The sequence below is a fragment of the Gouania willdenowi genome, chromosome 18 (assembly GCF_900634775.1).
Source record: "Gouania willdenowi chromosome 18, fGouWil2.1, whole genome shotgun sequence".
In the NCBI taxonomy this organism is placed as follows: Eukaryota; Metazoa; Chordata; class Actinopteri; order Blenniiformes; family Gobiesocidae; genus Gouania; species Gouania willdenowi.
In genome coordinates this window covers 4,016,068-4,133,577 of record NC_041061.1, presented here as the reverse complement: position 1 = coordinate 4,133,577, position 117,510 = coordinate 4,016,068, and the positions used below count along the sequence as shown (strand labels likewise).

The 117,510-nt window shown below is 37.2% G+C and overlaps 3 protein-coding genes across 4 annotated transcripts; 1 reads left to right on the top strand and 2 right to left on the bottom strand.

Annotated features, from left to right (window-relative positions):
- Window positions 1-33,422: 33,422 nt before the first annotated feature.
- ccnb3 (cyclin B3) lies at window positions 33,423-43,247 on the bottom strand. 2 transcript variants are annotated; one of them, XM_028474768.1, is made up of 11 exons: window positions 43,134-43,247; window positions 42,279-42,424; window positions 41,253-41,336; window positions 39,209-39,327; window positions 37,104-37,239; window positions 36,933-37,031; window positions 36,644-36,874; window positions 36,238-36,393; window positions 35,985-36,134; window positions 33,703-33,833; window positions 33,423-33,613 (listed from the first exon to the last, which is right to left on the bottom strand). In XM_028474768.1, exons 2-11 carry the CDS (start codon window positions 42,360-42,362, stop codon window positions 33,541-33,543), a joined length of 1,263 nt encoding a protein of 420 aa, XP_028330569.1. In that variant the 5' UTR covers window positions 42,363-42,424; window positions 43,134-43,247; the 3' UTR covers window positions 33,423-33,540. The 2 variants fall into 2 exon arrangements, with proteins under 2 accessions (XP_028330569.1, XP_028330568.1); XM_028474767.1 differs by having other exon boundaries at window positions 42,279-42,429; window positions 43,134-43,232.
- A 1,201-nt stretch (window positions 43,248-44,448) lies between these two features.
- mrpl48 (mitochondrial ribosomal protein L48) lies at window positions 44,449-49,181 on the top strand. Its single transcript, XM_028474776.1, has 8 exons — window positions 44,449-44,582; window positions 45,436-45,464; window positions 45,566-45,600; window positions 45,673-45,758; window positions 47,754-47,923; window positions 48,038-48,140; window positions 48,203-48,292; window positions 48,992-49,181. Exons 1-8 carry the CDS (start codon window positions 44,562-44,564, stop codon window positions 49,067-49,069), a joined length of 612 nt encoding a protein of 203 aa, XP_028330577.1. The 5' UTR covers window positions 44,449-44,561; the 3' UTR covers window positions 49,070-49,181.
- Window positions 49,182-58,417: 9,236 nt separating this feature from the next.
- pea15 (proliferation and apoptosis adaptor protein 15) lies at window positions 58,418-92,859 on the bottom strand. The gene is made up of 4 exons (XM_028474780.1): window positions 92,695-92,859; window positions 61,644-61,818; window positions 61,031-61,186; window positions 58,418-60,339 (listed from the first exon to the last, which is right to left on the bottom strand). Exons 2-4 carry the CDS (start codon window positions 61,813-61,815, stop codon window positions 60,275-60,277), a joined length of 393 nt encoding a protein of 130 aa, XP_028330581.1. The 5' UTR covers window positions 61,816-61,818; window positions 92,695-92,859; the 3' UTR covers window positions 58,418-60,274.
- Between the last annotated feature and the right edge of the window lie 24,651 nt (window positions 92,860-117,510).

Here is a 117,510-nt window from a genome sequence, read left to right as displayed (position 1 = left end):
CCCAAGGGTAAATTGATATTTTGATTTTTCTTTTTTATTATAATATAATTATAAATTATTTTTCCATTTCCAATAGCCTACAGTACCTATAAGTTTGAAAGTGTCAGCAATTTGTGCGTTTCATAGCCCAAATTACTAAACAGCGCTACTTCCTGGAACGACTGCCATCTCACACCGCTGTAAGGCAGGAGGAGGCCACGCCCCCCTGTCAAAAGCACACGGCTGCTCTGCCTCTGTTCCCATAGCGTGTTTTTATGTGTTTGCGCTTGCACAGTCAGTTCCCCAAAATGAAAACCATTTACGTCCCAAGGCAGCTCTCTATGTTGCCTTTGGACGTAACTGCGCTATGCTAAATGCTATACGTAAGTTCACAGTGCATTAGTGAATTGATCCCATGTGACCGTTGCTGCTACGTGGGCGGGATAACACTACAGGCAGGATGACAGCGCTAGAGACAATAGAGAAACTTTTTTTTTTTTTTTTAAAAAGACAGCTTTTAAAAGATGGAGACCAACACCTGAGCTAGCAGACCTTCAGCAAAGGTAAGGTCAGAACATGGTTCATACCTTCCACAGTGAATGGAACAAAAGGAAGGATTGACTTTGTGGATGCTCCTTACTGAGGCTGTTATAAGTTGTTGTTGTTGTCATTTTCTCTGTGCTTCCAACACAAAACACATGTGCTGTCGTGTCATGAGATATATCTTGTTGGGAGAGTATGGAGGCTATATTAAACAATTGTTTATGTTTCTTAATGGTGTTTTTTTACGATGTTGATATTGTTAGATGGCTAAATACTTGTTCATGTGGATCTTGTTTGGTTTTTTTCTTTTTTATAATGAATTTTATATTTTGATAAGCGCATTGAGATGACTTTGTTGTAAATTGCGCTATACAAATAAAGTTTAATTGAATTGAAATAACACTTGCCAGGAGAAACATATGAAATTGTCATTGGTGGTCTTGATTTGCAACGTGCCTACCCAACCCTAGTGGTCACGACACGTCACTGCATTCAATGCCTCCTGGAAAAAAAAGTACAGTTTGACGAGTGGCCTCGATGTGCCCATCTCTTGTAGCTTACGTTTAATTTGTTTGGGGTAAATTCAATATCATGAGAGCAGCATTTAAGAATCTTTATCTCCTCCAATAGTGATTACATTTATCCAGACCTTCAGAGGTAAATTAATCCAATTATCAGCTATTCCCACTACGTTTTTAATTAGTCTTTTATCTCCTTAATAAGAACTACCCTCGACACATTCTCTTCAATCTCTTTCCGTCTGGCTTGGTGGTCAGAGTTACACCAACAATAGAGGATCCTGAGCTGGGCCACTTTATAATGGTCTTTAAAGCAGGGGAGTGCAAGTCCACCTCTTTTTCTTTGTCAGTTGAAGAATTTTAAACATTATCCAAGGTTTTCTTCCATGACAAATACATTGTGATGATAATTTATCCAATTCATTAAATTGTTTGTCGGTTATTTCAATTGGAAGAGTCTGAAACAAATACAGAATTCTCTGCAAAATATTCAGATTCAATTCTTGACTCAATGCTTAGTATTGGTATCAAATTCCTTTTTGTTATGTCCTCCTTTAATTTTTGACTTAACTGGTTAAAGTTTAGAGCAGGGGTTCTCAACTGGTCTCACCCTGGGACCCACATTTTGCCACGTTCATTAAATCGCGGCAGGACTTTTTTTTTTTAGAATTCAACCAACCAATATTTAATGTTTCATAAACAAACATATAATCTTTTATAACATACATCTTCTTTCAAAATAAAAGACAAGTCCAACAAGAAAGACCACCCAGTACAGGTCCGCCACCCACTTTTGGGTCCCGACCCACCAGTTGAGAATCGCTGGTTGAGAGCATAAAGCTTTGTTAGATCTTTTGGTACGTAAACCCACAGATATCTCATGTGGTCTTGGTCCCACTTTAGTTCGATATTAGATTTTATGGTCTGGCTTGGCTTGTATTGAAAACTTCACACTTGGGTCTTTTTAATATTTAAACTGTAGCCTGAGACAGAGCCAAAAATATCCATAGGGGACAATCATTTCAAAATTGAGCTCTCTGGGTTTGTCAAATAAATTAAAACATCATCCGCAAATAATGAGATTTTATGTTCTTCATTGGATATTTTTATACCTACAATCTAATTGTCCTGAACGATCCCGTCTTCATGCTTCAATAAACATTGCAAAAAGCAGTGGACTAATCAGGCATCTCTGTCTAGTCCAGGGGTGGCCAATCCTGGTCCTCAAGGGCCCCTATCCAGCATGTTTTAGATGTTTCCCTCTTCCAACACACCTGATTGAAGTGACCAGCATTGTTATCAGGCTTCTGTAGAGCTTGATGATGAGGTAATCATTTGAATCAGGTGTGTTGGAAGAGGGAAACATCTAAAACATGCTGGATAGTGGCTCTTGAGGACCAGGATTGGCCACCCCTGGTCTAGTCCCTCTTTCCAGGTCAAATGAGTTTGATATGGCGCCGTTCATTTTTCTCCTTGCACTTGGATTGCTATTCAATGCTTGAATAGTTTTAATAACGGTATGGTGGAAACCAAATTTCTGTAGTACTCCCAACTACCTTGATCGAATGCCTTTTCTGCATCGAGACTCAATAATACTGCCTATTTGTAACTATATGATCAATCACATGTAATGTTGGACAAATATTGTCCTATATGTGTCTGTCTTTGTTGAATGGAACCTGTCTGGTCTAGACTTATTATCTATGGAAGGACATTTTCAATTAACTTTGCCAAAATACAGGTAAAGATCTTATAATCTTGATTCAGTACACTTATCTGTCCATAACTTCCACACTCTAATGTATCTCTACCCTCTTTTGTTATCAGAGATCTCTGTGCTGTTTTTTAAACTCTACCTGGTGAATAAAATCATTTCTGATTCTGATGAAGCAGTCATAAGATACACCTGCATTTCAGTCAATGTTTTAGTTTAAATACAGTGGCCAGGCTGATGATTATCTGCAGAGCTTTTATTTGCATGGCTTAGAGCTTGTCAACATATCAACCGGATAAAAAGTACAAGCTGAGACGAATGAGGCGGCAACAGGGGAGGGAGGTGTAATCTTCATTCAACAACTCATGAAGTGCATACGATCCATCACTGTGCAATGTGGGCTGAATCAGAGCAGAAAACTCAAGGCAATCTGTTGGCTACGGATTGACGAACAGGGAAATGTTGGGAAAAACAGATTCATCTCCAAGAGAAGAGTTGTGTAACATAAGTTATTTCCCATCATCTACATCAAGGATGTCAACACTCAGGGGGTTGGACATCCATAAATCAGACACCTGAATCATGTAGAGGGGCCGGACAGCGAGACATCTGCTAGATCTACGTCAGTATTAGATGATAATCGTATAAAATGAAGTTTTGACACTGTGGTTATTGTAATGGATTACATCATGGTACTGTTACTTGTACTTTTTTTGAGTATGTTTCTAAATCAGTCATTTTACTTGTACTTAAGCACTTAAAAAAAAAAAAAACAATCTACACCCAATCGTCACTGAGTAAATTATTATTTTAAAATGATCAATGGACATTGTGAAACTACAAAATAAATTAAATGACCAGACAACAATTTAAATGCATCACATCATAGCCGACCAATCCGATTAAACGTAATGCACCATGCCAAAAAAAGCTTTGAACGTTGGTTATTTGACCAAATAATGAAAATGTGTACTTTAATTTATTATTTATTTCTATTAATTATTTCTGTTGTATTGTACTATATTTTGCTTAATATTTCTTCTGGTCCCGAGAAAAATATGGCCTATTTTTTCTGTTTTTATAGGAAATATTTTTCTGTTTTTATTCTGGGAAATAATTTTATAGTTGAGATAAAATTAAGCAAATTAAAAAAAAATTGCCCTGTTTTTCTAGGAAATCTTTTTTTATATATTTTTCTGAATTAATGACAATACTTTTTTATGGGAAATATTTTTTGTTTTTATCTGAATTAATAGGAATCGTTTTTTGTTTTTTCTGAATTTTCTATATAATAAATCTCATTATTTATTAAAAAAGAAAAACATTTCCTATAAAAACAGAATTGCCATTTTTTTTTTTTTTTTTTTACTTGTTTTTATCTTATCAACTCAGAAAAACTGAAAAATCTTACTAAAAAAACAGAAAAATTAAAAAGGAAAGTTTATTTATTTTTTCTTCGTTGAATGCAATGAGCTTCCATAGTATGTCATGTACAGTAGATTCTTCCTGTTAAATGTGACTCTTTCCTCTCAACGTCATTGGTGTTCAGTTTCTTCTTTAAAAAAATGTCTTTTTCCTGTTATTTGTACCATTATTACATCATTTCATTGTATTTGGTGTTCCATAAATATAATCTAATTGGTTTGTATTCAATTAGAGCCTAAAAACCCCATTAGGAGATAAAGGCATCAGGAAATCTTTACCTTTAACAAGTTTTCAAGGTGGGTTCGTGTTGTTATCAAGATGAAAATCAAATGAAAGCTTTTTCGAGCTCAGTAGGATCTCCCTCACGTAGATTCACAGAGTAGAAAGAAGACGAGATAAAAGCCAATCAATGGTAGCATAAAGGCATATAATCAGCATGTCAAGTCTAGCTTTCATGCTTTCGATCAAATGAATGTTAAAGAGAAGTTGGTTTGATAAAATACACAATAAAAACTTGCATTACCTGTGTGTATCTTTATAGGATGTTTCTGTGTGCGTGTGGAGCCAAGGCTTGTGAAAATATTTTGTCTTTTTTGCAAATGTTAAGATTCAACATGACCAACCAAAATATTGTCCACACGTACAGATTCAGAGAGCAAACACTATTTTTATCAGAATGACCAGGTGGTTTTTCAAAAAATATGAATATTTCTCCTCAGCTATGTTTTTTTACTTTTCAGGAGAACCAGAAAACAGGAAGAAGATAAGGGCAGAGAAACAGTGACAAAGTAAAGGTCAGGGAGAAAAAAAAACTGAAACACCAATAAATAAAGAGACACTGATAAACAATTTGTCCTTTTGTTTTTACCAGTGTTCAATATGTCACTATAGGACAAAGACATTTAAAGTCTGTGTAAAGCAGAAATAAATGTGTGTTATGAGTTTGTCACACCACAGAGACATGTGGCATTGACCATTGAGCCAAATTTGAAAGATGAAAAAAAAAATATTTAAAATTAGGTCTCAAAACGATGGAAAAACAAGCACTTCTCTCTGCTGGGGGCGTGTCAGTTAGTGGAGCTGGAACCACGCCCATGCGCGAGAAGGGTGCCGCCTCCGTGTATTAACCCTAACCTTATGAGAGAGAGAGCAATGAGACTGCGATCTGGACGACCGACGCACTTTCTATCCGATTCATACATCATCACCACGCAAAAACGTCACAATTCTTCTTCAAACTTCTGTTGGAAAGAAACTTCCTCAGCGCGACACACAGTTCTACACCGGACGCCTCCTTATTTACTTACGTAAACACCGTACGTCCCTGCGGGGTCATGACGTCACCTAAGGACCTTTTCTGCACATGTGGGTGACTTCATGGTTGCATTCCATTCATACTCCAAGCTAATTGAAGATGCATGTAATGTGCAATATGAACTGATTTTGGTAAAATGGTAATAGCATCTAGTAAAGGTCATGTTTTGTTTACTTTTACACCCTTCAAAATGTGGTTATGAAGGTGAAGCTACAGACCTCCAGGCCAGTGTGAGTCTGTCTGACCAGTGACTCCTTATCTTTGGTTATGGGTTCGTTTCTGCAAAATAGCACAATGATGACGTATACACCGAGTGATAGTCTCTCAACAATAGCAATGGCTGTGTCAAAGAGTTTGTGTTTGTTGTCTGATGAAGTGTTTGTTGCAGGTTTGGGAAGTAGACGATATTCAGTGGCAAAGACTATAATTCCCTCAGGTACCACAGACACAAGTGGTTCATTTCGACAAAATACACAACCAATGCGCGTATCGTATTTGGACGTTTTGGGGAGAGGACATTCCGGACATTCCGGAACAGCTAGCCCTGATATGAGTTTACCCGAAGACAAAGAAAAGACAGTATCAACAGAGTAGTGACACTTTACAGTTTGGCTTGATGGAGTATTTCCCCATTTTTTGTATATGTATATTGCCTAAAGCAGGTCTTTATTGTAAGAGATTTCATATTTAATTGCAAGGGGTTCCTTCTGCATTAAATAAAAGTTTAACGCAGAAAACATTCCAGTACAGTAGGTGGCGATATGCATCTATTCAAGTTGGTTGCAACACGCCAATAACCAAGAAACAAACAAACAGAAAAGTAGCATACAGACAAAATAAAATAAGAAACTGCAAAAATAATTATCAAAGAAAAACCAAGTCACGAATGAGAAATTAAAAAAACATCTGGAAATACAAAAGGCTGAGGCAATGGTTCACAACAAGACTGACAAAAACAAAAGATAGAGATTATTATTCACAGTTTTTTTTGTTACTAGACCAATAACTAACTCCTATAGAAGAAGACAAGCCAAGCTATTAAAAAAAAAAAAAAAAAAAAAAACAGAAACTCTTTTATGGGACCTCCCATAAAATAATAATCAAAAGAAGAAAATGTGTTTTCTGGCTGAGATTTTCTTTTATGTGTGTTTGAAGACCAGAATGTGAGATAAAGGACAACCAACTATGAAAACCAACAGCCTTTACACACATGGCACCAAGTCTAAGAACAAGAATGTCATTTAACAAAGTGTTGGGCAGGAAATGATGCAGAGTTGCAAAACATTTAGTTTTGCCTTTGACGCCTCGTAGCTCAGGCAGAATTGTTTTGTAATCTGGAGACTAATCATTACAGGGACAATAACTGGTCAAAAATGAAGAATTGAAGTTTCATTGACGTGTCACTCTTCATCAACGATACCACATGCACCATCACATCAGTCTCATCCAGCTGCAGGACTTCATTGCCAAGCCCTTGAGTGGATGTAAATTATCTTTTTCCATCTGCCCCCCAAAATTAGTTTGGTGCCAAACAGAGAGGCTGAGTACTTCTTTGATGTCCTTCAAACACACACACACACACACACACACATCGAGCCATCAGATTGAGTGGGGTGGCATCAATCATGTGATTGCATCAATCATCCACAATCCTGAAATCAACATCTACCTGATACTTAGCAAGTTACTCAAGTCCTAGCCCGTATCTATTCTTACCCTCACACTTCTTTTTTTGTTCTCCACTTTGATACTTTTGAACATGATGGTTGGCTCACGAAGCCGTATTGATGGCCCGTGTCTAGACCCTGAATTGATTTCCTTTAATGAACTTTAAAAAAAGGTAAAACTTCTAAATCGGTAAAGTTTGCACTGTGTTGGACTTCGTTTAATAGATACGGCAAACATTCGAGGAGCCTATGTGAACAGGAGTGGAGCAGAAGTGGGCCGGTCCGGTCCCCTACGTGATTTTTTTGAATTTTTTTGATGAGCGAGAGGAGGCAGACATGGTAACAAGGTGGCCAAAAATTATCCAAAAGTGCCAAAAATGTGGCAAGACAAGAGTGAAATGGGCCAAAAGCAGTCAAGATGCAGGTTGACTACTTAACTGGTAGACCACAGTATGTATGCCTGAGACATTGTGTCTCTGACACCACCTACACCACGGACTTCAACTACTGCACTGACACCTGTCATCTCCAGAAGTTCTTGGACGGCTCTGCAGTGGTTGGACGTATCAGGGAGGGGGACGAGGTGGAGTACTGGGCTACTATGGACAGCTTTGTCTCATGGAGTGAGCGGAACCATCTACAGCTCAATGTGACAAAGACTAAGGAGCTGATTGTGGACCTGAGGAGAACCAGTCAGCCCCGTCTCCATCGAGGGGGTCAGTGTGGACATTGTGGAGGAGCACAAATACCTGAAGGTGGTGATTGAGGCCAAAGCCGCCTCTATTTTCTGAGAAGGCTGAGGTCCTTCAACATCTGCAGAAAAATGCTGACGATGTTCTATAAGTCAGTGGTGGCGAGTGCGATTCTCTACGCTGTTGTTTGCTGGGGGAGCAGACTGAGGGTCGCAGACGCCAACAGACTCATCTACAAGGCCAGTGACGTTGTGGGGATTAAACTGGACTCTCTGACAGTGGTGACAGAGAGGAGGAGCCTGTCCAAGATGAAGGCCATCTTGGTCAATGAGTCACACCCACTCCATGACGTGCTGGTCAATCACAGAAGCACCTTCAGCACCAACCACAGTGCTCCACAGAATGCCACAGGAAATCATTCCTGTCTGTGGAGATCAAACTATTATTCATCACTGTAACCTCACAGCTTGATTGTTGCAAATATCTGTATTATTATTAGTAGTATTTACTATCTTACTTTATTTGTTTCTCCTGTAATATGTGTGTATCTGATCCCTATTTTAAACAGTCTTTTACTTAATTACACACTTATTTAACGTTTATTCTAACAACGTCTCTAACAAAAGCAATTTCCCCCTGGGATAAATAGAGGAATTCTGATTGTTATTCTGAAGAGTGGCCAAAAAATGGGCAAATAAAGAGGAACTAGGTGGTATGTTATGGCAAAAGGTAGCTTAAATGGGCAAAATGAGGCAAACGCCAGAGAAAAATGGCAAAAATGTGGAACAAAAAGAGGCAAAATGTAAGGAAAGAAAGAAAACAAGTTGTATTTATTGGGCAAAAGGTGGCTTATTGGGATGAAAAGTGGCCAAAAAAATTCAAGAAAGGGCAAAAATTGCATAAAGATGTCAAAAAATAACTTGCAAAAATTTACAAAAACTGGAAAAAATGATATTTATTGGCAAACCAAAGAAAAAGTCTGAAAAAAGTTTTGAAAAGGGGTAAAAATGGGACAAAGGAAGTTGCAAACAGGCCAAAAGAAAAAGGTAAAAAGGGGTTAAAGTCTCCCCCTTCTAAGGTTTTCTGGGGGAATAATAATTAAAATTAGACGTAAAATAGAATGTATTGGGCTGGACTGGACAGAAAATGCCAGGGCTGAATTTTGGTCCCAGTCCACCCCTGTACATGAAGTACGTGTAGTTACAAAGATCTAATACCAAAAAATACATATTTTCCCGAATATAGTTTAACTGTGGCCTTATGATTGGGCGCCATGATGTAGATTGCAATGTCAAGGTCTGGCTTGAGCATAAAAAGCTTCATTTTTTGTCAAAAAATTGTCAAACGCTAGCCCCCATTAGAGCAGGAACTTTACGATTTCTCAACTGTTTTCCCCAATCAACCTGCTATTATAATCAGAACCTGTGCTTTTTGTTAAAAGGCTACTTGGTGCATGCCAGAGAACTATAAGCAAAGAACTACAAAGCTGGGTTAGCACGCGAGAGACTTCAAAGTTAGCAGCTAATTTTGCTAGCACAAAGTACAGCCTCTAATTGTAATTCTGTAACTTGGAAAAACATCTAATGCATAAATTGATGCGACAGAGCATAAACAAAACATGAGGTTTACTAAACCGAGTCAGAGAGGGAAGCCATTAGCGCGCTAATGCTAATGGATAATGCAAAGGCCTAAAGTTGAAAAGTGAAAAAGTAAAAGTGAAAAATTAGGGGGGGAAAAATTTATAGTTAATTCCAACAACTTCTGTGTTTGTATTCAACGGAACACAAGCCTAGATTTGAATAATCTAAATAACTACATTTAGTACCAACAATTTGTAAGAGCGTCGCCAACTTTGCGACTTTTCAGGTTGCCCTGGAGACTCTTAAAGAAAAATGAGAGCGACTATTTTTGGTAAATACTGTAGTTACACTCTTGTGTGCTCCTCTCTGCTAACAGCTAGGTATTAGCTTCAATTAGCAACTTCTAGTGACATCCTGCACAGCTAATTTGTACCTCTGCTATTAGGTTAGCAAGAAGTGCTATTTTGTGCTTATTATTAAAACACTCTTTGGGGTCTGAAGAAAAATTGACAACAAACCAAATGCTAGGTTAGCATACTAAAAGCTAAAAAAGATAGCATGGCTAGCGGGGCAGGATCTACGCAGGGCAAGAAGGAGCAGCGCCCCCTCAAATAAAAGATAATAATTCCTCACTCCATGGTCAGATTTCACAAGAGACACATCTATTACAATCTGTTCCTGCACGTTTTTACACATGTATTAGCAAACAAGCCTGCCTGAAGAAGGTCCTTTTAAGGACCAAAACTTCACGTTACCAGCTTGCTTCTTTTTTCATTTTGGCAGTGGTCTCCTACCGTTGGGACCACGACAAACTGCCACAGCACCGTCAAGTAGATTTATTAAAATGAGCAAAAATAGGGCAAGAAAAGGTGATTAAAATAGGATGAAATATGGCAAGTTTGGTGTAGTTGCAGAAAAAGGGTAAAAATAAGCAAAAATGCAGTCAAATCATTCAAAAAATGTTCTGTTTCTTAAAGAAATCAGGCGACCCCCCACCCAATGCCAGATGGGGGTCCCGACTGCTCATAATAACATTATGATGTGTTCAAATTAAAAACATTGGAGACAGGATTTCCTGATTTTATATCTGTCACAAAACAAAAATATGTAACATGTTTTTACAGATAAATGTGTCTTAACACATGAGTTGTGTTGAGTACAGTTTACGGTTGTGTTGCCTCGTTCATGATTGATGGTTTTTTCTCTTTTGACGCCTCAGTGAGTGTGACATGCTGTTAATAGTTTTATGAAATGCTTTTTCTGAAGGAAAACCGGTTTAACCTATTCATTCACCTGTAACGCTGCCAGGCAGAGCTTTAAATGGATGTAAAGCAAACGAGGAAAAACAAGGTGTTGCTGGTGCTAATGCAGAGAGATCAAAAGGCTGGCAGATGCATCGGTACGTAATCTCGTAAACAACACCAACTTTTCTCTGTTTACACATCCTGAGGGGACACACTCAAGCAGGTAATGGGAAAAAGATTTGAAATGCCTTGCTTGAGGCGCAACCAGTGAGTGCTTTCTTGTCTGGCTGATAAAGACTTTTCTAAGGTGACATTTGGCTTTATTGCGATGTGGCAAGACTTTTTAAGTCAAACTTGTTGATTGAAGAATTGAGTGTAAATACAACTCCACAGACGTCTTTAACCTCAATATTCCAATGGCAAGCTGTTTTTACATTGACCAGCAGTCCTGGATAATGATCTTAAATGTGTTGCTCCTATAGATGTAGGTCTGCACTGGGGAACAAATAAAACCTTGATTATTGACTAATAATGTCTCTGTATTCACCACTAAACAGCTGTGGCATTTGAAAAATACAGTTTTTCAGGTCTACGTCCAACATGGTCACCATCAGCCAGGGTTGGGTTCAATTACATTTTTCAGTTGCAATTACGTTTTCAATTATCATTGTTCAATTACAACTAAATTACGATTACAGTGACCGCCATTTTTCACAATTACAATTCACTTACAATTTTTTTTTTTTTAATCATCTAACCAGTGAAAGTCAGATTGCAATTACATCATAACAAATAATGTTAAATCAGCTGGAAAATACACTAAAAAACATTATCTATCATCAAATTTCTTTCCTATCTATTGGTTACCTCGTTAGACTTCCTAATCAATGAAAATATTGGTATTAACATTTTTGGTGTGGGTTCCTGAAACATATTTTATGAATTAACTACATGTGTAGAACTGTAACATGGTTCCCCAGTTTTGCGTTTTTTATAGAATTTTCATGGCAATTACAATTACAAAGTCATTTATTTAAACACAATTACAATTTCATGATGATTACGACAACAATATATTTTTAAAATTATGATTGCACTTATAAATACACCATAAATGTAATTACTGATCAAATAACGCAACTATAATCATAAGTGACCCCAACCCTACCATCAGCTGCCATGAAAAAAAACAGCTTTTCACCAGTTGTTTTAAATATTGCGTGAAAATCTCTTTTTTTACTCATGTAATGTTGACAAAGGCATTTATGGGCTAAATTTGAAAACATGTTTGACTGGCCAAAAGAACATTTGATATCTTTAACTTTCATTCTGCTGAGTCATGAGTCACGTTTGCGATATATCTAATTACGTTCCCATAGACGTGAAATGGAAAAGTAATGTAATTTTGCCTATAGACAGAGTTGAATTTCAAAATATCTCATACCTTTACAGAGGGTAGCTATTAAACGTTAAAACATCTTTACGTCATTACAGATACTGTACCTCTGACTACATACTGTGTGACTGGGTATGATGAAAAGTTTTCTAAACCAACGTTTTGAAGAGTCAAAACTTGAGTTAAACACATTTTCAATTCCCCTTAAGATATCTAAACTGTTGATGCCACGTCAGATAACTTAAACTAGACGTGTGACTAAGCAAAATGATATTATAGACATCTTTAAATAGAATTGTAATTGTAGGTGAAATGATGTTTGCACTCTGCCCAGTAAAATTGGTCATCGGTCTAATTATGTGTGGCCCCCAAAACCAATGTACAACATAGGAAAGAAGAAGAAAAAAAACACACAAAGATGGAAAAGTACACAAATAAATGAAAAATACACAAAAAGAAGTAAAAAAAATACATAAAATGTCAACACAAACAGGCAAAACACACAAACCCTCAGTCGTCTCCTGTGTTGATTCTTTTCTTTGGTGATTATTTCTAAATGCTGACATAAATGTTGAACATAGATATCAGTAATGTTCATTTCAGAGAGGCACATTTTATATTTTCTGATTATTACTAAATGTTAAAATGCCATAATTAAAAGCCTTTTATTGTCATTTTTACTCTTTCAGAAGCACAACGAAATTAAAAAATAGCAGTATATATTATATATTTCAGATCATGAGTACTGGCCCATCATTAGACTTTCTATTAATCTAACAACAGATATCTAGGTGTAAGGTGAACAGGACCGTTCTGTTGAAGTCACTCAACTTCTCGTCATGCTTCAAGTCAACACGAGCTCCTTTACAAACCGATAGATGCTCGACATCAAAGACGATGGTGGTTCAAGTACAGATTGATACTTAACATACATCAAACCATCAAAATGCACAGAGACATCAATGAGCCACTAAGACATCAAAGACCCCCCCACACTGCTGCTCCCCAGGCACCGACTACTTTACAAGGATTAATCCTGAAGACCCAACATTTCCATATATCAGAGCTGAAGATCTAGCACAAGAAGTAGATGCTCTCAAGAAAGACTCAAAGTGAGTCCAGCTGCCTTAAACACAACACATCCTTTAAAATGGCCGATAGGGCTGAAGATATTTGGTCCAAACCTTCTTTTAGAACTTCTTCAATATTTTAACCTCAAAAAATGTAAAGAGCAGGTTTGAAAATGGCCAAAAAGGAGGAACATAACCCAAGAACTCAATCTGGCAACCCTGCCGGTTGGATTGTTGGTGAAGATTGTGGCCAAGTCTTGGGCTGTGTTTGAAATGTCACACTACAAACTCAATGAGTATAGTGTCTACTATATACAGTACTATGAGTATGGTTAGGTTGATGAGCGTTCCCACTAAAGTATACTTTAAAGTTTCCCAAGATGCATTTGGAACCTACAACGACAAAAACCTGAATCACACTGAGGCTAAATATCTCTGTTGATTCTCCACCTTTACTTTGAAAGTTCTGAAGACATTTTAAGTGAGAAAGTGACTCAGTAGAATATAATGTGCTCATTTGATCGATAAAACTAGAGTATACCACATTTCACTCCAACATTGGAGACCCTCCATTGTGCTACTGACGAAACTTCTGGTTAACTTCAAAACAAGAGCCTTGTTTCAAAAATAGTTAAATAACTAATGGAAGACAAGTAGAAATGCTTTTATTTTGAAAAGGGGACGTTTGATTTTTACCTTGAAGCCGAACCCAGGACAGTTTTACATTCCACCAGCAATGCATCATGGGACGGATGAGTATGACTAGTGTGTCCACTGTGCATACTTCAAAAAATTCCCGATATAATATATATCTGGGTATTTCTTGCGTACTCAATTTTTTCATACTATCTAATGTGAACGCACCACATACTAATTTTGACCTCAGACTTAGTACGAGTAGTACGCGTTAGTATGACATTTACAACACAGCCTTGGGCCTCGGATATTCTTGAGTTACGGAAAACAGACGGAAATCACAAAAACTTTTAAATATGACAAACTTCACCTCCTAAAATTGAACTAGCTTAACAACACTGACTAAACCCTCGCCTATATGTTTTGAGATTCCCCTAAAACTGGCTGTGCAATGTCTAGCAAGTGTAGCAAACAGACAGACTAAGTAAAACCCTTCAAACATCAGAGTGACATTCCCTTTGCACATTTGAAGCATAAAAATAGGAACATTTGTGTCAATAGTTAAATGGATTTTGTAAAGTTGAATAGCCAGCAATGACAACTATGTATTTAGGGACGGCCAATGAAACAGATACAAATGGGTTTAAACTTTAGCTGTGTTCCCATTACAGTTTTTCACAAAATCAAAGCGATTATTTTAAAATTTCGACAAAGTACAAATGTGCTTTGAAGGTGTTTCCATTGAAGGTTGTTTTGGAACCTCTTGCGGATGCTCCAAACGTCTTTATAACCCTCTGCATGTAGCAGTAATAATTCTTAAGTTTAAAGCTAAGAAATGTCTCGGCCTCTTCTGTCTACACGTACCACGCCATGTTTTCTCGAAGGGAACTGGCCATTTCACACTGTTACACACCATTTACACTGATGTCCACCCCATACTTCATAGTTTAGCACCAGGTGTTTCCATGCAGGCAGACCTGATAATACTGGATCATGTTTTTTCTGCAGTCAGTGCCTTCTCCCCGTCCTTCTCTCTATTCTGTTTCAGGTTCTTGAAGCTGGAGATGACATTTCCTGATTTATGGTTCACAGCTCAACTAGTCTGAGACAGTCTGATGTTCTATCTCTCTATCCTGTTCTGTTGGTCTTTCTGTCCATTAACCCAAACCATTCGACGCAGATGGCTGCCACCTCTGAACCTGGTTCTTCCTGTTAAAAAAGAGACTTTTCTTCGCACTGTCGCTGATACTTGTTCATGTGGCTTTGTTGGGTTTTTTCTTTTTTATTACAAACTTTATATTTTGACTGTGCTTCGAGATGACTTTTGTTGTAATTTGATTTATGTAAATAAAGTTGAATTGAATTTCATGTGACCAGGTAAGTTTTGTCCTGTGATGTGTAATTGCAGAAAAACTGTTTCCATCGCACTTTAGCGATACATTTCAATATTGAAATGTCTGAAAAGCCTCCTCATGAAAGGTTTTTAGTGATATTTGAGTTTTTTTCTGAAATCCAGGAGTTTCCATTTCAAGTTTTTATAGCGCTATTTAGATTTTGCGCCCTTTTTAGGGTAATGGAAACTTCTGAAACAGATAATCGGAGGCTTTACCAAAACAAGGAGTTTTTCCAATAGTGATCAACTTAGCGGCTATTTTAGAATAAAAAAAAAAACAATTTTTAAACCTATATTAATCTACGATACCATCAAATTTTAACAAGAAACATCATTTACAGAGAAAATGCATGAGCGCTTCCTTAGCTTCCTTTCCACCAGGGGGCACAAGACCGGGGGCGCAGGACCAGAGAGGGCAGAACAAGGGGGCGCAGGACCAGGGGGTGCAAGACCAGGGGCCGCAGGACCAGAGAGGGCAAGACCTGGGGGGCAGGAAAAGGAGGCAAAGAACTAGGGGGCGCAGGACCAGAGAGCGCAATAACAAGGGGTGCAGAACGAGGGGGCACAGGACCAGGGGGTGCAAGACCAGGTTCATCTGCATCGCTAACTAAACTAATGTGGTTCTTTGAGTGATTTAATTCACCAACATGCTAGCATGCTTGCAGTATTATTTATTAATGTATCAATTCGACTCTTTAACCCAAATGACTTATTAACTATTAACTAATGATCCTAAAGCTTTACAACATTAAGATTTAGTCATTTTACATTTTTGATGGACTCGATACACGTATTAAAGCAAGCGTATAAACGTTCAACGTTGATGTATCGTTGCTGGTTCAACAGGAACATTTTAATCACTTGCCTGACGACGGCCACCGTGTGATAAAAGAAACATGAGCAACAATGTGTGAGCGTTAACACAGTTAACGTAACGAGGCAGAATGAGACACTTTCACACACCCGACAAAGTTAATCTGAAGCACAGTGAAAAACGACATCAGACGGAAGCTTAACAGCTCAGTGTCACCTCTGACGAGTCATTAGTGTAAGGTCCTCCCCTCTGTGTTTGAAGCAACATTAACGTCAGCATTTAGAATAATGACCAACCTGAGCATTAACACAGGAACAAACAAAGGCTTTGTGTGTTTTTGGAGTCACTTTTTATGTGTATCGTTGTTTTGCAAGTCTCTTTCATGTTGTGTGTTTCCGTCATCGTGTTTATTTTTGGTGTGTTCCTCTTTTGTGTATTTTTGTTTTTTGGAGTTATTAGCGTTGTCATTTTATGTATTTGTTGTAATTGTTGGGTTTTTTTGCCATTGTTTTGTGTAATATTTTTTGTGTGTTTTGTGCGTTGTCATTTTGTGGAGTTTTCTTTCATTATTTTTGGTGTTGTGTCTTTGTTGTCTTGTCCATTTGTCCATTTGTGTAGTGTTGTTTATTTGTGTTGTCCTTTTGTGTAATTTTGTTTTTGGAGGTATGTGTGGATTAATTGACTGGATTTTTCTTTGATTGTGTATTATGGTTTTTTTTAATTTTTTTTTTTATTTGAGTAATTACTAACGTCTTTTATTTTGTATATTATTGTAATCATTTTGTTTACTTGTTGAGGTTTTATTTGCATTCGTTGTGGGTTTTTGTTTTTAGTCTTATGTGTATAATGACGTTTTGTGGGGTTTTCTTTAATTTTGTGCATTACTATTTTTATATTATTTTTGATTTGTGTCTTTTTGGAGTAATTATGTGTATCAATAATGTCTTTCATTTTGTATATTATTGTAATCATTTTGTTTACTTGTTGAGGTTTTATTTGCATTCATTGTGGGTTTTTGTTTTTGGTCTTATGTGTATACTGACGTTTTGTGGGGTTTTCTTTAATTTTTGCATTACTATTTTTATATTATTATTGATTTGTGTCTTTTTGGAGTAATTATGTGTATCAATAATGTCTTTCATTTTGTATATTATCATCATTGTGGTATTTTTGGCATTGTTTTATGTGTTTTAGTTTTTGGAGTTATGTGCATTGTCATTTTGTTTATTATGGCTTTTATTTATTTTTTGTGTTGTGTCCTTTTTTCGAAGTAATTAAATGTTAAGTGTATCATTCAATTCAATTCAACTTTATTTATATAGCGCAAAATACAACAAAGTCATCTCAAAGCGCTAAACAAAATATAAAGTCCATAGTAAAAACCCAACAAGATCCACATGAACAAGCTTTAATCATTAACTTCTTTCATGTTGTGTATTGTATTTATTATTATGGTGTTTATTTTTCGGTGTTTTTCTTGTCTTGTCTGTTTTTGTAAATCAGTGTTGTTTTGTTATGTTTGTGTTTTTTCCTTTTGTGTATTTTTGTTTATTTAGTTAATAGCATCGTCATTTTGTGGGTTTTTCTTTCATTATGTGTTATTACAGTACAGTTTTTTTGTTTTGTAATTTTTATTTATTGATTATTTTTGGCATTTTTTGTTGATTTCTGTTTTTGGAGTGATGTGCATTTTGTTGGTTTTTCTTTCATTTTTTTGTATTACTGTTTTAATTTTTTTGTTCTTTTTTGTTATTTTGTGTCTTTGGAGTTAAATTCTTTTATTTTGTATGCTATTGTCATTATTATTTTATGATAATATATTAGTTGTTTTTGCCATTTCGTGCAATTTTTGTTGTGACTGTGTTTTTTTTTGGGGGGGCCGCACTGAATTAGAGTGACGGCTGCATGTGGCCCCTGGACCACCAGTTGCCTTTTACTTGATTAGATGACGATGACGGAATGGAAATCTAATTTATTTACACATTTTTATTAAACTGACTAGAAAAAAAAGGTGGTCATTGTGTTTTTTCATCGTAGGTGTTTGTTAGCATTTTGCTAACAGGAAGTGAAGCTGAATGCTAACCTGTGTGTGCACATTTAAAGGAGAGAGAAAGAAGAAACTCTGCAGTGGTTTAAGGTGAGCTCTGATTGGCTGGCTGCTCCACACTCTGCAGAGCCAATCAGGTGAGAAATTACAGACAAACGCGCGGAACGTTCCATTACCCAAAGACAAGTGGCCGTAACTCGCTACGTTTAAACTCCTTTCACTTCTAACCCCTCGTCTCACCTGCTCTAAGCTCCACATTTCATAGAAATTCACTTTTTCATTCATCAATGAATGAAAAGAACTCAGTTTAAAAAAAAAAAAACCTGCAGATTTAATGACTGCAGCAAGAGCAGCGACGCCTGGAATTTAAAACACCTGAGAAAAGATAAAACATCACAGCTGTCAGGGAGAAACTGATCACAGTAATTTACACATTATTATTATTATTATTGGTTGTTAAAGCTGATCATGTCATTGATTTACCTTTACATTTATAAATGCTCATTAACTCATTCAGTGCCAGCCATTTTCAGATTTCCTACCCCCTCAGTGCAGCCGTTTTTGAGCATTGACTGATTTTAAAGACCCACAGAATATTTTCTACTATGACTATCTGAAATCTGAGACCGGGCTTTTGATGGCAAAATTATTATTATTTTGCTATCTGGGTCAGAGTTGAATGCATTTCTTACTGTATTTTGGCATTCCTCTAACTTTCTCTCCCGTCAGTCTGCACACACGCAACTTCCTCTTCCTCCCCGACGTGCAGAGTGTCACTGCGTTCCCCGTTTTTTATATTGTTTTATCTCACCATTGCCACACTATCCATGAGTTCCACACATGCTCTGGTCCAGTGTGCGCTACTGGGAACGTCAACTCTCGTACGTAGCGCCATTTTCTGTCTCGTAGACGCCTTTCCTCCTCTCCCTCTGAGCTCTGCTGAGCATGGATGATCTCTCATCCAAAGGTGCTGCTACCTCCTATATGTCACCCATTATTTTTCTATCTGGCTCACAGCCTGTGATTTGAAATGACGAGTTATCTCATCAATGGCACTGAGTAAGTTAAACACTGTTCACAAGCACACGTAACATTTACTCAATAAATCTTTACTTCCTGTGCTGCTGCAGAAGTGTCAAAATAAAATCCCGATGATATTTAAATGCATCATTAAACGCAAAAGCATGATGTTATTGACAGAGCTCTACGTGTATTATTTTGTGTATGTGCACGTGTGTACATGTGTAAGTGCATGTGTGTGAGCGTGCGTGTATCTGTATGTGCGTGCGTAAGTGCGTGTATATTAGTATGTGTGTGTGTGTGTACGTGCGTGTGTGCACATGCGTGTACGTGAGTATTGTGTGTGCGTGCTTGCGTGACTGTGTGTGTGTGTATCTATGTGTGTGTTACCAGTTCCAGTTTTGCGTGAGTGTGTGCGTGCTTGCGTGAGCGACTGTGTATGTGCGTGAGTGAGTGTGTGTATGTGCGTGTCGCAGCGTGTGTGTATCTATGTGTGTGTTACCAGTTCCAGTTTTGTGTGTGCGTGTGTGTTTTATACATATTTTGTGTGTGTTTTGTTAGTGTGTGTGTGTGTGTGTTTTTTTTCCAGCCTTTGTGTGTTTAATAGTACATTATATACATTTAATTTATTTCCAGGTTAATGTAAACCACTAAACTGATTGAATCCTCGTCTCTCGCCCTCTTGTTTTTACTCTTTTATTTCATATCTTGATTATTATCATTTATTCGATGTTTTTAATCCAACTACTACACCTATGTCTATAGATTGTTGATTAGCTTGGATCATTGGAGTCAAATCTTTAAACTTGTAGATAAAAACATGATTGAGGTTATTTGATGATTCCTCTCTGTTACTGTTTATTTTCAGTTCACTTGAGGGTTTTCCTTTAAACACAGTTTATTTCACTGGTTCGATGAAACGAGTGAAAAAAAGTCAATTAAAAAGCTTTGAAGCTCTGTTGGGACTTGTTTTTTCATTTTAAAATCCTCTCAGATCATCAGTGAAGGGCTTGTCGTCCCCACAATATTCTTCTGAATGGTTGATTTAAAAACGAGAACCGGCCTGAAGCGTTGATTGTTATTCTGGAGCCGCGTCGGCGTGTTATTACTTTTATTATTCCTCATCCAGAACTGAGAGTTTGGAGCTTTTTTTATGTCAAAAAGATGTTCACTTCCAGAAGAAAACATCAACGTTTGTACGTGTTTATTTTATTTCACTTCTTGTTTAGTTTGCTGAATCCATTTTAAATGGGATCCAAACCAATGGTTCAAACTCAAAAATCAAGAAAACCAAAATGGCCACCAGATGGCTAAAATATTAATCAGATATCTACGTCAAAAGTTTGATCATTGTACATGTTGGCAAGTGCTGCAAAATAAAGACATCATCAAATTATGCTCAAGATTACTGCAAAAACACACAATTACTCTAAAAACACAAAAGTACTCAAAAAATGACAAAACAACTGAACAATACACAAAAGGTCAAAGACACACAAAATGACAAAAGAACACAAAACAGTAAAAACTCACAAAACAACATAATAATACACGATTACTCCAAAAACACACAATACAGGGACAAATAGGCAAAATAATGGAAACATATACAAAAGGGACAAAAAAAATGAACACAAAACACACAAAATGACTCCACATATATATATATATATATCACTCAAAATGACAGAAAAATACACAAAACAAAATAAAAAAAATGATAAAAAATTACTCCAAAAACTCACAAAATGACAAAATAATACAAATCAACAGCAACACAATACACAAGATTACTCAAAAAAACACAAAATTAATCTAAAAACACAAAAACTCCACAAATGACACAAAATTAATCTAAAAACACAAAAACTCCACAAATGACACAAAATTAATCTAAAAACACAAATACTCCACAAATGACAAAATAACTCAACAATACACCAAAGGACAAAACACTGGACAAAGATGACCCCCAAAAACACACAAAATGACAAAAAAGAACAAACAACAGTAAAACACAAAACAACAACAGAAAACACAAGATTACTTTAAAAACACACATTACAGGAACAAAATGACTCCAATACATCATATATATAATAGACAAAAGTACTACAAAAACACACATAAAAATAAAAACACAGGAAAAAAATTACTCAAAAAATACAATGACAACAACAATGAACATAAATGAATCTATTTTAAGGTATAATATTGAATTCTTTGACTTTGAAAACCTACAATTCACTGAGATCATGTTTCTATGAGAAATAGAACCAAAGTAATGACAAAATATCCAAATTGGTAAAGTGGATGTCGGCCAGCTTGGATTTCTTGATTTAAAGTGGGAACCATTGGTTTGCCAGCGTGGACCCCATTAAAAATGGATATTCTAAAATAAACTCATGTACAAATAATATTGCTACATATCTGTCAGGCTACATAAAAAACAGGAAGTGCAAAGAAAAGCTGATTAAAAGGAACGATTGTGGCCGATCTGATCAAAGATGTTCACCCGCATCACTTTTAATAAAACATCAGAGTCGTCAATAAACGCAGACGTCAGCCCGATTGGACGCGCCGCTCGTCTCGCCGTCACTTTAATGGACAAATAAGAAAGTAATTAACCTGCAGAAGAAGAAAATTTGCTTTGTTTTGACGCCCCTCGGGCTGGAAATGATGCGTGACAGATGAATGTGTGATGAGAGATGATGGGATTCAAACGACTGACTCATCACAATCACATCCCAGAAAGTATCCAGAAGCAACAACTGGTGACAAACGGGCTAATTCTGTGAGGTCTTACAGTAAATACAAGAAAAGACCCCCAAAAATACACAAAATGAAAGAAAAATACCCAAGATTACTCAAAAAAACACAAAAACAAAAACACACAAAAATACACAAAATAACTGCAAAAACACAGATAATAAAAGAAAAAGTACAAAACACACTAAATTACTCAAAAACACAAAAGACACAAAATGACAAAAGTACTCTAAAAACACAATACAAGAACAAAAATACACAAAAATGACACTATTGCACAAAATAACTCAAAACACAAAATACAACTACAACAATACACAAATAAACAGTAAAAACACACAAAATGACTCCAAAAACATAAAAGAACAAAAATACACAGAATGACAGAAAAACATGCAAACGGACAAAATAAATGCACAAAAATGACAAAAAATAACGCACACAATTACTCAGACACAAAAGAAAACTACAAAAATACACAAAAGTACTCCAAAAACACACAGTACAACAACAAAAATGACAGATAAATATTCAAAATAATGCCAAAAATGACAGACTAGAATACACAAGAACACAAAAATACACCAAATGAAAGTAATACACAAAAAAATAAAATAAACAAAATGACAACAAATACACAACATTACTCCAAAAACACAATATGACAACAAAAAAGCACAACAGAAAGTGATAAAAAAATATATAAAAAATGACAAAAAACACAAAAGTACTCCAAAAACACACAATACAAGAATAGAAATACACAAAAGACTCTAAAAACACAGAAAAAAAGCAAAACAGCAGCAAAAATACACAAGACAACAAAATACACAAACGTACTCCAAAAACACACAATTCAACAGCAAAAATACACAAAAATGCCTCATAAAAATATGCAGACATGGAGCAGTGAGGGAGGAGCAGGTGTTTGTAGCTCAGATTTGCCACTTTTTCCTGACTAAAAGAAGATGCTGAATGTAAACTGAGCCCAAACAAAGCAGATCAATGAAATCTAACACTTCCTGGAAGGTGACTTATCCCAGTGCGACAAAAACCCAACTTCAACCCTTCAAAACCTTAGATTGATGGATTCAGAATGGAAAAAAAGGTAAAAATACCATCAACTCAGCAGAAAATGGCCTGATTCAGCAGATTAGGATGTGTATATCTATATACAGTATGTTCCCATAATAAACAGGATGTGTTTACACTGGAGACACTGGGATCAGCAGCTAATGATGCAGTGCAGCATCAATCACATTAAACGCTTTCAGATCTTCCAAAACAAATCTACATTTCCCTTGTTCTTCTTCCTCTTCCTCTTCCTCTGTTCCTGCTCCAGTGAAACTCACGTCTCACAGAACATTGATTGAAGAGAAACAGCAGAAGGTTTAAATAAATAGAAAAAGGAAGAGAGACAGAGGAGTAAATATCTTTAATCTCTGTCCGTCTCTGGGCTCAGAGCAGCTACTGTTTGGATCACCAGTCGCTAGTTTCACCTGCTCATTAATCACGTTGATGTAGCGTCTGCTCACAGCGACGAGGAAGAGGAAGAGGAAGACTTTTACTGGACGTGAGACAAGTTTTAAACACAAAAACTAAACTTTCATCACAAAAAAAGGTGAAAAAATGGAGAAGCAGAACAAGTTGTCCTTAAAGCAATAATCTATCTATAAAGCAAGGAAGCTCTGTGTGTGTGTGTGTGTGTGTGTGTGTTCCTCATATACTGTATCTCTGTGGATCAGACTGTGCTGAGACTTTCAACATGGCTGCTGCTTGGTTCCAGGTCTGATTTGTTTGGACTTCAATGATACCGTTAATAGATTATTTGGTAAAATTGCCCACCGGCAGCGGAGCGAGCAGAGTCACGTGCGCGCCTGTGCTAGTCACTGGAGAGCTGGGACTGTGATGTCATCCACAGTGATGTCATCAGTGTTCTAATTAGAACGTTCTAACTGACGTCATCAACAGTGATAATGTCAGAATTCTATGCTATACTAATGCTAATGCTAAGCTAATGCAGTGCGATGCTGTCAGTCAGTCTGTTCACAAGATAACGAGAAAAGTTATGAACAAATTTTAAATACATTTTCAGGAAAATTGATAAATTAATCAAGGAACAGGTGGTTAAATGTTGATATTCTCGCAACCAAAAATTCCCCAAAAATAAAAGTACAAACTCACCGTATCCTGCACGTTTCCATCTCTTTGTGTTTTTAACGTCCACATTTCCAGGTCATGTTTCCTCTCCTGATGATGTCATTCCATTAAGATCTAATAAAAAAGTAAATATAAGACATTAGAAGTTATAGATTCATATGTTCCTTTGATCTCCATCAACACAGGGGGTCATTGCCTCCTCTAGGGTTTATATTGTTATCTTTAATGAGTGATTGCTACATTCACACAACTTTAAAACCAATGCTTTTAAGGTTCCTCCTTCATTTCCTTTCAAACGACGACTCGGACTGTACACATGCATATTTATCATTTACATAATATCTGCATGGTTAGAGCTATGGAAGCACAAAAGATAATCCAACAAACCTCAAAGCACATCCAGAAAAGCTTTGCTTTAAACCAGGGGTAGGCAACTGTAATGAACAGAGGGCTTCACTATCTCAGCGTTTAAGCGATTGACATTTTAAATTCATTTTTATGTGTATCTGTTTTAATTTTAGATACATTTTTGTGCATATCTGTTGTAATTTTTTTCTTTTATTTTGTGTTTGTTGTCAAATTGCTAGTTTCAATGAGCTTTTATTTTGGTTCTTTGAATATTAGCTGAATATTTACTTTCTCTCGTGACAGTTAGATTTCATTTTCAGATTTAATGTTTAGATTTAAATGTAACATTTAGATTAAATATTTAATGTTTAGATTTAGAGTTAAATGTAACATTCAAATTAAATATTTAAAGTTTAAATTTATACTTAAAATTCAAATTAAATATTTAAAGTTTAGATTTAGATTTAAATGTAGCATTCAAATTAAATATTTAAAGTTTAGATTTAGATTTAAATGTAACATTCAAATTAAATATATAAAGTTTAGATTTAAATGTAATATTTAGATTAAATATTTAATGTTTAGATTTAGATTTAACATTTACATTCAGATTTAAATGTAACATTTAGATTCAATATTTAACAGTTGGATTTAGATTTAAATGTAACATTTAGATTTAATATTTAATGTTTAGATTTATATTTAACATTTACATTCAGATTTAAATGTAACATTTAGATTCAGATTTAAATGTAACATTTAGATTCAAAATTTAACAGTTGGATTTAGATTTAAATGGAACATTTAGATGAAATATTTAACGTTTCGATTTAACATCGACATACTTTTACCAGAAAAGTAAATATCATAAATTTCACAAATATTGCTGTAAATGTGATCAAAAGTAACATTTTTAAAAGTGGTTTGTTGCTAAATGTTTATTTTTAAAAGATCATTTAAAAGACACATTGCATGGTAGCTAAATTAGCTAAATTTTGGAAAACAAAACACAACAATGTCCTTTATTTAACCAGGAAAACACCAGTTATGATGATAAGAATCACATGGTCTTTAGAATGACTTCATCATTTCATTTCCTTCAACAATAAAGAACCAAACTATCACTTAATCTCTGACTAAAACTATAGAAAGTTACAGAATAAGACAAATAAGTTAGAACTCACTGTTGGTTCAAGAGCAGTTATTTCTCAGAAATCCACCAAACTGTCTGTCAGAATAACGATCCTCAGGTGAGTCTAATGAGCCTCAGGTTGGTTCAACCAATCAGAACTTTCAACATGGCTGCTGCTTGGTTCAAAGGTTGTTTGGACTGCAATGAAACTGTTAATAAATCATCAGCAGAGCATCAACACTACGCTGTGTGAGCTTAATTCAGAATTACATTTGCATTAGGAATTAAGTGTTCACAAGGTCATTTTAAAGAGAATTTAACTTTTATTCTGAATTAAAGCTCCCATGTAAACGTGAGTGTCTTAAAGTGTTTTTCCAGACATAACTTCATGCTGGTGTGTTGCTTTTTCCCCCAATTTATTCATTTAAATATATGAAAACACAATAGTTATCACTCTACACATTTCACAACACACCTAAATGTACCCCATGTCCCACCTTCAAACAATCTCATTTAAACATCCATGAAAAAGCTACGGAACCGCCCACTTTTCTATAGTAATACATATGGGCACTGCACTAGTATTATAAAAGACAAACACACATCGCAAAACGACTCCAAAAACACAAAAGGAGAACAAAAAGACACAAAATGAATGGGTCTGTTGAACACAACCACTCAACACTTTAGTCCTAAGTAGATGAAGCAGTGATAAAGATGTGTGCTGCCCCCTATAGGACTTTCTGTGGAACTGCTGTTATTGATGACCGCAACTTTTACGACTCTTTTAAAGTTGGACTAATGCACATTTCTACGCAGAACTTAGAGGTTTTATAAAGGTAAGAGAAGTGTGAAAAAGTGAAACACTCATCTCTCTCCCACACAGTTCTTTGAAAGGAGTTGATTTCACTTCTCTCTCCAATCTTCTGTGAGCGTTAGCAGAGAGTCTGATGGGTCACAGCTCCTTTAACTTTCACTTAGAGGTGAAGGCACAAAATGTTTGATTTCTGCTCTTCTTCTTCTTCTCTCACACATTTAAATGCTCAACGAAGACAAAAAAAACTGGGATTAAAAATGTATCAAACACATGCTCAATTAATTTCATTCAATGAGTTCTTTAAAACAAACAAGACTCAGATTTTACCAAAGATATAACGTCGTAAAAAAATAAATATTCATGATTTCATTTATTCAGAAAACTGTTCCTCAGGAAATCCACTTTGATCTGTCAACTGCCTGTTGCTTTGATGTTGCCTTTGATGATTCCTTGACTTCCGTGTAAATAATTCCAGCAAGATTTTTTTCGTCTTCCTTTTTAATAATATGCTATGGTTTCATTCTTTCAGAAAACTGTTCCTCTGGAAATCCACTTTGATCTCCTGGCATGTTTTGACTGTCAACTGCCAGTCGCTTTGATGATTCCTTGACTTCTGTGTAATAATTCCAGAAAGATTTTTTTCCATCTTCCTTTTTAATAATATGCTATGGTTTCATGTATTCAGAAAACTGTTCCTCAGGAAATCCACTTTAATCTCCTGGCATGTTTCTACTGTCAACTCCCAGTCGCTTTGATGTGTCCTTTGATGATTCCTTGACTTCCATGTAAATAATTCCAGCAAGACCATTTTTAGTCTTTTTTTTATAATATGCTATGGTTTCATTTATTCAGAAAACTGTTCCTCTCGAAATCCACTTTGATCTACTTTGTCAAGGAAACATCAACGCGATCAGTAGACGCCTCTGAAGAAAACTGGCTGTTGACAGTCAAAACATGCGTGAGTCTTAAAAAACAAACTGGGATTAAACATCATTAAACACACGCTCAGTTAATTTCATTCAATGGGTTCTTTAAGACAAACAAGACTCAGATTTTAGCAAAAATATAACATCGTAAATCAAAAAAAAAAAACAACAGTGAATAATAGCAAAAAATATACACAGGAACAGAAATACACAAAATGACACCAAAAATCTAGAAAGATACACAAAAGGACCAGAAAGGCACACAATATGATTCCAAAATAACATTGAATTTCACCTAAAAATACACAAAACAGCAAAAATACACAATATGACTTCAAAAAAAGGCATAGATGACCACACAAAAAAAAACAAACAATATCAGAAAGATACACAAAATGACCTTAAAAGTATACAATATGACTTAAAAAATTTTTTAAAAAAACAAAAAAAAATAAAAATACACAAAACAACAAAAATACCAAAAAGAGACATGTACAGGACAGCAATAAATACACAAAACAATTCCAAAATAATGTAGAATATCACAAACAGATACCCAAAATGATACAATATGACAAAAAAACACAGATACGATTACAAAATAGCATTGAATTTTACAGACAAACACATATAACAGCAAAAATACGCAATATGACACCAAAAAAGGTAGAATATCACTGAAAGATACACAAAACGACCATAAATGTATACGTTAGATTACAAAAACAGCAAAATTACACAAATTACTACAAAAACGACAGAAAACACACAAAAAATGACTCGAACTGGCATCAAAGTCAAACTACAAATCCTAAAAATAACAAAAACAAAAGTGACAAATACACAAACTGACTCCAAAATTACATGAAACAACATCAAAAACACAAAATTATATACAAAATTACTTAAAAAAAAAAAAAAAAATGACTTCAAAAATGAACTAAACAAAAAAGGTGACAAAATGAAACAAAATGGCACCAAAAAAGGAAAAAACAACTCTAAAAGAGACAAAAAGACAATAACACAAACACTTAATCCAGAAACACACAAAACTACAAATAAACTACAAAAACGACAAGAACACACAAAATGACATATAATCACTTTTCCACAAAAGAAGCAGCAGCAGATCTCCTCCATCTGTAAAACTCTATCAAAGAAAAACACGTTCTCCGGTTTTCCTGTTCTCCTGCATTGATCAATAGCTCATGAACAGTTTGGCAGCATGTAGCCGCGCGGCTAGCTGGCACCGCCTGCTCCAGCACACTTTAATCAGCCCCTTATTGGGACCGGAACAATCAATCTTTTTAAATCACTGAGAGGGAGAAAAAACCGCTGGTGCAGGTTGTGCTAATAATGCGCTAACAGGAGCTGTTTTTAGCATTGTGATGTAACAGAAACACCCGAGTCATCGTCAGCTAATGATCTCGTTCTTATCTTTGATGAGATCCCAACATTAATCGTCAGAAGGACAGCAGAACTACAGCTGAAGAAGCAGAAAACCACAAATGTATTAGCTTAAAATTAGCCTAAAAACTGTTAGCATACAAAGCTCTAGTATATCTTAAAGACTTGTCAGTAGCTGTGTTTCCATTACAGTTTTTTGCTAAATAAAAGCGATATTTCTAAAGTTTCGACAAAGCTTTGAACGTTTTTCCATTAAAGGTTGTTTTTGGAGTAATATCTTATGGTTTCATTTATTCAGAAAACTGTTCCTCAGGAAATCCATTTTGATCTCCTGACATGTTTTGACCATCAACTGCCAGTCGCTTTGATGTTTCCTCAACTTCCACATAATAATTCCAGCAAGATTGTTTTTGTTTTCTTTTTGAATAAAATGTTAAGGTTCCATTTATTCAGGCAACTGTTCTTCAGGAAATCCACTTTGATCTCCTGACATGTTTCGACCGTCAACTGCCAGTCGCTTTGATGTTTCCTCGACTTCCACGTAATAATTCCAGCAAGTTTCTTTTTGTCTTATTTTTGAATAATATGTTAAGGTTTCATTTATTCAGACAACTGTTCCTCAGGAAATCTACTTAAATCTACTTCGTCACAGAAACACCAGAGGGAAACATCAAAGCGATTAGCAGGAGATCAAAGCTGATTTCCTTAGGAATTCCAAAATAAAAGCATTAAACAACAAAGGAATGCAGAGTGCTATAAGGACGTTTGTAGCGAAGTATCTCGGGGCCAGATTTTACGAGTTAAGGCTCAAACATACTCGGGCGTACATCAGAGGAGCAGACTCCGCTGGGCTGCCAGGCCATATTTCTACAAAGCTCAGATTTCGCTGCTGCCCAGAAGTTGTCTGTGCACCTGGTGTCACACAAAACACTGCTCGGCATGTATCGACCCGCATTAAATGTAACACTGACCTGTATTTAACTCGCGTGGAGAAACAGAACAGGAGAGATGGAGATGAGCTTCAACGAAAGACTGGCCGAAGAGGTCCAAAAGTAGAATTAGTAAGAATTTATCTCTTTTGTAAAGAAAGCAACAAGAGCAGCTCCTCTTCCTCGTCATCACTGTAGGACGCAATGACTGAAAATGTAAACGGTGCGCAAATGATTCTGGGAATTGTAGGCTCTACCTTCTCCCATTGGTTATCCAAAAGTGCTCAGCTGGGGCCAAACAAGGTGTCATTGGAAAGGTCTGCTCTGTCCGAGTCCAAATATGTGCATCCCTCCCGGGTAGAGTCAGAACAGCGTGGCACCAGCGGATGCGTTTTATTTCCTTGAGTACGAATATGTGGTTTGTTTTCGGCTAGGGGCCGAATTGCACCCGCTGGAGGCCACGATGTTTGGTATGCTTTAGCAGCAGGATCGGGTTAATGCTAATGATGGCTCCGTTACGCAACGAGGCTATGATTTCTGACCCGCCCATTAAATCCTGAACACAACACAGTTTGTGAAGCCATAGCTCCACAATTACATTCTAAATGGTTAAATGGCTTTTTACATGTTGTAGGGAAATACATTTATGACCTATTTAATGTGTTTAGAAGAAAATGGCTGAATTTGCTTTTCACGCTCTTTAAGAACATTTCACAGGGAACCACTATGTGATGTTCCACTCCTCGTCCGCTCGAGTAGTGTATTATTATTGTTAACCTTTATTTAACTAGGAAAGTCTCATTGAGGTCGGAGGAGTGGCCGACAGTCCACGCGGAGTCCACCCGAGTATGTTTGAACCTTTAAGAGACTCCTGCTTTAAAACAGCCTTCAATGGAAACATGTTCAAAGCGCAAAAAATTTTGCAAAAAAAAACTGTAATGGAAACACAGCTAGTCTGTATCTGGTCTATAGAGCAGATGGATCCAGATCTAACCAGCTTGTGATCCTCTACATCCTGTTCTGATCTCTCTATAGTAACAGATGGTCCCTCTGTCTTAATATCAGTTTATTACTCTCCATCCAAGTAATAATGCTGCATTTGATCATGAAAACACGTCTTCATTTTAGAGTGCCAGGGGGAGACTGTGGGATATTTGGCGCTATATGAATAGAAAGTATTTGCGACCATAGAGTCCACGTTGACATAAAGCCGAGCTTTATCTGGAGAAAGTGTCGACAGAAAGTCCCTCTCTTCTCTGTTCAGGCTCTGATTGATGGAGGAAATGTGAATCGATGGCCAAGCTGTGGCCCCTCCTGCTGAGAGCTGTCACTTAGACACCTCAGGTCTCTGAGAGGCTGGGGGCCCACTGGGGAAGTCCACGTATTGATTGCTCCGTATCTCTCCGGTCCAGGCTGAACGCTTCCCTGCAGATCACAGGCAGAGGCTTTCACAGGCCAGAGCCTCCAGAGAGATCAAAGTCTGGCAACGAGCCGGCGGTGGGTGGAAAGAATTGCAATTGGACGTAGAGGAAACACTTAAAGGTGTGGGCGATTACAGAGGTGGAGGAGGAAAAAAAAAGCTTTAGAAAACAGTCGTTCCCCTGACTATGCAACAGGAATCTTCTATAACAGGCAGAGCGTGGAAAACACATGTAACATGTTCATTATTCCACACAGAAACTATTAGAAAACAACAAAAACCTGTTGATTGACATTAGTGGGAAAGTTTGGTGCATTGCATTGTGGGATGTGGAGTCCATAGAAGTGTTACACAATAACGTAAATAACAAATATTAATAAATAATAATCTAAAATATATTTTTTTACAAGAGTCTCTTTATAATATAAACCGGTAATAAGTCAGTTTTAGGGTTCTGGATTTAAAATGTTAAATAATCTAACCAGTGACTCTGGTGACTAGACTCAAAGTTCAAAATGTTGAACTTTTCAGTTTCTAATGTCACTCCCCAGTCGTCACGTCACTGGGGTAGATGAAGCGAGAAAAAAAGCACAACTATGTTTAGGCAACTCATAACGGGTGATTTAAGCAACTACAGTCGCTGAACTCGCGTTCGGTGTGAACGCACCTTAAAAGGGATCCTCCACTGTTTTTACAAAGATGGTCTAAAACCTTTGAAATGTACTTATTAGTAGATAAATGCCTAACAAAAACCGTCTTCTGTTTACCTAGAGAATAAAAACACTTTTTTTCCTAGTTTTATCCTGTCCTCCTCAATAAGGAATTCAGTTTAAAACCTGCCTTTTCCCCCTCACCTCTCCTCTTGTTTTTCCCCCCACTTTTCATCTAAATATGATGGTGCCGCAGATGGCCGCCTTAGTGTGTTCTTCACTCCTACTGCCAGGGTAAATTCCTTGTGCTGTTTTTTTAAACTGTATCTGCCGAATAAAATTCTTTCCGATTCTGCGGTCTCACATTTTTACGGGTCACAACTGTTTTTATAAACAAAAGAGGTTTACATCGACATCTTTAACGTTTCCTGATTATTTAGAGCAACTAAAAGCAACACAAGTTGTCATTTTGACTGAAAAAGCTGTTAAATGATCTAAAAATCTGGCTGAATTTTTCCCTCCAATAGAAAACAATGAAATGTTTACAGGCAGTGGGGCCTTGTGACATCATCAATCACGTGATTTCAAGATGGAGGAACACAGGCTCTAAAACTGTAAAATAGTTCCATTTTTTTTTAATTAAATAAAACAAATAGTGTAGAAAAAAAGTTCAAATATTAATTTAGTGGAAGATTATCTTTTATAAGAGTCTGTTTTATAGACGATTCCCTTACAAGAAACATCCGAATCTAGTAAAGCTCAGCTATAATGTCCAATATCTAGGATTTTTTCAGTCACACAGGACAAATTATTTTTTTGGCAAAAAAAAAATAAAAAACTGGATCAAATTGTTCTAAATTAACCAATATCCAGACATGGCATGGTAAAAAAAAGTATCTATTAGTGGACACGCTAACCACCAGGAACGATATTAATACTATTAATTAGTATTTCGTGGCAATAAATAGTTATTTTGTGGCAACAAATTAGCATTTTGAGGCAACTAATTAGTATTTTAAAGCAACAAATTAGTATTACAGGGCCATGAATGAGCATTTTGTCGCAATACATTAGCATTTTGTGGCAATAAATTAGTATTTTAAGGCAACAAACTAGTATTACAGGGCCACAAATTTTGTGGCAATAAATTAGGATTTTAAGACAAAAAAATTATACATTTGCGGCAACTCATTAGTACTACAGGGCCAAGAATGAGCATTTTGTTGCAAAACATCAATTTGTGGCAATAAATTAGTATTTTAAGGTGACAAATTAGCATTACAGGGCCACAAATTTTGTGGCAACAGATTAATATTACAGGTTAACAAATTTGTATTTCATGGGAATAAATTATTTTTTCACTATGTCATGTCTGGGGCTCCGTAAATATCATGAATTGTTGAAATACTTAATTAAAGACTGCAACTAGAAGTAAATATTGCAAAAGCTTTTATTTTATATTCTATCAACCTGTGGGTGTTTATGTGACAGGATGATGAAAATGAAGACTTTATTATCTCTGACGTGCACAAACTAAAGTCTAATGAATAGTTGACAGATAATAAAAAATGAATATCAGCTGTGTCACATCACTGACCTCTAGTGGATGTTTACTGTCATTACACAGATGAAATGAATGAGTCACACTCAGATTAAAAGAAGAGAAACACTCTTTATTTATTATTATTAGGTTATATAAAAGGAGTTTATCTTTTACACAATCACATGTGATCAGCATAATCTCACACACACACACGTGTGTGTGCGTGCGCTAGTTTTACAAACTTTTCTGCACACTGATCAAACGTCTTCTTATAAAACACGTGTAATAAACATACGTATAAAACTGTAAAAACATCAAATCAGAGGACGTATAAATATTAAAGATATTAACACTTTATTTACAAACGCTGTCGCGACGACTCGTCCTCACGGAGGCGACAGAGCCTCCTCCAGCTGGTCCTCGTTCACCAGGGGCAGATTCGCCACCTCGAAGAACACCCTGAAAGACAAGGGGGAGGAGGAAGGGTGAGCAAGGGGGCGAGGCCTACAGAGGGGCGTGGCTTCTGAGGAGTAGCTCAAAGCTCTTACTTGTGTGAGTATTTGCTGCGTACGGCCTTTAGTTTGTCGTCAGGAGGAGCAGAAAGCGCCACAAACAGCTTCCTGACCACGGGCGCCAGATCTGACGTCCTGTACCCAGAGTGGAACTGCAGGACGGGAGACTGTGGGACGTGAACCACATGTTGAGAATCAGTTCACAATCCCAGAGGAGGGGAAATCAACAGCCAGGACGACGCTGCTGCCGTTGCCGCGGCGATGATGATTGGCTCGTTTTTCAGGAAAAACACAATTTACATTTAAATTGAAACGACGGACGAGAGCAAAAAATCAACGGCGTTAACAAATGAGTTTAGCTTCGAGTTTATGCAGAACGACAAGTTTAAAATGAATTGATTGTTTGACTTTCAGGAAAATTAAAGATTTTCTTCTTTTATTTTGAAGGGCATTTATCTCATCAGCAGACTATGGAAGAAAAGAAAATATTGGTTTTCAATTTTCCAAAGTGCTTGATTTGTTTCATTATCAGTGAATGTTAAGTAAATTATCTATACCAGTGTTTCCAAAATGGAGGTATGCGTACCCCTAGGAGTACGCGGCAGCACTACGGGGGTACTTGACAGATTGAGAGAGAGAAGAAAATTACAAATGAAAGCATTACAACTTTTATAATGAGTTTTTTTCGTTTAAAAATGATAATTATACTAACAAAATGACCAGTAACACAAAATGACAACAAAAACGCACTAAAAACGAGAAAACTACAGAAAAAAATAACAGAGCAACATACAAAACAGCATTAAAAAAAACACACTAATCATTTGAATAATACCAAGAACACACACAAAAAAACAACAAATTACACAAAATGATTATAAACCTGATCTTGATTAGAACATGAAATGAAAGATGACCATAAATGATAAAAAAAATAATAAATAATAAATCTAATCAGGACACTTTTTTTTTTTTTTTTTTAACAAAATGAGATTATTTTACATGTGATTTATCACTCATTCATTCCATCATTATGATCTATAGATGTTGTTGTTTCACAGCATTCTGAGACAAATGTGTTAGTCAGTGATAAGGGGGGACATGGATTCAAAAGGTAGAGACTAGGGGGTATTAACCACTGGTCAATATGTCTCTTAATTCATGTTTTTGATTAAAAAAGTACTTTTTGAATGTAATTCTGTCTACGTGTGGAGCGTTTCTGCCCCCTAGTGTCTGACACTGTATATCAGTGATCTTAGGTCTTACTGTCATAAAACCACAGAGAGCCATCGATTTGTTTATGATCAGATTTAATACTTTTATGGAAGAATAAAAGCTAAACATGTCACACGTTGTGTGAAATAAATGTTACCATAAATAATAATGTCACTATTCATTCGTCCAAACTTGTGAAATGCAATATTTTTTAAATTATATTTCACGTGTTCACAGACAAAGCTGGTTCCATTAGACTAATGTAACTATTATTATTACACCTTAATATAGTGAATGATTACATCATCAGCTTGATCTGGTTTAATTATAGGAAATCATAGTTATTTATCAACCATAACTTCATGTAACTCATTATCAGATACAAAATAAACAAGATTGAGCAACAGTAAAAACACTGATGAGTTTTTTTTTTTTTTAGAAAATAATTTCATTTTATGTGAGGAAATAAATGAATTACATACAATAATACTAATAGTGATCCACATGCATCCATAAAATATCAGCTTATGAACTCTGAGTCAGCAGCTATTGTCGCCATTTTTAATGTGTCTAGTGTTGATGTATTCAGATTTCTTTGTAAAGAACCTGTTTACACTAAGTTGGAAATTGTTTTATTTATTGATAGTTTTTTTTTTTATTTATCGTGATTGTGATAAATACCAGAAATTATCGGGATAATTTTTTTTTAGTCCATATCGCCCATCCCTGATTGTCATCACTTTTTCTTGCCATATTTTTGCTACATTATTCCCATTTTAGACACTTTTCCATCAAATTTCAGTGACTTTTCTGCAACGTTTTTTTCTCCCGTTTCTAGACGTGTTCAGCACTTAAACCATTACCACCACTTTTCCACCTAATGTCACATGTTGACCCACTATTGCCACTTTTAACCTCTTTTCACCATATTTCATACTTATTCTTTTGCCAATTTAACCACATTCACCATTTGTCATTCCCAGTTTAAACTAATTGTTCCAATATTCACACTTTTTCTGTCTGTTTTTGGCGACTCTAAAGTGCAACATTGAATTAATTTCTGTGTTTTTTTTTTTTAAATCCACGCACAAGGGAACACTCACCCATCCTCCCAGCTGTTTGCTGAGCAGAGCCATGAAGAGGCAGGAAGAAGCCAGCAGTGATCCTCTCTGTGTCACCAGCTCCATCTCCATCAGACTCATCTCACAGTAGTAGCGAGCTAGCGTTAGCGTGTCCATGTTGGCGCTCACACACTAAGCACACGCACACACACGGGGAGGGAAACGCAAACACGCGTGAGGCTCCTCCAACGACCATCATGGACTCTGACAGGATGGAGTGGGCGGAGCTTCTCACCTTGGCGTAGCGTCTGAGGAAGCGGTACGGGATGGGGATGCTGATGTCAAACGACAGCGTCTGCAGGATGTTGGCCTCCATGGCGATAAGCTCCTCCCTCTTGTAGGCGTCGTCGCAGATGTAGAGGAAGTCGTCGACACAGGGCGGGCTGCGCTCCTATGGGTGATTTCAAAGTAAAGGTGTGAGTAAGAAAAAAAAAAACCCCTATAAATAAATAAAGGTAGAGTTGCTTTTCAAAATAAAAGTAAAATATGACATTTTTGACACGTGGAAGATTTTTGGTTTTTTTGCCTTTCAAAATAAAAGTAAAATATCACATTTCAGACGTGGAAATTGTTGCTTTTCATTTTAAACAAACCACATGTCTCTCCTGAGCCTTTCAAAATAAAGCGTACGTTGAACACACCTCAAACTTGGAGGCGAGCAGCATGGCGGTGGAGCCCACCAGCTGCAGCGTCTCCTTGTGGATGGGACACTTGGACAGGAAGTGGTCAGTGATGGTGACGGCCAGGTAGAGGGTCTCATGGTAGAGCTCAAAGTTCTCCTGGACCTCCACCAACCAGTCCACCAGGATGGAACGCATCTCTGGGTTCAGGCTGGGCTGCGTCTGCATGTAGTCGCTCAACATAAACTTCTCCTGCAGGAAAAACAGTTATGAACGCCTGACCCCGCCAAAATAAGAGCGTCTGACTCACCTCTCTGTGTCTGAGGTAGTCAAAGATGTCCTTGGCGTACTCGGGACACATGTAGCAGTCCTCAGAGTTCTCACAGTCGATGTCAAACTCAGCTGGAATCTACATCACGCACACATTTGCAGATGTTTACAGATGTGGTTTGAGTCTGTGGAGGAAAAGTGATAGACTTACAAGTTGTTTCTTTAGGTGTGCTGGTACAGGGGGCGGAGACTCTGCTGGCTCCGCCTCTTTAACTCCCTCATCTTTAGACGACTCCTCCTTTTCCTCCTCGGACGTGGTCGTGTCCTCTGAGCTCACAGACGACGACCTGCACAGAGAGAAAATAAATATAACCAATAAAAACATCCAAAACAACAGAAATACACAAAAATATACTCAAAAAAACAACAACATAGATGCACAAAACACTAAAAAAGCATGAAATGACAAGAAAAAGCCCCGCAAAATTTTAGAAATTAACATGAAAATATCTATAACAACAAAATGAACAGCAAAAATGCCAACAAAAATGGACAAAATGAGAGAAATATAAAAAACTAATCAAAAACACAAAAAAATATCCAAAATAACAACAAAAATATACAATTCTATAATTAAAAAAACAGTCCAAAATCACCAAGATGTACAAAATTACTCCAAAAACACACAAAAAATAAACAAAATGAAAACAAATTACTTACAAAACTAAACAAAAATAAACACAATGACTCCACAAAGACACAAAATGACTTTAAATAAATAATATTACTTCAAAAACACACAAAACAACAAAAACAAAGAACATTACACACAAAATGACACGCAAAAAATGACAGAAAAATATATGAAACGAAAGCAAAAACACACAAAATGACACGGAAAAACTACAAAAAAGAAGGGAGAAGGGAACACAAAATATTCACAAAAATATGCAAATAACAGAAATACGCAAAAATATACTCTAAAAACACAAAACGACAACCAGGATGCAGAAAAACGACACTTAAAATTAGGAAAATGCATAAAATATTACAGAAAAATGCACAAAATGACAACAAAAAAACACAATAACTCTAAAAACACACTAAACAACAAAAACCCACAAAACATCACCAAAAATAAACTGTTTGTGACCCTGCAGTGATAAAGTTTCCATCTCTGAGGTGTATTCCATAAAGGAAGGTTAACAAACTGAGTCTATCCATAAACTCTGGGTCAACATACCCCACGATGGGAAACTGTGTATCTGATTCCATTACAGCTGGTATGAAGTGGGTCAATAACCCTGAGTATGTAAACCTTGGGTTACTGACGTGCACACGTGCGACAAAAAGCCATCATCAATGGATCAGAGATTACTCGAGCTGCCATGGCAACCACCCGGAAGAGAGTGATTTATTCACCCTAATGGATGAAATAAGCTGGTGTTTGAGGAATATGGGCCTGTTCTAAATGTGCGTTCAGTCTTCAGTGATTATAGTGGTTTAAATCACCTGTGATTAGTCACACTTTTTGGTCGCTTCATCACTATTGCTTCAGTGACGTGACGAGCGGGTAATATGAATAAAATGTGTCTGAGGAGGCGTGGCATCAGCATAAGATGGCTGCATAGAGAGCCCTCCTGTCACACTGGATATAAAGACAGTGATTGACACAATTATAATGATTTTTAATGTAATATTGTCGCCAGAGTCATCTCAACGTCCAAAAATATGTCATAAAAAAACACTGAAGTGGGATGCGAACCTGTGATCCTTCGCTTCCAAGAGCAGCGTCACAAGTCACTGCGCCATCATACCTTCAAAGATGTGTGATGTGGATTTATTTAAATTGTCTAGAACTTTACTACAGATCACAGATTACTGCAGATCAACCTCTCAATGAGTTTACTTTCACTTATTGATCTGTATCCACAATGTTATAAAGAAAACTACAGTTATCACAAAAAAAAAGTAAAGCAACACAACATTAGTAATGATGTGAACACGTCTGTGGTGTGTGATGTTACTAATGTGTTTCAGAGAAAAGTGTTAAGGTTCATTAAAGTGTTCAGAAACGGTGTTCAGGTGGGCGGAGCCAGGTAGAAACCCAGGGTTTCTTTGATAAAACCTACCAGCGACCAGGTTTAGTTCACTGACAATGTTGCCATGGTAACATACTCAGAGAAGAACATACCTCGCGTTTAGGAATGAGATACTCAGAGTTTCCCTCATTTCAGCCTGAACATACTCAGAGTTTGAACATAACCTGCTTTATGGAATACCCCTCTGGTATAAAAATGTAAATTAAAGACAAACTTTGTCAGGTTGTTTTGGTTGTTGGTGGAAACTGGGGAAGAGGAGGAGCTGCTCTTCTTCACCACCTTCTTCCCTGGTTGTTTCTTCCTTCCTGGAATGCTGATGTGGAGTTTATGAGCCTGTCAACAACAACAACAACAAGTTAATGATCAAAAAAACCAAAGTCAAGCAGAAAATGCTAAATAAGAAAATATATGTAAAGTCGATGAAACCAAAAGAAAATGTTTATACACGAGTTAAATCTGGATTTAAAAATTCAGGTTTTAGTGACTCATGCTGAGCTTTAACAACCAGCTAATGCTAACCTTTACAGTCATATATGTGCAGGTTATTAATCATTAGAACATTATTAGTACATTGTAGCGGTTTTGCGAGGCAAAAAAAAGACAATATATATATATATTTGAATTTGTTATTAGCTTAATATATCATTTGACTTTGAACTATGGATGGTAGAATGTCATTTCTAATGTATTTAATGATTGGCCACCAGGGGGAGCCACGTTCCTACAGAAAATGTTTTAACACTTGAAGTCAGTTTTATAGTTTATATTTTTTAATCTCATACATAAACTTTTATAATCAGAGAATTAAATAAAATCTGTCTTCCAATTCTTTGCTTCATAGTTTTTTTTATATTTATTTGTGATATAAGTATCGAACTTTACTTTTAAAACCAAATAAAAAATAAGACCTTTATATTAAAAATAAATAAAAAATAAGATAATTCCGTATTTTAAAAAAATCAAAATGGAAATTTCCATTTCAATGAAATAAAAACAAGACCATCCCCCTTTTTTTTAAAAAAAATAAAAAAATAAATAAATAAAAATAAGATTTTTCTAGGGCTGATTTTGACAAAAAACCTAATAGCAATTTTTCTGACAGATTGCTATTCGAATTACAATTTTTAAAAATATTTTATAAATTTAAATGTACGTTTTATTTTTTCTAAATTCCGTTTTTTCCCCCAAATTCCATGTTTTCCAGATTAATTAAAAAAAAAAAAAAGAAAAAAAAAAATCTGTTTTTTTTTAAAGAAAATTTGTTTTTAACTAATGTAAGGAAAGAAAAAAAACATTAATAAATAAAAAACCCATAATTAAACAAAAATGTACATCAAAATGAAGTAAGATACAATTAAAGAGTAAATATATGAATTATTCTGACCGCTCATTTTTAATTATTCATATGTCATATAAAGATGTAAGACAACAGCATTAATACCATCATAATACCCCTTAGGGATCAATGGTTTACTGATTAAGTTTTGATCAACTTAATTTAAATGATGCTGATGACATCATTCCAGACTGTAATGATTAAATAATAATAAATGGACAAAGTATCAGAAGTTATAATAATCTACGATGTTTCAGACTCTACAATCCCTGGTATAGATGGTCTCGTCCACAACAACAGAACAACTTTATCCAAAGATCTTCTGTAGCTCTGATGAGATGTTTAAACGCTCTGAGCAGGTGAAGCTGAATAAAGCTGAGTCATGTTTTCACAGAGCGCTGCAGCGCTACATGAGAAACAGACGGAGCTTCACAGACACGTTAAAGTTAAGCAGGCACTGGTGGATTCCGTTTTCATTGTTCGATTCCTTGATTTCGTTAACATATTGTTGTTAGCGCACTCAACTAAGAGGTAACTCAGACTTGCTGTAGCACATACAAGCGTGTGTCCTGTAACCATCTCTGATTGGCCAGCAACCTTTCCTTTAAAAAAAATAAAACTTCCTTTTTTTTTTTAATAAATAATTTAAAAAAGGGGCCTTTTTTTTCCTTTTTTTTAAGAGCAAAACCATCAAGTTGTGCTCACAGACGGACACTAGAAACACAAAACTAATGCATGTTTATCATCATCATCATTAGAAAACATCCACACATTCCTGAAATCCATCTAATACTGTTGTAGTTTTTAACTAGATGGAGTTTAAAGGACAACGTGACGGATTAAATCCTCACATTTTTCACTGTAAAACTGACGACTGAATATGTCTCACACACGCGTGCACGCACACACACACACTACGTACGTTGGTGATGTCGATGAAGGCCGTTCTCTTCTTTGGAGCTCCTTTAGGAGGTGAGGAAGACCTCTTCACCTGAGGACCTTCATCCTGTAACACACACACACACATGTTATAAGCGATTCAGCTAACGGTGATCAGGAAACCTTTCTGTGACTAACTGGAAATGGTCGACACATGTGTAAAAATCATCTCGCTAACAAAAATAAATGAGCCACTGCACGCACACACACGCTTAGCTCCAAAACAAACACACTAATGTCTTCAAGAATCACACAAAATGACAGAAAAATAAAAGAACTATAGACACATTTCTGGAGCTTTTCTACTTAAGCGCAATGTGCCCATGTCACCACCGTGCCAGGACAGCCGAGTGGGCTAAGGCGCCGCGCTCACTGCTAACGTGGGTTCGAATCCCACATTTGACAATTTTTTTCCCCTTCATTTTAACATATTTAACAGCAATTTCCACCTTTAAAAATACACATCCAACAAAAATACACATTTTAGGGTTAGGGATAGAGTTAGAGTTCAAACAAAAGGGTTAGCGGGGTAGCTAAAAGTAAATATCAGCTAAAATACAAATGACATTACTTTAAGTCACGTGGTGCACCTATCACATGACCTAAACTGGCCAATGAGGAGCGCTGCGCATGCATAGGGTGTCAGTCTACGGATACTTTTAACGTACCCATAACCACGGCCGAAATAAAAACACAAAAGATCAAAAATATGACTAAAAACACATGAAATGACAGAAAAATACACAAAACTAAAGCAAAGAAAATGATGAAATGACAGAGGACAAAAAAAAAAAAACAACACAAAATGACAATAAAAACAAAACAAAGAAAATAAACACAAAAACATCCAAATCAAAACAAAAACATTCTCCAAAAACCTGTTAAATAATTGGGTTTAATAATTCCTACGTATCATTACCATCTATGACCTTAAACGTGAGGTCACATGTATGACGTAGTGACCTTTGACCCCCCTGTGTGTGTGTGTGTGTGTGTGCTTCAGGATCACCTGGTTCTCGTCGGTGATGGATCCCAGTTTGGGGATCCTGCTCCCAGCTGGAGCTGCTGGTTTCTTCCCCACAGGAAAAGGCATGGCTCCAGTCCTTCAGTTCACCTTCACAATAAAAGTCCACAGCTGCAACACTCACGGTAGTCCTGCCCTTACAAAATAAAGAGCATTAATGCATAATTATTGTTTTTGTGTGTTTTATTGAAATCTTTGGAGTATATTATAACTATTAGAAAAATAAAATATGAAAGTAAATAATTTAAAAAAACATTGTGCAGTAGTTTATTATTAATAAACTACTGCACAATTTTTTTTTTTTTTGTTTTTTTACTTAGAAAATTAAGTTTAAAAAACAAACTGTGACTGGAAGCTTTAAAAAAAAAAAAAAAAATAAAGAAAAAAAATTTACCAAATTAAAATAAATAAATGCATAAAATAATACAAACATTGTTGCAAAAAAGGCAAAAAGGGGCACATGTTTTATAAAGTATAAATATATACAAAAACAAATCATTTTATAATGTTTAATTGTATTTTCATTTTTAGTAAGACACAAATAATAACCCATAATTTTAACATGTACATGTTTAATAAATAATCGTAATTTAATGTTTAAAGATAAAACAAATACACTGTAAAACGATTCGCTTTGCGAGTTACTTAAAAAATTAAAATTAAAAAAAATATTTTATTTTGTCTGCAAATCTCTGCGGTACGTCTTTGGGTACCGACCCATTGCTTTAAAATACCCGAGGTAAACAGTCAATGTTAGCACAAAGCGAGCATTTAAACACGTGCAATGCTGCTAAAACAACACTACGCCTTATTATTTAATCAAGCGACTATGAATCTTACCTTTGCAGGCACAAAATGCGGGTTTAAAGCCGTATTTTCGGGTAAAAAAGGAGTAAAAAAAGGCGCTAAAGGCGGAAAAGACGCTCCGTTCGTCACTAAACTTCAAACAATGTGTTTCCAAGATGCAACGCGCACGCGAGGCTAGATTTTGAACCGCGCCAGCCAATCAGAGACCAGCTCAGAATGCCGTTTGCTGGGAAGCGCTTGTTTATGGAGTACAGAACCGCCCGGTGTGCGGGTACAAACCATAAAGGAAGCTCAAAACATTAATATTTGAGTTAAAATGAGTAAAAAGCGTTTAATATCGGCTTTTGATTGCGAATGAAAAAACATTTTGTTTAGAAAAATTACAAAGTTTGCTCTTGTTGCATTTTTTTTTTAGCGTTAACGAAACTGTGGGAAGCCCAGGTGTGGGTGTATTTGTGATTTTCAAACCCTGCATTTAACCAATAGAAGCTCAAACGTTCAGATGTTTAAATGTGATTTTTTTTTTTTTACCCCAATATTGAAAGAATAAAGTGTTTTTCTATTAACTACGTGAGGATAATTTAGGATAGTTTAATACACATCTTAAAACACAGACTCGCACTACTTCCATGTATCGTGATTTAAATACATGTATTTTTCAATTTATTGTTTTTTAATTTCAACGTTTTCTCAATTACGATTTCTAAGTCATCCTAAAAGTTTAAAATTAAAATATTGGACTTATTCATTTCTTGAGGACTTAATATTGTTGAATATTTACTATTTATATTTTAAAATGTTTTTATTTATTACTTTTTGTGGTGTTTTATTGTGTATTCAATTAAAAACGTATTTATTGTTGTTTTACTTGATTTGATTAAAATAAAAATGTATGCAATATCTTATTTGGTTCTTGTTGCAATTTTTTGTATTAATTAAAATGAAATGTACAACAAAAAAAAAAAACATTTTTTGGTAAATACGAGTATGTGTATGAAAAAAAATTGACAAATAAAATCTTATAAAATCCACAGAAACTAAACTAGAATACATCAACAAAATACAGGAATAAAACACCAATTATTAACATGAAGGTTTAATTAAGCCATTTTACTAAATATAGAAATTTGTAATATGATTATTCATTACAACATTTTAAATCTAGGTAAAAAGAAATAAAAGAAAAAAAAGATTAATTATTTTTATTTCTCTTAGTTCTTAAAACAAAAATACAATTATTAACGTGAAATTTATATATTAGGTGATGTATTTTATTAATCTTGTAATGTAATGACATTAAACGTCGTAAAACGGAACTTTTGTGCGATGTGCCTAAAAGCACATCCGGTCCGTCACCGCTTCCGGTCCGTGCTGCGTTTACTGTCCGTTTGTAGTTTAGCTGTAAAATCTCACCCTGTGGTGTTTTTCATGTAGGTTTTTCTCCCACAGACTCACAGAGGGATGAATCCTGTGTTTAGGAAGGTAAAATATTACATTTGTTTATGGTTTTAATGTTGGTTTTTTTAGAGGTCACCACGAGGTGCATTCAATGTGAATTATTTTAGTGACTTTATCGGCTTTTGATTTTGGGCAAAATTATGTTACTGTTAAAAAACACAAAAACAAAACAAAACAAAAAAAACGTAATCACTGTTCAATAATCAATTGTTGTCGTTGGATTGGATGCGGACGCTGTAGAGTCAGTTATTTTATTCCGTTTTATTTGTTTATTTTTCATCTTTTAATTAATTTATGTGTTGTACCTTTTTATGTACTTCATTTTGTTTTAATCTGAGGATTTTTTTCTGTATATCCTGTTGTGTTATTTAATTTTTATCCATATATTATTTAATTTTATTATCTAACTGTTTAATTATATTTTTCCTGTCTTAATATGTATTTATTTATTATATCATTTTTTTCATTCATTTTATTTATACCTATTTTTATTTACTTTATGTAGTTTTAATCTCTTTAATGAATTTTTTAAATTTTCTGTCACCTTATTACTACATTTCTATCCATATCTTTTATTTCGTTATTATACATGTATACGTTTTCTTTAGTTTCAATCTATTTAACAAACATGTTTTTTTTTTTTTTAATACCCTGTTTTTGTATTTAAATTCCATTTTTTTTATCCAACTGTTTCATTATGTTTCCTATCTTAATATTTATTTATTTATTCTATCCATCTTCAATTTGTTTTTTGATGATCATGCCCTGTTTTCATATTTATTAATTTTTGTCCTGTATTAATTACATTTAGGATATTTATTCTATATTTATTTCACTGTATTTATTTATTCATTCTGTGTTGTCTCTTTCTCTGCAGGCGTTCCTGTTCAATCAGGCGTTTGGTCGGTAAGTAAAGCTGAAAAAAAGCAGTATTTTATGTGTTATGTTTAATAGTTGATCATTTTCTCACACTGTGGAACATCTTTATGGTCCTGTGTGGTTTGCAGGTGCTCCTTTCTGGTGCAGCAGCCTTTGTGGAATAGTGAGTGTTTCCTGCTTTAAATCCATCAGACGTTTGTGTTCACTGAGAAAACGCTCACTGTGGTGCGTTCAGGTGCAGCCGCGGCCAATCAGAGGACGTACAGAGGAGCGTCGACCGAGGGCATCGGACGATGGAAACATCTGCTGCCCAAACAGGCCGTAAGTACGCACGTACACAAAACAAGATCAAGAATATATTTAAAAAAAAAAAAAAAAAACTAAGAATTACAACATTACAGGAAAAGATGAGAGAAAAACAGAAAATACTAGAAAAATGAACAAAACTACAACAGTAATACACAAAATGACTCAGGAAAAATATACAAAATTACAGAAAAAGACAAGAAAAGTACGCCAAAAGTAAAAGAAATGACTCCGCAAACCCACAGTACTTCATAAAAAGCAAAGCGACAACAGAAATACACAAAAATTACTCCAAAAAAACACAAAAGGACAACACAAATTCACAATATGACTCAAAAAACATATATTTTACAGGAAAAATACATAAAAGGAGCACAGAAATGCACAAAATGCCTCACAACGAGTAACACAACAACAAACACACAGAATGAGAGAAAAACACACATTACTATAATAATTAATTAACCATTAGTTAATCGTATTAACTCCTAATAATAACTCATACAGACTCCTTGTAATTAGGAGTGTAACGATTCATTTTTAGCAACGAGTTGAAAATAAACAAAAAGAAACAGCAGAAAAATGCAGCGTGTCTGGTTTTTGTTTTTGTTTTAAGTCATTAAAACAAAAATAAACACAATTTATAAAGTCTGGTGTGCTTTACGGTGACGTAATAGGAAAAATAGACTTTTACAGTTTTTTTGATCATATGAGGTAACGAGTGTCCACACGGCTCACTAAATGTGAAATAAAACCATGCTTGTGGCCTGTGTGAGTCTTATAACACAGTGACATGTCCTCCGTTTCAAATGTTCTCAGTTTGTGACATCACAAGCTAAATCAGGAAAGAAAATGCCCTCCCTTCCACTGGTAACTCCACCCACATGGACTCCATTCCCAACCCGATGAAAACTTTTGCGTAAGTCCGCCATTGTTTTTTCTCGCTAGCAAAGGAGTGATAGCTACCGGTAAAACTAAAGCTTAGTAAGGTGAAGAAGAGTCACCTGACTGTGTGCGTGCGTGTCCCACCTGCGCGATGCACCTATAAATCGCCGACTCTTCCACTTCCTCACAGTCACAAGGATGAGTCTATAGGTACGCTGACTCGTTGCCATGGTAGCACAAAGCTGACCCTGAGCTGAACTCGTTTCAGCGCACCCCGCGGGAGACAGGGGCGGGAGGAGGGGGATGTCTTTGCAACTCCAGGAATATGTGCATCCCCCCCTGGTAGAGTTAGAACTGCCCCCGCTAGATGCAAAACATTCAATCGCCTCCAAAAATTGGGAAAAATAAAAAAATGCTCGGATCTGGTCAAACGAGGTGTCAGCGGAAAGGTCTGGTCCTCCCGAGTCTGAATATGTGCATCGATCCCGGGCAGAGAATTACGCCCGCTAGAGGTGAAACACTCAATCTCGTAAGTGTTTTATTCCCTCGAGTCTGAAAATGTGGTTTGCTTTAGGCCGAATTACGCCCGCAGGAGGTCGGGGAAGTTTGGTGTTTTCCTGCACCAGGGGTAACCTCCGTCAATGGGAGAAAGCAGTATCAAAGTCGCTCCCTTTTGCTCATACTCCTCTGAGGTTACCACTGGTGCAGGAAAACACCAAACTTCTGAAGACTCGGGAGGACCAGACCTTTACACTGACACCTCGTTTGGCTCAATCCGAGCATTTTTTGGTTATATAACATTGAATGGCAATGGCGGCCATCTTGGAAAATGGCTGCCAAATAGAATTTTTGAGTGGCTAACACCTTTTTTATTGTTTTACTAATCTGCTGAACTACGTCCCCTTTAAAACCAATGAGTTATTTCCTTGTATCGATACAATCTATTGATAACATTTAAAAACGATTTTAGATCAATTCATGTCATCCTGAAGGCCAACTTGTCGAGCACAGATCGAGTAGTTGGATCGTAGGAAGATGAATCAATTCATCGATCTAATGGATGAATCGTTACATCCTTATTAATAACTCATATTAACTCCTATTCACGTCCTTGTTGTGTTTCAGCAAAGGAAGAAGAAAGACAAGCTGCAGATGAAGCCCATCGTGGAGGCCACGCCCACATCGTACGGGACGCTGAACGTGACGGTGTCGGGTTACGACGTGGTCCTGGTGGAGCATTTCTCCCAGTTCATCCATAACCTGTGCAACAGGCTGCACGTCCCAATGTCAGACAGGTGGGACACTGGGAATATTTCACATTTATAATGTGTAGAAGGAGCTGAAATCACACCAGATTACATTCCTGAGCAATAGCATCAGCATTAGCATGAGCATTGTTGTTGTTGCAGCTACGCTCTACCCACTCAGAGCACTGAGCTGATGCTGCTGCAGCAAAAAGGAACTAAAACACTGGTGGACGCTGTTCTCAAGACGCACCACAGAGTCCTTCAGGTACCGGTGTGCGTGTGCGTGTGTGTGTGTTTAAACTCACTCTGTGTGTGTGTGTGTCTCAGCTGAGCAGCCTGGACGCGTGTTTGTGTCCAGTTTTTATGGACGTCGTCCTGAAGAATCAACCAGAGGGAGTTCAGCTGTGTGTGAAGGAGGTAAAAAACACACATACGCACACACTCACACATACACACGCACACACTCACACATACATATACGTACACACACACACATATACGCACACATTCGCGCACACACACACGCGCACATACACACATATGCACACACACATATACAAACATACGCACATACACATACACACATACGCACACACATATACGCACATACACTCACACACACATATACGCACATACACACATATGCACACACACAGACACACATGCACACACACATATACAAACATACGCACGTACACATACACACATACGCACACACACATATACGCACATACACACACGCACATACACACACACACATATACGCACATACACACACGCACACACTATAATCAATAAATAAATGTTTAATAATTAAATATGGAGGTAAATAAGTACATTAAATAAATAAATCCATAAATAAATAAACAAATATATTGGATAAATTAACTTGTATACAAATAGATGATAAATATTGAAATATAATAATTAAAAATAATATTGAGATTAATATGAACATTAAATATGATAAATATTTAAATACAGTAGCTAATAGGTAAATAAACAAAGAATCATTTTTGGCTTTTTCCATAACACTAATATGAGTTGATAATGAGTGTAAATAGATGATGTAAAGGTTACTAATGATATTAATCAGCGTGTGTGTGTGTTTTCCAGCACACTGAGGCAGAGTTTCACCAACGCTTCAAAGCTCGTCCAGAGCTGGAAGGACTCGTGGCTCAGATAGGCTCCTGAGGAGGGAAAGGACCCGCTACGTTTCTATTTGTGTTCAGGCTTCTCTACGGACAGCCTCAGACAGTGTGTGTGTGTGTGCGCTCTAGGAAAATAAAACATGTTTCATAACAAACCTGTGTGTGTGACGTATCAACATTAGGGATAAAACACTGCCATCTAGTGACTGGATGCTGATAAATAATCAAAATGCATTGTGGGAAATGTTGTTTTGGTTAAAGATTCGCTTTAATATATCAAGGCCGGATTCACAAACATAAGTTTATTGTCTTGTCGTGTGTTTTACTAGAATGTGAGATCTCACCTAGAGTTTAACTCAGTTTTTCAACCTTGGTGTCGTGACCCGATGTGGGGTCGCCTGAAATATCTAGTGTAAGTTATTTAGAATAATAATTACTGATTAAAACTACAACTGTATTCTATACATTTGCTTCCTGAACAAAAAACAGTATAAACATCAAATAAGTTAGATAAAAATAAAAAAATGTATTTTTTTAATTTTTAAAATAATTCAATTATTGTTTCAACTTAAAACACCACACACAATCTCAAACAATTGTATTCTATACTTTCACTTTCTGAAAAATAAATCTAGTAAAAAAAAATACAGTATAAAAATTAATAAAATAGTTAATTCAATATTTTAGTGATTTTTTTCATTTTGTAATTATATTTTTTTACTTAAAACACACCACACACAAGCTCAAACAACTGTATTCTATACTTTCACCTCCCGAAAAATAAATAGTGAAAATCAGTATAAAAATCAAATAATAAAAAAATAAACAATATATTTTTAATAATTTTTTAAATGATTATTGTTTCAACTGAAAACACCTCTACTCGTAACACCATAACATGATCAAAAACTAATTTCAAATTGAAAAGAAACTATGTGTCCAAAAACGCACAAATTGACAGAAAAATACAAAAAACAGGAGCAAAAATGCCCAAAATTATTCTACAAGCTCTCGAGATAAAAAATAAAATTAGTAATAATCAAAAGAAAAACACTAAATGACTCCAAAAATACAATAAAGCACTAAAAAGCCCTTGTTATGCCTGTGTTACATTATAATTATTTGAAATGTTTATAATGTGGCCCTTGGATCAGACAAACAGAATTCAGTGGCTCCTAGTGTGGTAAACCCAACCTGGCAACGCAGGTTACTTTCCTTTCACCGTCATACTGTACTGACACTTCATTCTATTTGTTTATTATTGTTTACAGATTAATATCTCGGGGTGTGCATTGCCATGAATCTGACGATACAATACATCCCGATACTAAACAATATGATATACTGTACATTGCAATATTTCACCTTTACAAGTGCAAAATAGTATGAAATACAATTTATTTATTTCTTTTTTTTTAAACTTGCGAGAACAAGTAAATGTTAATTAAGTTTAATTCAAGTACCTCAATGAAAAACAAGTGGAATGTTTTTCAAACTGTCAAATTATGTTTTTAATAATAATAATAATAATAATTCCTTTTATTTAAAAATGCCTGTCATGCCACCCAAGGACACTTATCAATAAAAAAATAAGTTCTTGAATTCTTACAATAGTTAGCGCAATCAAATATTTTTTTCGTTAAATGCATAACAAAAAAAAAAAAATTGATTTGGGCATTTTTTGGATCGATCGGTGAAATATCGTAATATATCGCCAAATCGTTTTTTTCCTACACCCTTATTAATTTCTATTTGGGATCATTTATGTATTTATTATAAACAATTAGATGAACAGACCTTTAAATATATATACAGTATATAATGACTAATCGGTAAAGGATTCACGTAATGACACGTGTAGAATGAAGTCAACGTTTACGTTACGATCAGTGAGAAAACACACAGAGCTGGTTAGCAAATATATTTTAATATATAATATTCATGTACATTTTAGCACAATGACAAAATGGCATCAGTTCAGTCTCTTTGAAATCATGACAAAAAGCCGACAAGAACTTTCAAAATTAACCTCAACCCTTCAGGACCTTACGACGCCTTCTTCATATTATCCTCAAAAACTAAATCAATCCGCGAACAGTTTTGTAGCTAAAAACTAACGATTGCACGGTCTTACAAAGTCACATTTATCTGTAAGCTTCCATTGACGTCAACTATTCTTCAGCAACGTCACAAAAAACAGAAAGAAAACCGTCAAAGCAGCGACAAACTTCTCCAAGATTCTACTCGTTCTTTCCCGTTAGCTAAAAAAGGAAATTCTCCGCTAGCTATGGGGATAATTGTAACGTAGCCTGCGTGTTGTTTGAGGGATTCGGCATGTGTATGATGTGATAGCGCGCCTCAGTGCTAAGGTCATCTCTTTAGCAGCTAAAAAAACAACTTCTGACAAATACTTGAAAGATCGCATGATGATATTTTTAAAGTTGAGAAAAGGCTTCATTAGTGGCAAAGTTTTACTGACATCTGGTTTTTGAGTAATTTTTAATGCGCAATTACCATAAAAGATTTGATTAGCAATAGTTAGCCATTCGCAATTGTCCAACGTAACAAAAAAGCTTGTGATAACTGGCTATACTTTACGCACATCTTTCTTTTAAGTGGTTTCCATTGCGTATTATCCCATTAGCAATTAGCAACTTTAACCTTGCAGTTTCTCTTTGTACGATGTGATTGGGTGACCCATAGGTTTTCGTTATCGGAACCGCTTTTGCAGCGAAAAATGAAATCCTCTGCTAGCTAAGAGGCTAAATGTCATGTAGCCTACATGTTGTTTAATTGATTCGGCATGTGTGCGATGTGATAGCACACCTCAGTGATAAGGTCATCTCTTTAGCAGTTAAATATAAAAACCTCCGTTAGCCAACAAATACTTCAAAGATCGCGTGATGATATTCTCTAAGTTGTGAAAAGGCTTCATTAGTGGCAAAGTTTTACTCGCATCTGATGTGCAAATACCATCAAAGATCCCATTAGCGATTTTTAGCCTTCACAATCGCAATTGTCCAGAGTAACAAAAAAGCTTGAAACAAGTGGCTTAATTCTTTGTACAGCTAGCAAGTTTTCTGCATGAGACAGCATCAAAGACGCTTTTAGCATTGACAGGTTTTGTAATCGCAAAAAAATTGCCCAAAGGTAAGAAAAATCCCATTAGCAATTAGCAACTGTGTACGATGTGATAGCGCGACTCATAGTTTTTTGTTATCGGAATCGCTTTAGCAGCTGAAAATAAAACCCATTGTTAGCTGAAAACAACGCCAACAAATACTTTAAAGAACGCAGACACAGCAGTTAGCATTAGCCTTAGCGATCGCCACATTAAGATAATGTTAAATTGTCCAACTTTTAAAAAGTGGCCAAATGTCACAAACATCCTGTTTTTGAAAGGTTATACCATACCCTAGCAGCTGTCAACAATCTCTGCGCACGATGTAATTGCGCGCCTTTTTTGTGCGCATTGTGTAAACTTCACAACAGTCACCAGAAAAGCAAAATGCTCGACGTTACAGTACATGACATACAACGCAGCGCACATTCCGCACACATTTCATTACCTGCCTAGTGCCACATCCGCTAGCCTACGCTAACACTAGCCAACAGCTAATTTCGGCTTTCTACGAACGTCCCTGCTGTTGATGAATAACATTCATCTTAATCTCGTAACTTTACCAAAGCTTTCTCAGCTCGCATTTTAAACATTCACACAAACACTCAACGTCAGCATAAAGTAATATTTTTTCTTTAAAAAAGTCATTTTAGCCGATAATTTCTGTTTATATTACACTGAGATTACTTCGGATTGGCTTATTTATTAGCCACTGACTGAAGTTAAATCGGTTTTGATGAAGTTCAGTTGTTTGTTTTGCTAAAGCAAACGTTATATTTAAGCTATTTTTTACATATTTGCCAAACCTAAGACACAAATATTAGTCAAGGAAAATAGGACTGTATCTAATACCCAGTCGTAATTTAGATAATTAGCATTTGTATTAATTAAAATGAAAATTACCACAATTTGGCATGAAATACAATAGTGTCCCTTGGAACAATTAATCATTTTGAATTATAATTCAATAAATACGGAATTTATATTAGCCAATTTTGCAGTTTCTCATTGGTCGTTCAGGTTTTTATGTTAAATCGCAATTGCTTAGGTCATCAATTTACCAGATTAACCAGATTCAGTGTTTATCAATAAGTGATTGTTTTTTGGATAAGTTGCACCGAAGTTCGGTTGTGCATCCGAACGAGCCAGACTTTCTCACCTAAATTTAGCTTGTTGCGGCTCAAGCAAGCTAAATGCGCCATTAATATCAATAATTTTAATTCCCCGTTGAAAATTAAAGTTACTCCTAAAAAAAAACAACACTAACAAACGGCAAACAAATCAACAATCTCACAACTTGCCCAAACATTTCCTGCGACGTCTTCTGCCGTATCCGGAATACTTTTCTCTTTTGTCATGAATCGGAAACTTTCTGAACAAAAAAAATGATAATCATAAAGATCATTTCACGAGCGGTAACCACTACACATCAGATCAAACACAACACGGTAAACAGAATATATGTCACGTATCAGTAACTACAAATAAACTAACCACGTTTTGTTAAAAAAAGAAAGAAAGAAACATCGCCCGAAGCATAAACGGTAAAAGGAAGAAGAACACACAAATTTAAAGTCTCGATGCACGACCTGGAACTTCACACACAATATCATCATCCCATTGATTTTTATCTTCGATTAGTCCCAAAAGAACTGGATATGTCAAAACAGCAATATGTAGGCATTAAATAAATAAATCAAAACACAGTGATACATATTCAAAATACATATTTACACCTCAGGAGAACAAAAAAACAAAACAGGAAAAAGAAACAAGACACAGTTAAGTCAATAAAAGGTTTAACAGGCAGTTTAAGAATTTTTAGCGACTTTTTAAAAGCAACAAATAACAACAATAGTTTAAAATATCATAAAAAAGAAAGAGGAAAACCTGCAAAAGTTGCAATTCTTTAGTAAAGTTTTCCGATGTATGTTGATTATGTTTGAGTTGTAAGATCGAATAAAAATGAAGGTTCCGGAATGCGATCCCACTTTGTAATAACATTGACCAAGGTTTCATTCGTTTAACGTCTGCGCAACATTTATTTATTTTACGCATTATTTCTTCAGCGTCACACGATGCAGTGGTTCTCAAACGCTCCATGCCACACCCCTTTGAGGTGGAGTTTTTTGTTTATAGTATATACTGATTGAATCTCTATTTCTTCACCAATGGATACAGACTAAATTGAGCTGTACCACCAGCCACCCTTGGGGGCAGTGTAACTTTTGCGGTACCCAATATACAAAATAAGTTACGTTAGGATGGAAATCTTTTGAAAAGAAATGATGTAACTTTGTCTGAAGTTGCCGTATATGATATATACTTAAATTTTCAGACAGTGGTCAGCCGTACGCTAAACGCCCCCTTGCCTCCCTCAAAAAACAAAACACACATATATATATAGTTGTATCTCTGAAGACAATTGATGTTTTGGTAGTAGAATTTCTGAAAAACGCTAGAAGGCCACTCAGTAGTATTCGCCGTGTTTAGTCGGTAACTTTAGATAATACTTTTGACCGACAAAAAACTCCCATTTCCACTTCTGTATTCTATGAACAATTGAATGGCCAACAATGTTGTTTTGGAATATTTCACTTCTGCGGTAATAATACGTAATGACTTACTAGTTTTCTTTGGAAATGGCAACAATCCAAAGTAACTACAAAAGCTACATTATTAAACTCTTTATTTTGGTAAGTTGTTCTTCCACAAAAAAGCATACCCAATTACCGCTGATTCTACACTGCCCCTAGTGGATGTGATGTGAAATATCCAGGCCAACATATAGAACTTCGCAGGCAATCGCATTGATTTTCAATCCTTTGAAAAGATCAATCCCCACATCGGTTGGTGGGCGCGACTTTCGTGAGTTATAATGTTGTCCAGTTGATGACTTCAGGGGTATAAAAAGCAGTGTTTGAGAACCATTGATCTATTGGATTTATTTCTTTTTTGATATGTAGCGTAGGACTTTTGCAGCATTTCGTGAGTTGATATGTACCCACTTGGCAAAAAAATCCAAATTTGACATCATTCGTGGCTGATATGTTTAACACTTATGTGCCGATGACCACACACGTAATCCGCCTCCCGATTGGTTACTGTGGGAGTTTAGGATTAGAACGATAACAAAAAAAGGGCTTTAAAGGGTGAAACGCTCACAGTTATTGATCTTAACCCAAGGTTCTCGCCTCAGGATCAACCAAAACAGAAGTGAACCGAGGCTAACACCAGTTACTGCCTTGGTTATCAACCCGTTGATCGTAATGTTGGGTGTCCCAGTGCCGCCTTAAAGAAATTGTTGGATTCCAAGCTGTTGCGTTTCACAATCTACTCGTTTGTTGTTCTAACAAACAAGAGTTGACCTAAAATGTGCCCTCAATCCAACACAAGAGTGCACTGGATTTATAATCCACCACACGGTTCCGATCATGAGACTTTGGCCAAAATTGATTCAGAGCGAGAGTAAAATCAGAAGCAGCATAGTCACAAAAAATCACAAGCACTTCCAAAATAAAAGTCCCAAGTAATAGCCCAATGGCTCCAACATTCCCTCGCTGATGTTTGACAGTTTGGACCGTTACCCACAGGTCATAGCGGTGAGTGCAACTGCCGCCCTTTGAGATGAATGAAGTGGTCCCATTTGGTTTGGAGGGCGGCCACCGCTTCACTTCAGGGTTTCGGTCGTGACACGAGAAGGAAATCCACCTTGAAACAGGGACACTGGTGCACACTGGGAAAACGGCTCCCACAGGGAATGAAATTAGCTAATGTGACCTTCTGGAGTTCTTTTAACCAACAAATTAGTGCGTTTTTTGGTTCCCCATAGTTTTTCTTTGGAGGTTTTCTATTATAATGTTGCATCAATTGTGATTGGCCAGATGTTTTTGTTAGAAACACTGTTCATGCTTGTTAGCTTCAAAAGGCCAGGCTGTTAAACAAACGTATAACTAACTTAGGGCTAATATAGGGTTAGCAATTGCAGGCATTTTCATATTTTAACAATGTTGTGTGTGCTGGCTTACTGGTTAGGTAGTTAGCCTATTGATTCCGCTGTGTTAACATTAGCTAAATTGTTACTTGCATTTCATATCTACCATCAAACAACTATTGGTAACCAACAGCTCGACGCCAAGGAAGTCAATATGTAGCTAACTTTACTTTAGCATTAGCTACATTGAGAATTGCAGGTATTTTTATATCTGCCATCACAGACTGTAGAACATTTCAGTTCAAGCTGAATAACAATTCTGTCAGGAACCATTGATTCATTTTTTCTAAAGTACAGCTAACTCAGTGCTAATGCTAGGTTAGCATTGACTAACTTGCCAAATGCAGGCATTCATATCTACTACTGAATGACATATTTTAAGTGCATGCCAATTGTACCTGTGTAAGAAGTTGTATTTGTTGTTGTATGGGTAACATATCTAACTTAGTGCTACATTTTTATTAGCGTTAGCTAAATTGCTAACAGCAGGCGTTTTCATAGCTACAGTATTAAACGTACTAGATTTAGTTTTCTACAATTCTACCTGCCTAAGTGGTAGTTGATGCAATTGCAACAATTAGCTAACTTGGTGCTAATGCTATGTAAGCATTAGCTATTTGCTAATCAGACAGTGTTTATCATGTGAACATTGGCGACCAGTGTTGAGGTGTTTCAGGGTGGACAAAGCCTTAGTAACAGTTCTTCAAAAAACCTTGTCATACAGTCGTATATGGTTATTATCTTTCAGCATGGCGTCAAAAAAAGTGCACACTTTCATCTTGGTTTGCACACTCAGACTTTTAGATTTTTTTTGGGAGGATATGTAAAATTGTAGAGTTTCTCCTACAAATGCATAGGGTTCAAATAATTTCCACAAGAAAATACACACAAGAAATACAAAAGAAAAAGAAAAGATCACAAAATCTGAACATGAGTCTTAGGTGTTGGCACTGGGGTTCTTCGAGTGTGGAGGGGGCGGAGCTATGATGGGGGTAAATGATTAGCCTTTTGCTGAAAAGATTTGAGTTTTCAAAATAAAAGTACGTAGCTCCGTAGAAGCCCGAGCTGGATTTCTCTTTGTTTTTGATTGGCGGGTGTGGGGCTGGCAAAGGCTGCTAAGGCTTCAATGCGAGGAGGAAAGAAGAGACACAGTGTTCGAAAGAGCAGTTATTCGATTGGAGTTTCAACAGTCTTGCTAGCTTTAGTGTCGGTACATGGCTAGAATGGCATAGTCGGCGTTTACGCGCACCTTCTTCGTTTACTCCAACATATTTTTTAAACGCATGCTTTTACACCCTCGTCCGTTATCAGCAAAAATAAATGAATAGTAAAACTAGTTTTTTTTTTAAACACAGAATTATGAAATGAATGAAATGTGCGTTTTTAACACAGTAAACATCGTCTCACCCTAGATATACAGATGATAACCTCTGGTAAAAATTAAAATGGCTGTTTTTTGCCCTTACTTTGCAAAACAATGGCAATGAATTAGCTTTAATAACTGAAATATAACCTGCAGGTCAATAAATATATGACTGCTATTTTAATATATTATTCTTCTTATGAATATATATTTTAACTCATGTTTTCTGGTCCCATTTGGAAAAAATAAAACCTATTAAAAAGGGACTTTTTTAAAAGCGTAGAAACAGCTGGAATATCCTTTTTAAATAAATTCCGTCTTGTAATAAATCTCTGGTTCTCTGTGAGACAAAGGCAAACATCGGCTAAATCAGCGACTGATTTGAATTAAAGGGAATGCAGTTAGAGACGAACCCGTCTAAAAGGTTTTTATTTAGTCGTTTAAAGGAATTATGTGGATTTTCAAAGTGGAGTATTTTTAGAGGAAACCTTATATTTAGCATTTACATTAAATGTGAAACTAGCATTAAAGCGTGACAGTGTGGCGAGCGTGTAGCGTAACATAGCCGCCTGCGACACGGTTCATGTAAATAAAATTCAGCCTGTGAAATTCAGGCTTGAGTTTTGCTAAACGACTGTAGTGAGTAATAAAACCAATAAACGGAACAATTCTATAAAGTTAGCTCACGTTTTTCAGCAATGTTTTGACATAACCTCAAAGTTAGCAATAGTAAGTTTCTTATCCACCTTATTTATAGCCTTTGTAACTTATTTTAATCCAAAAAGGTGCAAATATTACCGAAACGCCTCTAACTAGATAACTTTAGTTATTAGCTAACGGCTACATTTGCTTTTAAACATATAGTTAAAATCAGTTTTCTATAGTGGCAAGAAGTAAAATAGCATGTGTTTAGTTTTTAATTCACTTAATTCTGCCTTTCTACACCTTTCTACAGTCATGTGACGGACTACCGGCTATGTTAGCATTTGTAGCTAAAACTAAACTGGTTTTTGATTTTTCTATGTGAAATTTAACAAACACAAGAACTTCCACAATAAGTCATGTTTACTTCCTGCCAAGAGTTTATAATAATAATTTAAAACACTTATAATTTATTGAATTACATTAATACTGTACATTGCATTTAGCTAGCTACTTTAGCATGTGTTAATTTAGCATGTGTTTAGTTTTTAATTCACTTAATTCTGCCTTTCTACACCTTTCTACAGTCATGTGACGGACTACCGGCTATGTTAGCATTTGTAGCTAAAACTAAACTCTGGTTTTTGATTTTTCTATGTGAAATTTAACAAACACAAGAACTTCCACAATAAGTCATGTTTACTTCCTGCCAAGAGTTTATAATAATAATTTAAAACACTTATAATTTATTGAAATACATTAATACTGTACATTGCATTTAGCTAGCTACTTTAGCATGTGTTAATTTACCATTACTGTTCATAATTTACAGTAAAAATCGAAGCAATATAAAATGTTAGCTCCTGTTTCTCTATACGGCAGATTTTTTACCTTTGTTTAATCTTTAAAAAAAACCAATAGGGTACATCTTTTATCTTGCTAACCATATGCTAACTGCTACTTTTTACTCTCAAACATGAGGTTATAGTTATCTGAAGTAACAGGAAGCAAAATAAAGTATATATAGTTTTAGTTAGTAGTTCTAATACCAAAATATGCCCTTACACACTTCTATAGTCATGTGAAAGGGTATAATAAGTTTGTTGATAGCAATTGGTAGCAGAGCTAGCTAAAAACAAAAGTCTGTTTTTCGATTCTTCCGGTAAAAAATCAGCACACAAAGGAAATTTAAGTATAAGTTTTCACTTTTGTGTTTTCTCTCTGTCAAATGTTTAAAATTACTCCAACACACTTCCAATTTCTGAAATTACATAAATACTGTACATTGCATTTTTTATTAAGCTAGCTACTTTAGCATGTTGCAGGCTAATGTCAGGTCGTCGACAATTTAGAGTACAAATTAATTTAATTGTCCTATTTTTTTCTATTTGTGATTCAAAGTCTGTGTCAGGATGTAAATTATCGAAATATATTTTTATTAAATTCCAAAGGTAGCAAAATAATTCAGTAGAAATGCACAAATAAATATGCTAATTTGATTAGCTACCATAAAAATATCCTCAGTTATAATAAATGTGTGGTTAATTTGTTTTGAAATCTTGCCAAAAGGGAAATATACACATTTTTATATTTATAATTGAGAAAACAAAGCCATAAAATGTGTTTTTAAAGCCAATAAAGCATGTTTTTGAATGACTTCTTATACACGTTTGTTTAGTTTTATACTCACAAGGTCGTTTAGCAGCTTTTTTTTGTCCTTTAAATGATCCAATAATATCAATGTGCATCATTAGCGTGAAGGAGAGACTAAACGGTGGCGTTTGATGGGAAACAAAGAGTTGAAACAAAGTGACCATATTAGAATTAAATAACCAGCCTTGACAAACACAAACACACACACAGACACACACACACTCAGCGCTACACACACACACACCAACACCAGGTTTTCTTTCCGCAGTGTCTTTTTCTGCCCGGCAGCGTCTCAAACCTCCATCTCGGGAGGAAGCCGCGTCGCTACGATCTAATTGGCTGCAGGGTACAGGTGGGCGTGGTCGAGCCGTGAGGAGCAGCAGGTCGTGATGATGGCGGTGATTCCGAGGGACGGGAGGAGAGAAGAAGTCAAGGTGCAATGATTGGGTGGGGAAGGGGGTGGGGCTTAGCAACCTCAGACTTTTTTAGGGGGCGGGGCCAACTTGATGATCTCGTCTTCGGACGGCTGACGGATGATGTCTTTATGTTGGAAGAGAAAGAAGACGAAACAGGAATACATTAGTCAACCATTATTACAGATTAATAATCCAACAATAGGGGGCAGTAATGATAGTTATTAGTTTCGGAAAAATTTAATCTTTAAAATCTCACAAATGACCTTTCGTCAGTGTTTCAAACGATTTAAAGTAACGTTCAAACGTGTTCTTTCCATCAATTTTACTTTTAAATTTTATGGAAGAAAATTATTAAAAATAAATAAACGACTAAATTAAAAAATGCATGTATATGTTGAAAAAATTATTGATTTAAAAAAGTAAACGGTTAATTACACAATTCAACAAATAATTGGTAATGACTTTTTTGAAAAAATAACCATTTAATTGCTTGATTAAAAATAATGAATTAATTACTCGATTTAAAAAAAATCAGCGTTTAATTACTTGACCAAAAAAGTAGTTAAAAAAATATTAAATTACTAGATAAAAAAAAAAAGATGAATTAAATACTTCATATAAAAAATGTCAATAAATCTTCAGATTTAAAAGTATTATTGGATAAATATTCAATTTAAACAGTAAATTGACTTAATTGCCTTCGATCCAGATATGAGGATGAATGGACATTATGGTGCCGCTATGGGTCATCCCTACTATATATATATATATATATATATATATATATATATATATATATATATATTATGTGCTACCTTTGTATTTCTTGGCCGAGGGGATGCGTGTGAGTTTGGTGTCGATCTCGTCGTCCTCAGAGATCTTGAGAACCGTGGTTCGGTACTCGATCACCCTCGTCAGCAGGTCCGGCCGCCGCGAGATCTCAAAGATGTGCTCAATGTACGACATGTTGTCTGCACACAAGGTCGCACACAAGGTCACACACAACGTCACACACAACGTCACACACAACGTCACACACAAGGTCGAGTTAGAGACACGAGGAAGGAGGTCAACACCTTAATGTCATTTTCAACTCCCAAAGATGTATTATTGTTGTTTTTTGTGACTTTTACCAGCAATTTTGTGTGTTTCTGTTCTCGTTTGTTTGCTTTGTAGTCGACTTTGTTGTTACTTTGTGTATTTCTGTTGATACTTTGTGTATTTCTGTTGATACTTTGTGTATTTCTGCTGATACTTGTCTGTTTGTTGTGGTTTTTGTGCGTCTTTGTTGTGGTTTTTCTGCATCTTTGTTGTGCTTTTTCTGCATCTTTGTTGTGGTTTTTGTGCGTCTTTGTTGTGGTTTTTGTGCGTCTTTGTTGTGGTTTTTGTGCGTCTTTGTTGTGGTTTTTGTGCGTCTTTGTTGCTCACCCTGTGCCAGCTTGTCGTTTTTCTCCAGGTAGGTGAACCACTCCTTGGAGGAGGTGATGTTGTTGCTCTGCTCCTCAGGAATGTCCTCCTTACAGGCCGACTTCAGCTGCTCCAGGTCCTCGTTGGTGATGTTGTCTGAGAGGTCGCTGAGCAGAGAGCTGTACTCCGCCATGATCTGTGGGACGCACAACGTTAAGTTAGCCTTACAGACCAAATGCAGGGAACAAGGCGTGAAACGCCAACAACAAAATCAATTCAACATTACTAAATAGATTTAGAAATTAATAAATGAACAAAAAAAAAAAATGAACAAATAAAAAAGACAAAATAAATCTAGAAAAACAGAACGCTAATGGCCTTTAACAAAATACTGAATAAATAAATACACTTATATAGTACACTTAATAGTCTTTAATACTAATTATAATATTACATAACTTTATAATAGTTTAACAAAAACTACAACTATTGCTAATAATAACAACAATAATAATAATTATAACTAGAATATTTACATTTCCTGAAAAAAATTCAAGTGAGCCTAGCATTGGCATTAACTAATATTTGCCTAGCATTGGCATAACTTAGCATTAACCCTAGCAATTGCATTGACTAAGCATTAACCTAGCATTAGCTAAGAATTAACCTAGCAACACCTTCGCATTAATGAAGATGCCAGTTGCATCCTCGTTAATATTAATAATAATTAAACAATAAATTAAAAAGTGCATAAATAGTCTAGAATACATTTTTAGACATGTTTTTTTAAAGAAAGTAAATATTTATTGAATATTATGACATTTTTTAAATATTCCAGTAGCCTTTGCTTTTCAAAAAAAGCACAACAAAGTTTTTCATTTATATTAAATAACAAAACTTGCATTAAAAAAAGCTAAAGTGCATTAAAGGGGAGGTATGATGAAAATAGAATCACTTTCTAATGGTTTTTCTACAGTAATATACATCCTTTAGCCTCATGAGGGACAAAGTGTAAAAAGTTCTGTTTCCTCCTCCCTTGTTTTTCTACATAGATTAAAAAGTCAGCTTTAAACGGGACAGTTGAATTTTGTACACGTTGTCAGGTGACGTCACCTAACACGCCTCCTGGAAAGTGAGCTCCTCCCTTTCCAACTATCCAACAGCTAAAACAGCACTGCTGTTTAATATAGAATATATATATTACTTTATTACCATATATGTAAATACAAACTGCACTACTGAACGTCCAAACTGCACTACTACATTGTTTACACACATCAGCTGTTAGCACTCTATGCTAATGCTACACCAGTCTATGCAGCGAGACCCGTCATCGCTTGTAAACTGAGGAGGAAACGATGGAGATGTTTACAGATTCGTGGCTCACAGCTCTCGGTTGTGAAAGTGGACGGCTTCCAACTTTTACGCTGTGATGGAGAGCACAAGAAGAGAGTCTGGCTGTGTTTGTGTGTGGAAAGGAGGAGTTGCTGCTGCTGCTGCAGCAACGCACACACACTTTTCCGACTAAATCACTGCTCGTTGTTTGATTGCGTCACACGCTACTATTCGGCCATGCTCTTAACTCCCCAAACCGGAGGCCGAATGTTGCTTTTCAGCAAAAACTACCACTAATAATATTTTTAAATTAATATATAATAGTCTAAATTTCTAATACTACTACTACTAATAATAATACAGTAATAATAAATAAATGGCATCCTCTTGCTAATGGTCTTCTACAAAATAAAAGTAATGAATGAATGAACTGTAGATAAAGGCAGTGAGTGTGAGAACATGTAAAACAGTGACTGATGCAGTGACCTATATTATAGAGCGACCAGCAGAGGGCTCCACTGAGAGCTGACACACACGCACACACACACACACACACACACACACACACACACACACACACACACACACACACACACACACACACACACACACACACACACACACACACACACACACACACACACACACACACACACACACACACACACACACACACACACACACACACACGTTAACCAATGAAAGGAGGGTAAAGGAAAGAGTGAGAGCGTCTCTTATTGAGGATAAAAGAGGCGTCAAAGCTGAGGATTATGGGTAATGAGGCGGATTGAAGAGAGCCTGAGGGGCGGAGCTTAGCCATGACAGGGCACTGTGTGTGTGTCTCAGTGTGTGTAATCTTAAATGTCACATTTCTTGGCTCACTTCACAAATCAACTTCCTTAGTTAATCAGCGCACACACACGTGTGTATTCTTAGTGTGTTCATATGCAATTTTTGTGTTGTGTTTGTTTTGTCACTGTGTGTGTGTGTGTGTGTATCTTAATGATTTTGTGTTTTTGATCTTTAAATTCCGTGTAAAGCCAATTCAGTCATTTTCTTCTAAACACATTAAATAGATCAAAAATGTTTTCCTTAAAACATGTAAAAAGCCATTCAACCATTTAGAATGTAATATATATATATATATATATGTATTTAAAATGAACAAAAATGAATGATCAGGTGCAGGTGGCTTTTTGTGGTGTCTATTAGCTTTTAAACACAAACCATTTATGATATGAACATTATTCAAGCTTTGACCAGAACTAGACATAGCAATAGTGAAACCTACAGGTCAGACAGACATTAGGTATTTATATCAGAGCCCAACCTGAAACTGACAATTAAAACCTATTTTTTCCTCATACAAATGACATATTTACGTTTGTTTTAGTGATAAACCTGCTTTTATTAATAAACTGTTAATGTCAACATCAGATCAGCGCACGGGGAGACAAATGCCCGTCAAACACAGGTGCGCAGTGTGCCCTGCTGCACCATAGACAGCAGTGGATCTATTTACATAACCCACGTATTAAATATAAGGATAATCCATGTTCTTGTGCAGAAAAATGATTGATTCAATAGTGGATGCTTGTGCTTCAAGCCTGTCTTAATGTGTTCCCTCTCTGCTCTGAGGACAGCACACTGACAGCTGAAGCAGCCATCACACACTTTACAGCTGTTGTTTAGGCATTAAATACATTATATTGATATTTAATCCTTATCACCGATAGAAGTGCATTGCATTTTTTTTTTCCCATTTCAAATGCATAAACTTTATTAATTCATTTCTTATGCATTTCAAAACATGTTTGAAGAATGACTGTATTTTAAATACATTTAACACATTTTTTTTTAAACGATATTGAAACTGATACCGTTACTGGTCGACCACGACAGCATCGACCAATTAGTCGATTAAACAACCAAAGTTGGCAGCCGTACTAAACACACACACACACAGACACATTTTATCCGTGAATGACTCTGTTTGCCGGTGCTTCATGTGTGCTGCAGCCATGAAAGGCACCTTTAGTCGGTCTGGGTTCTCTCTTTGACTCAGTCCGCTGTAGAAACAACTCTCGTATCGCTCCGCATAAAACGTTGAAACAAGGCAGTGTTGAGTGGAAAAGGCGGAGGTTTAGGCAGACCAATCACGCACAGTCAAGATTTTTGGGAGTTTCTGGCGCTGACGGCTCAAACAGGTAGAGCTGGGTCCATCCGACGATGCCGCTATCGTCGATTACGTCCCTCGTACAGAACACGGAGGCGGCCCTTGGTTCCAGAGCCTCTAACTGACACGCCCCCAGCTTTTCAGACCTAATTTTATGAACTTAGTGGTTTTTTTTGATCTGTCAAATTTATCTCAGTGGTCAATGACACGTTTCTGTGACGTGACAAACTCATAACACATTTATTTCTGCTTTACACAGACTTTAATGTGCATTTTGTGTGGTTGTGTGAATGTGAGTGTATTTTGTGTATTTTACTGTGCATTTTGTGTATTTTACTGTGCATTTTGTGTGGGTTTTTTGTGCATTTTATGGTTTTTGTGTATTTGGTGTTTTGTGTGAATGTGTCTGTTAGTGTGGTTGTGTGCCTTTTTATGTGTTGTAGTGCACATTTTGTGTGTTTGTGTGCATGTTGATCTTTGTATCTTCTGGTTTTTGTGTGTTGGAGTGCACATTTTGTGTGTGTGTTGATCTTTGTATCTTCTGGTTTTTGTGTGGGTGGATGTGTCATGTTGTGAGTGAACTCTTTGTAGGAATGTGTTGTTGTGCTTTTGGTGTTTGTGTGTATTTATTTTCTGAGTGTTTCTCTCTCCCTCTCTGTGTGTGTGTGTGTGTGTGTGTGTGTGTGTGTGTGTGTGTGTGTGTGTGTGTGTGTGTGTGTGTGTGTGTGTCACAATGGGCTGACGCAGCTTTTGTTACTTTTGGAATGAAGGAGAAACAACAACAAAGGCGTATTTCTCTCTCTGAACATCTTCACTTTGTCTACTCAAACTTCAAAACACATGAAGAAGAAAAGATGGATGATGTAATCATGATGTCACTACTTTTTACTGTAATCTTTACTTAAAAACTTTCACACTGAGAGCCTTCCTCTAACTAAACTCCGCCCATTTCATCGTTTCAGTTTAGAGCAGCTTTAAGGAAGCCACGCCTACATCAGCTTAAACATGTGTTAGGCTCCGCCCACACTGGTAAAGCAGCAGCAACAATCATCACACGTCTACGTGTGTGACACCATCATGTTTACCCTCAGCACCCATGGCGTTTCCATGGAAACCAGCCCTGGCTTTCTTTCTCTTTAGGCGTGGAGACGGTCGGTTACCATAGCAACTTCTTCTCACCTCAGTTCGTCTGGAGCAGCTGACCTACACCAATAATACGGCTAAACATCTAAACCTAGTCATATCTTTTTGTTTTGGGTTTCTTTGTTGTTATTTTATTTAATTTTTTCCTGTTTCATGTATTTTGATTGCAATTTTGTAAATTATTCTCTCATTTTAAGTATTTATTTATTTTTCTCCCATTCAATGTGTTTTTAGAGTCATTTTGTCATTTTTTTTGGTCATTTTGCATCATTTCATCTCATTTTATGTACTGGAGTCTTTTTCCATTTTGTGATTTCTTGTGATTTTGTACATTTTCCTCTCATTTTATGTGTTTTTGGAGTCATTTGTTCTTGTATTTTTTTGTTTTTCATTTTCTATATTTTTCTCTCATTTTAAGAAATTTCATTGTATATATATTTTTCTCCACTGAATTGGTTTTTGGAGAAATTTTGCATTTTTTTTTTTTTTCATTTTATGCATTTTGTTTCCATTTTGTCATTTTGTGTATTTTCCTCTCATTGAATGTGTTTTTGGAGTCATTTTGTCTTTTTTTGTAGTCATGTGTATTTTCTTAGTCATTTTGTACGTCTTTCTCTCATTTTCGGGGTCTTTTTTGCGTGTTAACTCTGGGGGTCCGCACACAAATGCACCAAAGGCCACATGTGGCCCTTGTGCCACCAGTTGCTTACGTCTGAATAACCAGATGAGGGAAACAGGTATGCCACACCCCCACATGGAGCAAACCTACCACATCCAAACATCCAGACTTTACAGTTAGTTTAATAACTATTAGTGTTACACACACACATACACACACACACGCACGCACACACACACACACACACACAGAGACAAAAAGTCCTGACACAGACATCGTCACAGTCATATGATCCTCTATCCCTGCTTTAGCCATCAGCTCATGATCACACACACACACACACACACACACACACACACACACACACACACACACACACACACACACACACACACACACACACACACACACACACACACACACACACACACACACACACACACACACACACACACAGTGGCCAACTGTGCTGGACTTCGGCGTGCAGACAAGCCCTTGGATGTCACCATGGCAACCACATCGCCAGTAGAGATCTCTGCAACACAGATCAGCAGGAAAGAAGGAGCGTCTGGATTCAACATTTCCTCCGTTTGGCACGCAAGCACACACGCATGCACACGCACACATGCACAAAAGCATGCACGCACAAAAGCATGGAGGCACACGCACGTGCAAGCACGTATACAAGCATGCACCCAAACAAGCACGCACGCACACACGCATACAAGCACAAACACACATGCATACAAGCACAAACAAGCACGCACGCACACACGCATACAAGCACAAACACACATGCATACAAGCACAAACAAGCACGCACGCACACACGCATACAAGCACACACGTACACAAGCACAAACACACATGCATACAAGCACAAACAAGCACGCACGCACACAAGCACAAACACACAAGCACGCAAACACACAATCATGCATGCATACAAGCACACACACACACACAAGCACGCACGCACAAAAGCACACACGCATACAAGCACGCACACAAGCATGATTGCATACAAGCACGCACACGTACAAGCACGCACACACACGCGTACAAGCACGCACACACACAAGCACACACGCATACAAGCACGCACACACACGGAGGCCAACGCACACACTGAACAGCGTGGAAATCTAATTTTACATTTAGCAACTAGTGAACACTATTCCCTCTGGGCTTCTCTGATGAGGATTTTGCCCTCAGAACACAGACCTGAATTATTAACGACTGCTCACAGGTTGTTCCTCTGATCCAGGATCAGTCCCATGTGTCCTTCTATAGGCTAAGCTAATGTTAGCGTGTATATACATGGGTGAAGCAGGAGGAGGAGGAAGGCGTTGCCAGGTTTGGTTTGTGGAGAAACTGCATCCAGTCATGGTTTCAGAACAAGTGGAGATTTAAAGACGGAGAGTGGGAGGGACGCCGCCTCCTCTGTAGATTTCTGGGGGGATGAAGTTGGAATTTTTCAAAATAAAACATCCTGAAATAAACATGTACATTTATTTAAATGTTATTTATTTTTTTCTGTGAGGCAGCAAACGGTCCACGGCCCAGTGGTTGGAGACCACTACATCTGCAGCTTATGTGTGTGAGGCATCTTTATTTATTTATGAAATTAGTTTTAAAAAAAATTAAAATAGAGCGCCAAGAAAAGTGTAAAATTAACAGTTGTGCTGTCGGTTGCGTCGCTAGTGTTTCCAGTGTGAGAGCGATGAATGAGCAAAGGAGAGAGAGAGAGAGAGAGAGAGAGAGAGAGAGACTAATCTGTGGACAGATAGAATCCAGGCCACTGGCCCATTTCTCACTGAGCAGGAAAACAGATTTAGTGCAAAAATAGAGTGAAACACTCACTGCTCTGGTTCCACTTGTTGACTTTAATTCATAACGTTTAGCTTACTATCTGTTAGCAGCTGTTAGCACAGCATAGAATATCATGTTTATCTGAACATTTCATCCATTTGAATGACTTTTAATGTAAAAAACCAGGCTGGGAAAAAATTCAATATGTTTAATCTGATGAAAACACATGATTTTCCTTGATTGAATCACAATTAATTATTTTGTTAGTCGTGTATTGTCGACTTTAAATCGTAATCCAAAATATATACAAAAACAAAATCACCACAATTACACAATCTTAATCTAAACTAAATAACACATAATAAAATAACAAAAAAAAGATAGAATAATAAAACAATAAAATACAAATGTCAAAAATAGACATAAAATATTAGAATACAACTATAAAATAATTAAAAATTCAAAATACAATAATAAAATAATAAAATACAATCATAAAATAATAGAATATTAAAACCATAGAATAATACAACTGTAAAATAGTAACAAAATAATAGAATAATAAAACAACAAAATTAGAAAATAATAAAATACTGTAATAAATCACTAAAATAGGAGAAAAACAAAAATACAATAAAAATAAATAAGAGAAAAATAAAGAAATAGAATAATAAAAAACACAATAGAATAATAAAACAATGAAATAAGAGAAAAATAAAAAAAATAGATGAATAAACACTAAAATGAGAGAAAAATAAAATTAGAGAATAATAAAAAAAAAGTAAGAAAATAAGAAAAAAAATCAATAATAGAATAATAAAATAAGAGAAAAATAAAATAGTAGTACTAAGCATGTTTTTAGGGAAAGACAATGGAACTGAAATAGGTATATTTATTAAAACCATAAACTGTAAATAAACTATAAACTCAACCACGGCTGTTTGTGATCCTGAATGTGTTTGTATTTCCCTGATGAGAGGAATAAGTGGGATGAGCACACAAACACTTCAGTGTGTGTGTGTGAGTGTGTGCGCGTGTGTGGTCCAAGCCCATCCAAAGCGTAAGGTCAAAGGTCAAGGATAGAACGTGAGATGAAGTGAAACCTCGGGAAAATAAAAAAATAAACTAAGAGAGCAAATGCGAGGTTTACCTCGGCGTAGCGTGGGATTATCAGAGAAAACAGCAGCTGTCGATCACTGAGAAGAGATTCTGTCTGTGATCATGTGACTTTAATTCAGCGCCGTCGTGCTGATATTCTCCTAAAGTGAACATGAGTAAGGAGGAACCATTAGAAAACTTCCCACGGTCGCCATGGACACACTTCCTGGCTCTGGGGCAGCGGAAAAAAAACAAAAATGCATCCGCCAACACACGCACAGAGAGGAAGAAGAAGAAGAAGAAGAAAAAGAAAGTGGAAAAGGAAAAAAAAAAAAAGGAAAACAGTTGGAGCAGCTGGAGTCAGAATTAACAGCAGACGTAATCCCTGATGCTTTGTTTAAATCCTCTGATGCTTTGCTTTATCACAGCGTGCGCTCATCAACACAAATATATATAAAGAAGAAAAATCACTACTACTTCTTACTCAGTACTTTCATTGGCAACATCGCCACAGCCTTAACAAATGTCCACAATTTCTGCATCACTTCACACGTCTCTAGAGATGTAACGATTCACTCAACTCCCGATACGATTTGATTCACGATACTGGGCTCACGGTACGATTCTCTCACCATTTATTTTACAAAATGGGACTGTAGACATATGATGACTGAAAATTATTCCTTTATTTTTTGGGGGGGGAAAAAAAACTAGAAAATACTGTAGTATTTAACCAAAAGTAAATCTTGAATGAAATAAATAAAGGAATAATGTTTGAGAGTAGAAGGCGGCCAGAAAGAAAGTAGTAGCAGATTCCGCCCGCCGCCTACACTTTTGGACGAGAAGGATAAATAGATAGCGCCCTCTGCTGTTTAAAAAAAGTACTGCCATTCAATTTTCAGAGTATCGATGTGAACCGTGATACTTATGAATCGATTTTTAACTGCCTTACGATTAATCGTTAAATCCCTACACGTCTGTTTTATTTCTGTTTACTGAGCTTCATACTAATCACTAGGGATGTAACGATTCACTCAACTCCCGATACGATTTGATTCACGATACTGGGCTCGCGGTACGATTCTCTCACCATTTATTTTACAAAATGGGACTGTAGACATATGATGACTGAAAATTATTCCTTTATTTTTTTGGGGGGGAAAAAAAACTAGAAAATACTGTTGTATTTAACTAAAAATAAATCTTGAATGAAATAAATAAAGGAATAATGTTTGAGAGTAGAAGGCGGCCAGAAAGAAAGTAGTAGCAGATTCCGCCCGCCGCCTACACTTTTGGACGAGAAGGATAAATAGATAGCGCCCTCTGCTGTTTAAAAAAAGTACTGCCATTCAATTTTCAGAGTATCGATGTGAACCGTGATACTTATGAATCGATTTTTAACTGCCTTACGATTAATCGTTAAATCCCTACACGTCTGTTTTGTTTCTGTTTACTGAGCTTCATACTAATCACACATCACTGCAGACTATGGAGCCTCCCCAAGTCCCCAAACATGCTTCATTTACGGCTTTTCAAATTTACCGAGCCATCATGACAAACTCGCACTTTTCATCTATAAAATCTCGCACTTTTCATCTATAAAATCTCGCACTTTTCATCATTAAAATCTCGCACTTTTCATCTATAAAATCTCGCACTTTTCATCATTAAAATCTCGCACTTTTCATCATTAAAATCTCGCACTTTTCATCATTAAAATCTCGCACTTTTCATCTATAAAATCTCGCACTTTTCATCTATAAAATCTCGCACTTTTCATCATTAAAATCTCGCACTTTTCATCATTAAAATCTCGCACTTTTCATCTATAAAATCTCGCACTTTTCATCTATAAAATCTCGCACTTTTCATCTATAAAATCTCGCACTTTTCATCTATAAAATCTCGTACTTTTCATCTATAAAATCTCGCACTTTTCATCTATAAAATCTCGCACTTTTCATCATTAAAATCTCGCACTTTTCATCATTAAAATCTCGCACTTTTCATCTATAAAATCTCGCACTTTTCATCATTAAAATCTCACACTTTTCATCTATAAAATCTCGCACTTTTCATCTATAAAATCTCGCACTTTTCATCTATAAAATCTTGCACTTTTCATTATTAAAATCTCGCACTTTTCATCTATAAAATCTCGCACTTTTCATTATTAAAATCTCGCACTTTTCATCATTAAAATCTCGCACTTTTCATCTATAAAATCTCGCACTTTTCATCTTTAAAATCTGGCACTTTTCATCTATAAAATCTCGCACTTTTCATCTTTAAAATCTGGCACTTTTCATCTATAAAATCTCGCACTTTTGATCTTTAAAATCTGGCACTTTTCATCTATAAAATCTGGGACTTTTCATCTTATCACTGATTAAATACACACTCTGACCCTTACAGCTCTATAGAAATATGAATGGATCACGTTTTTCTTCTGCTGAAGCCACAGATTGTGTCTAATCCGTGGTTCGTGATGTAAAAAGCTGACGCTCCCTGACTCTCACGCACTCTGACACTTTTTTACTCTCCACAGCAGAAATAAGCACATGAAGAATCGTGGAGATGTATTTGTGTCACTGAAGCTTCATTAACGTTACGGAGGATAAAAATAACCCAGCGCCTCTAGGAGGAGGAAGTAGGGGGGGCGGCGGGGGGCGCAGGGAGAAGGCTTTGTGTCGCTCCGTGCGTTTTGTGTCAAACATGACGAAAAAGGTGTTAAATATGTGAGCCGATGTCAGCGGACTGACGAGGGTTGGACAGAAATATCTCTTGCCATGATTCTACATCAAGTATCAACAAGGTGGTCATAGTTCGTCCACTTTAAAGAGACGCTAACATTAGAGACGGATGACGTGTCAGACAATCTGACCCAGTTTTTCTCTCTTTCTTCAAACTCAGGCCACAAAATGACAAGGAAATGCCTCACATGCGTTTTTTGGGACAAAATCACACACAATTTATCAGGGAAAAACTAGTGATTGATTGACGAGAAAGTGTCACAAGTGCTCGTGATTCCGTCAAAATCTCACCCTACGTGTAACAGATTATTATGAGTGCATTCTAATCTGGTACAAAGACAGGTTTAGCTGATGGTGTATCAGCTGAACTGGTGATCATATTACCTGGTGACACGTCACAGCAGAAGCATCTCCAATCACTCAACTGTAGAGTTTATGAGTGATTCACTTGTTGGCGGTAATTAAAAGGTTTCATAAATAATATTTTGGGATCATATCACACATTTCCATGAGATGTTTCCCTGTTCAATGAGTAGCTGAAGGCTGAAAGTGTTAGAGGGATATAAAATGGTTTAAAAGTGATTAAAAATGGTGGAAAAAGATGGTGAAATGGGATTTTAAAAACAACAGAAATTAGTTAAAAGTTGCAAATTAGAATGGCCAAAAACAAACACAAAACATGGTAAAAAGGGTTCAAAAACGGGCATCACAAATCGTGAATTGTCGAAAAATAAGCATGACATGTGTTGAAAAGAAGTTAAAAGTGACAATAATGGGTCAACATATGTGACATTAGGTGGAAAAGTGGTGGAAAGGGTTTATAAGTGATGAAAATGTCTTGAAAGTGGAGAAAATGTGTAGAAAGAATTTGATGGAAAAGTGACAGAAGTGGGAGAAGTGGGAGTAATGTAGCAAAAACGTATTAAAAGGAGCAAAAATATGGCAAGAAAAAGTGATGAAAATAGGTTGAAATATGGCAAGTTTGGTCTGGTTGTGGAAAAATGATAAAAAATAAGCAAAAAAAGGGCTCAAATTGTTCAGAAAATATTCCAAGTTACTTAAAGGCACCCCAAATAGGGTCCTGACCCCAAGGTTGAGAACCCTTGGTCTAAACAAAGACAGATGATGAAACGGAAACGAAACAGAAAACAATAAAGTGATGCGGAAAAGGGTAAACGCTGAAAGAAAAATGACAAAAATTTGAAAGAGAAAATGGGAGGAGCTACTGACGTAGAAAAAAAACAATGTCGCCGACCTCACAACACCCAATGTTTACAGAGAAATCAAAGAAGGAAGAAGCCGGAGACTGTTGCAGGAAACAAGGCTTGAGTGTGTGTGTGTGTGTGTGTGTGTGTGTGTGTGTGTGTGTGTGTGTGTGTGTGTGGCAGGTTAGGCTTTGATCGTTTTTCAACACATTTAAGAGGACAGGATGGGAACCAGTCGCTGTAATGACAACTCATTTCCACCAGGGGTCAAAGGTCACAGCATGGACTCAGCAGAGAAACAGGACAGGGAAGATGTTTGAACGTGGAAGCAAGGAGAGTAGGAGCCAAAATACCACCCGGCGGGTTTGAACTCATGAAATAATTCATGTGGATTAATAGACTTAAACCTTGTAAAGCGTTCTTTTATTTTTGTAAGATTGAGAAGTAAGAAACGGAACAGTGCGTTAAAATTATAGCAAACCTCGCGAGATCTGGCGTGGAATTTCACACGTCTGTTAATAAGTGTGGTTTATAAGGTTAAACCTGAACTCTGATTGAAACTTTGGTTCGTACCATCTTAATCCGTGTATCATTCGTTTTTCATTATGTAACAAAAACATGAAAAACGAAAGAAACACTCATTATTTGATATTTATTTCCAAAACCAAAATGAAAAAACGGAAAACGCCTTTTCTAATTCAATTCGTTTTCTCCATTACCGATTGGCAAAAGTACTTGACCCGGAAATGTACTCTCATCTGAAGCCAACGGCTATGGTAACGGCAGTTCGGCATGACAAGATCGCTGCTTCCAACTGTGCATCCGAAACGTGTCCTTTGGTGTTGGGCACAGAACCTCCTCACGGACATTTTGGAGGATTTAGAGACTCCTTAGTGTTGCAGAGCTAAAGAATGTGTAACGCTTCACTTCCGGGTCACGTACTTTGGCATCGGTAATGGAGAAAACCAATAATTTTGTACCGAAGCAAAAGAGCTTGAATTTGAAAAACAAGGCATTTTCCATTTTTTCATTTTGATTTTGGAAACAAATATCAAATAATGAGTGTTTTTTTTGTTTTTCATATTTTTGTTACATAATGAAAAACGAATTATACACGGATTCATCTTGACAACCTCAAATCACACTCAGATCTCGCACTTCCAAAATCTCAAACTTTTCATCTTTGAAATCACGCTTGGATCTTGCCCCACATTTAATAATTTTTCATCTTCAAAATCTCACACCCTTTATTCTATCACTTTACGAGATTTTAAGTGGAAAAGTGCAAGATTTTGAAGATGAAAAGTTCAAGATTTAGAATTTGAAAAGTGCAACTGCAAAATTTCGCACTTTTTCATCGTTAAATTCTTTTATCTATAAAATCTTGCACTTTTCATTGTCAAAATCTTGCACTTCGAAATCTCAAACCTTTCATTTTCGAAATCACATTTGGATTCTTGCGTCTTGAAATCTGGCACTTTTAATCTTGGAATCTCGCATTTTTAAACTGTGTAATCTGGTGCTTCAAAATTGGGCCATTTTAATTTGAAATCATACTATTTGAAATCTTGCACTTCCAAAGATTCTTTCAAAGCACGAGATTTGACAGTGCAAGAGTTAAAATGTAGGTCTGTTTATCTCATCTAGTCATTTCCTACACATCAAACCAACTCTTTAATCAGAAAATATTAAAATTGTGAATGCGTTGCAGTGAGGGTTGAGTTCTGTGTTATAGAGTTATTTACATTTTATGAGATCCATCCGCTTTCTGTGATTCTAGAAGAGCGGAGTCCCTACAATTATACCGTATATACAAAAAATATCATCAGAGCCAAAATTGAAGCCCTAATGTTCAACATGTTGAACAGAAGTAAATGGTTCCAGGGGAATGTTGTAGTGGTGGAAAAGCATCTTTAGCCAAACCTCTGGGCACTGAAAGGTTTGTTTCCAGCTAGGCTAAAATTTGCAGTTTGAAAATACACACACACACACACACACACACACACACACAGGGTCCGGATGTACATTCCTCACACAGACAGCAAAGCAGGCCTGTAACTGTAACAGTCGACTGAGGCTGGCTGAGCTCCAGATGGAAAAGGAAGAGGATGTTATAACCTCGCCTCACACCGTGCACACAACAGGCACAGCTGCAGACACACACACACACACGCACGGAGAGACAAACACCCACAAATGCATAGAAAAAGCACAGATATACAATTACACACACACACAACCAACATATGCAACGTGCACAGTAAGTGTTAAGGCATGAAAACACAATTACATTTTGAAATAAAAGACACACACTTTGCACTTTACAAACAGAACCCACAAAATATAACGCAGAAATGCACACGCAAAAAACCGCACACACGAGTGACAACACTAACCCACAAAAGGAATGCACACAAAGGCTTATAATGTGCACACACACACACACACACAAACACACACACTCTCACAAAGAACAAATGCACAAAAAACAAACTCACAAATGTGCTCAAAATATGCAGAAACTCACACTAAAATAAATGCTCGAATGCACACACACACACACAATACAGAAGTTTCTTCCTGAACCGGAAATGGCAAAATGTCAGCAAAATGTAAAATCTCGCAATAACATGATTTTACCTTCTGAAATAGAAATATCTGTACGACATGGACTAAACATAATCTCTTATGCTTTTGCCGCAGTTGTGCAGCGTAATATATGAAACTAATAACTGAATTAGCCGTATTATGCATGTTTGGCAACATTTTGAGAAATATTAATAATATAATCTCAAACTTGTTTTGGACTATACCATTTCTCCGCATCCGTTTACCCGTAATTTCTTTTGTGCGTTTTAGTTGACATTGTGTATTTTTCTGTCCCTTTGTATATTTCGATTGACATTTTGTGTATTTTCATGTCTTTTTGTGTGTTTCTGAAGCTCCTTTAACACAGAGCACTGCTTTCTCAATGCTTTGTGCTTAGAGATAAGATACAAATATAGATAAGTGTGAAAAAAAGCAGCTTTTAGTTTTCCTTTCAAAGTGGAGCCGTCGTCCTTACGGAGCTAAAAATACATCCTTCAAGAGTTTGTCTCATAAACAACTGAGATCAAGATTACATAACCACAACAACTCAGAGCAGAACAGACTTCATTATTTACCACCATCATCAAAAGCAAGATATTATTAGCAGCAGGAGAGAAATGGAAACTAAAATTTGAAAGAAGATTATGTCTCTGATTCAATCTCGCTTTATTTATAAAGAACTTAACAGGGATCCTCCATTGTCTGTTCCAGCTGTACTTTTTAAATAACCAAACTCAAAATAAAGGAAATCGCTTCCAGAAACAGTTTCTGCTCACATTTCAAACTAAAAGGTAAAAAATCAGGTGAGGAGGGGTCAAATCAAAGACAAAGTTACACACAAACACGGTCCCCACAAAGTTACGCACACACGGTCCCCACTAGTTACACTCACGGTCCCCACAAGGTTACACACACATAAGGTCCCCACAATGTTACATACACACGGTCCCCACAAAGTTACACACACACGGTCCCCACAAAGTTACGCACACACGGTCCCCACAAAGTTACGCACACACAAGGTCCCCACAATGTTACACACACACACACACAAAGTCCCCACAAAGTAACACACATACACACGGTCCCCACAATGTTACACACACACACACACGGTCCCCACAAAGTTACACGCACACGATCCCCACTAGTTACACACACGGTCCCCACAAAACTACACACACATAAGGTCCCCACAATGTTACATACACACGGTCCCCACAAAGTTACGCACACACAAGGTCCCCACAATGTTACACACACACACACACAGTCCCCACAAAGTTACACACACAAAGTCCCCACAAAGTAACACACATACACACACGGTCCCCACAAAGTTACACGCACACGATCCCCACTAGTTACACTCACGGTCCCCACAAGGTTACACACACATACACACGGTCCCCACAAGGTTACACACACATACACACGGTCCCCACAAGGTTACACACACACTGTCCCCACAAAATTACACACACATAAGGTCCCCACAATGTTACATACACACGGTCCCCACAAAGTTACACACACACACAAAGTCCCCACAAAGTTACACACATACACACACAGTCCCCACAAGGTAACACACACGGCTTTACCTGTGTTCAAAGTGAATGGAGCGAGCGCACTGATGTGTAAAGAGGTAAACCTGATTCCTGAGGCTCTTTTCAATCACACGCCATCGCCATCCAGAAATGAGCCAAATAGTGTGTTATTTAATCCATTTTTATTTGGTTTTTTTTGTGTGTTTTTGTTGTTCTTCATGTGCATTATTTGAGTTTGTTTTTGTAGTTTTACATGTTTTTCACAAAGCATGAAAACAAAAATTACACAAACTTGTGTAATTTTTATTGCATTTTTGTTTTCATGCTTTGTGTGTCCGTCTGTTGTAGGCTTTACAAGATCAGGATTTTTGGGCCAATCACTGATCTGATCATATGAATTCAGGTTGTTTTTTTTTTTTTAAATCCCTTCAGTACTTCCTGATACAGATTCACGGAAAATCAAACGGTACCATGTTTCAGGACCTAAACACACCCTTGTGGGTGTGTGGCCCTTTCACTGCAGCAGATCAATTATAAGCTGTATGCCGTTTTTGAGCGATTGGCAAAATGAACGTTGCAGCTGTTGAATTGAACCACAGTCCAGTGACTGCTGTGAAACCACCACCGCCCTGAAATGGACAGAAGTCTCTGGTATGAAAGTAAAAGTAAATGAGAGCAGACGAAAGCTTCCCCTGCTTCCAGAGCCGGTAGACTGGGGAAGAAGTTTGGTGCTCAGCCGCTCCGCTCCAACCGCGAGACATTTTCGTCATTCACCCATAGTTTTTTACCTTTATGCACAAATGTGAGTGAAATAAAGCCGTGTCACGTAAAGCAAACAAGTCTTCAGTGTAAATGAGACAATAAAACAATGCAATGGGAGCATCTACACAAAGCTTCATCGCGACAATGACGTCATTGATCGAATCCGCAAATTAAGACATTACAGCCGATCACATGAATTGCATGAATTGCAAAATATTGGCCGATCCGATAAGTGTAAAGCCTAGTCTGTAGTCATTTTCTGCTTTTGTCATTTTGTCTATTTTTTGTGTTTAGTTGTGCTTTTTTAGGTCTTGGTGACTTTCTCAAGGTCCCACAGTGGCCAGAGTGGATTTGAACCTGGATTTGAACCTGCAACCCTCCAGTACTGTTGTTCTTGAAGTAATTTAGTGTTTTTTTAGTTTGGTGCAAAATTACTTACTAAAAACACAACAACAAAAAGCAGTTTTTAAGTCATTTTACAGTTTTTTGTAGTGTTTTGTTGCATTTTTGTTGTCATTTTGTGTGTGCCTATTTGTAGTCATTTTCTGCTTTGTCATTCTGTATTGTGTATTTGTGAATTTCTGTATTTCTTAAACGTTTAGTTGTGCCTTTGTGTGTTTTCGTTTTCCTTTTCTGCATTTTGGTTCTTTTCTGTATATTGGTTGGTTGTATTTATTTTGTTGCTTTGTGTACTTTAGTTGTTCTTCTCTGTATTTCGGTTGTCCCTTCATGTGTTTTTTGTTGTGCCTATCTGTAATCTGACAGGTAATAATTGTAGATAATCCGTAGTGTTGTTGGATTTGCAAATGTGACGGTGAAACACAGTCGTGAACCCCCCCCACCCCCACGTGCCGTTGTGCGCTCGCCTCAATCACTGTGCGATCCAATCAAATCAAGTCATATCAAATCCAGAGCGAGCCACTGAGGCGTGCACAAAGTGGATTACGTGCACGGAGGAAGGCGCCCGTCCTAAATCTAATTCTCGACCTCACACACCCACAGCAGAAACGTGCACACATTGCTGCAGTGAGTGCACGGTGCAGAGGAGGAAGAAGGAGCTGTTTGAGCTCGTGGGGGCGTCGCTCGTAGCACGGCAACAGAGCGGAGGAGATTAGATCTGTTTTGGTTCTCAGCTCAACCTTAAACTCTCACTCTGTGCATGGATAAACACACTAGGACCAGGAACTCATCTCCATAAACTCCTTCTCTAGTCAACAGTGGTCTATGCCTGAAGACGCTTTCCCACCAAAATGTCCCAGATCTTTTTAGTTCCTGGTAGATATTAGTGGTGTGCCAAAATATCGATTCACTGGCACCAAATATTATTTTTTTATTGCAACTAACAAGACATGACGAAAACAATATATATGTACATGATACACAGAGATGCAGTACATATACAATAGGTGACGAGTGGATATTTACAAATTTACAGTGTGTGTGTTAAGACACATTTTGTGTAGTTGTGGGTTTATTTGTGCATTTTGTGGTTTAGTTAGCGTGGTTGTGTGCCCTTTATGTGTTTTAGTGTGCAGTTTGTGTGTTTGTGTGCATGTTGACCTTTGTATGTTCTGGTTTTTGTGTGGATGGATGTGTTGTGTTGTGAGTAAACTCTTTGTAGGAATGTGTTGTTGTGCTTTTGGTGTTTGTATGTATTTAGATCAGATATCGTGATGTATCGTGGATGAAATTTCCCGTGATATATCGATGATCGCCATATCGTGATAATATTGTCATCGTATAATGTGACATATTGAATCGCAAGGTACCTGGTCAAAGTTTTGGCTTTTCTATGTTTTGCCCAAAGTTTTAGTTTTGGATCCGGGGCCGTGATTTTCTGTTTCTGGTTCCGTGGTAAAGGGTTTTCTTCTCCTAGTTACGGTTTAAATAGTTTTCTGTTCCAAGTTTCAGGGCAAAGTGTTTGGATTTCTCTCTGAGAGCTTGGCTTTCCGTCAAGTTCCTGTTTTCTGTTTCTAGTTCCGAGACAGAGTTTTGGCTTTTCCAAGTTCCAGGGCTGTAATTTTCTGTTCCTTGTTCCCGGATAAAGGGTTTACTTTTCCTGTTTCTGGGGTAAAAGATTTTCTTCTCTTAGTTCCGGGGTAAAGCGTTTTCTGCTCTTAGTTCCGGGTTCAAAGGTCTTCTTCTCATAGTTCCAGGGTGAAAGGTTTTCTTCTCATAGATCCGGAATGAACAGTTTTCTAATCATAGTTCCAGGTTCCAAGGTTTTCTTTTCCTAGTTCCAGGGTAAATAGTATTCTTCTCCTAGTTCAGGGTAAGAAAATTTTTTGTTCCTACTTCCGGGGTAAGTCATCTTCTTGTCCTAGTACCGGGCTAAAGGGTTTTCTTCTCATAGTTCCAGGTTGAAAGGTTTTCTTCTCCTTGTTCCGGGGGAAATTGTTTGGCAGCTGGATTCCCTTCTGAGGACTCGGCTTTCATTCAAGTGTTTTGTTTCTGGAGGAAAGGATTTCCATTCACGTCTGTAAATGAACACCTTGAACGCACCGGGGGAAAAAGTGGGCGGCAGGACAAAGTCGACATCCACAGGCAGTGATGCAACAGTGCTTCCTGTGAAACACAAACACACCCAGGCGAGGAAAGCACAGAAGGAAACACAGGCCGGGAGGCTCGGACAGAAGACTATCCATACAGGAGGCCATTCTTTATGCACCAAAACAAATGAAATGTTGACAAAGTGATGCTCTAATTACTTTCCGGATCTACCATATCGATAGCGGCTACATTTCCCACAAAAACAGTTGAAAACTAGGCCACATCCTAGACTAGTGTAGCTGATTTGGCTAAAATAACTATCTGATGAGGAGGTAATGAAAGTTGTCATCTGCTATGGAGCGACACATTGAACGTTGCTTTTTGTTTCAATGGTTTCAAGTTACAACTTTTTTGCCACACGTCTTCCCGTAAACTGTTTTTGACTCAGCACCGAAAACAACTCGACCACAAACACACCCCGAGCAGCGAGGGATGGAGAACACACACACACACACACACACACACACACACACACACACACACACACACACACACACACACACACACACACACACACACACACACACACACACACACACACACACACACACACACACACACACACACACACACACACACACACACACACACACACTTTGCTTTGGGTTGAGGAACACAGATCGATTCCTATCACAGCAGCTCCTAAAATGCTGAGTCACGACTTTGAACGAACACATTTTTTCCCTCAAGCTGTCCTCACTTGGGCTTCAGGAATACAATCAAACAGCCTCAAACACACGAAACGCACGCATCAAACCATCGGCATGTGAGGAATGCTGAGTATGACGAGTATTCAGCCTGAGAGGAAGTCGAATGACAGCTGCCACACAAACGTTACACAGTGTAACGACTCGAGGTCGGAGGCCAAAACGTGCACAGTCAATAAACTTTCCCATATGGACATAAACCTCAGTTTTACTCAAACAAATGTTTACAACTTGTAAGTACCAGGTACTGTATTATAAAGCCATCTTGTTGCTAGGTAATGACTTAGCTTTCTAGCTGTTTAGTCAATATTGATGGATGGATGGGTAGTTTTGCTAATAATCAATAACTTAGCTTTCTAATTAGCTATTTGGCAAACGTAGCTTGCTAGTCAGTAAATTAGCAAAATGATGTTAACCTGTAGCCAATTAGTTTGAACTGTAGATAATGACTTAGCAAGCTAGCTGTTTAGCGCAAAGGATATATTTGTTGTAGATAGAGGTTAGCAGTAGATGACTTACTTACTTGCTAATTAGTTATTCAGTTGAGCTAGTGGTAGAAAATGGCTTAGCTTATTAGCTATTTAGCCGAAAGGAGTGAAACATCAGTTGCTAAAGTATGAATGGTGCTTTGTTGCGTAAAGGTTTTTTGATAAATGATTAAATATTCTAAAAACTAGGTAGGCTATAACTATTTTGTTGCTTAGTATTGACTTAGCTTGCTAGCTGCTTAGCCTATATTGATGTATGGATGGTAGTTTTGTTCATAATCTGGAACTTAAGTTGCTAATTAGCTATATGACAAACCTAGCTTGCTAGTCAGCAAATGATCAAACCTATTATGTTAGCCTATAGCCAATTTGTTTGTAGATATTGACTGCTAGTTGTTTAGCATAGAAGATACATTTTTTGTAGATGGTAGCAGTATACAACTTACTTACTTGCTAATTAGATATTCAGTTAAGCTAGCTTGCTCATTAGCAATTTAGCTAATTAATTAAGGAGGTGGTAGAAAATCGCTTAGCTTGCTAGCCATTTAGCCTAAAGAAGTGAAACATCGGTTACTGCAGTATGAATGGTTCTTTGTTGTGTAAATTAAATTTTTTTATGAATGATTACACATTCTAAAAACCAGGTAACCTAAAGCCATTGTGTTGCTAGATAGGCCAATGACTTAACTTGCTAGCTGTTTAGCATATATTGAGCCATGGATGGATGGGTAGTTTTGTAAATAATCGATAACATACCTTGCTAATTTGCTATTTGGCAAACCTAGCTTGCTAGTCAGCAAAATAGCAAACCTATTATGTTAGCACATAGCCAATTTGTTTGTACTGTAGATAATGACTTAGCTAGCTCGCTGTTTAGCATAAACGATACATTTTGTTTTAGACAGATGTTAGCAGTAAACAGACAACTTTTTTACGTGTTGTGATATATAGATACATTATTATGTGTATATATTTATGTATATGTTTTTTAATAAACAAACATAAATATAAAAAAGTAGTAAGAAAATAACATATTCTGGTTCTTTGAATGTGACTAAAAACAGCAGATGTTGAGTGTTTCTATAGTGATGAAGACAGAAAAACAACACCAACATTCAGTACTGATATAGTCCTATAATTGTTTGGGGAAAACACAGCTCTTGGTGGCCCCTTCCCCCTCCTGACACACACACACACCCAAACACACACAAAGTGTTGTCCGTGCTGGAATGTTCATTGATAAAACGGGCCGCCCCTTCCCCTCCGCTCACACAGTCTCAGGTGGTTTAGAAAAGATGGAACTAAGCATCAGAATATAACAGAACCCGTACACCGCATACAGACGCAGGCCAGCTGGGAGTGTGCAACAATGAGGACACATTGTCTCCAAATCCTGGTGCAGGACGTTTGCCAGGCCGCTAATGAAAAGGACATCGGATCCATGAGTGTCCCCGGCAACACTAAACCCAATCCAATTAGCTCCATCAATGGCGTGTTCAATGCCCTCCTCTAGAATGGGAAGTTCAACAGTTTGCCACTTGGTAGTCAAGCTCATGAATGAGGAACGGAGACGGGACGTTTGGACGGACATTTTGTTGTTTAACAACTTCTGTGTCTCGCAGCTACTTTCACTTCCTAAAGATGACAGAAATAGTTACATAGTTTACCCACTTTGGGATGTTTGTAGCCATGGTTTTGCAAACTTTACTATTACTATACCATAGTGAAAATTCCAGCAAGTTATTTTAGTTTCTGGGGTTATTTTTTACCCTCCGTTTATCTGTCTCCATTTATCTTGTATAAATACAGATAAAAAAAGTCAGTAAAATCAGCCTCAACATTATAAGCTAACTATAAATAGCCTCCTAAATATCCACGACACAACTCTACTGTATATCCCATTCATTTTCCCATCCACACTGTGGAACTTGTGATGATGTCATAGGTTCTCTCAGAGTCAACAGCTCAATGTTGACAGGTAGTCATGCTAACACAGCTCAATGTTGACAGGTAGACGGGTAATCCTGAGTTTACCATGCTACCGTGACCAAAGCGTGTCAGCGGAGCTTGAGCTGCTTGGTGGAAGTCTGCTCTCTCTGAGTGCTTTTCTAGTTTTTATTAATCATTATTATTATTATTATATCAAAAAATTATATTGTTGCAAGGCTTCGTAAAAAGCTAAAAAAAATCTCACTACGAAAAATGTGTCAATATTTTAAATGTGTAAAAACTATAAATAGCCTCCTAAATATCCATGACAACTCTATGTTTTCAAGGGCGAACCATCGTTATTGAAGAAGAGTCATCCAAACTTTTTATTATTTTCACCACTTTTTTTTATACCCATTATCTTTTAAAATTTTGTCACGATGGGGGAGGTGAGAACTTTTCATTCTTCAAAAAGTTTGCTAACCACTAACCTAGAGCCTCCAATTTTCCCTGATTCTGAAACCGAATTTTTTTTGACAATCAATCCAAACATTCTTCGAAGTGGCTATCCGTACGTAGCCATACGGACAACCCCCGGTTGGGTTAGGATATCTACGTATTAATAGCAAACACAAGTACAAGTACGTAGCCGTAGCATCTTAGCCACGTGACTTAAACTGGCCAATGCGGGGGCGCTACGTACGGATAGCCACTGCTAACATTATTTCTCTCTTTATACAAAATCAGGCCCTAATATGACACAGATCTATTTTACAACCATAGTCCCACATTTACACACTACTTTTCTACTGTTTAGCACCTGTGTCAAACTCAAGGCCTGGGGGCCAAGTCCGGCCCATTATAGCATCCAATTCGGCCCACAGGAGAATGACAAAGGAAATAAATGAATTATTGTGTAAATTACCAAGTAATCCAGTTGTCAATATCTCAAATTCACCAATTTAATGAAACTCTACAATATTTTAAGGGCTTCCATTTTCCTTTGTTTATATCACATGAATGCATTTTAAACAGCAAAGAACTCTGAATTTTTCCACAAATCTTGCAATTTCTCACACAAAAATTGGTTTCAATCAATAATTTTTTAAGTGAAGATCCGACAGGGACTGATATTTTTTTTTTTTTTTTTTTTTTTTTTTTTTTCACCTTGTTTGCACATGCTGTTGAAGGTTAACACTACAAGAAGTGCAATCTTTTAACAGCAATGCATATTTTATTATTGCAATTAAATAAATGAGTTTATTTCATTGCATAATTGTGACCATCACCAGCCCTCCCTAGGGAAGGGTAAATACTTTATTAAAGGGAGGATGTAAAAGAGAGAGGGCAGTGTTACACCAGGGTGAGGGGGGTGGGGGGGGGGGGAGTTAACAGGGAGGAGGGATACAAGATAGGAAAACGAATGGGTGGGGAATAATCAATAAGTTTCAAGTGATGTGATGTGAAATTGTGGTTGTGTATATTGTGCTTATTGTTGTGTTATCAAGCCAGTCTGGTGACCAGTGTGCGGCTTAGGAATAATGGTGGTGGCTGTGAGCAGAGGAGGAAGTGAGTGGAAGTTACATAAAACAGGTATTTGGGAACAACGTGTCTATGGTTGAGCCCAGTATGAGTGTTATCCCACAGCCCGAGGCCAGTGCGTCCATGACAAATGTGATTCCAAGAGCCGCTACTGCAAAACCCATGAGCCGCCCCCGGGCCCGAAGAAGCAGTCGGGCCAGCAGAAAGAGCGAGAGATCTAGGGGCCCCCGGCGACCACCCCACGGCCAAGCAGCCCCCCGAACGCCCCCAAGGTCCCAAGCCGAGAGGCTGCCATTGCCCCCCCCATACACACCCGAAAAGCCCCCAAGGAGCCAAGGACCAAGCGCACCACGCCACCGACTCCAACCCCCAACCCCCAGGCCCCCAGCCCCCCACCCCCCCACCACCACCCACACCCCCGCGCCCAGCCCCCCGAGGGGAGGGCCCAGAGAGCCCCCCGCCCGAGACCCCAGCGGAGGAGCCAAAGCCCACGCCCAGCAGACGACCAGAGCCACGCCGAACAGGCAGCCGGCGGGCACCCGCCGGTGAGCCCAGAGCCAGCAAGGACCCGACCCCAGGCCAGGAGGACCCGGAATGGATGCAGCACCAGGAGCAGCCCGCCCAGGGCGAACGACCACACCCCAAGCCGCATAAGGCACCAGGGGGCCGCTGGGAGTCCCCCCGCCAGTCCCCAGGCACCCCAACCCAGCCCCCCCGGGCGCCCCAGATGCTGATGCCGCCCGCGCCACGAGCTTCAGTTCTTTAAAGCCAGGGCCCCCTCCAGAGGCCAAGCCAGACCGCCCCGCCGGGATGTGGCCCCCTAATCCCACCCCGACACTCTGCCTCACGGGGGACTGCCCAAGCAGGGGCCGCACCAGAAGGTATGCAAGGGCGCGGCACGCGCCACCCGCCCCAGAAGACCCCCGCCAGGACCGGCCCGGCCAGCCGGCCAAGCACCCCGGGCCCCAGGAGTACCCCCAGGGACCAGGACCCCCCAAGGGCAAGCCCCCGGGCCAAGCCCCCCGGGACGCGCCCCCCACCCCAGCCCAGGTCCCGGCCACAGCCCAGCAGGACTGCACAGCCCCAGACGGCACAAGGCCAGCAGCCCAGGGCCCGCCGCCCCCCGGACAGCGCAAGCCACGGGGCAGCGCCCCCCGCCGGCCCGCGAGCAACCGGCGACCCCCACCGCGGGGACGGAGGCACCCCATCGGCACACATCCAGCGCGGGACAGCAGCCCCCAGCCAAAGATGCCCCGGACCCACCCACCAGTCCGCAGATGGCAGGACATACCCACCAGGCGGCCGAAAGCAACCTCAACCATCGGAACAGCTAACGCCGCCCCCCCAGTAAACAGCATCATCCCGAGGCGCCAAACAACCCTGCCCCAACCCCGGTGAGGACACCAGCACCCCCCCAGCACACCCACCCCCCAAACCGGCGAGGCAGGCCGCCCCGGGCCCGCACACCGCGGGGCCCGCCCCCAAGGCCACCAGGAGACAAAGCAAGCACCAAGCCACACCCAAGGGGGAGAGGCACCCCCGCGCCCCACCCGGCCGACACAGCCCGGAAAGACCCCGCAAGGAGAAACCCCGGCAAAGCCCCCCCGAGACCCACCGCCACGCCCGACCGCACCATCTTGATGTGCTTTTACTCTATGCAGTGGCCCAGCCACCAACAGAGGGGCCAGGCCCCCACCGGAGAGGCCCAAATATGTGTACCAACCCACCACCCTGTTATGGTGCCTCTCCATTCCCCAATGGAGAGGCACTTCCCGATCCCCTGTGTGACTGTGTGTGTTTGGTGAATGTATGGGGTGTAATTAAAAGAAGGGGGATGGAGGGGAGCGGTGCTCCCCCTCCAGCCTCTGTGGATTTATGTGTATGTGGTGTAATAGGCCGGAGGGTGTAAATGATGATACACCCTCCGGGGGGTGACATGTTGAGATGCGATTAAAATTGGAGGGATTAGTAGGGCAACTAGAGGTGGGAGGGCCGCCCCCACGCCACTACATAGTAACACAGGTGGCGGGCCCCTCCACCCCCAGCCCCACCATCCAGCCCCCCAAGGGTTGGGTATTGGTGTGTGGTGCATTTAGTGAGTGAGCCAGACCAGCTGGGAGTGGGGTGAAGTGAACATGTAGGAGGCCTGTCCAGTGTGAGCCGGGCCCGTCCGCGTGGCGGGCCACGCGAGAGGGTAGATGGCGCAGACGGGCAAGTGGCACTGCGGGCCCCGGAACAGCACAGCCGGAGACCCCCCCCCACGGCACCCCCCAGACCGCGCCGGCCCCGCGGAGCACGGCGACACCCCCCACCCCCGGGTACAGCCAGGCACCAACAACATCCCCCGGCGCCCCAGGGGGCGACCCCCGCCGCCCGCCGGCCCGGAGCAACGCCACCCCGCCACCAAGGGGAGCGGCCGAGCAGGGGGGAGGCCCATGCCCGCACCAGGGCCAGCACAGGCCCACCCGGCGCCACGATACAACACTCTCCACCGGGAGGCGGCCCCGGCCCCCCCGACGAGAGAGGACGCCATCCACCGCCAAGCAGGGCCATCCCGCCAGCCACGGACCGGCAAGCCAGAGTACCGAAGCACCCCCAGCCCGGAACCGCCCCCCCACACCAACGGCGCCAATAGAGCCCCCCCCCCCCCACGGAGGCAATCCCCGACGACCCACACACCGGCACGAGACACCCCCCCGACGCCAGCACACCCCGAACAACAGCGGGCCCAAGGCCACCAGCCCCGCCCCGCCCAAGGCTGCGCAGCGCCGCCACGAGCCGCGGCCGGTCCCCGGGCAGATGGCCGGAGAGCACCTCCCCGGACACGTAGCCCAAGGATCCGCCCCCGGGGCACCCCCGCCCCGGAATCGCGCCCACGGCGCCCGGTGCACCCAGCCAGCAGACCAGCCAATCCCAACGCGGATCCACCGGGCCAGGAACCACGCGCCGCGCCCCCGCACACCCGCCCAATACGACCCCCGGGGAGGCCCCATAGCACCCCTCACCCCACCCCCTAGCCATAACGTCCACACCCCGGCCATCGCGGTCGTACAAAAAGCCCCCGAGGGGGCCCCGCCTGGCTCGCCGCGCAAGCGACATCCCTAGCAAAGGTGCGCCCCAGGGAGCCAAGCCAAGGACCCGCAAGGGCCAACGGAGCAACCCACAGCCACACCCCGCCACCCAGCAACCCAGGAGGCAATCGCCGACCCCGGGCAGCAGCCACCCCCAAAGCTACCCCCACCCCGGATCCCCCCGGACCGGAGCCAAGGACCCCACCACCCCAGGCCCCCCAACGAGACCACCCCCGAGCCAACCCACCCGGCACGGCACCGCCCGTCCCCCAGGCGGGAGCCACAGCCCCCCCACCAGTGCCCCAGGCCAACGGGAGCCCCCCAAACCCAACCCCACAGGATGGCGGGCGCAAGAGCAAAGGAGGAGGAGGGGGGAGGACGAGACAGGGGGACAGGGAGCAAGGGGAAGGAGCGGCAGGGGAGCACGCAGGGCCCCAGCCCCAGAGACCAGCCAGATGCGCATGCAAGGGGCAACGGCGCCAAATCAAACAGCCCCGGGACCCCGTGAACACCCAGAAGGAATGCACACCCGTGCTGAGGCAACAAGGCACCCCGGCAACCCACCCCAGCCCCCCTGACCAAGACCACCCCAGAGGCCCAAGGCGGCCCCGGCCTACAGTTGGGCTAGTGCGTTAGTAAAGAGTGGTGCTGGCAGTCGCTTGCAGGCTAGATCATCAGGCTTTTAAAAATTTAGATTTAATGCAATTAAAAAAGGAGTCCAACGCTCCTCAAAGCACGTTATTTTTTTTTGTTTTCTGAGAGCAGACATCTTTTCCATGGAAATAAATTCTGTGAGGAGATTTTGCCATTGGTTTATGTTTAAGGATTTTTTGTCTTTCCAATTTAGTAATATTGTTTTTTTTGCAATGGCTAGTGCCGCAAGGATTGATTGTGATTGGTTTGCTGGAGGTTGAAGCATTGTCAGGTCTCCAATCAAACAAAGATTTGGAGATAAAGGAATTCTGTAGTCCAAAATGGAGGACAGTTTTTCAGTGATTAGAATCCAAAAGTGTTGAACTGGGGAGCAAAGCCATAAGGCATGTAAATAGGAATCCGCTGTATTCTGGGTGCACTGAGAGCAGATGTCTGTTGCTGAGAAGCCCATTTTATGCATTTTCTGTTGGGTAATGTGGGATCTGTGGAGGACCTTGTATTGAATTAGCTGAAGGTTTGTGTTTTTTGTCATCTTAAAAGTATTACAACAAATTTCTGCCCAGAAATCAGTGCTCGGGGTGATTGAGAGTTCGGCCTCCCACTTCGCGATTGGTAAGTAATTACAGTTAGTGTTCGAAAGCGCTCTGTATATTTTTGAGAGTTTTTTTGATTTTGTTGAGATTTTTTTCATATATATAGCCAGTTCTGGAGGTTGTAACGTAGTTAAGTCTAGTGGAGTGGTTTTCTTTATTGTCTCTGTTACTTGTAAGTACTGTAGAAAGTTACTTTTATTTATATCGAATGCTTGGGTTAGATTATTATATGACCTGATCTTGTCATTTTCAAAAAGGTCTTGGAGATGAGTGATTCCACTCTCTTCCCATGTCTTCAGATAGAGTGGTGTTTTTTTATTTTTAAAGTCGGGGTTGTGCCAGATTGGAGAGAGTATACTAGTTTTTAATTGGCTATTTGTGATGTCCAGGGCTTTCCACCATGCAGTCAGTGTGGAGGCAATTAGTGGGTTTTTAAAGCAGTTGTGATGTTTGAGGGTCGCAGTGATAAAAGGGAGATCAGAGAGTTTAATGTGTTTGCAGTCTAACTGTTCTATTTCTAGCCAGGTGTTGTAGTATTCTTTTGGATTTAGCCATTCTGTTAAATATAGTATTTGGTTTGCTAAGTAATAATGCATGAAATTAGGGGCTTCTAAACCACCCTCGTCTTTGTTTTTTTGAAGGGTAGAAAGGCTTATTTTAGGTTTTTTATTTCTAGTATAGAATTTTGTAGTTGTAGAATCTAATCTTTGAAACCATTGTTTTGGTGGTTTCAGTGGTATCATTGAGAACAAGTAGTTTATTTTTGGTAAGATTTTCATTTTAACTGAGGCTATCCTGCCAAGTAGTGAGATGGGGAGATTGTTCCATCTCCGCAGATCTTCTGTGACTTTGTCCAACATCGGATCATGATTTAGTTTAATTAATTCATTTAAGTTTGGTGATATATTTAAGCCTAGATATTTAATTGTATTTGTGGTGGAGGGGTGTTGTGGATTTTGGTGTTCAGGATTCCAAGAGTTTTTTGTCAAAGGGAGGATTGATGATTTTGTCCAGTTAATGGAATAGTCTGATAATTTAGAGAAGCTGTTTATTAGATTAAATACTTCCTCTAAAGAGGATTGCGGTTCTTCCAAATAGAGTAAAATGTCATCCGCGTAGAGATTAATTTTGTGTTCTGAGATGGATGAGTGGATTCCTTTAATAACAGAGTTCTGACGTACAGCTGCTGCGAGAGGTTCAACGAATATTGCAAAAAGCAAAGGTGAGAGTGGACAGGGACTGATATTGAAAACTAGGGCACGATTGATGTCAAAATGTTTCTTTTTCCCACCAAAAATCTACGGCCCACTTGAAATCAAACTGGTCCATATTTGACGGATATGACAAAATCTTGCGCTACGTAATCACACGGGATTTCGTGCAAAACTCGATGGTGGTTCCTGTTGCTGTAATTAAAGGAAATACCTTTATGACATAGACTAAATCCTTACTTCCAGGTTTTGGGACCATGTTACACATTTCCATGTAATTTTACTTTTCCAGTAAAATTAGCGGCTGAGGGTCGGACATTGAAAAGGAATCTCATGCCAAAATGTCGCGTGATTTCAGCGTAACCATCCAGACTAACGTAAATCATCTAAACCAGGGGTTCTCAACTGGTCTCACCCTGGGACCCACATTTTTTTTTTAGAATTCAACAAACCAAATTTATTTATTTTTTTAAAATAGCTGTTGAAAACACACAGGTAGAATCATTTTTAAAACATAAATCTATATATTTTCCTGTGCAACATGCATTTCACAACACGCCTGTCATAGAACAGTTTCTTTCAAAATAAAAGAGAACAACAATGGAAATGAAACAGAAATAGTGAACTCTGAAACATAATTTTGGATATTTTGAAACTGAAGTGTCGGGACTTGATGTCGTTAAAAAGTTCCAACCCCTAATGTGAGGACAGCTCGTTCCGGATCTGGGAAAAAAACATCCTCCATGTTTTACAGAAGCGATACTTTGACACTTTGGTGTCACAAACCAAACCAAATGTTGGAGCATCTGTGGGATGGGAGCACATGGACACACATGGACCAGCATCCGCTCCAGGTTGACCTCTGACCCCTCACCCCTGACCTGATCTACAGTTTTATGGACTTCTATCTAAACTGGTCCCAGTTCTTTGGATCGAGGACAAGATTTAAAGTCTGATATAAAACTTTTTTTCTTTTTTTTTTGTTTTTTTAAAAGGGGGATTTTAACGGTATTCCATCATCCTCCACGAGGACCAGGAAGCTGCTCTAGATGAATGCTGGGAATGGAAGCTGTAGTTTCCCAGCTGACCCTGAAGGGGTCGAGGATCCCACGGTGTAGCGGAATGCACGAGGGTAACGATCCCATCTATGAATGGGGGAGGAGGAGGATGATGATGATGATGAAGAGGAGGATGCACACATGAATGGAGGCTGTGGGGACGGATGTGCGCGTGCGTGTGTGCGTGCGTGCGTGCGTGGGAGGACGGGGACGGCACGAGGACTCACCACAGATACAGGGAAGGGGGAGGTTCGGTCCTCGGTCCTGTGTTGGTCCCGGTTCTGCTGCGGAGAGTCACCGGTGCGTTGGATGGACGTTCATCCGTAAAAGAGGCGCTGAGGGCCGGCTGTGTGCGAGTCTCCGTCCGGGAGTGAGTGAGTTAGTGGAGACGCCTTTCCTCTCTCTCTCTTTCTCTCTCTCTCTCTCTAACACGTTGTCTGATTGGTCCAAAGATCGTCTATTAACAACAGCACGTCTCACTCTTTTAATACTAATTTAATGACACTGGACTTTAAAGTTATAAATTCACACATCTTAATAATGAGACATGCCAAAAAAAAAAAAAAACCCTTGTCAGTTTCCGTAGATTTGACTTTATTAGCAAACCTTCGACTTTTATCACTATATCTTTTCCACTTTAATCTCGACGCTGTATTTCAACTTTATTCTCAAAACTTCAATTTTATTCTCAAAATTTCAACTTTATTCTTGATTTGCCCAAAACTAATTTTCTCCATCAAAATTGACCCTAATCTGCTTCCGTAAAATACACCGACAAGATGTGCTAGCTAAGATTTTTTTCATATTTAATTTTAATTGAACTACATCTATAATTGAGAATGTGAAAGTATAAAATGCAATTGTTTCAGATTGTGTGCAATACATACATGACAAAAAAAAGAAACATGTTAAGGTATTTCCTGGGTTAGGTTTAGGGCTAAAATAAGCTAACGGAACAGTAGCTAAAAGGACACGACAGTGACGGAACTACCGACTTTCGGCTTACTGCGCATGCGGACAGGATTCTGTTAGGTTCGGGTCCGGACCAATAGCTACAGCCTTAAATGTAATTTGAATCAGTATTTTTAATATATTACTAGACATTTCAGGCACACACAAAAAAAAACAAAACAAAACACAAACAACATTGAAATACACAAAATTTCATTTTCATGAAAAAAATATGCCAAACGACCACAAAATAACTCTAAAAACAAACTGAATGAATACAAAATAATTAAATAGATTAATTTAGATACCTAAAATGACTACAAAATGACAGAAAAACAAATGAAAGGATTAAAAAAAATTCACAGAATGACAAAAACAAACAAAATAAAAAAAATACAAATACAAAAAGGAAATATAAATTACACAATACAGTGCTATTCAGAAGAAAATGTTTATCCAATAATGACTATAACTTATAAAATTATTCCATGAGGGCAGTTATATGTCGTAAATCGACTACTTTTATTAAAATAGTTTTTGCATGATTATATAGAAGAATAATTTATCTTTTTGTTTAGACCAATAAAAGACATTAAAAAAAGGGGGAAATCTGCTTCTGTTTCTCGTACAAAGAATCTACTTGTGCTGGGCTTTGGTTTTTCATTGCAGCAGCAGAGTGAGAGGTTACTTCATCTATCCACACACACACACACACACACACACACACACACACACACACACACACACACACAGATTTCTCATGGCTGATGTCACCACACCATCCGGTCTGGAGATTCTTCTGATTTTTTTTTTTTTTTTTATTATTATTTTCATAAGAAGTGTAAATACTCTATAACTTTAAGCAGACGGTGGAGGTTTTATGTTTACACCAAGTCACAATACTGTGTGTGACCCACTGAAAATTAGTCAGCGACCCAATTTTGGGCCTGGACCCACTATTTATAACTAAATTTTCCATATAAATACAAGGTAAATAAGCAGCTATCCTCTGTGACATTTTTTATCAGATTTTTTGTTTAAAAAAAAAAAAAAAAAAAAAATCCACTATTCTTTGTTTTTCCTCAGTATGATGTCATTGCTGTTTAATATTTGCATAATAATTCCAGTAAGTTCTTTTTGTCTTCTTTTTTAATAATATGTTAAGGTTGAATTTATTCAAACAATGTTTTTTCAGGAAATTTACTTTAATCTGCTGACATGTTTTGACTGTCAACTGCCAGTCTTCCTCAGAGGGGTCTGCTGATCACTAATCTCGCACTTTTCATCTTCCAAATTCCTAACTTTTCAACTTTTCGAAATCTCGCACTTCATTTTCAAAATCTCGCGATTTGCATTTATAAAAACTCATACTTTTCACCTATAGAATCTTTCACTTTTAATCTTTAAAATCTCGCATTTTTCATCTATAAAATCTCACACTCACTATCTGCATCTATAAAAACTTGCACATTTTTTTCTGTAAAATTTTGCTTTTTTCATTTTCAAAATCGAACACTTTTCCACATCGAAATCTCACACTTTTCACTAATAAAATTTTGCACTTTTCATCTTCAAAAACTCGTACTCGTACAAAATCTTGTACTTTTCATCCGTAAAATCTCACACTTTTCATCTATAAAATCTCGCACAAACCTGTAAGAAGATCAAAGTAAATTTCCTGAAAAAAGTTTGTTTGAATAAATGAAAACTTAACATATATTTTTGCACAGAAATGTGGGACAAAGTGCATCCCGCACCATAGTTTTCTTATCTTTCCATGTTTTTTAGGGACCATCATGTGTTTAGGTTTTCCCATTAGTTTATACAAACACACTTTGTTCACCACGTGAGGCGAACAGTCGAGACCTTTTTGTGTTGAACAGGAAGTGGTGATTAGGTGGAACATCACATCCTGGCAGATGCATCAGATGTTTGTTGAACACTTAGACACACTTCATGCCTTTTAATTATTAAATCTTCTCTGTTTGCAGTTTAGAAGGACACACAGAATGTAGAGGCAGAATCCTCAGTAGAGAAGCCCTAACTTTCCTTTCCCAGGCCAGCACTGCAGAGAGTGATGATGTCAGAATTTTACAGAATTTCGTAGAAGTTCCACGGTGATGATGTCATCAGTCCAAGCTGGGAGCTGATACAATTTTCAAAGTGGCGCTATTGAGTCATTTTTGCCATTCACATGCGCAATTCCCAGCAAAAATCTCATTTTTCGCCAGTCCTAATATGCGGACAAATTTTCACGAGGTTTTGAACGTGTTCAGGCCCTCAAAAATGCGATCATTTCCTCTATGAGGAAAATATAATTAAATACAAGGTGCATTACAATAGGGTCCTACACACCATTGTGTTCAGGCCCTAAATATATACAGTAAAAAGACAACATATATAAAAACTACAAAAACTACGAAAATACACAAAATGACTCCAAAAACCAACAACAATGTATACACACAACTATGACTGAGATGTTTGGTCATGTTGTTGTTGATGTAATGTGTTTACTGATGATTTTAAATGTGTTTACTGATGATTTTAAATGTTTTTTACTGTGATTTTAAATGTTTTTACTGCTGATTTTAAATGTGTTTACTGATGATTTTAAATGTTTTTTACTGTGATTTTAAATGTTTTTTACTGCTGATTTTAAATGTTTACTGCTGATTTTAAATGTGTTTACTGCTGATTTTAAATGTGTTTACTGCTGATTTTAAATGTTTTTACTGATGATTTTAAATGTGTTTACTGCTGATTTTAAATGTTTTTACTGATGATTTTAAATGTTTTTTACTGCTGATTTTAAATGTTTTTTTACTGTGATTTTAAATGTGTTTACTGATGATTTTAAATGTGTTTACTGATGATTTTAAATGTTTTTTACTGTGATTTTAAATGTTTTTTACTGCTGATTTTAAATGTTTACTGCTGATTTTAAATGTGTTTACTGATGATTTTAAATGTTTTTTACTGTGATTTTAAATGTTTTTTACTGCTGATTTTAAATGTTTACTGCTGATTTTAAATGTGTTTACTGATGATTTTAAATGTTTTTTACTGTGATTTTAAATGTTTTTTACTGCTGATTTTAAATGTTTACTGCTGATTTTAAATGTGTTTACTGCTGATTTTAAATGTGTTTACTGCTGATTTTAAATGTTTTTACTGATGATTTTAAATGTGTTTACTGCTGATTTTAAATGTTTTTACTGATGATTTTAAATGTTTTTTACTGCTGATTTTAAATGTTTTTTTACTGTGATTTTAAATGTGTTTACTGATGATTTTAAATGTGTTTACTGATGATTTTAAATGTTTTTTACTGTGATTTTAAATGTTTTTTACTGCTGATTTTAAATGTGTTTACTGCTGATTTTAAATGTGTTTACTGCTGATTTTAAATGTTTTTACTGCTGATTTTAAATGTTTTTACTGATGATTTTAAATGTGTTTACTGATGATTTTAAATGTGTTTACTGCTGATTTTAAATGTGTTTACTGATGATTTTAAATGTGTTTACTGCTGATTTTAAATGTGTTTACTGCTGATTTTAAATGTGTTTACTGATGACTTTAAATGTGTTTACTGATGATTTTAAATGTTTTTTACTGTGATTTTAAATGTGTTTACTGATGATTTTAAATGTTTTTACTGATGATTTTAAATATTTTTACTGCTGATTTTAAATGTTTTTACTGCTGATTTTAAATGTGCTTACTGATGATTTTAAATGTGTTTACTGATGATTTTAAATGTTTTTACTGCTGATTTTAAATGTTTTTACTGCTGATTTTAAATGTTTTTACTGATGATTTTAAATGTGTTTACTGATGATTTTAAATGTGTTTACTAATGATTTTAATGTTCCTATTGATTTTTAAGCTGTTTTCTGTTGCACTTTTTGATCATGTAAAGCACATTGTGTTGGCTTGTGTATGAATTGCACTATACAATACAAATACATTTGCCTTGCCCTGGCCTTTACTGTTAACTAACGCTCAGATTCATGTTTGATCATGTGACCCTTGGATGTGATTTTGGCTTTGTGTTTACAGTCAGATAATAATTTCAAGTCGATGATATTTCACATTCTTAAATCCGTCCTCAGATGTAAAACACGTCCGACTTCAATCATTTGTGTCTTTAAATCAACATTTTGGTGTAAAAACGTCCTGTCGTGTCATTGTGCAGATTCTCACGCTAACATGAACATATTCCTGCCAGGGGAGCAGCTTTGGTTCACGGAAAAACAAGTTACCGTGGCAACAACGTCTCAAAAAATGCTGAGCCAGCTTTTTGGGGAATGGGAAGTCGTGTTCATGTGCTTGTGTGGCCGATCTTATAAACCCACTAATCCTGCTTCCTGGAACAGGGTCATCATGGAGACAGATAGATGTGTGTGTGTGTGTGTGTGTGTGTGTGTGTGTGTGTGTGTGTGTGTGTGTGTGTGTGTGTGTGTGTGTGTGTGTGTGTGTGTGTGTGTGTGTGTGTGTGTGTGTGTGTGTGTGTGTGTGTGTGTGTGTGTGTGTGCGTGCGTGCGTGCGTGTGTGTGTGTGCGTGTTTTTCCCCCAGAGCAAACTACAAAAGGGAAGTCGTTGTTTACGATCACAAGACTCATCATTCATCAGGAGCAGAAAGGAGGAAGTACCTGTTTGAAGCTAATATTAGGAAATTACAGTTGTCCTGGCTTTTAGAGACCTGTATTTATGCTATTATTAGGTAATTACAGTTGTCCTGGCTTTTAGAGACCTGTATTTATGCTAATATTAGGTAATTACAGTTGTCCTGGATTTTAGAGACCTGTATTTATGCTATTATTAGGTAATTACAGTTGTCCTGGCTTTTAGAGACCTGTATTTATGCTAATATTAGGTGATTACAGTTGTCCTGGCTTTTAGAGACCTGTATTTATGTTAATATTAGGCAAATAAAGGTGTCCTGGATTTTAGAGACCTGTATTTATGCTAATATTAGGTAATTACAGTTGTCCTGGCTTTTAGAGACCTGTATTTATGCTATTATTAGGTAATTACAGTTGTCCTGGCTTTTAGAGACCTGTATTTATGCTAATATTAGGTAATTACAGTTGTCCTGGCTTTTAGAGACCTGTATTTATGCTAATATTAGGTAATTACAGTTGTCCTGGCTTTTAGAGACCTGTATTTATGCTAATATTAGGTAATTACAGTTGTCCTGACTTTTAGAGACCTGTATTTATGCTATTATTAGGTAATTACAGTTGTCCTGGCTTTTAGAGACCTGTATTTATGCTAATATTAGGTAATTACAGTTGTCCTGACTTTTAGAGACCTGTATTTATGCTAATATTAGGTAATTACAGTTGTCCTGGCTTTTAGAGACCTGTATTTATGCTAATATTAGGTAATTACAGTTGTCCTGGCTTTTAGAGACCTGTATTTATGCTAATATTAGGTAATTACAGTTGTCCTGGCTTTTAGAGACCTGTATTTATGCTAATATTAGGTAATTACAGTTGTCCTGGCTTTTAGAGACCTGTATTTATGCTAATATTAGGAAATTACAGTTGTCCTGGCTTTTAGAGACCTGTATTTATGCTAATATTAGGTAATTACAGTTGTCCTGGCTTTTAGAGACCTGTATTTATGCTAATATTAGGTGATTACAGTTGTCCTGACTTTTAGAGACCTGTATTTATGCTAATATTATTTAATTACAGTTGTCCTGACTTTTAGAGACCTGTATTTATGCTATTATTAGGTAATTACAGTTGTCCTGGCTTTTAGAGACCTGTATTTATGCTATTATTAGGTAATTACAGTTGTCCTGGCTTTTAGAGACCTGTATTTATGCTATTATTAGGTAATTACAGTTGTCCTGGCTTTTAGAGACCTGTATTTATGCTATTATTAGGTAATTACAGTTGTCCTGGCTTTTAGAGACCTGTATTTATGCTATTATTAGGTAATTACAATTGTCCTGGCTTTTAGAGACCTGTATTTATGCTAATATTAGGTAAATTACAGTTGTCCTGGCTTTTAGAGACCTGTATTTATGCTAATATTAGGTAATTACAGTTGTCCTGGCTTTTAGAGACCTGTATTTATGCTATTATTAGGTAATTACAGTTGTCCTGGCTTTTAGAGACCTGTATTTATGCTAATATTAGGTAATTACAGTTGTCCTGGCTTTTAGAGACCTGTATTTATGCTAATATTAGGTAATTACAGTTGTCCTGGCTTTTAGAGACCTGTATTTATGCTATTATTAGGTAATTACAGTTGTCCTGGCTTCTAGAGACCTGTTAAAGGCAAACAAACTTGTTGATCTCCAGCTGCTACAGCTGGCTGCATTAGCATGGTTTCAAATATTCATGAACCCTAAAACAGAGGAGACTAATCTCTCCACCGCTTTTTCCTGTATGACGAGCTAACGCTGAGTCAGCAGCAGCAGCGCTAAGTGATCAGAAAACACTGAGGCTCCTCAGCAATGACAAAGCACAAAGCAGCCTGTTGCTAACAGAGACAGCAGAGCCCTCGTTCCTTAAACAGATTTCACTGATATCCCTACGGAATAGAAACTAAAATAATAGATATTTTATGGTTTTCATTTATGAAAAAGTGCTCCATAAAATCCAATGCATTATTATTATTATTATTTATTCAGGCAGTTCTGTCAGGCTGGGCACGTGCTGAAAAAAGTTATTTGACCTGGAGTGTTTAGTAAATTTTGTTTAGCAGTTATTTATTATTCATAATTGCTCAGGGTTTGAATTCTTGTCAAATTATTTACTCTTCTAAAGCAAAACAATATGGATACATGAACCACAGACAAATCATTAAGTACAAACATTTATTATCAAACAAGTTCATATTGACACAAATAACACTAAAGAGCGCTACGCTCACTAAGCTAGGTGTTATGCTGGAGTACATGAAATAAAAAAGAGAGAAAGCTTAGTAATCAACATAGTTGTGTGTGTGTGTGTGTGTGTGTGTGTGTGTGTGTGTGTGTGTGTGTGTGTGTGTGTGTGTGTGTGTGTGTGTGTGTGTGTGTGTGTGTGTGTGTGTGTGTGTGTGTGTGTGTGTGTGTGTGTGTGTGTGTGACTTTTAACGCCTTAAAAGCTAATATTTAGGAAGCAAACATCTATTTTGCTTTTACCAGAATTAAAGCTAAAAACTAGAAATATAAAATGTTGTTAGCATTGAGCATAAAATTTGAAACTGAAACGTTGGAAACCAAAGATGTATTTAGCTTAGTGACCTGTTGAACGCTAACTATTGGGAATTAAAGTTATATTTAGTGTTGGGCAAGTTGGTATAAGCTAATATTTAAGAACTAAAGATTTATTTAGCTTTTAGCATCAATGAAGGCTAACAATTGAAAATCTTAGATGTTGTTAGCTTTTAGCATCAAATTTAAAACTGAATAATTGAGATCCAAACATGCACTTAGCTTTTAGCGACCTGTTGAAAGCTAATCATTCTGAATCAAATACAGTATGTATTTAGTGTTCAGCACCTATTAGCGTCATTAAAGGATAACAATAAAAAATGTAAGATGCTGTAGCGTTCAATTTAAAACTGAATCGACGGAAACCATAGATGTGTTTCGCTTAGCAACCTGTTGAAAGCAAGTTATATTTAGTGTTCGGTGACGTGGTACAAGCTAATATTTAGGAACCAAAACATTTTTCAGCTTTTAGCGCCATTAAAGGCTAACAATTGAAAATGCAAGATTTTGTTAAATTTTAGCATCAAATTTAAAACTGAATCATTTCAAATAAAATATGTATTTAGCTTTTAGCAACCTTTTGGCTAATCATTCTGAATCAAAGATGTATTTAGCATTCAATAACTTGATAAATGCTAATATTTTGGAACTACCGATTTAGCTTTTAGAAACATTGAAAGCTAACAACTGGAAATCTGAGATGTTGTTAGCTTTTAGCATCAAATTTAAACCTGAATTGATGGAAACCAAAGATGGATTTAACTTAACAGCCTGTTGAAAGCGAACCATTAGGAATTAAAGTTATATTTAGTGTTCGGCGACTTAGTACAAGCTAATATTTAGGAACTAAATATTTCTTTAGGAAAGGAATTGAGGTGTTAGCTTTTAGCATTGAATTTAAAATGAAAAGAATTTGATTCAAAGATGGGGTCTTTAGCTGTTAGCGACCGAATAAAAGTTAGCAATTGAAGGTAAAAGGTTTCTTTAACTTTTGCCTTCATCATAAAGGCCAATCAAAGATGTATTTAGTTTTAAACAACTTCTTGGAAACCAATAATTGGGAATTTTAGACGTCTTTCACTTTTATCTAGGGGGTTGAACGCAAGTCTGTCTATCTTCCAATTGCACTTTCCTCCCACATGCACAAATCACAGATGTTAAGAATAATGAGTCAGGATCTCTTCGGGGTACCGTGAGTCATTTTATTCCCCCTCTGATTGAACAGTCCTCCGACAGCGTCTTCATGCTGCAGATGGCCATGCCTCTCATTTCAAGTGGAGCTATGATGAGTAACCAAGAGTAGTTTTTATTCTGCCACACTACATGTTAAACCACAACACATCTTCGTAGCTTTAATTAAAACAAAAGAAAATTCCAGAACAAAAATCAGCTAATTGAATCATTTCCACACTTTGTTTAGACGGACAAAGGTAAATAAAGCTAGCTCTGTGGGAATCTACCAAACACCACCAGATGTGCAATGGCCAGCAGTTACAGTTTAAGTGGCATGAATGCAGCAAGTGTTCAAACACCTGGAGAGCTTTTGGTTGCATCACATCAACGCCATGTGTCAGAGCAGCAGGAAAAAGACTTAGATGGATTTAGCCTTTCTGCCTCTCAGCTACAAGTGTTTTAAAGAGGTTTTTTTCTGATGTGCGTCTTGGCTAGAAATTCAAACAATAGCCTGATCGTGGGCGTGGCTCCTGGAGCAGTTAAGACACGCCCAGTCTAGACTGTTGAGGCTGCATCTGAAGATTCCCTCCTATCTTCTTTCTTATCCACTTTTACATCACCCCCTGGATGATGTCACAGGGTTAAGGAAAGGAGTTAGGAACAGGCCATCATGTTTGTTTTGACAATCAGACACACTTCAACAAGGTGACGTAATACTCTGACGGCCGCGAAGGTTAGTGACGTCTGCCGTGGTGAAAAAACTACAAAAGCACATTTATGACACTTTCCGCTGATATAATCTCAAAAATCACACGGTTTGAATGAAAAATCAAAGGAAAAGAGGCTACCATGGCTACAAGGAACAAAGGTGAAACTAAAAGAATGTCACATTGAGAATGGTTGCTCACACTCATCTTCCACTCACAAATGTTAATTATGTTGAATAAAACATAATGTGGAAAAAAAAAATGTCTTTTTCTATAACCTCAGAGTGTCTGTTTTATGTCAGTTATTATCTGATATGTTTTACGTATAATAAAATATATGTAAGACATATTTTTGGGCCAAATCATTAATTGGGCTCTGAGCGTCGATGCGTACACATCTATAGATTATACCTACCAAATATCAGGAATAACAGAGGAGTAGTGATTTTAAGTAGTCTACACACAAAAAAAAGAAGAAGAAGAAAGTGAGTGGCATTTTAAATAATAATTTACTCAGTAACGGTTGGGTGTAGAAATGTAACAAATCAATTTACTTCTTAAACATACTTAAGTACAAGTAAAATTACTACTTTAGAAATATACTACAAAAAGTACAAGTACCCATAAAAGTAACTCAATTACAGTAACGTGAATGCTGTAACCCATTACTTTCACCTTATAACAGTGTAAGTGTTGATGAACGCTTTAAGTAGTGAGGGTAATCAGGGAGATGGGCTTCACCTGTGAGAGAGCAGAGGACTACACAAGGGCTGAAATAAACAAGAACTTGAAGAACAGACACAGAAACACAGAGATAACTAAGCAGATAAACAACTTAAGAGTAACTAAACCCCTGCTTTCTGCTGCTAGGAGGGAAATTAAAATACATAATGCCTGATTATGGGCGTTACTGCTGTAGCAGTAAGACACGCCCACATCGCTGTGCGCAGAGACAGATGGTAATGCACACAATGATATGTCTGTACATATGGTTTGGGGTTTAGCTACTCTTTAAGTCGCGTTATCAAACAAACTGCCCATAAACATTCAAATATACACACAAATCAATAACACCAGACAACGGGAATGGGTCCAATCTCCATGACCGTGTCTTGGTTCAAGAAACGCTGGTCGGTGGTAGAAAGTGAGAGTGGCTGCTGTGAAGCCAGAATAAAGAGAGGGATTATGGGACATTAGTTTGCCAGGTGGCTCCACGATGAGTCACTGATGAATCACAGCGTTTTTAAACAGGCACGAGAAAAGTCAGCGTTGTGAGGTTCGCTGAGGAAATGTGATTCTGTCCAATGTTAGTTTTAGTGGATGGCAGCATGTCATTAATAATAAAGTGATTTATTATTATTATTATTATTATTATTATTATTATTATTATTATTATTATTATTAATAATAATAATAATAACTTATTGTAAACTTATTGTAAATATTTTATTATCTTAAGTAATAATTATCATCATTGCAAATGATAAGAATATTGTAATAATAATAATAATTATTATTATTTTCCATATGTTCTAAAAATATATATTTAGAGTTCAGTAAAACTTATTTTCTAATAATAATAATAATAATATAAATATGTATTATTATTCGTAAATGTATTATCATATTTAATAATTATAATGATAAAAAAGATTTGATAATAATAATAATGTTAATAATAATAATAATAATAATAATGATTATTATTTTTCATATGTTGTATAAAATTGTTCTAGATTTCATCATATTTAACAATATTACAAATGTTCATCAGTAATGATTATAGTAATTAGGGTCATAATAATAATGTGATCATGAATAATTATTCATTATTATTTGTAAATATATTATTATATTATGTCATAAATAGCATAATTTTCATTGTCATTGCAAATAGTATTTTTTAAATAATAATAATTAATATGTTTCATATGTTGTGTCAAAAAGGTAGATTTTATCATCTTTAACAGTATTTTAAAAATATTAATATGTTAATAAATATTTCCCGTAATTTAATTATTATATTAAATAATAATAATAATAATAATAATAATTATCATTATAAATAATAATATTTTCATAATTATTATTCTTGCTTTTCATGTGTTGTAAAAAATGTCTATTTATAATATTGTATAATATCTAACAATATTCAAACTATTTATCAGTAAAAATGATAATTATTGTCACAAAGATGTGATAATGAATTATCACGAGTCATTATAATTTTGAGTTTTTTTTTTTAAGTTGGAAAGAAAGTGAGTAATGGAAACACACACACACACACACACACACACACACACACACACACACACCCTGCAGCTGGTCCGTCTGTCAGCTCTTTGGATACCATAGCAACCTCTCCTCCTCAGAATGACGTCTCCAGACTCTCAGACTAATAAATGCTCCCATGATGAACGAGTTTTAAGATTCTCAAATATTAATAGACCATAGCGTCTTTAATTAGGAACTCGTGCACATTTCATTTCACGAGGCGTTCAAGGGCATCAGGACACATGATGTGTGTGACCTCAGGCTCTCACTGCATGGAGGAGAACAAATGAAGTCAAGCAAAGAGGACTCAGAGAGAGAGACGTGTCAAATTCATTTCAGTTCATACACAGGTTACATACACTTCAATATGATCCAAGGAAAATGACATAATAACCTATAAATAATAATGATTATGGTTCAGTCCTGGACTGGGTCAGGTCATATCTGACTGGGAGATCATTCTGTGTTGGTCTTGGTGAATATGTTTCCTCCTCGGCCCCATTGTCATGTGGGGCACCACAAGGGTCCATTCTTGGACTTCTGCTGTTTTCCCTCTATATGCTCCCTCTAGGGTCCATCCTGAGGAAACACGGCATACACTTTTACGCTGATGACAGTCAGATTTATTTACCTTTAAAGAAGAATGACTCGCAGGCAATCAAACCCCTCTTAGATAGCATACATGACTCTTGGATGTCATTGAATTTTTTTTAATCTTCACCAAAATAAAACACAAGTATTGATCTTTGGCCTCAGTGTTGTCAGTCAAAATGGATCCTGATATTAAAGCAGAACTAAGTAACTTTTTATGGGGGGATTGGGGGGTCTTTCATCTCCCCCTGCTGTCTCTGGCCAGAAAACAGCACCTGCAACTTTCCCTGCCTCCGACCCAGTGGCAAGATGTACTGCTTTACGGCAGCCCAATACAAACTAATGCTAGATTAGCACACGGTTGTCTACAAACTCACTTTTCTCAAACTTATGTCGTGACGGAGCCAGAAAAAAAAAGGCAGAGAAGACATTTGTCCGAGGAACGGAGCAACTCCATGTAGTGACAGCTCAGCAGCAACACACAGCAATCACCCACACTGTTGCCATGGCGCCGCGACAACATTGTGTGTGATTGCGCAACAGGCACGCTCACACACACTTGCAACCCAGAGCTCCATCAGGCAGCACACACACAAATATCCATCCATATATCTATCCATCCTCAGAGCCGCTTTGTCAGCACACAAACAAACACACACACACACACACACACACACACATTTCCACACTCCATTCCGTATTACTCCCACATCATTCATTTATTTTACTAGTCTCTCTTCCTCATACTGTTCACATGGTCACATGGGACTATATGTCTGAAAGCACCCTTAGTGTCACTGTTGTATTAGGATTTTTCAGTGATCGGTTGCTACTTTCTTGGGATAGCAAAGTAGCTGTGGGGTGGGGCAGGTGGTGGGGGGTGCTGAGTTTTTACAACAGTGACAATACCAAAAGGGCCTTTAAGGGGAGTGCTAAGTGCAAGTTACTTAGTTCTGCTTTAAATTTGGTAAACATATTTCTAGGGTTGTCAAATCTAGTTTCTCCCACTTAAGACAACTTGCAAGAATCAAGCCCATCCTGCCTCATTTTGAAACTGTGGTTCATGCCTTAGTTACGACTAGACCTGACTAGTATAACGGCCTTTACGCTGGTTTGAGTAAGAATGCACTTTTGCGACTGCAGCGCGTTCAGAACGCTGCAGCTTGACTTTTAACAGGACCATGGAAACATGAACACATCTCACCAGTTTTAGCTTCACTTCATTGGCTGCCAGTGCGTTATAGAGTTGATGATTCTATTTACTTTTAAATGCTTGAATGGCTCGGCCCCCTCCTACCTCTCTGACCTGATATGCCCCGTCTCGTGCACTCAGCTGCTGCTTGTGGTCCCAAAAACCAAAAGGAAGCTTTGTGGTGACCGTGCTGTGGAACACGCCGCCTCCAGAGATTAGAAAAAGCTCAATCTCTGCCTGTGTTTAAATCACTTTTAAAAACTCGCCTTTTCTCGCAGGCTTTTAGTCACTAAGTCAGATGTGGTTTCAGTTTTCCTGTTGTTTTCATCACTAAAATTGTCTTTGTTTTATTTATGGCTGTATTTGTTGTATTTACCTGACAGTTTTATGATTTGTGTACGGCACTTTGGCCAACTGTAAAGTTTTTAAAGTGCTTTATAAATAAAGTTGGTATGGGTATGGTTACTATGGTTACAATTCACACATTTTCCTTCTGGTTTGGATCATCAGAGATAAGAAAAATCAAAATACATTTTCAAAATCTATAGAAAGACAGTAGGAAAACTACATAAGTAGGAATTATATACTGTATACTGTATATAAATATGTTGCTTGATTGTGAATTTGTTGAGTGAAATATATGTATGTATAAGTCACACCCAACAAAGAAACATCCATTTTCAGACCCGCTTGTTCCTGTTTTTCAGGGTCGCAACGGTCTGACGGTGCATTTTTTGTTGAAATTTGGAAAATATTTCACTTATTTTTGCATATATTGTCATTTTGTGTATCTTTCTATGAATCTGTATGTAATTATTGTGTATTTTGTTGACATTTTGTACATTTTTCAGTTATTTTGTGTATACTTGTCATCATTTTGTGTACATTTCTTGCATGATGTCTGGATGTTTCTGTGCTTTTCTATGGTTCTTATGTGTTTTTGGTGTCATTTTGTAAATTTTTCTGTTATTTTTGCTCGAAAAGTTGTCATTTTCTGTAAATCTGTACTTTGGAAGTCATTATTGTGTATTTCTGTTGACATTTTGTAAATTTTTCAGTTGTTTTGTGTATTTCTATGAATTGTTTTGTATATTTTCAAGTTCCTTTTGTGTATATTGTTGTCGTTTTTGTGTATTTTATTGTCCTTTAGTGTACATGTCCGTACATTTGTATGAACTTTTGTTTGTTTTGGGCATTTTTGATGTTTTCTTTGGGTGTTTTTGAAGTCATTTTGTGCAGTTACTCCAGGGGCCAAACAACATTTGCTCATGTAGAATAATACATCTCTTAACAAATGCAGTTGCACTTTCTTTCCAGAGGATGGTGACAAAAGTTGATTGTTCTCTTGTTTTGTTGCCCCAGTGGATTGTGGGTAATTTTAGAGTTGACACAACGTGCAGATTTCTGTAAATCAGAGACCACGTGCACGCACAGATTGGTTATTACCTAATGAAATGAAAACAATGGCTGTTGCCCATATGTGGTTATTTTGTATATTTTTCTTATTTTGTTTATGTTTGCTGTTGTTTTCTGATATTTAATTTTGAGTTAAGAAATGTGTGTTTTGTTGTAGTTTTGTGTGTTTTTGTCGTGCGGTTGTATATATTTTTCGTCATTTTATGTATTATTCTTGTCATAATGTGTGTTTCTGGAGTCATTTTGTGCATTTTTATTGTGGTTTTGTATATTTTTTTCAGTTCGCGTATTTCTGTTGTCACTTACTTTAATGTCTTATTTTCCACGTAAAGCACGTTTGTTTGTTTATTGTTTTCTTAGCTGCTAATGATGCTAAATTGGTTAGCATACAGTTGCTTTTTGTTGTTCTGCCAACTCCATCGTCCCAGCAAACTTAGCTGGTGTCTTTACAAGCCTTGTGTGTGTGTGTGTGTGTGTGTGTGTGTGTGTGTGTGTGTGTGTGTGTTTAAATTCATATCTTTTTTGTTTTTCTCTCTGTGGTCCAACTTTTAACTTGGTGTTCTGTGGCAAAACACTTCTGAGCATCGTTGGTGCTAGCATACGGGCCGTGGGAGGAGGACAGAGGGGCCAGACTGGTGCTGCTGGGTTGTTACTGGTGGTGTCTGGTAGATATGGAGTCATTACTCACATCTGATGCTGAGAGCGAGAGGACGAGTGCGCTTGTGTAACACGTTTGGTGTTTTCAAGCGAGGACTGGGACCCCCCCCCACTGAGCAGCGACCATCAGGACAGCAATCTGTCACTGACCAATTATTAGTGGTTAAAATCTGTCACTGACCAATTATTAGTGGTTAAAATCTGTCACTGACCAATTATTAGTGGTTAAAATCTGTCACTGACCAATTATTAGTGGTTAAAATCTGTCACAGACCAATTATTAGTGGTTAAAATCTGTCACAGACCAATTATTAGTGGTTAAAATCTGTCTTAGACTAATTATTAGTGGTTAAAATCTGTCACAGACCAATTATTAGTGGTTAAAATCTGTCACTGACCAATTATTAGTGGTTAAAATCTGTCTTAGACCAATTATTAGTGGTTAAAATCTGTCACAGACCAATTATTAGTGGTTAAAATCTGTCACAGACCAATTATTAGTGGTTAAAATCTGTCTTAGACCAATTATTAGTGGTTAAAATCTGTCTTAGACCAATTATTAGTGGTTAAAATCTGTCACTGACCAATTATTAGTGGTTAAAATCTGTCACTGACCAATTATTAGTGGTTAAAATCTGTCACTGACCAATTATTAGTGGTTAAAATCTGTCACTGACCAATTATTAGTGGTTAAAATCTGTCACTGACCAATTATTAGTGGTTAAAATCTGTCTTAGACAAATTATTAGTGGTTAAAATCTGTCTTAGACCAATTATTAGTGGTTAAAATCTGTCTTAGACAAATTATTAGTGCTTAAAATCTGTCTTAGACCAATTATTAGTGGTTAAAATCTGTCACAGACCAATTATTAGTGGTTAAAATCTGTCACAGACCAATTATTAGTGGTTAAAATCTGTCACTGACCAATTATTAGTGGTTAAAATCTGTCACTGACCAATTATTAGTGGTTAAAATCTGTCACTGACCAATTATTAGTGGTTAAAATCTGTCACAGACCAATTATTAGTGGTTAAAATCTGTCACAGACCAATTATTAGTGGTTAAAATCTGTCACAGACCAATTATTAGTGGTTAAAATCTGTCACTGACCAATTATTAGTGGTTAAAATCTGTCACAGACCAATTATTAGTGGTTAAAATCTGTCACAGACCAATTATTAGTGGTTAAAATCTGTCACTGACCAATAATTAGTGGTTAAAATCTGTCACAGACCAATTATTAGTGGTTAAAATCTGTCACTGACCAATTATTAGTGGTTAAAATCTGTCACTGACCAATTATTAGTGGTTAAAATCTGTCACTGACCAATTATTAGTGGTTAAAATCTGTCACAGACCAATTATTAGTGGTTAAAATCTGTCACAGACCAATTATTAGTGGTTAAAATCTGTCACTGACCAATTATTAGTGGTTAAAATCTGTCACAGACCAATTATTAGTGGTTAAAATCTGTCACTGACCAATTATTAGTGGTTAAAATCTGTCACTGACCAATTATTAGTGGTTAAAATCTGTCACTGACCAATTATTAGTGGTTAAAATCTGTCACTGACCAATTATTAGTGGTTAAAATCTGTCACTGACCAATTATTAGTGGTTAAAATCTGTCACAGACCAATTATTAGTGGTTAAAATCTGTCACAGACCAATTATTAGTGGTTAAAATCTGTCACTGACCAATTATTAGTGGTTAAAATCTGTCACAGACCAATTATTAGTGGTTAAAATCTGTCTTAGACTAATTATTAGTGGTTAAAATCTGTCACTGACCAATTATTAGTGGTTAAAATCTGTCACAGACCAATTATTAGTGGTTAAAATCTGTCTTAGACTAATTATTAGTGGTTAAAATATATTACAGACTCATAATTAGTGGTTAAAATCTGAATCTGTGAAATCCGTAGATGAATCAAACCAGTCTGGTTTTGAGGTACTGGTGGAAGAATATCTGACTAAACTCAACCATCTTGGTTCCTGACGCTCTACAGACACAATCCTTCCAGCGTCTCCAGCTCATTAGCGCCCGAAATCAGACGTGTCACATTTTCACCTTCTGTCGTCGCGTGGTCGTCGTCGTCTTCCTGAGAATCACCGCAGGACGGTGTCGTTACATTCACAAGAACAAGCTGTGCTGGAAAAATGTGAAGTCCTCCATAAAGGAGACACAGAGAGAATTTTAGACCTCGACAGGTCATTAGACGACAAAACAAAAACAAACTTTTTCACTGAGAACCATGAAGAATCATCGACAGTAGAGACGAGTATCTGGGTTGTTTTTGTTTTTGTTGTTATTTTATTTATTTTGTGTGTGTTTGTTGTCGTCTTGTGTTTTTTTGTTAATTATTTTGTGTATTTCTCTCTTTGTGTATTTTTGTTATCATCTTATGTGTTTTTTAGTGTTTTTTTGTACTAATTTTGTGTATGTTTCTTGTCTTTTTGTGTATTATTTTTTCTGTCAGTGTGTTTTTGTGTAAATTGTGTGGTTCTTTTGTGTATTTATTTTGTCGTCTTGTGTATTTTCTGTCATTTGGTCTCTATCTGTTATTGTGCTAGGTTTTTATGAGCTTATGTCTATTTCTGTTGAGTTTTTTGTGTATTTTTCAGTCATTTTGTTTGTTTTTGGAGTTGTCTTGTGTGTTTTGCGAGATATTTTGTGTATTTTGGATGGAATGTTGTGTTTTTGGAGTGATTTTGTGTGTTTCTGTTGTCGTTTTGGGTTATTTTGTTCATTTTGTTTGTGTTTGTTGTTGTCTTGTGTTTAGAAAATAAACTCAAATAAATCTATTTTTCCTTTTGGTTTTATTTATTTGCTTATTTATTTTCTGTCATTTTGTGTATATTGTCATTTTGTGTGACATGTTTGTGTAGTCGTCTAGTTTTGTGTATGTGTTCTGTGTATTTTGATTGTTGTGTTTTGTATTGTTGCTGATGTTTTGTTTTTTTATTATGAGTAACTTTGTGTATTTGTTGTTTTCATTTTGTGTATATTTGCTGATTATTTGTGTATTTTTCCATCTTTTTGTTGTTTTTTATTCATTTTTATGTTTTTAATTTGGGGGGCGCACAAAACTAGGCTGAGGGCAAACAGTTATTTCACTTTTATTTTTGTGTTTGTTGTTGTTTTCCGATATTTTTTTATTCTTATTATTCTTATTAAATGTTTTTTTTGTTGTTGTTGTTCTTGACGTAATGTGTCTTTTTTGAGTAACTTTGTGTATTTTTTGTTATTCTGTTTTGTTATTCGGATTCATTTTCATGTATTTTTTACATTACATTATTTTGTGTTTTTTATATTTAATAATATCCTCATAAATTTTAAAAAAGAAAAAAATCCAAATCCCCAAAACACCCTTTAAATTCTTGATTTAATGAAAAACAAAGAAAAAAAAGAAAAGAAAGAAAAAAAGGGTTAAATGAAAGTTGTACCAATTTCAACTATTTTCTTTTTACAAAAAATGACATTTTATTTTCAAATTAATAATTCCCGCGATAATTAAGAAAATTTCTTTAAAAAATGTTTTACTTCAAGTTATCTCATAATCTTTTTTAATTGTTTTTTTTTTCATTTTAATATGAAAAAGCTTGAAAAAGTTTTACTAATACAAACTATTGAAATAAAAAAAAATAAAAAAGTTTCAATATATAGTTTTTTTTTTAATCCCTCAAAAAACAGCAACTATGGCTCTTAAAACTTAAAATAAATAAATAAAATAAATATATATATATATATATATATATATATATATATATATATATATATATATAAATTCTTGAGTTTCACACTATTTAACACCAGGTTTGAATAATCCAGGATCATCATTGTTAATAACTCCATCTAATAAAAGTCAGTTCTTCTTCTTTTCTGTGATGCAGGGATCGTGGCCCTCGGGTTCTTCCTCATTGTTCTATGTTAGAACTGGTCCAGCAGCTGTTCCCCACTGGTCAGAATAGACGCTATCGTCTTTAATAAGATGGTCACATGGTGTCGTGTTTCAATGGGGGGCGTAAGAACACCCTTTGACACGGTGACTCCTTTATTTTTAGTCTGGCTCCTCTGCAAAACTTTATATGGCGAAGGCATGTCCCTCGTCATCTTCAAACTTCACTCCTTCAAGACACTGAACCGGAGTCTCCGAACCGGACCTTTACATAGCTTCAAACAGCTGCTGGCTCCTGGATTTGGACCCCCCCCCCTTCCCCGGTCCTGATGAGGGAGGGGTGCCAGCCTAACCACGTGCAGGTCTCTTTAAAAGCCAGGCGTCAACGTGAGACCAGTTCTTCTCTAGCCGGTGTAGCCAGGCAGTAGCTTCCTACTCTCGTATCACACCGTCCAGTCTTTCCATCTCAGAGAAGAAGCATCGTTGGCAACTCGAGGCCATGAAGTGGGGATGGCTGCTTTTAGGGGTCCTCCTCTCCCTGGGGAGCCTGGCTTGGGGGGAAAAGGGTTTGGAGATCCCAGAGTACGACGGCAAGGACCGGGTCCACGCCCTCTCGGCCAGGAACTACAAGTCAGTGATGAAGAAGTACGACCTGATGGTGATCTACTACCATAAAAACGTGGAGGGGAACCGCAGCGCCATGAAGCAGCTACAGATCGAGGAGCTGGCCCTGGAGGTGAGTTCCTGGGTCCAGGTTCCAGGTCTGAACCCTCCAGGACCGTCCTGCTGTTAGCCGTACGGGATAGCTACCACACCACACCACTGTTGTTGTAATACCGCTACGGGCCACAGGGAGGCAGCGTCAGGCAGGGAGCGTCGCTCTGGATCTGAGCTGTATATCACCTGGGTCGTAGACTGGTCTACAAGATCTGGTGCTTTTATTTTGAAGCTGATTCTTTTTCATGCATCACTTTACACCTCTAGTAACAGGAAGTGATGATTTCACTGGTTTTTCCACTTTAGAATAATGTCTAATCTGAGAATTAATACGTGTTTGTGTGTTTTTGTTGTCATTTATGTGTCGTTAGGGTCATTTTTGTATTTGGTTCTTTTTTGGTTTTTTGAGTCATTTTTGTGTTGTTGTTCTTTTGTGTGTTTTCTTTCATTTTTGTTGTCTTTTTCTGCATTTTAATGCCATTTTTTGTGTTTTTGGAGGATTTTTTTTGTCTATTCTTGTGGTGCTTTTGTGTATGTCTCTGTCTGTTTGTGTGTTTTTGTACATTTTTGTGGTCCTTTTATGTGTTTTTCTGTTATTTTGTATACTTTTCTTGTCTTTTTGTGCATTTTTAAGTCATTTTTAAAAGTTTTTGTGTATTCTTATGGTCCTTTTGTGTACTTTTGTGGTCTTTCTAAGTATTTTTCTGACGTGTGTTTTTTTCTGTTTTTTATTTCTGTGTGTTTTTCTGTCCTTTTGTCTATTTTAATGTCACTTTTTGTGTTTTAGAGTTGTTTTTGTGTATTTCTCTGTCTTTATTTGTGGATTTCTGTTGTCCTAATATGTGTTTTTCTGTCATTTTTTACACTTTTGATGTCCTTTTGTGCGATCTAATGTTACTTTTTGTGTTTTTGGAGCCGTTTTGTGCATTTCTACTTTGTGTGTCTTTTTGGAATAGTTTTTGTTCTCCTTGTATGTGTTTTTCTGTCATTTTGTACAATTTTGTTGTGCTTTTGTGTATTCCTACATTTTTTTATTGTGTTTTTGAAATAGTTTTTGTGTATTATTGTTGTAATTTTGTCTATTTAGGTGGTCCTTTTGTGTATTTTTGTCTTGTGTGTGTGTTTTGTTGTTGTTTTGAGTATTCTTTTGTCATTTTGTCTAAATTTGTTATTGTTTTGGGTTTTTAGAGCCACTTTTGTGTGTTTACAACTGGGGCAGCAGCACAACATTTCCGTCACTGGTTCTGATTGGTTTCCCACAGCTTTGTGCATCCTGTTGGTGCTGGTGTGTGATGGAGCGCGGCTCCGTGGGGGTCTTTGAGGGGAGTGTGAAAATAGCAGGTCATTACCACCTGTGAACCACAGAGCATGAATTATTCAGGTAGCGTCCTCATTATTTTAGTGTAAAGTCTACGACCTGCATTAGTCACACTGTTAGTCTCTATATTTATCCCATAATTCCCATTTTAACTAATATTCAGATCTGCTTTTAACATTTATCATCATTCAGAATAATAACCAGAATGAACATTACACAGGAAACAACAAAGAGCTAGTGGGTTTTTGATGTTGTTTTTCTATATATTTTTGTGTGTTTTGTGTGTTTTTCTGTCATTCTGTGTATTTATCTTATGGTTTTGTGTAAGTTTGTGCAATTTTTCATATTTTTTTCTGTGGTTATGTGTGTTTTTTGGTTATTATGTGTAGGTTGAAGCCTTTCTGTGCAATTTTGTTGTGGTTTTATATACGTTTGTGCCATTTTTCTATATTCTTTGTGTTGCTTTGTGTGTTTTTTGGTTATGTGTATTTTCTAGTTTTTCTATGTATTTTTGATGTAACTTTATGTATTTTTCTTGTGTTTGTGTTAGTTTGTGCCATTTTTCTACATTTTTTTATTGGTTTTGTGTGTTTTTTTTGTCATTATGTGTATTATGAAGCCTTTATGTGTGTTGTTGTTGTGGTTTTATTTACATTTGTGCAATTTTTTTATATTTTTATTGTGGTTTTGTATGTTTTTCTGTTATTACGTGTATTTTGTTGTTGTTTTATGTATTTTTGTTGTGGTTTGTGTATTTTTGTTATGGTTTTGTGCATGTTTGTGCCATTTTTCTATATTTTTTTGTTGCTTTGTGTGTTTTTTAGAGTTCTCTATGGACTCTATTTAATTAACTTTTGTTAAATTAATTTTAAAATGCACTAGATTGTTGTGTACGTGTGAAACGTAATTTTGTTATTCTGTTGCATAAAAATGACCAATAAAAAATATCTATCTATCGTATGTGTATTCTGAAGCCTTTCTGTGTATTTTTGTTATGGTTTTGTGTACATTTGAGCCATTTTTCTATATATTTATTGTGGTTTTGTATGTTTTTCTCTTATTGTATGTATTTTGTTGTGGTTTTGTGTTTTTTTGTTATGTTTTGTGTATGTTTGTGCCATTTTTCCATATATTTTGTGTTGCTTTGTGTATTTTCTAGCCTTTCTGTGTTTTTTTGTTGTGGTTTTGTCTATTTCTGTTATGGTTTTGTTACGTATGTGCTTTTTTTCTATAAATTTTTTGTCATTGTGTGTTTTTGTCATTGTGTGTATTTTGAAGCCTTTCTGTGTATTTTTGTTATATTTTTTTGTATATATTTTTAGTCTTATTTGTGCATTTATCTGTGTATTACTTTTCTTCTTGCTGTTCAGTATAGTTTTTAGGTTAATTATTTGTAGTCATTTGTGTGTAATTTAGTTTTATTTTGTTTTTGTTGTTTCTCGTGTAGTTTGTTTTGTGTGTTTTGTATTTCTGTGTTATTTATATTATATTTGAGCATTTTATTTATATTGATTTCAAAGTTAGACTTTTAATTTTATACAATTTTCAAAGTTCATTATTTAGTTTTTTTTTTAACTTTGTGTCAACACTAATTATAATTTCATAGTAAGACAGAAAGAAAGAAAGAAAGAAAGAAAGAAAGAAAGAAAGAAAGAAAGAAAGAAAGAAAGAAAGAAAGAAAGAAAGAAAGAAAGAAACAATTAGGTAAATTAATTCATAAATACCAGTTTTAAACTGACCTGCAATACAAAATGATTACTTTTTATTTATTTATTTATTTTATTGTAAATTATATTTTGTTGAATCCACTAATTTATTGTAATATTTTTTCTAAATATTTTTAATTTGTTTATAATTTTTATGATGACCTAACAGCAGTGAAGTAAACGCGGACACATCAGCGGTGACTCAGCACTTTCCCATCCTCAAATATATCCGTCATGTGACCTTTGACCCCCAGCTCGGATCCTCTTCAGTCTGTGAAAAATAATCTGTTGGATCCTCTGACGGGTCGTGACAGGTTACAAGTTTGTCTCCCAACAAGTGGATGTACTTGGGCTCGATGTTAGCTCGTCGCTAGCTTTCGTCAAAAAAAAGCGTTTTAACCACATTTTCTTCGAGGCTGTAGGATTTTTAATAGATTTTAAGAATGTGTAAGTGTGAATGTGTAAATGAAATACCATCAACAATGTTCTGGATAACAAAAAAAGTAGAAACAAATCGACCAAATTACAGGTTTGCTAGCAAACGTGAGCTAGCCTAATCAGTTTTAAAATAAAGCTCAAATGTTTTATATATTAGGTTAAGTTAATTTGATTACTCACAATCACCCTATTTGCTTTAAATATGTAATATACACAATAAAGTTGTGTTTTTAGTAGTTAGTAACTAGGCACCCAAAGGGTTGCCGTGGTGATGCAGCTGGAGTTAGCTACAGTAGTAGCTAACGTTAGCTAACATTTCTTGCTTGTTTTTGGTTGTTTTAATTCCTACACTGGAAAACAGAAAATAGGGAACAGAATTGTTTTACAAAACCTACACAAGTTAAGTTCATTTAAATTAAGTTAAGTTTGATCATACAAAAGTATGAAGAGAATTACTTTTTGTTGTAACCTTAAAATGAAAATTTTAGTTTTCGTAATACCTTAATAATAATAATAAAAAAAACGACATTTTCTTTGAGACTGTGTTTTTTTGTGTTTTTAAATAGATTTTATTATTGTGTAAGAAGAGGCTTTTAAATGAAATACATCAACAACAATAATTGAAACAAATCAACCAACTTACAGGTTTGCTAACAAACGTGAGCTAGTTTAATCAGTTTTAAAATAAAATGCTGAAAATGTTTCATGCAATAGGTTAAATTACTCTGAGTCCTTATTTACTTTAAATATAGAATATACACAATAAAGAAAAATTTATTT

Coding starts and splice junctions, on each gene's coding strand:
- ccnb3 (XM_028474768.1), bottom strand. CDS start 42,362: ATGCCTTTTCCTGTGGGGAAGAAACCAGCAGCTCCAGCTGGGAGCAGG. Junction 41,337..42,278: donor CCATCACCGACGAGAACCAG/GTGATCCTGAAG, acceptor TGTGTGTTACAG/GATGAAGGTCCTCAGGTGAA. Junction 36,394..36,643: donor TGCTCGCCTCCAAGTTTGAG/GTGTGTTCAACG, acceptor AATCACCCATAG/GAGCGCAGCCCGCCCTGTGT.
- mrpl48 (XM_028474776.1), top strand. CDS start 44,562: ATGAATCCTGTGTTTAGGAAG. Junction 47,924..48,037: donor CACGTCCCAATGTCAGACAG/GTGGGACACTGG, acceptor TTGTTGTTGCAG/CTACGCTCTACCCACTCAGA. Junction 48,293..48,991: donor TTCAGCTGTGTGTGAAGGAG/GTAAAAAACACA, acceptor TGTGTTTTCCAG/CACACTGAGGCAGAGTTTCA.
- pea15 (XM_028474780.1), bottom strand. CDS start 61,815: ATGGCGGAGTACAGCTCTCTGCTCAGCGACCTCTCAGACAACATCACC. Junction 61,187..61,643: donor AAACGACAAGCTGGCACAGG/GTGAGCAACAAA, acceptor CCTTGTGTGCAG/ACAACATGTCGTACATTGAG. Junction 60,340..61,030: donor CTCGGCCAAGAAATACAAAG/GTAGCACATAAT, acceptor TCCAACATAAAG/ACATCATCCGTCAGCCGTCC.